The sequence below is a fragment of the Schistocerca americana genome, chromosome 4 (genome assembly GCF_021461395.2).
Source record: "Schistocerca americana isolate TAMUIC-IGC-003095 chromosome 4, iqSchAmer2.1, whole genome shotgun sequence".
Lineage (NCBI taxonomy): Eukaryota > Metazoa > Arthropoda > Insecta > Orthoptera > Acrididae > Schistocerca > Schistocerca americana.
The window spans coordinates 478,817,703-478,961,881 of record NC_060122.1 but is presented as its reverse complement, the minus strand read 5'-3'; the positions used below and the strand labels follow the sequence as shown (position 1 = coordinate 478,961,881).

At 42.4% G+C, this 144,179-nt stretch overlaps 1 protein-coding gene and 1 long non-coding RNA gene across 2 annotated transcripts; both read left to right on the top strand.

The window, feature by feature from the left end:
- Nucleotides 1–44,078: 44,078 nt before the first annotated feature.
- Nucleotides 44,079–94,418, top strand: LOC124614008. The gene is made up of 3 exons (XR_006979674.1): nt 44,079–44,185; nt 82,801–82,940; nt 94,356–94,418. It is a non-coding gene; the product is annotated as an uncharacterized LOC124614008 (long non-coding RNA).
- Nucleotides 94,419–94,491: 73 nt separating this feature from the next.
- Nucleotides 94,492–140,983, top strand: LOC124613562 (chromatin modification-related protein EAF1-like). Its single transcript, XM_047142276.1, has 6 exons — nt 94,492–94,631; nt 104,611–104,726; nt 115,873–116,039; nt 136,355–136,463; nt 140,732–140,826; nt 140,900–140,983. Exons 1-6 carry the CDS (start codon nt 94,492–94,494, stop codon nt 140,981–140,983), a joined length of 711 nt encoding a protein of 236 aa, XP_046998232.1.
- Nucleotides 140,984–144,179: the final 3,196 nt, after the last annotated feature.

Genomic DNA, 144,179 nt, shown 5'->3' with positions numbered 1-144,179 from the left:
AACTGTAAATAGTAGAGGCCCTACAACATTCCTTTGGGGCACTCCCGAAATTACTTTTACAGCTGTCAATTTTGTTGTGTTAAGAACGGTGTATTATTTTCTATCTGCAGTTAAGTATTGCAGCTAGTCACAAATCAGATCCTTACGCGATAAGCTCATTTTTGTTTACTAAACGACAGTGAGGAACTGGATGTACTTTTGCCACTAATCTGGGTGCTTATGTATGCAATTGGTGTTGACGTCGACTACAAACGAATATCTTCAGGTTTTAATCGCATTATGTTCAATACTTTGCGTTTCTGGCAGGTGAAAAAACAGCAGAAGAAGTAAGCAGGTTAGTGGGCACCACTTAAATGAAAAACCTGAACTGGTAAACCATTGATTATAGACACAAGTTACCTTGTGAGAGCGAACTTTGAGAGTTTGAAGAACCGGTATTAAGTGAAGAATAAAGATATATTCTTCTGTTCCCTACTTATTGCTCCCTTACGTATTATGCTCTTCTGTCTCCTACTTATTGATCCCGAACAAATCGTGAAGACAAGATTAGGAGAATTAGAACACGAACAGAGGAAGTTAGATAATCATTCTTCCCGCGCTCCACACGCGGTTAGAGCGAGCAGAAAGCGAGCAGAAACTCAAAGATGTGGTACAGAGCTTAGCACCCTTTGCCACAGGACTTCACTGTACTTTGCAGAGTATTACCTAGATGTAAATTTAGAGTAGAAATAGACCACAGTTGTTTTGCAAGCTAAATAGAATTTTAAGAACGGTGATTCCAATGTGTCTGACACTGAAAATTCACACGGAAAGTACGTCATCACAGACACTGTTAGTGCGCAAATCATTTAAAAAATGCAGTCGGTCACTGAACATTAGAAACATACCGTTTATGAGATACTGGGAGGGACGTGATTAACAGGGCATAGAATGAGGTCGGAGGTGTGATTTATCTGCTGCCCTTTAAATCTGCAACACCAGAAACCATAGAAAATAAATGCATTTTACTTATTGAGCCTATACAGTACAGTCCGAAGAACGTGTGGTTAAATTTCGAGGCGATTTCGGGGTGTAGAGGGTGCGAGATTTAGGACACAGTGCTGCCACATCTGGCAGTGACAATGGTTCTAACCCAGATGAGGAGAACATAAATTGGATGACAGACACGAGTACGCCATTCCAAACTGCTTCTATGACAGAGCTCATTAACTGTTGTGACTCACCAGAGGATGCGTGCCAGTTTCTCGGCAACCTGTGAGCAGATGTTTTCAGTGGGTGAAAGGTCTGGAGAACTAGCCGGCCAGGTCAGCGATCGAACACCATGTGTATCGAGGTAAGTCAGGCCAGCACGGGCAACATGAGGTATTGTGTCATCTTGTTGAAAGATACCGTCGCGGAGGTGCCGAAGGTTGGGCAGAGGCAACGACCTTAACACGTCAGAAGTGAAATGGTTGTAATTCAGATCACCAGCTAAGCGAAGCAGAGACGATAGTGTCGAGTACCCACTGGCATCCCATACCCTCACGCCAGGTGCTTTGGTCCGTATGACGATGATAATTTTTTTTTGAAAAGAGCCTGATTTTCAAAAGCAAAATACTCACCTTTCGTCAGGACAATGCATTTATCTTCAGAGCTAGTTTATCAATGGAGAATCTGGGGGATCTGAAATACGAATTGATGGAAGATCCGTTCTATTCATCACATTTCCCACTGCTACAGAAATTCGTCGCTGGGAAAGACCAATAAGCTGATTATGGTAGTTTTTGCTTGTTTCGCTTCTTACAGAACAGTTCTTCAAGGATAAGATCTGCTCCTCGCTCGCAAACGACGAAGAGGTTACACATAAAAACGCACTACGTCCAAAAATAAGCGAATTCGTTACTTAAAAAAAAACGCAGACTTCTACTGCCACGCCGAGAAGGTAATCTCCTTATTCTGCCAACCGTCACTGAAGGCGCTGCAAGCTGTCGGCTTTATATTTAATGAGCCGCTGTTCCTCCAGTCTTGGATGTACGCTGCATGGTGACATGCTCGTCAGAACGACGGCAGAATATTCGTTCAGAGATCAATATATACGGTATTTCCACAAAAACACATTTAATCACTTCCAAAACTTTTTTCTGTCTCTATTTGAATTAATTAAGTTCATAAATAAATCGGAGAACGTAAAATCTCTGACCTGAATTACACATGCACTGTTTTAACGCGCTTTTTACGGTGTTTCTGATTCTATAGTCTTGCAGCGCTGTATAATTTAATATTATTTTTAATACTCTAACCTTACATTTTGCGTAATTCGGCACTTATAGAAGAACAACGCTGTAGCTGTAAGAAGTTCAGTAATGGTATAATTTTCTAGGAATATAAGAAATATGTTGGGAACACAGTAAACTGTTATATAATTTACTGCTTGTGTATTTAAATTATTTTGGGCTTCGCAGACGTTCAACATACTGTTAGGCACTAGAGGGATGTCATCATTAAAAGGCAAACGGGTGCTAAACATTGAGATTGACAGATGTTACTTTTAACATATAAAAGCGACTACAAAGCTGTGTTTTCGGGCATTTTCGTATTATGAGCTTGTGTATTTCGCTTTGCTTTCTTTCTCCTACGGAATCTAGAGTGGGAACTACGAGTCTCGACTGTCGTTAATGTGGCTATTATGTCAACATTGCCTACACATAATGTTACGTTATATGGTTTATCACTTCATTCGAAAAAATAGAACCGGTGTAGTGATATGACACGAGATTCACGCTCACCGCTAATATTACTTGCTCTGTACCAAATACACTGTATGATGAGTAGTATCCGGACATCACTACGTAATGTGGAAATAACCACTAGATGTCACAAGAGGCGGACTGGCCATGTGCACCAATGTGACAAAAGTCATACGATAGCGTACATATGCAGATGGCGGTAGTATCGCGTACACAAGATGTAAAACGGCATTGCGTTGGCGGAGCTGTCATTTGCACTCTGATAATTCACGTGAAAAGGTGCTCGACGTGACTATGGCCGCACGACGGGAACTGACAGACTTTGAAAGCGGAATGGTAGTTCGAGCTAGACACATGGAACATTTCATTTCGGAAATTCTTAGGGAGTTCAATATTCCGAGATCTACCGTGTCAAGAGTGTGCCGAGACTACCACATTTCAGGCATTACCTCTCAACACCGACAACGCTGTGGGAGATGGTCGTCATTTAACGATCGAGAGTAGCGGCGTTTGCTTAGAGTTCTAAGTGCTAACAGACAAGCAACACTGCAAGGAATAACCGCAGAAAGGAATGTCGGACGTACGACGAACATATCCGTTTGGACAGAGCGGTGAAATTTGGCGTTAATGGGCTATGGCTGCAGACGACCGACGCTAGTGCCTTCGCACTCCTGAGCTCGTGACCATATCGGTTAGGTCCTAAGTGACTGGAATGCCGTGCCATGGTCAGACAAGCCCGATTTCAGATGGTAAGAGCTGAAGTTAGGGTTCGAGTAATGGGCGGCCCCACGCGGCCGTGGGCCCATGTTGTCAACAACGTACTGTGAAAGCTGGTGGCGGCTCCATAATGGTGTGGGCTGTGTTCACATGGAAGGGACTGGGTCCTCTGATCCAGCTGAGCCCATCACCGACTGTAAATAGTTATTTTCGGCTACTTGGAGACCGTTTGTCGCCATTCGTGAACTTCTTGTTCCCAAACAACGATGAATTCTTATGGATGACAATGCGCCATTTCACCGAGCCACAGTTGTTCGCGATTGGTTTTCAGAACATTCTGGACAATTTGAACGAATGATCACCCGACATGAACCACATTGGACACTTATGGGACATGACTGAGAGGAGAATTCGTCGACAAAATCGGTGCCGGCAACACTTTCCCAATTATGGACGGCTGTAGAGGCAACATGGCTCAGTATTACTGCAGGGGACTTCTAACGACCTGTTGAGTTCATGCCACGTCGAGTTGCTGCACTGCATCGGGCAAAAGGAGGTCCACACTGTTTTAGGAGGCACCTCCTGATTTTTGTCTTCTTAGTGTAAAAAGGAGGCGTAGATTATTGCGTAGTCAGTGGAGAAGCAATCCGTCAGGAGAGCTTAGTGACTTAGAACTAGGACTACTCGCTTGATGTCACGTGAGTTACAGACCAATCAGGAGCATTTAAATCTTTCCAAAGCCTCCCAAGTCACCCATTAGTCATGTGACTATGAAGTGGAAACGTGGAGAAACAAACACTGCTAAGTCAAGACCGAACAGACCTACGTACTGGCGGACTGGGACCGTAGAGCATAGGGAGGCTGTTAAAAAAATGCGCTTGTAGTCGGTGCAAATAATTGCTCGTAAGCTGCAGAGTGCTTCCAGCACAATGACTGTCCGTATAGAGTTAAAAAGAATGTGGTGCAGTGGTAAAGCCACGCAATTATGCAGTCAGTGCTAAGCGACGCTTGGATGGTGAAAGAGTGACGCCACTGGACAGTGGATGACGCTATGTAGTATGGCAATTCGATGGAAGGGCTTTTGTTTGACGATTGCCTGGAGAACGCTACCTGCCATCCTATCTAGTGCCAAGAGTGATTTATGGGATGAGGTGGTATTACGGTGTGGGGATGTTTTTTATGGTTAAGGTGTGGTTCGCTTACTGAGCTTGAGAAAACGCTAAATACGCAAGGATATGAACCCTGAAGAGCCAAAGAAACTGTACACCTGCCTAATATCGTGTAGGGCCCCCGCGAGCACACAGAAGTGCCGCAATACGACGTGACATGGGCTCTACTAATGTCTGAAGTAGTGCTGGAGGGAACTGGCACCATGAGTTCTGCAGGGCTATCCATAAATCCATAAGAGTACGAGCGGGTGGAGATCTCCTCTGAACATCACGTTACATGGCATCCCAGATATACTCAATAATGTTCATGTCTGGGGAGTCTGGTGGCCAGTGGACTTGTTTAAACTCAGAAGAGTGCTCCTGGAGCGACTCTGTAGCTATTTTGGATGTGTGGGGTGTCGCATTGTCATTCTGGAATTGCCCAAATCTGTAGGAATGCACAATGAACATGAATGGATGCATGTGATCAGACAGGATGCTTGCTTACTTGCAGCCTGTCGGAGTCGTATCTAGACGTATCGGGGGTCCCATATCAATCCAACTGCACATGTCTCACACTATTACAGAGCCTCCACCAACTTGAACAGTCCCATACTGGCATGCAGGGTCCATGGATTCATGAGGTTGTCTCCACATCCGTACACGTCCATCCGCTCGATACAATTTGAAACAAAACTCGTCAGATCAGGCAACATGTTTCCAGTCATCAACAGTCCACTGTCGGTGTTGACGGGCCCAGGCGAGGGGCAAAGGTTTGTTTTGTGCTGTCATCAAGAGTACATGAGTGGGCCTTCGGCTCCGAAAGCCCATATCGACGATGTTTCGTTGAATGGTTCCCACGCTGATACTTGTTGATGGCCCAGCTTTGAAATCTGCAGCAATTAGGGGACCGGCTACAGTACTGTGAAGTTGAACGATTCTCTTTAGTAGTCGTTGGTCCCGTTCTTGCAGGATATTTTTCCGGCCGCAGCGATGTCGGAGATTTGAAGTTTTACCGAATTCCTGATATTCATGCTACACTCGTGAAATGGTCGTACGGGAAATCCCCACTTCATCGCTACCTCGGAGATGCTCTGTCCAATCGGTCGTGCGCCGACTATAACACCACGTTCAAACTCACTTAAATCTTGATAACCTGCAGTTGCAGCAGCAGTAACCGATCTAACAACTGGGTATCTTATATGGGCGTTACCGACTGCAGCGCCCTATTCTGGGTGTTTACATGCCATTGTATTTCAATACGCATATCTATACCAGGTTCTTTGGCACTTCAGTGTATGAGAATAATAACGTCGCTGTAATGGAGTGGGCTGGCCAGAGTTCTGGCTTGAGCCCCATGAAACACATGAGGAATTAGTAAGAATTTCGACTCATCTCCGGGCCCCATCGTCCAACATCACTACCTTCTCCTGTTTCGACTCTTGATGAAGAATGGACTGTCTTTCGTCTACAGAGATTATGACAACACTTTGAAATTATCCCCAGAAGAATTCAGCCCGCCATAAAGGCGAAGGGTGAACACTGCCATTATTAATGTCCACTTACAGGTATCCAAAAATGGTTCAAATGGCTCTGCGACTTAACATCTGAGGTCATCTGTCGCCTAGAACTTAGAACTAATTAAACCTAGCTAACCTAAGGACATCACAAACATCCATGCCCGAGGCAGGATTCGAACCTGCGACCGGAGCGGTCACTCGGCTCCAGACTGTAGCGCCTAGAACCGCACGGGCACTCCGTCCGCCACAGGTATCCACACTATTTTGATCAGACAGCGTATATCCATTTTGAAAACTGGAACGGTCTATGAATAAATGTTAATTCATTCATGGAACTCAGTTTTAATATTGTGTTCATTCCGCACGAGTGGGATCTGATAGCATTGCTTGTATTTTACGTCACATTCCCTGATTCATTCGCAAACTGTTAGACTGATCTGACGATTCATTTCATGGCATATGTGGATAGTACCTGCGTCGTTGCCCTTTTTGTAAGTTTAATCGACTTCTCAGTTTTAATGGCTCGTGGATTTCAACGTACATTCTACTACTGAAATCGCACGTGAACTTTGTTGTCGTCTTCACACATCAAGGAAAGTTTTGTATCACCTCGGTTCCGATAGTTCCGGAACCTGTACAGAAAATTGGAATAGAGGTCAACATGAACATCATTTCCGCCCTTTTTATTTATCTTGAAAACCATACATTGCATGTTGTGCCACCACACAGCGAGACCTTCAGAGGTGATAGTCCAGATTGCTGTAAACACCGGTACCTCTAATACCCAGTAGCACATCCTCTTGCATTAATGCATGCCTGTATTCGTCGTGGCATACTTTCCACAAGTCCATCAAGGCACTGTTGGTCCAGATTGTCCCACTCCTCAACGGCGACTCGGCGTAGACCCTCAGAGTGGTTGGTGGGTCGCGTCGCCCCCTATCCCAGGCATGTTCGATAGGGTTCATGTCTGAAGAAGATGCTGGCCACTCTAGTCGAGCAATGACGTTATCGTGAAGGAAGTCATGCACAAGGTGCGTGCCTCGCCAATATGCTGCCGATATGGTTGCACTATCGGTCGGAGTGCATTCACGTATCGTACAGCCTCTACGGTGCCTTCCATGACCACCAGCGGCGTACGACAGCCCAACATAATGCCACCCCAAAACGGCAGGTTACCTCCACCTTGCTGCACTCGTTGGTCACTGTGTCTAAGGCGTTCAGCCTGGACGGGTTGCCTCCAAACACGTCTCCGACGATTGTCTGGTTGATGGCATACGCGACACTCATCGGTGAAGAGAACGTGATGCCAATCCTTAGCCGTCCATCCGGCATGTGGTTGGGCCCATCTGTAAGACGTTGCATGGTGTCATGGTTGCAAAGATGGACCTCGCCATGGATGTCGGGAATGAAGTTGCGCATCATGCAGCCTATTGTGCACAGTTTGAGTCGTAACACGACGTCCTGTGGCTGCACGAAAAGCATTATTCAACATGGTGGCATTGCTGTCAGGGTTCCTCCGAGCCATAATCCATAGGTAGCGGTCATCTATTGCAGTAGTAGCCCTTGGGCGACCTGAGCGAGGCATGTCAACGTCAGTTCCTGTCTCTCTGTATCTCCTCCAAGTCCGAACAACATCGCTTTGGTTCACACCGAGACACCTGGATACTTCCCTTGTTGAGAGCCTTTCCTGGCACAAAGTATCAATGCGGACGCGATAGAACTGCGGTGTTGACCGTCTAGGCATGATTCAACTACAGACAACACGAGCCGCGTACCTCCTTCCTGGTGGAATGACTGGTACAGATCGGCTTCGGACACCCTGCGTCTAATAGGCGCTGCTCATGCATGGTTGTTTACATCTTTGGGCGGGTTTAGTGACATCTATGAACAATCAAACGGACTGATACAAAATCCACAGTCAACGTCTATCTTCAGGAGTTCTGGGAACCAGGATGATGCAAAACTTTTTTGGTGTGTGTTTTACGTTCTGCCACAAAAAAAGCGTTTTACGTTTCAGGCATGTTTTGTTCATTTTATGAACACTTGGTGGTAAATCTGTCGCTATCACAAAAAAAAAATTAGTAATGCACGTAGCTTCCTATCCACGATATACACACATAAAATAATTTGATACCAAGGTAGCTGAATACAAGAAGTTTAATTTTTCCAATCACAAATCTAGTTTCGCTAAAGTCATAAGATCAGTTTCATCAGTCTCGCTGGTCAGTCTTCGTCTAGAGGCTCTTGAGTGCACTCAGACTGTCAAGTGTTTACCAAAGCAATGTCTGTCGTGGTTTAGTACGTTTCAACTTTTGTCGCGCCAGAGTTAGGTAGGTTGCCTATAAAAGTGAGCGAATACGCTGTTCTATTATAACTTACCGAACCATTTCCAACTATGGTAAACCTGTTATAGTTTTTTCTTCACAATCATTTTTTATTCCACCTAACTCAGCATGCTCTTAGTTATCATTCCTTACAATGACCTGAAAACTTCTTTTTCCGGTGGTTACTCAATATTGTCCCAATGGATATGCTTTTGGGGCGGAATGCTCTACTGGGATAGTGCTTTCCCCCACGGTTGCTTTTTATTCTTCACCACATGTTTTGTCTTTCTCGTTTGCACCTGGTATGTCGGTGCTTGTGGAAAACGGAGAGCCAAAATTAGTCCACGGAAAACATGGAACAAACTTTTGAATCCGTTACCAATGAAACTATGACTCACGAAAAAACATCGAAACAGTTTGTCGTGCCGTTGAAAACTTTAAAACGATACGTAAAAAAGAAAACGTAAAATCCTCGTTCAAAGTTTGACAAAACCCGAGGAAAATATCAAGGTGTTTTCAGACAAAGAGCAAGAGTTATAACTTGTTATATATTTTAAGGATGTGTAAAGGCGACTTTTTGATATGACTGTGAAAGAACAGGAGAAAGGTATACAGTGGAAGAAGAATGGTTAGCTCTGAGAAATGAAATAGTGAAGGGATCAGAGGATGAAATAGGTAAAAGACGAGGGCTAGTAGAAATCCTTTGGTAACACAAAATATATTGAAATTAACTGATGAAAGGAGAAAATATAAAAATGCAGTAAATGAAGCAGGTGAAAAGGAATACAAACGTCTCAAAAATGAGATCGACAGGAAGTGGAAAATGGCTAAGCAGCAATGGCTAGACGAAAAATGTAACGATGTAGAAGCATATATCACTAGGGGTAAAATAAATGCCGCCTACAGGAAAATTAAAAAGACCTTTGGAGAAAAGAGAACCATCCGCATGAATATAAAGAGCTCAGAGAGAAAACTAGTCCTAAGCAAAGAAGCGAAAGCAGAAAGGTCAAAGGAGTATATAGGGGTCTATATATAAAGGCGATGTATTTGGGGGCAATATTATGGAAATGGAAGAGGACGTAGATGAAGATGAGATGGAAGATATGATACTGCGCGAAGAATTTGACAGAGCTCTTAAAGGCCTAAGTCGAAACAAGGTCCCGGGAGTAGACAACATGCCGTTTGAACTACTGATAGTCTTGGAAGAGCCACCCATGACAAAACTCTTTCATTTGGTGAGCAAGGTGTGTAAGACAGGCGAAATTTCCTCAGACTTCAAGAAGAACAAAATAATTCCCATTCCAAATAAATCAGGTGCTGACAGGTGTGAGAATTACCGAACTATTAGTTTAATAAGACACGGTTGCAAAATACGAACATGACTTCTTTACAGACGAATGGTAAGACTGGTAGAAGTCTACCTCGGGGAAGATCAGTTTGGATTCCATAGAAATATAGGAACAAGTGAGGCAATCATGACCCTACGACTTATCTTAAAAGAGAGGTTAAGGAAAGACAAACCTACATTTATAGCATTTGTTGACTCAGAGAAAGCGTTTGACAGTGTTGACTAGAATACTCTCTTACTATATTTAATTTACACAGTACCCAGATGACAGTTATATTAGTCGAAGGGCACGAAAGGGAAGAGTGGCTGGGAAGGGTGTGAGACAGGGTTATATCCTATGCACGATGTTATTCAATCTGTATAAGGAACAAGCAGTAAAGGAAACAAAAGAAAAATTTGGAATAATAATTAAAGTCCAGGGAGAAGGAATAAAAACTTTGAGGTTTGCCGATGATATTGTAGTTCTGTCAGAGACAGCAACGGACATGGAAGAGCAGTTGAACGGAATGGACAGTATCTTGAAAGGAGGATATAAGGTGAACATCAACATAAGCAAAACAAGGATAGTCGAATGTAGTCGAATTAAGTCGGGTGATGCTGAAGACCAAGAGATGAATGAACTAAACAGATTCAGAAGGATGTAGGTTGCAGCAATTACTCGGAGATGAAGAGGCTTGCACAGGGTAAAGTAGCATGGAGAGCTGCATCAAACCAGTCTTTGCATTAGGAAATGAGACACTTAAAGTAGTAGATGGGTTTTGCTGTTTGGGCAGCAAAATAACTGATGATGGGCGAAGTAATGACGTAAAATGTAGACTGGCGATGGCAAGGAAAGCATTTCCGAAGAAGAGAAATTTGTTAACATCGGGTATAGATTTAAGTGTCAAGGAAAGCATTTCCGAAGAAGAGAAATTTGTTAACATCGGGTATAGATTTAAGTGTCAAGGAAAGCATTTCCGAAGAAGAGAAATTTGTTAACGTCGGGTATAGATTTAAGTGTCAGGAAGCCTTTTCTGAAAGTAATTGTATGGAGTGTAGTCATGTATGGAAGTGAGACATGGAGAATAAACAGTTTCGACAAGAAGAGAATAGAAGCTTTTAAAATGTGGTGCTACAGAAGAATGCTGAACATTAGATGGATAGATCACGTAACTAATGAGGAGGTACTCAATAGAATTGGGGAGAAGAGGAATTTGTGGCACAAGTTGAGTAGAAGAAGGAATCGGTTGATAGGACACGTTCTGAGGCATCAAGGGACCTCCGATTTAGTATTGGAGGGAAACGTGGAGGCTAAAAATCGTAGAGGGAGACCAAGAGATGAATACACTAAACAGATTCAGAAGGATGCAGGTTGCAGCAGGTACTCGGAGATGAAGACGTTTGCACAAGATAAAGTAGCATGGAGAACTGCATCAGACCAGTATTCGGACTGAAGACCACAACAGCAACAACAACAACAACAACAGGGTACTGCGCAGATTAGCGTAGCAACTCGCAGAATGAAACGGATGCCCGCATCCATACAACAAAATGGAAATGGCAGGAGAAGATTGGGTCGTTGGATTTCTGGCTCACCATCCTGACTTAAGATTAAGGAAACCAGAAGACACATCTAGGGCCTGTGCTATGGACTGAATGAAGTTGCAATATCACAGCACTCAAAAGCTATTGCACGTAAAGGACAGCATCAAGTTGGAGTGTTCACATATGCAGAAAATGAAAATACAATGACAGATGAAAATTGTTATTCAGTGGACGGTCTAGCGTTAAAAGGTTTTTGCTTTTCACATTTAACCAAATATAACATTGATGATGATAATTTATGGCAATGTTTGCCGACAAGATAAAGAATGCAACCTTTAACAATAGATTGCGTACTCACGGCAGTTCTTCTTGGCCGTTTTTTGGTACGACTTGGAAAGAGAGAAAAATTAATGAATGATCGCTGATGCGTCGGTTCTCGATTGTGCTCAGGAGACGTACAGATTGATTGCGCGAAAATAGTTTCTCAAATGACCTCTTAACCCGGATTGCTTACACGCAATCAGACTCTTCAATGAAATTACCTAAGGGACCTATTTGAATAATATAAAAAATTGGAAATGAATGCAAAACAGTGAAATTTTGTAAAAAAAGTTGTCAGATCGGAAATTGAACACATTAATGGTCTCCCAAATACAATCGAGACACCGCGATAAAGAGCGAACCTGTAACAAAGTTCATTTAAACATAAACATTATTTGTGGTTAATTTAAAGAAAAGAATAAGCATAGATTTTCTGTACAGTGAAGCATCAATATTTTCTCAAAGAACAAAGGCGTTAAACTATAAACATTAACAAATTTACAATGAATACAAAACTTACATTTTTATGTTTTTCTCATACATGGAGCAGTCCAACAATCGCTGCTTTTGTATGTGTGATATTTTGTAAAAATTAAATGTCCTGGCGTGCGTGTAAGTATTTTTTATCGTCACAAGGTTTACAAAAGCGTTTTCTTTCTTGATGATAACGTGGTTTTTCACACTAAATGAAATATAACTTGTAGCGGTGCTACACAACACGTCTTAACAAGTCAGCGACCAAACATCAAAGGTAATGAAGTACATGTTAACATATCGGCGACCAGAAGTATAACTAACTACAAAGACTCTAGAATTTTGCTAACAAATGATAAATTGTTCTTTCTTCTGTTTCGCAGCTTCTTGCTATCAAGCGCTGCGGCAATGATTTTAAATATCTGCGCCCAGCGAGTCATAGTGTTTAAAAGTACCTTTTAACGCTGGCCGCGCGTCTTGGTATAGGCGCACGTTATAAACAGATTTCGTTTCTTTACTCTCGCGTTGTCATGTTTAGTATCATTACAAACTACAGCTCGATGGCTGTCCTTTTCTCATATGAAAAATGTCTGAAATCCAAAAATATCAGAACGGGAGATTGATGCCTGCGCTGTTGATGTATCTTAGGAAATGGAAACAGCAAGAATCCGAATCTGGTTTTCCAGCATCAGGTTGGACCGAAGCCTATCAATAAGGATGCATGACAAGCGAAATTTTCTTATTCCACAAATTCATCGACTTTTCCAATGCAAAAATAGAAAGTCGTATTCTGCTGCTCCTTGATGAGCGTGCCTTTCATATGAAAAACCTGGAGGCGACTGAACTAGCTCGAAGCAACGGTGTTATTTTACTGCGTTTTACTCTACATTTTCCACATAAGCTTGAACCACTGGATGTAGCATTTTCTGTTCAGCTTGTATTATGAAGAAGTGAGAAGGTGGTTAAGATCGAACCGAGTTAAAGTTATCACTTTGGGGCAAACCTCATCCTTATATGAGCACGTTTTTGTGTATACTACGGACATGAGAACTGCAATGAAATGTTTCGAGAAAACTGGTATTCGGTCAATTTGAGCGGCTTCTCAGACGGTGACTTCGTGCCAGCTGCGACGACTGATTTCCATTTGTTGCAGCAGCTACCGTCAGTGAAAATCCATTAGTCAGTCGTTCTGCAAGTCTAGCCACCAATCGTCCTGAACTCGTATAAACTACTTCAGTTTCAGATTACAAACTACTGAAATGGAACCTAGACCTCTGTGTTCTCTGACGCCTGATGCTCCAAATGCATCCATCAGTAACTCCAGTGGATCAAACTTCTCCACTTTTTGCCCGGAAAATATTACACCAATAACAAGAGTTACATCACGGCAGAAACGAGAGACAAAAAAGAGAGGCAAAACCGCTATTCTGTCATCTAACTACAAGGATGAGCTGCAAGAAGCGGTCAAAAAATCCCTGGAAGCTGAAGAAGCTAAAGAGAATAGGGGAATCATCCGCTGCTAGATCGAGAAGAGAAGAAGAAAGTGAAAGGAAAATGTCTTCAGTCAAACACGAGGAAGACAAACGGAAAAGATATTGACTCCTCAGTAAATTAAACAATCGAAGATGACGAAGATATATATATATATATATATATATATATATATATATATATATATATATATCGGAAGGAATTATATTACACTTCAACCTAGGATTGGATAGCATGTCAGAAGCTAAAGCAGTGTGGTCATAATTCGAGTGCTGGCAAAGCTAGTGATGACAATGAAGCCGATCTTATTTGTTAACTGTGTTGTCGAAGAAAATAAAAAAAAAATAAAAAAAACGGGGCGCACACGGAGTGAAGTGGATTTAAAAATACTTTTTTATTTTATTGATATAACAAACGAAATATATTATGTTATCTTCATTTGAAAATGTGTGAATAAACATTTCTAATTTTTCTAATTTCTTTTTTCATCACTGGGACTTAAAACATTTGTTCTAAGCGTTAGGCAGGCTGTTCCGTCCCGTTCTCCCCTAAAGTAATATTGTCGTAAAACGTCGTAATTGACGCAAAAAATATAGCAAAATGCAACAGCTATAGTGACAGCTGGAAAAACTGGTCCGCGTGCCTTAGACCATGAAATCAGCTGCTCGTGGTTGTGGAATGTTTTCCATTCTAGAGCAAGAGGCCGTGCGTGGGTGTGCAGGTGATTACTGCAGCAGTAAATCGGTTGCCGTGACTGGATCGATCCGCCACCCCTGCGCCCGATAACTGTAAAAGCCGCCACGGCTGTTGCTTCCTCACGCCATCTTACAGCTGCCATCTGAGTTACTCGGAAATACCTTCCTTTTTGAAATGCAGGCATAAACTTCAGTTTCATTCGAACGCTGTTTAGTGAGTGAGTAAATTTCTCCCGGTTATTACTTAACACACGACTACCTTGGGAGTAAATCAAAAAGAATAAGAAGAGTTACACTTGCGCCGGGTGCTAGTTTTAACTGAGATCTTCTAAATCCTCTTTCCTCTCTTCGACGACTGTGGAACTTTGTAGGCATCACACTTGACAGCTTCTTTTAATTTTACTTGCTAGTGCTCTACATACCAGTAATGAAACTGTTCCAATTCATTTTTAAGTTCAAATCCCTTACAGCTTACAACTCATTTTTATGTTCAATTCCCTTACGGCTGTGTCACATGCTATTCTAACTTCGACGACTGCAATGTAACTGATGTTGTCACGTCTCGTTCATTAGTTTCTACAGTTAACAATATTGTCTCTTGATGTGCTAGCGTCCGAGTCTTCTCAAATAAATTCACACAACAATTCGGACGATATTTTTACAGAATATAATTTGATATTTTAGTCTACATCAGCACGTGCCACTCGTTATAGTGCGTTGCCAAACAGACCTATCTCCTGCCGCGCTGAAAACACTTTCTTGACTTGAAACCGTAATGATTTATAATTCATTTCTCTGCTTAACCGCCGGCCGCGGTGGTCTAGCGGTTCTAGGCGCTGCAGTCCGGAACCGCGCGACTGCTACGGTCGCAGGTTAGAATCCTGCCTCGGGCATGGATGTGCGTGATGTCCTTAGGTTAGTTAGGTTTCAGTAGTTCTAAGTTCTAGGGGACTGATGACCACAGATGTTAAGTCCCATAGTGCTCGGAGCCATTTGAACCATTTGAAGCTCTGCTTAACTGTCTGGAGCCGCGTGACCGCTACGGTCGCAGGTTCGAATCCTGCCTCTGGCATGGATGGGTGTGGTGTCCTTAGGTTAGTTAGGTTTAAGTAGTTCTAAGTTCTAGGGGACTGATGACCACAGCAGTTAAGTCCCATAGTGCTCAGAGTCATTTGAACCATCTGCTTAAGAGTTACGAAAAACGCTAGTATCCGTATAATGTTGTGGTGTGCACAATGGCAGGTTTATGAAGATTCAGGTAACAAAACGGATTTCCTTTTAATGTCCTGAACGGCGAAGTAATACAAATTAAGCCAAATATAACCATCAGAGAGCAGACACACGAAGGAATTAAATACATTAGCTGCCAGTGAGCATTTATATATATGGATGGGGAAAGATAACAGTTTGTGTCAGACCAAGATTCGAACCCAGGTCTAACTAGATACATACAATGACCACTACACTATTCGGAAACAGTGATCAGCACAACTGTACGGACTTCCCTAGCACGTCTCCCGTCAGACACAAATTCTCAACTTACACCACACACTACTGATGTAGTGCCCCAACTCATTAGCCTCATTTGTTGCTGCATTTCACCGATTCCCGTAAGAGTTCCAGCTTGATGTGCATCTACATTGAAGCGATCGTTGGCTGTCATCGCCTTAATTGTATATCAAAGAAAACATTAAAAAATGTATATCAGTGAGTTCCTTGGGAGATGGTTAATTTGGAATGTTTTAAAAAGCGGAGTGATAACATGAAATATGAGAGAGGACTGTACTAAACCAAAACTAAGTATTTATTACACTCCGACGACTTTCATACACGACGATCAATTTCAAAGTTTTGAAATGTCTTTTGCATTAATGATTTCTAAAAAAGCGCAAAGAACCGTTATGTTTATTTTGTCTCCGCTACAAGAGCGAGATACTCATAGTTCAGTTGCGTCCTCTCTCTTGTGTCTTTTGCATTTAAAAAGTGAATACCTTAGCAGCTTTACTTAAAGACTTTGCCTTTTGTGCATTTAAAAAGACCATTCTGGAAATAGTCCTTGAAGTTGAAACAAGACGGAGTGAGATATCACATTTTTTCTGTTTTTCTTTTCTATGTGATCAAGGTCCTATGGAAGCACATGAATGCAAAAGTCTCTGATAATGCCTCCTTTACATTAACACACCAAATGATGAACAAACTTAAAGAATTTGAAACGGGAGCGAGCTCTTGCTTCAAGCCCAATTGGGTGCCTGTGGCTAAATTCGATAACGTACAAGGAATACCACGAGGTACTGTTTACAAAATTTAAAAAACGTCGTCAGTTAAACGCAAAGCAGGCTGAGATTGCAAAAAAGAGAGGTGACAGGAATTGTGTGTGTGTGTGTGTGTGTGTGTCTGTGTGTGTGTGTGTTTGTGTTTGTGTGTGAGAGAGAGAGAGAGAGAGAGAGAGAGAGAGAGCGAGTGAGTGTGTGTGTGTGTGCGTGTGTGTGTGTGTGTGTGTGTGTGTGTGTGTGTGTGTGCGCGCGCTCTTGTGTGTGTGTGTGTGTGTGTGTGTGTGTGTGTGTGAGTGAGTGAGTGAGTGAGTGAGAGAGAGAGAGAGAGAGAGAGAGAGATGGACGAGAACGGAAGAGGAGGGTGTGCGGATAGTAGTGAGGGGTTGGGGAGGAAGAGGGAGATTTAACGGATATTAAGCCTAATCACTGATGCGTCGAAACACACGAAGCAGAATAGAATGCGCCATACCGTGTCGTTCCGTATTCGCAATGTACTGCACCCGCTTTTCAGATTTACTTCCCCCACGAAGCTTTCAGCACATTTCCAAGGCAGCCGACAACGCCATTTTCGTCGCTTTGCCGGTGGCAGTCTGCCTTTTCCGTAGCCGGAAGTCTTACTCGACTAGATTCTGGCGGTTTATGCGTCGTATCGTTCTTCAACTCTATGCTGAGACCTCACCAAGCCACGGCCAATTTCCTGCGCGTTTCTTTATCTGCCTCATCTTTTATTTTGTCTCAAACGCACTTTAGTTGACAGCATGTTGAATTCCAATTTGTATTCAGTTTGATAGCTATTCGGAGAATGAGATTCACTTTCAACAGCCACCTCCCACCACTCGTTGCGAATCTGGCCTATTTAATTTATAGATGTCGTGATGGATTATATAATGATTCTGTTTGTGGGTTATTTTGTGTAGGGTGAGGGCAACTAAGACAAGACACCCCACATATATCTAAGTCGAGTAAATATTATAGTAGTGAGGTGTTTATTAAGTCAGTTATAACGGCCAATCTGGTAAATTTTCTGCCATAAGTAAGTAAATTTAATGTCCATAGCTACTGAGTTATGACGCCAACTTTTTTTTGAAGGGAACGATGCACTTATATATGGCGACTCTTACTAACGTATAAAAAACATAGATTACGCCGAGACAAATAATTTAATACAAGACACGTGGGTCCGCAAATCTCGGGAAAAACCCCGAAATTGGATGACAAATGTTGAACATGTGACGTCTCTAGGTGACCGATCCTCCTCGCACGTGTAGCGACTGGGTTTGTCGATCCAAACCTCGCCGGTAGGGGGCAGTGTTGCACACTGCTTCGCTAGATTACTCTTTTTTTCCCGACATTTGCGGCCCCTTATATTTTGTATTACACTGAAGAAACAAAGAAACTGGTGCACGTGCCTAATATCGTGGCCCCCCTCCCCCCCCCCCCCCCCCCCCCCCCCCATCCCCGCCGCCCCCGAGCACGCAGACGTGCCGCAACAAGCCGCAACAAGACGTGGCATGGCTCGACTAATGTTTCAAGTAGTGCTGGAGCGCACTGACATCATGAATCCTGCACGGCTGTCCATAAATCCGTAAGAGTACGAGGGGGTGAAGATATCTTCTGAAAGAGCGATACCAGTGGCACTGTTAAGGAGCTAATTATTACTTTAGTACCGAAGTAACTAGTTTGGTTCTATACGCAAGTCGCCGAAGTGGCGTCAAGATTTGCACCAGACAACCGGTGTACCCGGCGGGAGGCCTAGCCACACGACATTTCATTTCACTAGTATGCTAATGAAGATCAATCATACCATCTGTTGTATTGGTGGAACAAGATGCAAACAACCTGTGTGAAAATAGAGAATGAGTGAACAATGAAGGTCGTGGATGGTATATGTTTGTTTGCTGGGGCAGTACCCGGGTTTGACAATTTTGTCAACAAAAATGCCTGTGTCCTCTTGATATTAATTTGTAACAGTTAAGATGAGACATCCACCAGGGGTATTGCTTTGCTGAAAAGTAGAGCGTTGCGATTAGAACAGTTTCCAAAGAGTGATGGAGGCATCAAAATTACTTCACTGTGAATTTTTCGAAAATTATACTGCACTATGTAGCCACGAAGTGAATTGAATTAATCAATGTGTGCCAAGAAGCCTCGTCGCTATTTTTGCTGTGACCATCATCACGAAGAACTATATTGCAAACGAAGTTTCAGTCTCAGTTTATCAAGGTCGATACATGACTACTGAGTGACAGAAATGAACCCAAGTACCACATTTATTACAAGTACAGCAAATACAATTGTAAATATTTTGAAGCATGCCAACACAAAACACACAAGTCAATTTAACGATCAGTTACACAATACCTAAACAAAGTAGTTCGCACGTCACGGGGTCCTCGTTCATTCCAGGGGTGCTGTCTTGCAGGAATAGAGCTCTCAGTGACACACATATACAGGGTGGTCCATTGATCGTGACCGGGCCAAATATCTCACGAAATAAGCGTCAAACGAAAAAACTACAAAGAACGAAACCTGTCTAGCATGAAGGGGGAAACCAGATGGCGCTATGGTTGGCCCGCTAGATGGTGCTGCCATAGGTCAAACGGATATCTACTGCATTTTTTTAAATAGGAACCTCCATGTCTTATTACATATTCGTGTAGTACATAAAGAAATATGAATGTTTTAGTTGGACCACGTTTTTCGCTTTGTGATAGATGGCGCTGTAATAGTCACAGACATATGGCTCACAATTTTAGACGAACAGTTGGTAAGAGGTAGGTTTTTTTAAATTAAAATACAGAAACGTAGGTACATTTGAACATTTTATTTCGGTTGTTCCAATGTGATACATGTACCTTTGTGTACTTATCATTTCTGAGAACGCATGCTGTTACATCGTGATTACCTCTAAATACCACATTAATGCAATAAATGCTCAAAATGATGTCCGTCAACCTCAATGCATTTGCCAATACGTGTAACGACATTCCTCTCAACAGCGAGTAGTTTGCCTTCCGTAATGTTCGCACATGCATTGACAATGTGCTGACGCATGTTGTCAGGCGCTGTCGGTGGATCACGATAGCAAATATCCTTCAACCTACCCCACAGAAAGACATCCGGGGACGTCAAATCCGGTGAACGTGCGGACCATGGTATGGTGCTTCGACGACCAATCCACCTGTCATGAAATATGCTATTCAATACCGCTTCAACCACACGCGAGCTATGTGCCGGACATCCATCATGTTGGAAGTACATCGCCATTCTGTCATGCAGTGAAACATCTTGTAGTAAAGTCGGTAGAACATTATGTAGGAAATCAGCATACATTGCACCATTTAGATTGCCATCGATAAAATGGAGGCCAATTATCCTTCCTCCCTTAATGCCACACCATACATTAACCCACCAAGGTCGCTAATGTTCCACTTGTCACAGCCATCGTGGATTTTCCGTTGCCCAAAAGTGCATATTATGCCGGTGTACGTTACTGCTGTTGGTGAATGACGCTTCGTCGCTAAATAGAACGCGTGCAAAGAAATCTGTCATCGTTCCGTAATTTCTCTTGTGCCCAGTGGCAGAACTGTACACGACGTTCAAAGTTGTCGCCATTCAATTCCTGGTGCATAGAAATATGGTACGGGCGCAATCGATGTTGATGCAGCATCCCCGACACTGACATTTTTGAGATTCCCGATTCTCGCGCAATTTGTCTGCTGCTGATGTGCAGATTAGCCGCGACAGCAGCTAAAACACCTACTTGGGCATAATCATTTGTTGCAGGTCGTGGTTGACGTTTCACATGTGGCTGAACACTTCCTGTTTCCTTAAATAAGGTAACTATCCGGCGAACGGTCCGGACACTTGGATGATGTCGTCCAGGATACCGAGCAGCATACATAGCACACGCCCGTTGGGCATTCTGATCGCAATAGCCATAAATCAACACGATATCGACCTTTTCCGCAATTGGTAAATGGTCCATTTTAACACAGGTAATGTATCACAAAGCAAATGCCGTCCGCACTGGCGGATTGTTACGTGACACCACGTACTTATATGTTTATGACTATTACAGCGCCATCTATCACAAAGCGTAAAAGTGGTCCAACTAAAACGTTCATATTTCTTTACGTACTACACAAATATGTAATAAAAAATGGGGGTTCTTATTTTAAAAAAAAACGCAGTTGATATCCGTTTGACCTATGGCAGCGCCGTCTAGCGGGCCAACCATAGCGCCATCTGCCCTTCAGGCTAGACGAGTTTCGGTGTCTGTAGTTTTTTCGTTTGATGCTTATTTCTTGAGATATTTGGCCCGGTCTCTACCAATGGACCACCCTGTATAACTCGAAGACAACTCGCTGCAGCGGTTACCTAAATACTCGACTTGTTGAAGGATACTGTCACGCTCTTTTTAAGTACACGCGACTGCCTTTGTTAAGCAGTGCGGCCACGTTGCCGCCACCTGGTAGATGTATTAACACACGTGAGTCTGAATGGAAACTTAAGTTGTGTTCACACTATCGACGGCTGCCGAGCAGGCAACCCTACCTACGTGGCTGTACCGCAGGAGGTCGCTCTGCGCCTTGATACTTCTAGCGGCCCGCCTCGGCTTCGCACGGCTACACTGTGTAGCTATGGCCGGATGACTTATCTGGCATAGCGGTAATGACTTATGTACACAACCTTCTTCTTGATCCAGTCTATATATTAGTGAAAACCGTATTAAAATCCCAGCAGTAGTTCCTGAGATTAGCCTCCACATATAGACAGCAAAACGCTGCAGGGGACTTTTAATTAATCATAGTGCAGCCAATTCTTACGAAGTATTTTTAAGTCATATACACAAATCTTCTTATGAATCAGTCTGTCTGTTATGGGGAACTGTATAACAAGCCCTACAGTACTTCCTGAGATTAACTTTACATACAGACAGAGAAACAGGGCAGGGTAATGTAGAAAATAATGTATAGTTTTATAAATTCTGGGCCTCGCGGGATTAGCCGAGGGGTCGTAGGCGCTGTAGTCATGGACTGTGCGGCTGGTCCCGGCGGAGGTTCGAGTCCTCCCTCGGGCATGGTTGTGTGTGTTTGTCCTTAGGATAATTTAGGTTAAGTAGTCTGTAAGCTTAGGGACTGCTGACCTTTGCAGTTAAGTCCCATAAGGTTTCACACACATTTGAACATTTTTTTAATAATTTGTGGTTAACCTTCGCTGCTCTTTTTCCACCAGATATTGCCTCTTATGCAGCTCACGTCATTACCACGAGATGTTACTCCAAACGGCAATTACATGTGAAACAGATCACAATACTGCCTCACGTGGAGGTTGGCATGCGGTTCGTCGTCCAAATTCAAGACAAACGTTTATCTAGCAAAATCAGATTGGTTGCATTTTGAAAAAGCTTGTATGAAAACGAGGAGCTGGCAACACTATCACATCTCGCAATGGATCGCAGTGTACAGGGAAACGTGTGTTCCCGAGCATTATTGCACTAGGCATCCACCTGCCTAGCTGAGTGGTAGCGTATTTGCCTACCATGTAGTCGGCCGCATTCGATTTCCGGCTGGGCTGGAGATTTTCTCCTCTCGTGAATAGTGTGTTGTCCGCATCATCATCATCATCATCATCATCATCGACACGCAAGTCGCTCACTGTGCTGTCACGTGAAATAAGCCCTGCAACCCAGCGGCCGAACTGCCCCGGGGTGGCCTTCCCGGCCAACAATGCCACACGATCATTTCATTTTTTACTGTACTAGCCGTCGTAGCTCACTGAGTACACAGCTGGGACATCAAACCCCCAGGAGCTATGATTCGAATCCTAGTCAAGTTGCTTTATTTACTTTCAAGACATTTGTTCCCTAGTTCTCGTCGTTTATAAGCATTATACATAGTATTACAGGAGACACATGACAGTGGCATCCATTAAACTGCGTGCATGTGTCTGTTGAAAGCACATTACACTAGCGCTATTGGTCCTGATAAGTTTATGTAGGGAGGCTTCCCGATGAAGTACACAAACGATGAATACGTCGACATGCTTTTGGTGCTGGGTACATCCGATAACCAAGCTGCTGCTGCTCCTCTTGCGTATGCTGCATGCTGTCCTCAAAGACGCCATCTCGATAAAAATGTTTTTCCTCGCCTGGAGCTACGCCTTAGGGAAACCGGTAATCTTCGTTCATAAGTGAGGGACAGAGGTCGTCCAAGAGCTAGGTGTACTCCTCAAACAGAGGAAACAGTTCACCAGCCACCTTGGCGAGGTATCCGTGATATTGCAAGGCAGTTCCAGATATCTCAGAGACTGGTTGTTGATCTGTTGCATGATGAAGAATTGCATCCATATCAGTACACATTAACTCAACACCAGTGGCCAGAAAACAGCATTCGACGACTACAGTATTGTGAATGGCTTTTGCAGCAAGTGCAAGATAACGAACATTTTATAAATATCGTGATAAGGACTGACGTATCTAACTTCACTCGTGCAGATATTTTCAACTTCCAGAACAGCCATTATTGGTCGGAACACAGCCCACATGTTACCCGTGAACGTAGCTTTCTGACACACTTTGGCATAAACCTGTGGGGGGGGGGGGGGGGGGGGGGGAGGAGGAAGACGGTAATGCTTTTGGGCCCTTACCTATTGCCAGACAAACAGACAAGTTGAATGTGCCCATGTATCGTACGTTTCTTTGCTGTAGCTTGCCTGACACATTGGAAAAAGTTTCATTTTGTGTTCGGCGACAGTTATGGTTTCAGCATGATGAGTACCTCCACATTTTGAAATGAATGTGCCTAACTATCTAAATGATGCGTTTCTAGGAGATGGACTGGTCGTGGAGTTCCAATTTACTGGCCTCCAAGTTCCCAGACCATAATCTACTATATTTTTATTTGTTGCGACAAAAAATGGCTCTGAGCACTATGGGACTCAACTGCTGAGGTCATTAGTCCCCTAGAACTTAGAACTAGTTAAACCTAACTAACCTAAGGACATCACAAACATCCATGCCCGAGGCAGGATTCGAACCTGCGACCGTAGCGGTCTTGAGGTTCCAGACTGCAGCGCCTTTAACCGCACGGCCACTTCGGCCGGCTTTGTTGCGACACTTAGAGAGGCAAGTTTGTAGTACTCCATTTAGGGATGTACATGACTCATGTCATGAATGTGCATGAATGTCATGGATATCCATGGCGCTTCGGCATTCGTAGATGCAGATGTGCTGCAGAGGGTCCAGAAAAGTATGATACAGCGAGTGGCGAAGTGTATGCAAATGAAAAGTGGTCACTCGGAACATCTTCTCTGAAGTGAACGTTGTTCATACGTGTAAATATCGGTGCTGTGAAGACAATCCTGGAAGTCAAACGTACAGTATGTAATTACTGTGTAGTACTTGGGCTTTTTGTATCTCATTGGCTACAGACGGTGTTACTGTACCCTCTATTATTTTATATTGGCTTTAACTGTGTCATGGATGAAGCAATATGGTCGTTTAGTATGTAGGAATTTCATATTATACACTGCTGGCCACCGTAAATGCAACACCCTGAAGGAAGCATCCGAATCAAGTGAAATTTACACCATGGGTTTGCAGCGATGAGATATGCAACTGATTAGAATTTCAGCGCAGACGCACATCACGCGCGCCTGTGGCGCCACCTCATAGCGCCATTTAAGGCTTGGCGATTTCGACGAGTGTACGTTCGGCACGTGTGTTTACCTTGTGGTTGTTTCACAAGACGATCAGTTATGCCTCGTAGACAACAGCGAACATCGTTTGATCAAGTATCCAAGTCCGACAGAGGAAGGATAGTGCCTTACCGAGATTATGGATTATCATACAGAGAAATCGCTAGTCGTGTTGGATGAAACCAAACAACTGTAATGCGGATATGTGACCGTTGGATGCAGGAGGGTACGACGGACCGACGTGGTCGATCGCATTCACCTCGGTGCACCACTGCACGTGCTGATAGGCAAATTGTGCGCATGGCAGTGACGGATCGCTCAGTGACATCCCGAACCATAGCACAGCACATTGCGTCTGTAACGCATCATTCAGTGTCTGCGCGTACCATTCGACGCCGTTTACAGCAGAGTGGTCTGTCCGCAAGACGTCCATTGCTTCGTCTACCATTGATGCAGAACCACAGACGTCTCCGTCGCCAATGGTATGATGACAGACGGATGTGGACGGCAGAATGGAATGAGTTGTCTTTACTGACGAGGCACGCTTCTGTCTGCAGCACCACGATGGTCGTATTCGAGTGTGGAGACACCGTGGAGAGAGGATGCTGGACAGCTGCATTATGCACCGCCACACTGGTCTTGCACCAGGTAATATGGTATGGGGCGGTATTGGATATTACTCTCGCACGCCTCTAGTACGCATTGCCGGTACTTTAAATAGCCGGCGCTACATATCCGAGGTGCTGGAGCCAGTTGTCCTTCCTTACCTTCAGGGCTCGGCCACAGCTATATTTCAACAGGATAATGCGCGACCACACGTGGGACGCATTGTCCAAAGGTTCTTCGTCAATAACCAGATTGAATTGCTTCCCTGGCCGGCTCGCTCTCCGGATCTTTCGCCGATAGAAAACATGTGGTCCATGGTTGCTCGACTGACCCAGGTTACATCCCCAGCTGCCACACCAGATGATCTTTGGCAACGTGTGGAAGCTGCTTGGGCTGCTGTACCCCAGGAACACATCCAACGTCTCTTTGACTCAATGCCGAGACGTGTGGCAGCGGTGATCTCCAACAATGGCGGCTACTTTGGCTACTGATTCTGGCAGGAACCACATGTCACAGACGTCTGTAAACGTAATCATTTGATACTTGGTCAACATGTTATCTACAAAATAAATTTTGTTGTGCTACCTCTTGTCTTTCTTGATGTTGCATTTACGGTGGCCAGCAGTGTATTTTAACGTTTAATGAAAGTTGACAGTTACAGAAAGAAATACATAAGATACAGCATTGTGGAGGTGTAAATTTGTCAGTCTGACACTTTAACTGAAAAAAAAAAAAATTGGTGCTAACTGAAGAGACATTTGGCAGGAAGGGGACTCTAACATCGACGAATCTGCACAATAGTTGCGCAGGGCATTGCCTCGTCTCACTGAACTAACAGGACAGCTCCGGCACAGTGTTGAGTTCATGATACCTGTTCTTAGCCACACTGCATGCAGTTACAACGTTGCCAGAGCCTCGTTTTTTAAGGGGAATTGGAACACCCTATCCCGAAAATGTTAAATTTAGTGAGGTGGGTTCCCTATATTTCAGGAACCACTGTATGACATGAAACTTTCACAGGACATTAAACTGTACGTTCTGAGTCTACTGAACAACAATAATTGCATTTCAGCCACTGCTTTCGGAAATACAATTTTTTTATTTACACAGTTAAAGTTTTGTGTACTTTTTTGTACTATATCCTAAATAATTTTAACTATACATAACATTATGTTCTTCTTTTAGTTCAGTAGTCTCAGGATATGTCTGTTATTACTCCCTAAAAATTTAAATACTGTGATCGAAGTGGTTTCTGAGATTTAGGGAAAAATGCAACAGAAAATGTAAATTTTCAGGAACGGCTTCTAACGTTTCAGAATACTATAACTCACTTAATATATGCTTAATATTTATTTTTAGTCATTCAGAAGCACCGTGCACCATACTCTGTATAATTCTCTTGATCGTTTTCCAAGTTTTATCTTCTTTTCTTCTTTCTGGACTCCTTAGTGGCCAATTGTGCTGCATACTCTGCTTTATCAATGCGAACCTTGTCCATCCGTTCAAGTTCTCTGATGCAGTTTGCTCCAGGATTAATTCCCATATGCTGTAGCACTTCCACCCTACTAATGTTGCCATCATTAAAAGCAATGACAGCATCACTGACCCCTGACTTTAGTGTCTTCATTTCAAGAAAAACGTTTTTTGGTAAGTGGGTCCATATAAGATTATTGAACGACTCATTGAGATTTTGAGTCTGACCATGCCGACACTTCTTCAGTAATTCAGGATTTGCCAAGTCTCTGTAAATATGTTTTATGAAATCCATGACTGCTGCTTGGATGAAATGTTTATGGCTGTATGAACTGTTTGAGTACTGGGCATTTCGGTAATTGCAGCATGAATCAGGTCCAGGGGGGCAAAGGTGGTGTACTGTTTTTTCATTAGTTGGCAGTCTGTGGAAGAAGATAGGCAATATTGCCTGCTTCATTTTGAACAAATCCTCAGTATTATTTCTAATGGCCATCCCATAATACTGCTGTAGTTCATCAATCATTTTGTCTGTCAGCCTGCCTCTTATGGTTTTACCATCAGAAAGTTTCTTGTCTCTCAAACTTGGTTTCAACTTCCTCAAACTGGTGCCCATCCCCTTCTGGACATGACCAACACATTCCAGTTCCGTGATAAACTTCTCACCATACGGTTGAGCGGCTACTACACTGTTACATGCTTTTGAGTCTTCTGTCGTTCACAGATCGACTAAAAATTTCGATGGCTGCAGAGGCCTCCATACCACCACTTGTTCCTTCATAATTACTGTCACGGATATGCACTTCATTCCCTGATTTACACTTATAACAATGTTTGGTTAAAATATGGAAATCTATTACCTTTCCAGTATCCACAATGGTCACCATAGCAACAGAATTCTTAGAACTGTAGCCTCACTTCTGCCAAATGCCATCAAAAGCTACTGGTATTTCAGTCATACCATCATTTATTTCAACAGATTCGTTTGCAAAACTCTTCATTGTCTCACATGCAACAGATTTCACAGCAGATCCAATAAATACTGCATAATTGTCGATTTTACAATGTGGGTGTGGCATATTCATCACGGCACACATTGTTTCTGCTGCAGTGTGTCCTTTGCCAATATCTCTCAATCCATAAAACCACCCAACATTTACTTCACAATAATTTTCTTTACACTTATCAAAATTACAAAATGAATGAGTATATTTACAAATGGCACAATTAATGATAAGCTTCCTGGCTAGCCCATTTGATACCTCACTGTCTTCATGCAAACTAACTGGCCTTCCACATGTTTTACGACACACACGTTCACCTAACACCCTTGTTAGGATGTGTAAATCTATCAGAATATAACCTAACCTACCGTTTATATCACTTTCGTTTTGATAAAAGTGTGTATCACAACGTTTTATTTTAATCTTCGAAGCACTAATGGGCGTTTGTCTAGATACTGACGAGTTTGCCTGTATTTAATTGCTTGTAACTTCACACGCCACATGTTGAACACAATGTTTCCCTTTATTCGAAAATCTATTACCATGAAACCCACGTTTCTCAAAGACACTTCGTTTTGGCCTCTTACTTTACTTTTTGAGAGATTTACCAATCTATTCGTCTCTTGTCCTCGGAAAAATGTAGCAGTTCGCGTACAACGCGTGTTTTACTATGAAACGATATTGACAGTGCTACCAATACAAACACGAAATTTAACCTTTATAACACAGCAGTCCACAGCCTTCTATATAAAAAATTACCGAAATAAAATAAAATACTTCCCACTTACCATAATTATAAATTTCATATGCAAACCTTCCTTGTGAATCAGTCTATCTGTCAGAGAAAATCGTATCAAAGCGAAACGATGGTGACAAACATTTCGGCATCGTAACTCGGATGTCATTTTTAGTTTGTTCTACTGAGATAACGCTTTCGTTCAAAACAGAATACTACCATTTATCTTCTTAGATTTCCATGCAGAACTTAAACAAAACCATGTGCTAGAGCTATTGGTGTGAGCCAAGTACAAACCCAAATCCAGTGTTGGAACCGATTGCCACCCTAGTGATTGAAGAGACCCAGAGTAATTTTGGATTTAGTAAGGTAGCGGAGAGACTGCACTCCTGCATGTGAAATTAGCAACACAGTCATATAGCTATTGGGGTTTTTCTTCCTAGAAAGGTGTTCACTCAAGTTATTGTCGAAGTAACGTTGCCTCAGCAGTTGTATTCATCCACGAGAACGTTCCAGAAAGTTCCACATCGTCCCAGACTTGCGCTTGCTGCGTATATTACGATATTTTGTGCCACATTACACTCTATTAGCTCCGAATGTGTGACAAATATATATATAAAAATACTTGCCCTATGAGATGCCTCGCTTGGTTTGTTAAATATATCCAGTTCAAGCACATTGCACACATAATTAGACACTCTAAGGAAACATCACTCTAACACTGTGTAACACCGTCTCTAGCCTTGTTAAAGACCTCAGTTCATGAATATATTTCAGCTATTCCCGTTTCATAACTTAAAAGAGGACGTAGCACTGGTTAGGTTTCAGAAACTTGCATTGATCATCATAATAAATAAAAGAAAGAAGGAAACTTTATCTTTTCATGCCCTACTTGGTACATAATTCGTGATTTTGAAGTTTCCAACGTACTTCGAGGGACACTGATGAGCCACACAACATTACGAACAATTTCCAATGCGAGAATGAATGCTACCTGGTGGTGTGGCGGGCAATTGTCGCAGTAAGAGACGCATGGAAGTGAAGCAGGTACAAATTGGGAATCACTGTAGCAACGATACAGACCAAAAATGGGGAAATCGACTGAAATAAGAGATTTTGACAAAGGACAGATTGTTACAGTCCAGTGCTTGGGAACGTGCATGTTGCAAAGAACGACACTGTCCGGCTGTCTGCTGTCTTCTGTGAGAATCTGTGGAAAGTGGTTGACGGTCGGTGAAACCACGACATGGCGACAAGTTGTTGGACGCCCACACCTCAATGCGGAACATGAAAGTCGCACTTTTCAGAGATGGGCGGCGATCTGTAGCAGATCTGACCACAGAGTAGAGTCCGTGCAGAGTGCTGTTTCCGATGGATACGCAGACAGCAGGTCACGCGTGAGGAGAGTGGTAGTGGTGGGGGTTATGGGAAGGAGCTGTATGGGAACTGCCGGGCGCTGGAGGGGCAGTGTCGTTCTAAACTGAAGCCTACACTCGTATTTTTTGTAAACATTAAGTGGGGACCCTCCACGACCACGCTTGCATGATGATCATTGAGAAAGATCTTTAATCTCTGGTTTCGTTAGTATCTAAAAAGAATTCCGCCAAAAATGCAGCGACTTATTTTCGCCTGACTTGTTAACCATTTGTAACTTTCAGAGAAGCATCACGAATGGAGAGATGAGCAAAACCTGCATGTTTCTCTACTTGTCATGTTAAAATATGCTTCTTTTTCCAAAATACAGCGGATTTTGCACAGTGTCATCTCACTAATACTTATGTTATGCAGACGCAATTGCAATAGAATTCTGAAACAGTGGTTTATTAAGTGAGGAACTGAGAAAAAGTAATGTCAATATTGCCTGCCTGGTTACCCTCGTGGTCTAACACACTGCTTCCCAAGCAGGACGGCGTGCCAGTCCCCGGCACGAATCCACCGGCGGATTAGTGTCAAGGTCTGGTGTGCCAGCCAGCCTGTGGATGGTTTTTAAGGCGGGTTTCCATCTACCTCGGCGAATACGGGCTGATTCCCCTTATTCTGCCTCAGATACACTGTGTTGGCGATTGCTGTGCGAACACTGTGTCCACGTTCGCACAGACCATAATTATTCTACCACTCAAACATTTGGAGTTACACCCGTCTTGTATGAGCCGTTCCCGGGGGGAGGTGGGGAGGTTGGGGGGGGGGTGGAGGGGGGGCAGGGGGGGGGGGGGAATCACTGAAGGCCGAACCGCACAATAACCCTGGGTCCTTTGTGGGGTGGTGGTGGGGTGGGTGGACTGCTGTGGCCTGTTGTGGGGTTGTGAACCATTGAGGGCTACGGCGGGATGAAGCATCTCCGCCGTTTCTAGTTCTCCAGTTTAATACATACATACATACACTCAAGGCCAGTATCTTATGAAAAAGCACATCCTGGTACAAAATAAATGTGTAATATCTTCACTTACGTTGTTCCAAAACGCACTGCATTTCTCGTTTCACCAGATACTGATGGCCTTTAAAAATTACATTGTTTCACCGAAAAGTCTGTAGTTAGTGGAATAACACGGTAGATAATAAAGCTTAGCATAATAGCCATATGGCAAAATACTCTCCTCTTTGTGTGCTATCATTTACCTAAATCTCATTTCGGTATCTAAATCTGTTTATGAAATATGAGGAATGTTGTGGATATTTCGCTCTGGCTTTATCGCTGCTGCGGCGCGATCGCAAATGAGTGTGCTACGGCAGATCAATTTTCTCGATATCGGTGACAGGTAGAGACCTCCATTCAAGTCTAAAGAAAAATTCAATACGGTAGCTATATTCCATACACAACAACAAGTGGTTCAAATGGCTCTGAGCACTATGGGACTCAACTGCTGAGGTCATTAGTCCCCTAGAACTTAGAACTAGTTAAACCTAACTAACCTAAGGACATCACAAACATCCATGCCCGAGGCAGGATTCGAACCTGCGACCGTAGCGGTCTTGCGGTTCCAGACTGCAGCGCCTTTAACCGCACGGCCACTTCGGCCGGCATACACAACAACAAATTATGTATTATGCACCAAATGAAAAATCGTAGTAACCACTAATTTTATTGAAACCTGTTTCGAATTTCGCGTGTCTTACTTCCATTTAAATATCACAATAACGAAATAATGGGCACATCATCATGAACCTGACATATAAAGCTAGAAGAACAGCAAAAATTAATTGTTTTTACCCAATAGTTTTTGTAAAATCGTTTGAGAAAGATTTCGTGGTGCCTTGATTCTGTCGTCGCTGACCGGTCGAAAAGTGGCAGATGCCGTCGGCCTCCCCTTTCGAACAAACGAATGAACTCTCCCAGCGCTTTCGAAGAAAATCGGTCACTGTGCATCGGCCACCGTACCTGCGCGGACTTTTTTTCCTACAGTGCGGATGCAGGCACAAGTATTACGGAATATACCGTTTATCTTTCACTGTTGAACATGGGGAACTCCAGCAGACGACCCCAAAGTGTTCACAAGTCGACAAAGCGACAGTGCCAATTACGCTTGCAGTGAGCTCGGAACTATCGACAATGGACTGTGGAATAACTGAATCGTGTCGCTAGGGCGAATCGAATGAACACGTTTCTTGTTACACAGGAAGATCTGCAGCGGATAGGCACTTGGTGCAGGGAGTGGCAACTGACCCTTAACGTAGACAAATGTAATATATTGCGAATACATAGAAAGAAGGATCCTTTATTGTATGATTATATGATAGCGGAACAAACACTGGTAGCAGTTACTTCTGTAAAATATCTGGGAGTGTGCGTGCGGAACGATTTGAAGTGGAACGATCATATAAAATTAATTGTTGGTAAAGCGGGTACCAGGTTGAGATTTATTGGGAGAGTCCTTAGAAAATGTAGTCCATCAACAAAGGAGGTGGCTTACAAAACACTCGTTCGACCTATACTTGAGTATTGCTCATCAGTGTGGGATCCGTACCAGATCGGGTTGACGGAGGAGATAGAGAAGATCCAAAGAAGAGCGGCGCGTTTCGTCACAGGGTTATTTGGTAACCGTGATAGCGTTACGGAGATGTTTAGCAAACTCAAGTGGCAGACTCTGCAAGAGAGGCGCTCTGCATCGCGGTGTAGCTTGCTCGCCAGGTTTCGAGAGGGTGCGTTTCTGGATGAGGTATCGAATATATTGCTTCCCCCTACTTATACCTCCCGAGGAGATCACGAATGTAAAATTAGAGAGATTAGAGCGCGCACGGAGGCTTTCAGACAGTCGTTCTTCCCGCGAACCATACGCGACTGGAACAGGAAAGGGAGGTAATGAAAGTGGCACGTAAAGTGCCCTCCGCCACACACCGTTGGGTGGCTTGCGGAGTATAAATGTAGATGTAGATGTACACTAGGTCGATGGTCGTGTCCGGATACGTCGTCATTCAGACGATCCGCTGCTCGAGACACGCACTGCATCACGTACTCCGTTCGGTGGGGGCAGTATTTTGCTATGAGGGATGTTTATATGGACTCCCATGGTACTTGTGGTCTTAGTTGTAGGGACCCCGACAGCTGTGGACTTCGTGAACATTACTACGATCCATCTGCATCTGTTTCTGTTTGATATCTTCCGCTACTGCTATTGTGTCTTCCAGTAGTATAGTTGTCTGAGTCATAAGACAGAATCGTGCCACAGTAGTTTTAGGAATGTGTAAATGGATTTACGTTGATGTCTTGGCCACTAGTTTCGACTGATCTGAACCCAATGGACCAGATGTGGGTCTCTATCGGGAGCGAACTCAGCTCCCAAAAACCACTGTCGTGTCCCAAGATGTAGACAGAAGTTCACCTTATTGAAGACATGGGATATTACTTCACTCAAAGCAATCGACCAGAAAAATTAGCGTGGGCTGTTTGTAGTACTCTGACACCTGCTTGTCTACAAGCTAAAAGTACTTCAAAGCGCGGAAATCGTTCTAAATCTCGAGGAAGCAGGACAGAAATCGAAGTTAGAATGAAGTCCTGATAATGGAATTCTACTCCAGGCACTACTTCTAGGCTAAGACCTCATTAGCTGACTCTAAATACGTCCCAATATAAGTTAGCCAACTATTCCTCACAATCTACCTCATTAGCAACGGCTACATGCTTAGGTTAACGCTGTTATGTCCGAGATCTGGTGGTGAGTGACACAGGGTTACTGTCTCCTTACTACTGCAGAATTTTTCTTCCTTTGGTCTTGGGCAGACACGTATTTTTATTTTTCACAGAGGTCGATTTCCTGGACCATACCATATTAAGAAGCATGCTAGAACATCCCCTCTGGCACCTATTTGTTTTTGACGTGTCCTCACCCACGCACTTAACGCATGTCTCTTCCACTTGTGTGTACAAGTCCAGTTTGTCGCTCGGCGCCAGGAGTTCAGACTTTTGGACATACTTGTTGAAACGATGTCGCAACGCTCCGGCTGATTATGGCTGACAGCTCCTAGTTGCCGCTTCGGAACAAATTCTGAGTTTGCTACTTTTTATACCTCTGACGAGATCGGAGTTTGCGGCAACACCTGTCCGAAATGTACGGAAACTGCTTCACGTGTACGTAGAAAACTTGCACGACATACTTAAGCAGGACTTGTTGAATCCATGCAAGCCAGAATAGCTGCTGTATTGCATTCCAGAGGCGTACCAACACTAATAAGCAGATCGTTAGACGCTTCGGCTCGTCAGTAAGTACACAGTAGATAGGAAGAATAACTTTACTTATTTAGCACCTGTTACTATGATATGCATTACCTGTTATCGGCACGGGGCAACAGCTGGCAGAAAACAGCACTACGGGCATCGCAGTTCGCGTGCCCGGCGGCAGTGTGCGGCGCCGTTATCTGTTGACGCCGCGGCCCTCCACGCGCCGTTTCCCGTCCGGAGAAAGCATCTGCCCATTTCCGCCTATTTTCAGCCTCCCCACAGCTCGTCCTTTCGTGCTCGGTCACATGTATTGCAGTTATTGCGCTATATTCATCTACGACGTAATATATTTTTAGGCAGTGAATGAATCGCCTTAGATTGTCAGGATAACGACTGCAGTTGCCCTCTTGTTCTTACTATCGTCCATATGGGAATGTCTCGGCATTCTTTGCTAATCGATAGTAATTTTCTTTATTTAAATACCTTCGAGTGGTCAGATATACACGTGACATCTGCTTCATTGAACATGTGAGTAAGTTCGAGGAACCTCTCATAATGCCCAAGAAAATAATTCTGAACAAAAAGGTTTTCGTGGCAGTATAAAAGAAAAAGAGTATATTGGAAAATCAAAACCTTGTTTTAGTCCAGTACAATGTGCTGTCCAGCTGCCGTACGACTTGTATACGAACGCACATTATAAATGCAGACAGTTCAGCTGTACTGCTGGCAAGACAATGTCTGTGCATGACAGAAGCTTTGAATCGGTGAAAAGTCATCATCATCATCATCATCATCATAATCACTAATATCTTTATCTAAATACAAGTCAATAACCGCACTATGAAATATCATAAGAACAGGTGGACCGATTTGATCGATTTTTATGTGATGTGTTCATTATTTGTCTGGACAAGGTTCGTATGAAAGAAAACTTTTGGTAAATCCCCCGGGAAAGTCGGAAATTAAAATCATCTCTTGAGAACGGCTCCACCAATTTGGTTGACTTTTTTTGCGTTTGTAATTGTTGACGGTGATGGTATTTTTCGTTAATAATAAAGTAAATAAAAAGACAGTTCCGTTGTCACATGTCTTCATAACAAAAAAAATCAATTTCAGTGTTGTGCGTATAATATACAAATTCGCCTGTGATATATAAAGCGGATATACACATATAAGTGTAATATGTAAAGAGAAATTTTTACGTGATAATCCGATAATTCAACTAACATTTGGGCAGACATAGACAGATAGTTTGTATATATATGTGTGTACAGGGTGAGTCACCTAACGCTACCGCTGGATATATTTCGTTAACCACATCAAATACTGACGAACCGATTCCACAGACCGAACGTGAGGAGAGTGGCTAGTGTAATTGTTTAATACAAACCATACAAAAATGCACGGAAGTATGTTGTTTGACACAAACCTACGTTTTTTAAAATGGAACCACGTTAGTTTTGTTAGCACATCTGAACATATAAACAAATACGTAATCAGTGCCGTTTGTTGCGTTGTAAAATGTTAATTACATCCGGAGATATTGTAACCTAAAGTTGACGCTTGAAACCTCCGACGTTCAGTTGCGTGTTCTAACAATCACGGGACACGGTCGGCGAGCAGCATGTGCAGGGACATGTTTACGATGACGACCGTGTTTACAAGTGTGGCTGTAGTGCACTGTTGTGGTTTGGTCTAGCTGTCGCAGTGTCCGCATGTAGCGCTTGCTGCTATTGTTATTCTGCATTCGTCTCTGCACGCAGACCAACTGTAGTACACCGTGTTACCAGACGTCTGTGATAGTGTAGTGTTGTAGGAACTGTGACCATGGTGTATTCGAACTCTGAAAAGGCGGAGATGATACTCATCTATGGCGAGTGAGACGAAATGCATCTGAAGCGTGCAGGGTGTATGCGGAACGGTACCCGGACAGAGAGCATCCAACGTGCCGCACATTGTAAAACATCTACCGCCAACTGTATGCAACAGGTATGGTCGTAGCACGCAAACGGGTCCGTAACAGGCCCGTCACAGGAGAAGCGTGTGCAGTTGGTGTGTTAGCTGCTGTTGCCATGAACCCACACATGAGTACACGGGACGTTGCGTGAGCCGGTGGACTGAGTCAAAGTAGTGTCATGCGCATACTGCATCGTCACCGCTTTCACCCGTTTCATGTGTCGCTACATCAGCAATTACATGGTGATGACTTTAATCATCGAGTGCAATTCTGTCAATGGGCATTAACAGAGAATGCATTGCAGTTCTACCTGTTTACCGATGAAGCGGGTTTCACAAACCACGGAGCAGTGAATCTACGGAACATGCATTACTGGTCCGTGGACAATCCTCGCTGGCTCAGACAGGTAGAGGGACAGCGACCGTGGACTGTAAATGTAAGGTGCGGAATCATTGGAGACCACCTCATTGGTCCTCACTTCATTGCAGGGGCCCAAACAGCTGCAACATACATCGCGTTTCTACAGAATGATCTGCCAACGTTGCTCGAAAATGTCCCACTGGAAACGCGTCGACGTATGTGGTATCAGCATGATGGTGCACCTGCACATTCCACAATTAACACTAGGCTGACCCTTGACAGGATGTTCGATGGGCGTTTCATAGGACGTGGAGGACGCATAAGCTGGCCAGCCCGTTCTCCTGATCTTACACCTCTGGATTTCTTTCTGTGAGGTACGTTAAAGGAGAGTGTGTACCGTGATGTGCCTACAACCCCAGAGGATATGAAACAACGTATTGTGGCAGCCTGCGGCGACATAACACCAGATGTACTGCGGCGTGTACGACATTCATTACGCCAGAGATTGTAATTGTGTGCAGCGAATGATGGCCACCACATTGAACATCAATTGGCCTGACATGTCGGGACACACTCTATTCCACTCCGTAATTGAAAACGGAAACCACGTGTGTACGTGTACCTCACCCCTCATGGTAATGTACATGTGCGTCAGTGAAAAAGACCAATAAAAAGGTGTTAGCATGTGGACGTAATGTGCTGTTCCAGTCTCTTCTGTACCTAAGGTCCATCACCGTTCCCTTTGGATCCCTACGTAATTCGGTGTTCTCCGATACACACGATCGAACAGCGGAGGAGTGGTCCTCAAGCGTCAACTTTAGGTTACAGTATCTCCGGATGTAATTAACATTTTACAATGCAACAAACGGCACTGATTACGTATTTGTTTATATGTTCAGATGTGCTAACAAAACTAACGGGGTTCCATTTAAAAAAAAACGTAGGTTTGTGTTAAAAAACATGCTTCCGTGCATTTTTTTATGGTTTGTATTAACCAGTTACACTAGCCCCTCTCCTCACGTACGGTCTGTGGAATCGATTCGTCAGTATTTGATGTGGTTTACGGAATATATCCAGCGGTAACGTTAGGTGACTCACCCTGTATACATATAAAACGTACAAAGGGGGAAGCGTTGTTACCACAAATCTCGAAGAGTTCTTGACAGATTTACTTCAAATTTTTACACGATTCTCTAATGAACATTCGGACGGACATAGGACACTTATTTTGTAATATATTAAATATATGCATATATATGTACTATACGAATGGGAAACGTTGTTACCAAAAATCGCGAAAAGATATTGACGGATTAACTTCGAATCCTTACACGATAGTCTACCGAACATTCAGATGGAAGTGTACATAGAGAAGGGGAGGAGAAGATGGACAGAGGGAGGAGATATGCACAGAGAGATGAGGGGTGGGGGGGAGATGTACGGAGCTACTGAGGATTCAGATGGAAATAAACACAGAGAGGCAAGAGGAGGAAATAGACAGAGAGAGGTGACAGGAGGTTATGCACAGAGAAATTGGGGGGGGGGGGGGAGGGGGGGGGGGACAGGACGCTTAGAGAGAGAGGTGGATTGAGAAGATCGGCAGAGGGAGGAGTGCAAGGAATTCGGGACGTATATGCAATACACATACAGAGCATTGCCGGGTTCACTAATATATTATAAAATACGAAACGAAAGACTGGCGTTGTAACGTGCAGCATAAACCACCATCTAGAGATACGAAATTTGGAGGAAACATTCTTTGTCAAATGTACTCATTCCGCTTACAGCTGTGAAAAATATTTATTGCGATTTCAATTTCTACATTTTGCCATTTCAGACATACCGAAAGCAAACTCTATCATCATGTGAATTACGCTGCCACTAAAAATATAGTAACAGTACGTTAAAACTGGAAACATAAGTAGTACATACATGGGTAGTTAAAGCCCACTCTACAACATTAAGTCGTGACGTGCTGGAACACAAATTTTCATTTAAAAGTTACTTATTTCCAGCTTTCCCAACGGATGGAGTAGCCTGACAGCGACTACGTTGCCACTCTTCAGCGCCTGATTTTTTAAAAATCGTTTTTGTTATTATTATATAGAATTATTGATTCAAATATCAATTAACAACAAACTTTTGCTGTATTCCTGTAATCTTCTGTCAGGCCTTCCTACTCAGGGCATCCTCCTTGTGTACACCGTGATTCTCCGTTATTTCGTTGATACAAACTTTACAAGAACGTCGTGATCTACTGTCTTTTCGCCTGCCGAGTGGATTCCATTCAAGTGTTTTCTTTGGACATCGACGATCTGTCATTCTCAGAAAATGGCAGTACCAGTTATATGGTTTTCTTTCCATTATATCTGTCAGTGTTTCATTCGTTGTCATTAGTTTTTTCTGTTCTTGATGTCTAGCACCCCACAGTAAACAATCTATTTCCACAGCTATCAGTCATTTTTTGAAGTCAGTATTTATGGATCCATGGGTCTGATCCATAGTATAGGACAAATTCAACCATTAGCCTGCCAAATCATTTCTTATTGATGTTGTAAATGTTCTTGTCCCACAAAAAAGAATTCATACCGTATTGCTTTTTTGTTTTCTTGTAATTTGTATTTTACTTTTGTATTACGCAGTCCACTTTTATCGTTATATTCCCCTAGGTATTTAAATTTCTCTGCCTATCTCATAACTGCTCTCTCATAATTTGTATATTTCAAACGTAGTATCAGTATTCACTACCAGATATTAAGTTTTTATTAGACTTATATGTTGTTACCGATTTGTCGTATTCATCAAACGTCGTATCAGAGACTCTTAATCATATTCATATTGTGTTAGAATGGCTTGATCGTCAATAATGAAGTCCAGACTGAAAAAACAAACAAGTTTCTTGTGGCGGCCAGTTTCTAAGCAGCAGCAGTTTATTTGCACACCCAGACACTTTTCCCCTTATTCACAGGACATTTTCAATTTGTGTCCTGAAATATCTTGTAAATAAGGCGAAAAGCGTAAGATATTTATTTTAAACTACTACAATTCAAATAAAAAAGATTATGAGGTAAAATACATACGCTGATGTTTGTGAAAAGGGTAATAACGATGTGATATATCTACTAAATCGCATTGAGAATGATGTGATGTGGGCTCCCAGTAACAGCGAGTAGGGACTGGGATGTGGAGGTACTGGTGAACATATTGAACGGAGTAGGATGAGAGGTGTCTTTGTGGAAACGGATTGATAATTCCGATGAAAGTCATAGGATAGGGGTGGGTGTCAACTGAGCAAGGATGGGGGATGTCTCAAGGAATAGTTCACGTTCCGGGAGGGAAAGGCTATTGAAATTGGGAAAGGATATAGCATGCATGGAGATGGAGGAAAGTGAGACATGTCGATAGATGTGCGGCAGCAGACCTGGATTCTCAAGTTTGGGGGAGGCTCTTGGGTGTTGAAACTGAAGTTCACAGGAGAGGTGTAAGTGTTCTGAGAGCTTGGGGAGATATGGAAATTTGATTAACTGGTAGAGGAGAAAGGTGTGGAAGGGTAACAGATACCGAAGGCAAGGCAGAGAAAATCGTCGTCTGGGATTTGGAGGGACTGGTAAAAGTTAGGAGGCGCAGACGTCCAAGGAACACTTACATAGGTAAGAGTGGGACAGATGAGTGTCTTGTAGACTTGTAGAATGGTATGGGAATTTCCACTCCGTGTTCGACGTGTTAGTAGTTTTAGTCTAATGTGGGATTTTTGTGGATGATTAGTAGATGAGAATTTTAGGACAGTGTAGGATTGAGTGTTAGTCCAAGGTATTTTGGTGTTTCAGTATAAGGGTGACTGGGATGGTTGTAGCCTGTGAGGTAAAGGTCTTGGAGATGGAAAATGGAGGGGTTTTTCCTATGGTCATTGTATGGGTTTTTTCTGGATTGATAATGTGCTACCATTTGCTACACTACAAGAGGAAGTTGTTAAGGTAGATTGCAGGGCTCGTAGTTATTTTTGAAGAAGGGTAGGGCTGGTGGTGTGGAAGGCATTGTCACCAGCGTACTGGACGAGGTACGCAGGAGGGAATGTTTCTGGGACGCTGACTGTGTATGGGATGTAAAAAAGCGGTGACATGACGGATACTTGGGTACTCCTGGAGTTGAATCGAAAATACTGGATGATGTGTTTTTTTATTGATATATAAGACGGACTTGTAGGAAAAGTAGTTGCTGATGCATTACCAGATAGCTCCCTTCCGTAACAGCGTTTACTACTCAGACTGTGAAGGGAATGATTTTCTGTGATGAATGGTGAAAAACATATTGTTTTTTTGGTATTTCCAATAGTCTGTGAACTCCGAACGATGTCAAGTAACGCTCAACTTCGTAGCAGCTATTTCAGAGTTATTTGTAGTAGAAAGCTGTGTGCAGAAGTATACTGTTCTCCGTTACTAGTGGTACATCCCGCAATTATCGCTCAAAATCTAACACACCAATGTAAGGTATTGGAGACCATCTTAGGCGCCTCAGCTCCTGTATGGAGCGAAAGCTATTTTCGTACCAGACGTACCCTTGAACTTCCGTTACATATTCAGTTATACCAGTAATTTCAACATAATGGCGAGCAGTCTCATTTCACTTGTGCGGTCAGCTGTTACTGGTATGAACGATACAGACAAGAGTTCAAATGTTCAAATGTGTGTGAATTCCTAAGGGACCAAACTGCTTAGGTCCTACTTAAACTGACTTATGCTAAGAACAACACACAAACCCATGCCCGAGGGAGGACTCGAACCTCCATCGGGAGGGGCCGCGCAGTCCGTGACATGACGCCTGAAACCGCGCGGACCACTTCACGAGGCAGGCAAGGGTAGATCGACCAGTGGCCTGGTTTACTCGTTAATGGAATTTCACTCTACTTATTTACACCCCCTAGAAGAAAGTGAAATATCACTTAACGTATGCGTTACACAGAAACAACATTTGTATCTTAACAATGATTTTTTTGTAAACGGAAGCCCAATCTTGTTACGGTGGGCTTTTGTCAAGACTTGCGATGTTGTCCATAACGAGAAGAAAAAAATGCAAGTTTTCTGTGATGACTTATTGTTTAACCCTTTGAGTACCTTGGTTTGCCGGCCGCGGTGGCTGTGCGGTTCTAGGCCCTGCAGTCTGGAACCGCGGGACTGCTACGGTCGCAGGTTCGAATCCCGCCTCGGGCATGGATGTGTGTGATGTCCTTAGGTTAGTTAGGTTTAAGTAGTTCTAAGTTCTAGGGGACTGATGACCTAAGATGTTAAGTCCCATAGTGCTCAGATCCATTTGAAACAATTGAACCATTGGTTTCTGCCTGAAATCACCATTTCATTAATTTTTTTTGAAGTATCAGGCCTTTCTCATTAAACCATCATGCTATTGCACGATAAGGAGATCTAGTAGTACACACTGAGGTACTTCTACAAATGTAGTGTGTTGTTGCAGTCACAGCGTTCAAAGCAACAGTCGGAGCGGAGATTTCGCTACGTGGCTGTAGAAGATTTTGTCAATTTTTTTTATATAGTGATCGTATTGATGAGACCATTTACAGTGAAAGTAAATATATCTAATGTTATTGTAACATAAATTAGAGTGTGCTACTGCTGTTTTAAGTGGTTTCGAAATGAAACCACTGGAGTAGTGTGTAATTTTGGTATAAATTTATTAAATTTCACGCCCATCTTCGCTTATTATGAAGGGATATAATTTGTTTTAAGCGTTGTGAGTTCACAGAAGTTTCGAGATGTGGGACTGTGTGTAGAAAAACTGCGAAATCGCTTTCAAATATATCCAATGAAACGATGGGTGGTTGAAAACTGTATGTCTCAGTGGTTCCCAAATGAAACCACACTTTAAAACAGTGGATTTTTTTCGATTTTCTTCTTGTAATCGTTACTTAATACGATGATAAAGACCAATTTTGTGCAAAATTTTAAAATTAATTTTTTTATATTGTTGGGGCTCAGATGATTAAAGTGATACATTCACTGTCCCCAGTACAAGCTCCAAAAGTGTATAGTAAACTTTTAGGATCACCCTGCGTGTAAAGGAGCACTCAGAGCATTCACTCGTCATCTGGAAGTTACTGCTTTGGTACCTGCCTTTGTTGTGAAACACAACCAGCACTTTATTTACACGATTTAATGAACGCTGTTGACAGTGGATCTGTAGATGATTCTTTATTTATATATTTCCAGAAGGCCTTTAACACCATTCCTCAAAAGCGACTTATAATCGAATTGCATGCGGGTGGAACGACGTATCATTTCTGCGAATGGTTTTATGACTTCTTATCAGAAAGGTCTCAGTTCGTAGTAACTGACGTCAGTTATCTAGTGAAACTGAAGAGATACAAGGTTCGCCTAAGGAAGTGTTATAGGTGCTCTTCTGTTTTTAATCTTTAAATTGTTTGTCCTTCATCGTCTAGTAAAGTTATCAGAAGATCAAAATGAATTGCAAAATGATTCGGACAAGATATTTCCGTGGTGCACAGAGGTGCGTAAGTAGGGGTCAATTTTGTATCCTGAGGACAGTGTATCTAGGAATACATAATGTTCCCTGTTCCGTGTTTCAATCTATTAGCAATTTTAGAATCAAATGAAGGAATGTGCACTAAAGATCATTAATAAGCAGTTTCTGGCATTCTCCGCTGGTTTTGATGTTGTGAGACATGATGTTGTGTTTTGTGCAGCATTTATAAATATTTTTAGTTCTATCCATTTAAGTGCTATACAATATGTTACACGTGTTTGGAATATATTGTTAAACTTCCTGGTGCTGAATTTTATGATAATGCTATATTTTTTAAAACGAGTCGTGCGCCGTCTTGTATCTTGCAACGAAAGGAGATCTTCTGCAATGGAACATGTGATAGTTGCAAATGAACTGAGTTTGTTTAATGTCTTAAGATTTTACTTCCCTTGAATATGGAAATTTGTATTAATTTCCAATAGCTTCTGTTTCGACACGTATTTAATTCGTAACTGGTTTTTGGCACTATGTCTACTTACGTTGATTTCACTTACTATAGAGTAATAATGTAATATATAGACTATTAAAGGAGTATTGACAAGATTTTCTCTATTGCAACTCTTTTTAAATTTCACTTGAACGTTTATTCTAGGTATATGGCCGTGCTGTAACTTGTGACATTTATGCACATTTGAAAAATCTTACTTTTCACAATAACTTTTGTAGTTTCAAGAAAAGACGGCGGCGCTCAAAAAGTGAAGGCTATCACTTAAAATGGAATAAGAACATACTTTAAACATCTGTTATAGGAATGTCCAGAGGCGAAAGTTTGAAGGTGAACACTTTCCCCTATTAAAAAATTCCATTAAATTTCGGCTTTGCGATTGATAACACGAATTTAAAGATTACGGATTCACTAAATACCGAGGGCTTATGAATATAAGTAATCAAAATTGGAACCATCACATCATAAAATGTTGTAGGGAAGATGAACCAAAGACTGCGTTGTATTGGAAGAACTTTTAGACGATGCAACAAATCTGCGTGAAACGGAAGGGAAGATAGCGTGATGGATATAAGCTATGTGAGGTGACAATAACTAAAACAATGGCAATTTTCGTTGCTGCGAGATCTTTTCACGAAATTTCAATCGTTAAATTCCTCTTCCGAAAGCCAATATATTTTGTTGACTCTCACCTGCATGGGGAGAAACGAGGATCGAAAAAATGTTCAAAATCTTAGCTCTCATCGAAAGATTTAGGTGTGGATATTTCCCACATGCTAGTTGAGAGTGGAACGGTCGAGAAATAGTCTGAAGATGGTTCTGTGAATCCCCTGCAAACACTTTAGTGCGAACGGCAGAGTAATCATGTATATGTAAGTGAATCTCGATACATATTGATTAGTTTGTTAGATCTTATATACTGTAGTGGTGAACGTCTGAGATCTTCTTGGTGAGACTATATTTGCAAAAAAAGGGAGAACGGAATATTCCTGAACGTCTGTGCCTCCCACTAATGGGGCGTGCGTGTGTTGCAGGTTGCCCGCTGAGCTGCTGCAGGAGGTGCCGGTTCTGCGCGTGCGCGAAGGCCATCGCCTTCTCGCCAGGGGCCAGCAATGCTGCCTCTGCCTCACGCCATACCTGGTACGTCCCGACACCGTGCCGCAGCTACCATTAAAAAATTATAAAGTGGCGTGTAGCTACAGAACTGACACTGCTGGAAAGCTCTCCCACTCCACCGCTGTGAACTTGGCAGTGCTCTCTTGTATTCGGCGCAGTGTTCTAGACCCAACACAGTTAGATCCCTTACCTTCCGTCCGATAGTTGGTTGGTTATATGTTGCACAAATCTTTTGAACAATCTTTTATCGAAGTGTCGTGGTACAAGTTGTTTTACAGGATATGTACACATGTCTAGTTCTAACATTAGTGAACACAGTCGTATAACTTTTTAGCCCCACTCCTGCAACTACGCATAAACTAGTATTTCAGACTACCAGTTTCTGGATAAAAATTCGTTTACGGAATGGAAATATTTGTCAAGAAATAATGATTTTAGGTTATATTTATAACTTGCTCTGCGGCAACGGCCTTGCCGCAGTGGATACACCAGTTCCCGTCAGATCACCGAAGTTAAGCGTTGTCAGGCGTGGCCGGCACTTGGATGGGTGACCATCCGGGTCGCCATGAGCTGCTGCCATTTATCGGGGTGCACTCAACCTCGTGAAGCCAACTGAGGAGCTACTCGACAGAACAGTAGTGGCTCCGGACAATTCATCGACCTGGAGAGCGGTGTGTTGACCACACGCCCCGCCTATGTGCATCCTCAGTGAGGATGACACGGCGGTCGGATGGTCCAGATAGGCCACTTGTGGCCTGAAGAACGGAGTATTATAACTTGCTCTGCTATCTGCGCAGATATCTTATGTTTTTGGGTAAATGGTCAAAACTTTTTCTTGATGCATCTTGACTTCGCTTCTGAGGAGCCACTGAGAGCTTTAATAATGGGTAATATAGGCTCTTTACTCTACTAGTGTTAATGGAAAGGGTATAACTATACTTCTGAATGTAAAGGATTATCTCCGGTGATTTTGCCATTTAGTTTTTGGGTGTGTAGCTGGAGTCAGCCCAAATTAATACTGCCCATTACGACTTTCATGCGACACCCAGTGTCAACAAAACGATTTTTAAAGCGGAATTTTACATGTTCGTTCAACAGAGCAGACCTAAATTAGGCTTGTGCGACGTTCGTTTTATCGGTATGTATTGACAGGGACAGTGAAACACGAAGAATAACCAGCAGTGACTCACATTCTGCCTTGGCCCGCGCCGACTGCTCCCGCCACGCAGCAGCGTTACTCAGTCGCTGCTGGGGTACTGGCTGTTCTTCGTGTTTTACTGTCCCTTTTAATAAAACGAATACCTCATTACACTAATTTTGGGCCACTATATCGTATTGGCACGTAACATTCGCTTTAAAATTATTTTTGTTTGCAACGGGAAACAAATCGACACTTCCGGTTGACATTAAGCGTCGCATGAAACATATGATGAGCTGTGGTTTTTCGAACGACTCCATCTACACGTTGTAAGAACATAATATCAAATATCTCCTCAAACACTAGAAAAAGTGAGCTCGACGACTCCTAGGAGAAATAACCTGTGTACTGTGTAAGCCCATTTAAAACGCCTAACTTCTTCAAGAGATGACTGTGCGTGAACATCTCGTATTATTCTTACTGTTCGATTTTGTGAAATCAATATAGTTTTTCTAAGCGATGCGTTACCTTAGAAAGCTATCCTGTAGGACATTATTCATAAGAAATATGCTTAATATGGTAAGATGTTGATTCGTGTTTTTTTAAGGTAAGCAATTTTACGAAGAGCAAAAGTAGCTGAGCTTGATAGTTTGAGCAGCTCAATAGTTTTCATCAGCAGGTACGCCCCAAAATGTGGAGCATTCTACCCAATTTACTGATTCCTGTTCATGTGGTACATCAGTTGTTATTATGACCCATTTTTATACACACCTGAATATAATGTATTTTCTCAAAATGAAGGAAAAACTATTTTCAGCGAACCACTTAATAATTTTGTGAAAAATGCTATCTGCATTGCTAAGTCGTAAACGGCGCAACTTACCGATTTTTTATTTAACAGTTATTTCCCAGCACAAACTACCCTGCAACACCCTTACAAGGTTTTCAGATTGTTTCTGACCAACCTGTATACAACCTGCACGTACAGCAGCGTGTGTGGACACAGTGCTTCTCGTACTGACGGAGGCGGATGCAGTCTCTTTCATCGACATGATAGAAATCGCTGTCAGCGTACTCAATTGATGGATGAGTCTCAAGATGAATCACCAAAGTCTTTTCTAAGATCCTTTCTTTGTTCCATTCCAAAACCTCCACCGAACACAAGTTTACGTTTAGTGCCTTTGTTCATTGTTTTGCCTTTGTATTCGGGCTCTTTCAATTTTTTATTTCTCTTCATTTTCCTTTCTTGTTTCTTCTTATGATTGTCCCCTTTTCGTTGTCTCTTTATTTCCAAAGCTATTTTCACGGGTGTGCTGGTTATGTGTAGAGACGGCACCTTATTTCTTCGTTTTCTTGACCTCCTTTAGAAGCAGCTTGAGGTAACGGAGGTGAAGCATTTGTTCCCTCTCAGCAAACGAAATCTTTATTAACCTTCTTTTGCCAATACGGCTCAGTACTAGTGGTACCTTTATGATAACAGTTGAACATCCTGTCTCATAAAATTACAAATCTGGTGTGCTCAAAATTGTATTTTGTTCTTATTTCTCTACATACATGAAAGAGTCCCTCTACATCTATCTCATTAAATGATGCCAATCTAGCTGCCGACGTAGGTTCCGGTTTACGAAAATTGAACTTGAGCCGCGTTATGAAATTTTGAATACAATCTTTCCGTGTCACCTTTTAAGCTTTGCTGAATCTGTGCTCTATATTTTTAAATTCAGTATAATCGTAGACAATTTGAGCGAAGTTAGGCATAACAAGTCCATAAACTCTTTTGTCTAAATCGATGACACATTGCTCCAGTTCTTCTAATTGGTTATCATAAAATGTGTTTTTAAACCTGCGTGCATTTTTGGCAAATCCTGAAATAAAATAAGCTATGAATTACTAGATCCGTAATGAGATTTTCGAAAAACTTAAAGACAAAAATTTTAAGATTTTATTTTAATTTTATTTTTGGTGAAAAATAAGTGGGTACGTTATTAATTTAAAATGAGGTTTTCAAATATATTTAAATACGAACAAAAGCAGAGCTTACTTCATCGTCTCTCTCTCTCTCTCTTTCTCTCTCTCCTTTTTCTTTACGTAGCGACGTAAAGGAGCTCCAGGTAGGTTGAACTTCCTAGCGCCGGCAGTAACAAGATTTCTAATTCTTACATGCTGTATTGCCTCTTTCATTGGTGCCTTCTACCTTATATATACTTTCTCCATATTTATTACGTAGCCTGTGATGAAAATGACACGAGTGTACAATAACAAACGAACTAGATGCCGTTTTAGCGGCAGTCGGCATTCTGGATGCAAAAAGTCTTACAGAATAATTTCATTAACCGCGCGGGATTAGCCGAGCGGTCTGGGCGCTTCAGTCATGGACTGTGCGGTTGGTCCCGGCGGAGGTTCGAGTCCTCCCTCGGGCATGGGTGTATGTGATTGACCTTAGGATAATTTAGGTTAAGTAGTGTGTAAGCTTAGGGACTGATGACCTTAGAAGATAAGTCCCATAAGATATCACACACATTTGAACATTTTTGAATAATTTCATTAAACTGTTTTTAAAGCATCAGTGAATCTATAAGGCTGAAGAGGTATCAACTAATATTCATTAATATAAAAGTATTACTTACGTGAAACTTATTTAAACCGTTCTTCTTAGACTTTTCGTCAGTCCAACCGACCTTCCCCTATATACGAGAGTCGTACAATAAATAATACCCCATTTTTTCTACCGACGTTTTTATATACAGGAAAATGTTTTTAGATACTTAAAATCTGATGTTTCTGCTCACGTGTTCGAAGTTTTGAACAATTCGAACAGGTGGCAGAGCCGTAGCGAAACATCAAAGAGGCATCTACGCAAGACACTGTCTACAAGCACAGAGCTGTAATTAAATTTTTTGTTGCAGAACCGCGGTGAACATCCATAAACGTCTGTGTGCAATGTAATGTAGTGGTGCAGTTGATAGGAGTACTTCGGGAATGGCTAAACAGAGTTGAAGAGTCAGGAAGAGCAGGAACTGATCGGCCACGTTCGGGACGCCCTGTCACAGCCACTCTTCACTACACGGTGAATCACGCGAATGACGTTATTCGAACAGAGCGGCGGATCACTACTCGATAGTTGGCTCTGCAGATGTTGGAAGCCCGTGTGGAATGACTGAGGCACCTCGATATTCAAAGAGGTGCTGAGGAGAGCTTCCACGAATGCCCAAAAAAGACCACAACATGCATCACATCTGTTGGAGCAAACTGAGACCAGTGAAGTGGCGTTTATGCTGTAGGTTGTTACAGATGACGCGACCTGCATCACTTTGAGCTGGAAACAGTCATTGGAATGGCACCAGCCGCAATCACCAACAAAAGAATAAAGTCATGATGACAGTCTTTTTCGATACTGATAGTGTCATTTTCGCGCGTCTGTTTCCAAAAGGTTCAATCGTTGAGAAGCATATGTGATGACTGTGAACAAGCTAAGAAATAGACTCCAACTTGTTCAGTCAGACAAGAATGCGAAAGAAATCTTGCTCCAACACGGCAAAGCATGCCCATGCACAAGTGTCGGAACCTGGAAATACAGCACCAAATTAGGTAGGATATCGTTGCTTCATCCACCTCTGTAGTCCAGACATGGTGCTCTCGGACTCCCATCTGTTTGGAGCACTTAGGATTTTCTAAGTGGCTACACTGTGTAGGTGAAGAGAGCGTAATTCACACAGTAAAAACATGAGTACGAGGATACGGCAAGAGCGTTTATGAACAGGGAATACGAGTACATGCTCTTTCACAACGCTGGTTCAAGTGGTTCAAATGGCTCTGAGCACTATGGGACTTAACATCTATGGTCATCAGTCCCCTAGAACTTAGAACTACTTAAACGTAACTAACCTAAGGACATCACACAACACCCAGTCATCACGAGGCAGAGAAAATCCCTGACCCCGCCGGGAATAGAACCCGGGAACCCGGGCGTGGGAAGCGAGAACGCTACCGCACGACCACGAGCTGCGGACCACAACGCTGGTGGTAGGCCGCAAAACTTGAGATGCTATGTAGAAGAAAAGTGTGTGTAAAATAAAAGTTCATTGATTCTTCCACCAAATTATACTTCTTAAGAATGAACATGTTCTGAGAAAAGTATGGGACATTATTGAACGACTCTAGAGTATCGTGAACGGTAAGAGCTTTATTACATTACTTTCACATATGACGATTGCTTTCAGTTCGTCCCTGAGATCTCTCCATCAGGAAGTCTTGGATCCAATCTAAATCTGATCCGACGTGCTGTAAGGCATGTGACCAAATGATAGCAATACGCCATACATGTAACTTGCGGTGAAAATCACCTGCAAGTGCCGAACCTGCGATATAATGAGTATGAAAATTTGTGCCAGACCGGGACTCGAACCCGGATTTCCTAACTTCTGTTACCAGCTCTCCACTAAATGTGTTCCTTCCTGTGGTGCTATTCCTCCCTGTGGTGGAATCTCTGGCTGGAATGTTCGGAAATCGAAGTAAAGACATAGTTGACAATGAAAGTGCTCGTGCTGAGATAGCCTGACGGTTAAGGCGAATACTCTTCATAAGAGGCTTTAAATATTTCAATACAGCTACCACAGCAGTTGCTGACGTTGTGGTGAAGGTGACATCAGAAGAAATCAAAACGGGCTACTCTGTCCCGTCTCCCCGTGGTTTTGTTAAATCTCCAAAGGAAAATACCAAGATGGTTCCTCTAAAAATGAAATTTGAGCTTTCATTCCGTTCCAGTGACCTAGTTCTTCGCCCCTACTCTCTCTCTCTCTTCCATGCGCTTGTCATTACTACCATAAATGACCTTACTTACATAAAACTGCAAGGGTGGGTCAAATTATAATGTCTCCTGCGAAATAAAAAAAATAGTGAATATACAGCAGCGAAATTAGTACAGACCATAGCCTGAATTGCCGTCTATGCAACACTACCTTTCAAAACACTCACGTGAATTTCACATTCGCACCATCGTTGAATCCAATCATCAAAACGAGTTTCAAAAACTTCAAGATTTTCCTCCTCGATCCATGATTTTAAAGCTTTTTAATCTGATGCATGAAGGAAGCGTATCGGGACACTGTAATGGACTTCAGCAATGTGGGTCGTTGGGTGAATAAGTACGGTAACGCAGAAATAGAAATTGCAGATAAAACGCTCAGATAAAACAAGGTCTGTTATAGATGACTGTCGAGGACGTGTTGAGGAAGTGATTCGAGGAGAGAGATGCGTTAGAGTTTACTATCAACAGCGAGACCTGTGTAACCACAGTTAAGAAACTTAGTGAGGCAATGATTTATCCCCACAAATAATTTTCACAACTCAAGCGACTGCAAAAATGGAATAGTCAGTGGTGTCTCGTCCACCCTGCAGCCTTGATTGGGCCCCGCATGACTTGTACTTGTTCAGACCTGTGAAAGACAACCTAGTGCTTACATATTCAATGACGTAGACGAAATTAAAACAGCTTGAAAATCGTGGGTCAATAAGCAAACCCATGAATTTTTTCATACTAGTTGTGATGCCTAGGTTGAACGATGGCGCAAATGTGTACACATGTATTATAACTATGTTGAACGGTAGTGGTGTGTAGAGGATAGTTCAGGCTGTGATATACACTAATTTCGCTGTTATACGATCGTTATTAAATTTTCCATGACACCAGAGGCATTATTTTTTGATCCAACCTCGTGTGAATTAGGAGTTACAATAGCACAGTAGAACAAATATTGTTCAGATATTTGAATATTTATTGATGAAATCTGAATTCTTTGCAGCCAATAAGATCGTTGAGATCATCTGTATCGAGTAGTCAAACACCACGCACTTTCCTACTTCCTACCATATACGTCGTGCGGAATGGCCATGACGGAAAGTATTGAGAGAGGTCCCACTTACCAGCAGTCGTTCTTCCCGCACACAATTTGCAAATAGAAAGAAAAACAAGAAAATGATAATGGTACCCACTGCCCTCCAGCGTTCTTTTATTTTTCCGCCTTTCGATCGATACTGCTGATTTGTTTTGGAGTTATTACTGCTGGAACTCATTTATAGCAAAGTTAATTTTTGCATAGCAATCTTCTCAAAAGTCACATTTCATAGAAAGGTGTAAATCATCTGCGTACTGTAGAGCGTGAATTTTTCTTTGTTTCTTTCAAATGTATGATGAGATCGAAAACGGATATGTCGAATAATAGTAGGAGCAAAATAGACATCTGCTGAATACCTTTATTTGTAGTTCTATCTTCGAGTAATGTATCACTGAATTTTATAACTACTGTTCTCTCGTTCAGCTGGGACGGCGGAAGTTATTCGGTAGTAGATGCTCTCACATATGTGAGAATAGCTGAGTTATTATTACCATGCATCTGATAAATATTCAATAGACAGCAGGAATGTCCTTATTTTTATTGGAATATTTAAATACACCTGTCTTTAAATAAGCATGCGAACCACCTTTCTACCTGAGGTCGCTAAGACACGCGGTCGCCGATTCGAAGCTTGTTGGTGGAAAATCTTCACTGCCGGTAGTTGGCCGGCAAGGAGAGGCTGTGGTATAACTAGACTTTGAGCCAGTGTCCTGTATTAAATTTAAAACTGTCCGCAGTGTGTGTATCATGAAATGAGTGAACCTGACAATATTGATGGTGATTCGCCTGTCGGTAGGGGACGTGAAGCTCTGTGTAGACCAGGGCCGGCCAAACGCTGCACAGTGTGCAGACGTGCGGAAGTGCTGCACATGTGCGCACGTGTGCGACAGGGAGCGACAGCGACATCTGTTATTAGACATGTGTCTTAAATGAACGGCGGCGGCTCCACTTTCCTGTTTATGTGGTACAAGCAAGAGCGCAACGTACCCAGTCTCGTTTACCCCTAGTGACAGTAACCTTAACAGACAAGTACTGAGAAATGCAGGTACTGTGAAAAAGCAAAGGACGCGAGACCTATGTTCTCAGTCGTTTAAAAATGACTGGGAATTGCAGTTATTTTTTGTAGCCGTTGGTGAAAACTCAGTGTTTGCTGTGCCGCCGAATAATAGGCCACCAGCGTAAGTTTTCAATTGAAAGACACTACAATACATATCACAAAGACGAGTGTAGTGTACTCAACGGTGAAGAACGGCAAGCAAAATTAAATGTCCTTAAGAAAATGGATGAGACACATCAACTCGATATTACTGTACGTCAAAGTAACAGATACTTCTTGAACTCTTAGTTTCTTGTGTTACATTTATGTCTATTTTACTGTACGCTGTACAACGTACTGTTTTCAATTTTCCAGAATGACAACCACACTAAATCTTCATTGCGAGCAAGTTTCAAAATCGCATTAAGAATTGCACAATCTGGGAAACCCTTTTCCGAAGGGGAGTTTGTGAAAGGGTGTCTGACTGATGCTGCAGAACTTGTGTGTCCCACGAACGTTAGCAGGTTTCATGAAATCAGTCTATCCAAACAAACAGTGACAAGACGTATCAGTGCTATGGCCGGCGATGTGCACAGGCTGCTAATAAATAAGGCTAAAGACTTTGTTGCGTTCTCTGTTGCGCTCGATGAAGCAACAGATCTTACAGATACAGCCCAGGTTGTGACATACATACGAGGTGTCGATAACGCACTTTGTGTAACAGAGGACGTTTTGGACTTAGTACCTTTGAAAGGGACTACTACAGGTGCGGACTTGCTCCAAGCTGTCGAGCAAGCGATTGATCGTGTCGGTATGAACTGGAATCGGTTAGTCTCAGTGACCACAGATGGAGCACCATCAATGCAAGGCCATCAGAGAGGACTCATAGCACGGATGCGCAAAAAGCTAGGGCGCACAGACGAGACGTTGTATGGAATTCACTGCATTCTGCATCGAGAGGCGATTTGTGCAAAATCAGTAACGTTAGCAAACGTCATGCAAATTGTTGTGCGTACTGTAAATTATCTGAAGACACATGGGCTTAGGCATCGCCAGTTTCGGCGGTTCTTGGAGGAATTAGGAGCGGAGTACGGCGACATACCGAAGAACACTGGCTCAGTCGAGGTAAAATGCTGAAAATATTTTTCGATTTACGTTTGGTCATAGTAACATTCTTACATGAGAAGGGAAAAAGTGAACCTATGTTGGAAGACCCTTGTTGGATATCAGACCTTGCATTTCTCGTGGACAGTACGTCTCATATGAACAGCCTGAACGTCAGTTTGCAAGGTGAAAATAATTTAATTTCTGACATGTTGGAAAAAATAAATACCTTTGAAAGGAATTTTGCGCTTTGGGACAGACAGCTATTGACAGAAAACACTGCACACTTCCCGACTCTTGGACTGGTCCACGAAAGTGCTAGATTTCAAGAATACGTGTCAATAATTGTAAAAATTAAGGAAGAATTTCGAGCACGATTTGCAGATGTTACGAGTTTGTCCCCTGTCATTCGCCTCTTTGCTCGACCGTTCTCGTCGTCAGTTTAAGATGCTCCGAATGATCTACAGATGGAACTGATCCACCTACAGTGCAATACAAGACTGAAGGGCAAGTTCTTTGCAGTGCAAAGTACAAAAGAATTCTACGAAAATTTTTCACAACAAGAATTTCCACGCCTGCACCGAGAAGCCGCGAGAGTTATGTCCATGTTCGGGTCGACATATGTTTGTGAAAGATTTTTCTCTGTGATGAAAATGAATAAATCAAAGTTTCGATCATGCATAAGTGATGAAAACCTTCGGAACTGCTTGCGTTTGTCAATCAGCCGTGCTTTTATGCCCGATATTAACTATATCATTTCTCCTGACCAGTGATAAACGTGTTTGGATTTATTCCTTTCATAATTAAAAATTATTGTTTACTAACTGTGTATTATTGCCTCATTCTGCCCAAAGTTACATTGTTATTAGGAAAATTGGTCATTAAACCGATTGTTCCAATGTATACTTACATTTAAGGCTTTTTTTTAATGTGTGAAGGGCTACACTCAGCTGAAGTCGATAAAACATAACATTCATCTAATTGTTATTATGCAGATTTCAGACGGAACTGATGAAAGATACAGCAATAATGGTATTGAAATAACATGTGATCATCGAGAGGTCTGCGGTTATCATTCTGTTCAGAGGTCAGTGAGACAGAAATTATGTGGGTGTAACTGAGGGCACCGAGAATTAGTTATAGGAAACCTTGCGTTAGTTTAACGTTATTTGAAATCATGAATAAGGTTCGTTGGAAGTCGCTGTGCTCTCTTTCTTAAATACTAGATCAAAAACATTAAGCTGGCTTAATAAAAACCCACGGTTATTAACTGTATTACTTGTCTTACTGGATTAAACTGTTAATATAAAAGTAGACGTCTCAATGAGTAGACTGTAATAGGATTTTAAATGTTTAATACGCGAAATACCTTCCCATGGTTGGCTTGCAAGCTATGGAAAGAGCACTAGAATGCGCCGGTACAGAGTATCCCAGCAAGTGGATAAAGCGACATCTGTGCGTAGAAACATGCAATACATGAACGCTGACGGCTGCGGCGCGCACGCTGTGACCCGGAAGTTGCACATGTGCAGGAGCACCGCACGCGTGCAGAATTTCTGGCCGGCCCTGGTGTAGACTATATGACGGTATCATCGATAACAACAGAAACCCGATACTATGCTGTACCAGCAACCATCACAGCCATCTACGCTATACAGGTATACTCTTGACACTACGTAACAAATCGGTGGAAGATAACGGCAAAAGACGTCTTAGAAACTTGCTTAGAAAGGCGATGGAGAATTGCTGCATCTGCTCACCTGTGCTTTCTCTGAGTACAGGACTACTTTTTGAAAGAAGCGTGCATATCCACTGTAACAACCTAAAATATTCTTTCAAGTCAGAGGGAATCGTAAATAAGAGAGTTTTGGGCTCTGAATTAGAAAATTTTCTAAATGGTAAAGTTGGGAGTTTGGTCGATGGAAGTCAGTCAGCCATAGAAGTCTTAACATTCTGGTGTATACTTCCAAAGGTGAAGTTTGCACCTAACAAATCACAAGTCGAATTACATATTCCTAAGAGGAAATCCACTTAGAGATCTAACTGCGAAGATTAGCGAAGTAGTCTTATGTAGACAGATTGCAGTAAGATATTTTGTCATTTACTCGTGCCTTGGCCAGAATTGAAATTTCGCGGCACACATCGAACAAATGACTAGAAAAGCTCTAATTATTTTGCACAAACGTATCAGCCTTGGACAAAGGAGATTTCATTTTCCTCCCAGGACTGGCAGTCTTTATAAAGGTCACGTTCCTTCTAGCGATGGTGGGCTATGGACCTAGTGCTTGGGCTCACATCTTACGGTTTGTTAAACCCACAATGGCGGTAAGAAGAATACAAAGAAATGTATTAACGAGATCGTAATGGGCTTCTATGAGTACGTTCTTTCTTCCCTAACACAAAAGAAAATCTTAAAGCGAGATTCTTTTGTCCTGGACAGGATCTTGTAAATCGTCTTATCGAATAAGAGGACTGCCCTGTGTATTTACACAGAGTTGGCGAACGATGAACAGTGAGATGTGATTGTGGTAATGAGGTAGATACCACAGAGCATTTAACATTTGAATGCCTTGAATTTTTACAGTTTGTCTCGGTCGGGAGGTTACTCCGAAGTACCCATAATTTAAATGAAATTTACAATTAATAAATTGTGAGCACTGAAAGTATAAGTATCAGTTGTTTCAGTTAAAGCTCGAATAGACTATTATGCACATAGAAGAGGCTACATCTACACACAAACTGCGTATCATACGGTGTATGGCGGAGGGTACTTTGTACCATTATTTGTCGTTCCCTTTCCTTGCAAATGGAGATAGGGGAAACGACTGTCTATATGTCTCCTAACGAGCCCTAATTTCGCTTGTTTTCGCAGCTCTTAGAGGAAATGTACGTTGGAGGCAGTAGAGTCGCTCGTAGTCAGCTACAAATACCGATTCTCTAAAATTTCTCAGTAGTCGTTCGCTAGAAGAACGTCGCCTTCCCTTCAGGGATTCTCGTTTGAGTTCTCGAAACGTTTCCGTAATACTCGGCCACCTGAGGGTAACAAATCTATCTGCTCGCCTTTGAATTGCTTCGATATCTTTCTTTAATCCGACCTTGCGGGAATACAAAACACACTCGAGCAGTACTCAAAATGCGCCGCACTAGTGTTCTTTATGGATGAACCACTCTTTCCCAAAAGGCTCCCAATAAAACGAAGGCGACTATTCGCCTTCCCTACAACCGTCCTCGCATGCTCGTTGCATTTGATATTTAATCGAAGTGTTTGTGTCAAGCAGCAGCCCACTAATACTTCATTCTAACAATATAAGATTGTTTTTCGTACTCATCTACATTGTTGTTGTTGTGGTCCTCAGTCCAGAGACTGGTTTGATGCAGCTCTCCATGCTACTCTCTCCTGTGCAAGCTTCTTCATCTTCCAGTACCTGCTGCAACCTACATCCTTCTGAATCTGCTTAGTGTATTCATCTCTTGGTCTCCCTCTACGATTGTTACCCTCCACGCTTCCCTCCAATACTAAATTGGTGATACCTTGATGTGTCAGAATATGCCCTACCAACCGATCCCTTCTTCTAGTACAGTTGTGCCACAAACTCCTGTCCAATTCTCTTCAATACCTCCTCATTAGTTATGTGATCTACCCATCTAATCTTCAGGAGTGTTCTGTAACACCACATTTCGAAAGATTCTATTCTCTTCTTGTCTAAACTATTTATCGTCCACATTTCACGTCCATACAAGGCTACACTCCATACAAGTACTTTCAGAAACGACTTCCTGACACTTAAATTTATGCTCGATGTTAACAAATTTCTCTTCTTCAGAAACGCTTTCCTTCCATTCAGTCTACATTTTATATCCTCTATACTTCGACCATCATCAGTTATTTTGCTCCCTAAATAGAAAAACTCCTTTACTACTTTAAGCGTCTCATTTCCTAATCTAATTCCCGCAGCATCACCCGATTTAATTTGACTACATTCCATTATCCTTGTTTTGCTTATGTTGATGTTCATCCTATATCCTCCTTTCAAGACACTGGCCATTCCGATCAGCTGCTCCTCCAGGTCCTTTGTTGTCTCTGACATAAGTACAATGTCATCGGCGAACCTCAAAGTTTTTATTTCTTCTCCATGGATTATAATTCCTACTCCGAATTTTTCTTTTGTTTCTTTCACTGCTTGCTCAATATTTAGATTGAATAACATCGTGGATAGGCTACAAACCTGTCTCACTCCCTTTCCAACCACTGCTTTCCTTTCACGTCCCTCGACTATTATAACTGCCACCTGGTTTCTGTTCAAATTGTAAATAGCCTTTCGTTCCCTGTGTTTTACCCCTGCCACCTTCAGAATTTGAAAGAGAGTATTCCAGTCAACGTTCTCAAAAGCTTTCTCCAAGTCTACAAATGCTAGAAACGTAGGTTTGCCTTTTCTTAATCTACCTCGTAAGATAAGTCGTAGGGTCAGTATTGTCTCACGCGTTCCAACATTTCTACGGAATCCAAACTGATCTTCCCCGAGGTCGGCTTCTACCACTTCTTCCATTCGTATGCAAAGAATTCGTCTTAGTATTTTGCAGCTTTCACTTATTAAACTGATAGTTCGTTAATTTTCACATCTGTGGACACCTGCTTTGTTTCGGATTGGAATTATTACATTCTTCTTGAAGTCTTAGGGTATTACGCCTGTCTCATACACCTTGCTCACTAGATGGTAGAGTTTTGTGAGGCCTGGCTCTCCCAACGCTGTCAGTACCTACATTAACTTATATTTTTCTACATTTAGAGCAAGTTGCCATTCATCGCACTAAATAGAAATTCTAAGTCATTCTATAGCTCTCTACAGTCAATCAACAACGAGAATCTCCCGTACAGTACAGTGTCATCAGCAAACAGTCGCAGATTGCTGCTCACCCTATCCGTCAGATCATTAATGTATACAGAGGACAAGGATAATCCTATCACACTTCCCTGTTGCACTCGTTGAACTAAACAAGCTTTTCTCAACCAATAGAAGCGTTCACAGATGTGAACGTTGTGCAGTAGCAAGTTTGTACAGGGTGGTTATAGAACAGTTACACGTCTTCATGGAACGTCCATTTTAGGTGGTACTATCAAATGGTAGGAAAGAGACATAAAATGCAATAGTTATCAGATGGTAGAGTCCCACCTCCTCACAATGGGAACGGTAGTTCGGCAGAATTGTCTGCTGGTGCTAAGAAACCATCTAATTAACAAGTTGTATTTTTAACGCAGACAAATAACCGTTTTGTGATGTATAAAGTTATGAAATAATATTGATTGTATGGTCCAGTATTGTTACGGGCCATAGTTCAATAACAAACGTAAAATAAAAAAAAATTCTGAACAATATACCGATACTCTTTCTTAGTTATCACATTTTGTTTTGGGTCTTTTCTTATGGGAGTTGAGCTTGCCGGAAGCTGCACTGCGGAATTATAGCGGGCTGGGAACTCACGTGCGTACCGCGGCGCAGGCCGCATCGCTCCGGATATTATGCTGTTGGGCCGAGTTACGGGCGCGCGCTATTCGCTGGAAGCCCCGCTTCGCGTGCCCTGCTAACTTTTACTCTGTTTAGCGGCACGCGAGCCGCATCGCGCAAGATTTTACGGCTTGCCGGAATTATGCCTCCCCGTCACGACTCTATGCTCATTTACTCCTCGACGTGTGCGCGCTCTGATTATATTTCTTGATATTCTCTTTAAGATAACTGGAGAAGTACGCTCACTGTATACGACACTGCTTTTTTCTCAGCTGAGCCAGCAAAATGAAATCGGAAAGTATGCCGACTTCGTAGATGCAATCAACGAAGCGTTTGCTTTATTGCGATCAGTATTCGTAACTCACATCCTCCCCATCGCCGGAGAGAAAGATAATCTTGTTACTCGTCGTGAGTGTACCTGCTTTGTATGATGTTTTCTTATATCGCTGAGAAAAACGTATAGACGACCTTTCATCTAGCTGCACAGCTGTACAGAAAAAAGCTAATTTCAAGACAAAAAAAAAAAAAAGAATAAAAACATATATTTAAAAAATGCCAAGAAACTTGGAAAAAGCGAATCCTCCGATGCAGAGGTGAAGATTAATTTTGGAAACAAATCCCTAGGATATGTTTAATTTATTTCTCCTGGTCTTACTAAAGCGCTAGCAGAGCCGTGCCGAGGTGACCCTGCGACCTTGGCTAAACTGCCAAATCTATGCCACCACCCGTCCGCTCTGTAAAGCTACCTTTCAGAAATTTTGATACGCATATTTAGCAAATTTTATAATTCTGAATGTAGGTTTAAGAAAAATGAAGATTTATTGAAAAGGATTACTGAAGGTGAGACTCGCCCTAAAACTTCAGTTTTTTCCAAAAAAAATTCTTTGGCTATTTCTCATTTTTGTTTGCTCTCATATGCCAAAACAATTTGGCTATATCCGCAATACAAGTACTAGATGAAGCACATCATGGAGATAACATTCGTACTCCTCTTACTATGGATGTTGTGCTCAGGATAGTATGTGTCTATCGGAGACTTGCATCTGATACACTACTGGCAAGATGCATTGATGGCAAGACACAAAATGTAGATGAAAGTTTGCACAGAGTTATTTGGTCCAAGTGTCTCAAAGACATTTTTGTGTCTAAAAAAAAGATCCTTTTGGGCCTTGTAGAAGCTGTTTCTCAGTTCATTATAGTCCCAGCACTCTTTTAACATTCTACCACAAGAAGATCTGCTTATCTAGAGATCAACGAAGCAGTCCACAAGATAATGTCTGGAGAAGGAAAAATTCAAGAAGAAAGCTACCATGATGTTGAAATTACAAGAAGAAGCCTTACAGTAGTAGTAAGGGAAAATGTATGTTGCTGGTGAATTGTAGTGGGCCTGTGTCTTATACTAGCATTCATTTATTTCGTTAACTATTAAACTCTATTTTCCCATAAGTTTGTTCTTCTAAGTTCAGTGCCAACTTGTTTATCTTAAATATTAACCGGTCTCAATAAAATTTTTGCAAGTAGTAGTCTTGAGGTATTTTCATACTCCTACTCATTAATATTATCGAAATGTTGTTTCTTTATTCTATTACCACAATTATGTAGCTATAATTTAAAAAAATAAATTTAAAATTTGAAAGGATACTGAAAGTAAATTAATACCATTTCTCATTAAATGAATACCGAGAGCTTATGATCAATGTCTTGTCAATGTACCTAGAAATCTACAATATGAAAAGTTGATGTCTGAGTGTCAAAAGTTGGTTTTTCAATAAGGCCATTAAAAATCTTATTAAAAAATCAACTTCGCAAACCAATGAAGTCCTGCACATGAAAACTTGGATGATCATAACTCTTCACATGAGAAACATGATTTTATAATTTTGTTCAAATAGGCGAAGTAGAGGGAAAGTTAAATTTTTGGGTGGACTCTGCCCTTAAATGAGCTACATTGAAGAAAAACTAATGCTCACAACAAATTAAATATATCATTATAAATGTAAATTACTGTATTTATAATATTTATAAAACACTGAAAGTAAAACAAAATCTATAATTTTCTGTTTGTGGCAGTTAAATTGTAGGTTTCAGCATAAAATATAATAAGCAATAGGTTTTATTTGTTTCCCTTGAATTATTAATTATTAATAAAATTAAATGGGCCATAATTAAGATAACGTGTCTTTCCACGTTTATTTGCACGAGGATTCATCTTCGGTGAAACAGAGTATAGCTGTATGTACGCAAAATGACTAACAAACCCGTAATATTGTTAATGCATCAAATAACGCTTGCTGTTTATTTGTTCTTTATTTACAACACAGGTCATACCAACCGAAACTTTGGAAAAGCAAAATTACTGGATGGAGTGGCAAATAAGTACATATCACCTTCACGTATTTTGCTTCCCTCTTCCACAGTCGCGTACCACCCAGTCCCCAGTCGGCAGAAATCGCCAAAAATATAAAGTCTTCGATTACAGAGCATATTTGCTTCATCAACAACTAGCAGACCTTGGAGATTCTACAATCCTATGGTGAAGTAGCACTAAGAATTCCAATGTTAAACATGAGCGAGTTGTGTGGACGACAGATGGGGGAAACAAGCGCAATGTTGGATCATAAAACAAATTTGCGATAGATGTCTGTTAGGTAGTATTCGTTTCTTTATTTTGCCGTTTGGAGGGCATAACAGAGTGACAACAGCGTGCGTTTATAGTCGCTTGTCAACGGGAAGCTTCTTCTCGTGGACATAAATTAGCTATAGGGGGTGCTGGAGAGCTCGTGTAGCTTTTCTTCTGGTGAGTTTTTACGCCAGCTCTGTGGCCGTCCCTTTGGCGGGAGGTGTCTCGCCATCCATTTGGTACGGCCCTGAGGGCTAGTCAAGCAACCTGTGCAAAGAGTTACTGTGAAGTTAAGAACTGAGGAGAAGAGGTACTGCCAGAAGTAAAGCTGCGAGGTTGAGTCTTCGAGTGGTGCATTGGTAGCTCAGTCGGTGAAAGAACTGGCAGCAAAAGAGAAGATTTTGGGTTGAGGCCCCGCCTAATACACAGTTTTAATCTGCCAGGAATTTTCGAGTATATTGTACCAGCGGCAGAATGCTGCTATCGGAGCAGAAAGAAGGGTAATGTGCTACGGTTTAATAAAAGATTGACAACAAAATAGGATACCAGCTGCCTCAATCTACCGTGTTCAGCACCTTTAAAATTTTTCTCAAAACTTTCGCATACGTACATATCAGCGTTCTTTTCGACATGCTGAGCTAGTGACGGCGGATGTGGCTTGAGACTAAGGTTCCGCAGTTTGGCTTATACTGCACTGTGAAACCTGAGTATTGGACAGCGGTGAGCCCCAAATACCAGGCCTCAGCGAATGAGCATTGACGGCGACGGTTGCCCAGCTAGATGGAGGATCCTGCCCATGGCTCGATCGGACGATGCGTGACGACTGCTGATTTCGTGGTCCCCAACTTGACCAATGTTCCCATGGACCACACAGAAACCGTCCGATTATAGTGGCCGTTGTTCGATGTCCTGTTGGCTCGATGTACGTGCATTAATAGTGCCTCGGTGATCCTTTTTTTGGGTCCTGCTGGCGGTAGCATCACGTTGCAAAGTAACTCGACATCCCATGCTTAGAGTTGCTGCTAGGACGTCCTAATACGGAAGATGACGTGAATTCTTGTAATGTCTTCAGCTTTGGATGAACTCCTGCAGTAGACACTGCAAGTACGTCGCGCTTCTCCCTCCTTCAGAGAATTTGGTCGCCGAGTTCAGCATTCTAGGTGGTTCAGACGACAATGGACATGTGTAGGAAACAGAGATTTTGTTAGACTTGGACTCCAGTTGTCCACACTGCTGCCGCTTATTTCAAATATTTTAAATGTTTTATTTTTACTTCATGCTGATTCTTTGGAAGTTCTGACGTACTTGGCATGGGTCTGTTGGCGAAAGGACTGTGAGTGCGTCATTTGTATGACTTACCATCTATGGGAGGAATAAACTGCGCATACAACGAGTAGTTCTAAGACGGTGGCCAATGAGGAGATTGATGACATGGTAGCTCACTGCTGGTAGTCCGTGCAACACTGCTTCACATGCTGAAGTAATTGACGATGCTGATTCGCTTGTTCTGAGCAGAGACGAACTGGTCCATGGAACCGAGAAGAGCTGGATCTAGGTTGACGTTTAATTAGGTCAGATCTTCGGTGGGCAAGATCTCAAAGGGAAGATCAGGCAGATAGAGAAAGAGATAGATGATGTTCAGTGTCTGAAATTTGTCACCAACATCTTCCCAAATTTATGGTTACCTACCTCTCGTCCTCAGTCCTTTTGAAAGGAGAGGGAAGGTAATATGTAGATGCAGAGGGAATTTCCTCGCTTCATTGCATCGCTGTTTTCTTCTCTCTACCATAACTTTCATCCTCCATTTTGACGTGGCTGCCATTAATAGGGGGAGAACTTCCGCGGCACATCTGACTGGTCTAATGTGCTCCACATATAGCACAGTGGTTCGAGTTAGAAGATGCAATTTCACGGTCACCAGAGATGTCATCCCTGCTACCTGATTGCGACCCTGATCTTGTATGACAAACTTCTTAGTTTTCCCTCTGGGAGAGTATAGACTACTTAGCATTAGGTATTGAGATACAGGGAGTTTTGCTATTTGGTGTTCCTTTGTAACACTCCCCTGACTTAAATTTGCAGTGTTTGCTGAATGAACCTGGTGCCAGACGGATTTTAACTTCTTCGCGAATCCGTGTACGGCCGGAACGTGCTACCTAGGAGGTGGTTTGACTAGCTAAAAATTCCGTAAATGACCTCAAAGGACAAAAGCACCGTGCTCCCAGTTGTCAGCTGCTACAACATGGTGACAACAAGCCATACCGTTCATTATAATGATTTTTCATATAATGACTTAGCAACTTGCTTGTGGTTTTGTGTACCCGCTGTCCTTTCATTGTCTCGTGGATAAATGAATTTCATTACTCGCAAGAGCTAGACTACTTACGACACAAAAGCGGTGCCTCGATCTGCTATAAGACCCTTTAGTGGTTCGAATTTTAATACCCACTTGCTGAACATGGGTTGTGCCTCTGCTTCAGGTAGCTGGTTGGCAATGGCAGTCATCAAGATATAACGCGAGAAGTGATCAGTGATGGTCAAGACACGGCAGTTTCGTGCCACTGTTTGCCCAGAGAGTCCAAGAATCGTCATACCAATCAATTTAAAAGCTTGGGTTACTTCTGGTAGTCCTTTCAAGGGCATCCACTGATGTCGAAGTTATGTCCTTTGTGCACAATGTAGGTAATGCCTCACATACTGCTCTACACCATGCTTGCGGAACCTCCGTCAGCTGTTTTCTGCAACCTGTTGTACCGTAACTCTCCATCCTCCATGACCTGCCAGAATAACATCGTGGACTTGGCTTCAGTACTTTGTTGTGTAAACTCTCTGTTACAATTGTATGTCGTCCACGCATGGTCTGCTCGTACAGCATCCAATTGTCATGACATAAGTGTGTTGCCGTTGCGATGCATTCAACGTCTGGCTTATTCCCTTATATTTATTGGCATTTGTCTGTAGACATATCAACACGATCCACAGCGTGCACTTTTGGGCTAAGGGTGTCGGCATTTCTGTGAAATTTACCGGGACATCTTATAATTTCATGGTCAAATTCACTAAATCGTAATTCCCCTCTAATCACGGAGCGAATCAGACCCTTCAAGCCCATAAGTTATTTCAAAGATGTATGATCCGTTTCTATTATGAAGCGTCTGTCGTACAAGTAACAACAGAAATTTGGTAGTCTGGAAATATAGGCTATCAGCTTCTCTGAACCGTTTACTATTTGACTTTATAAGCACCATACCGCGTTGTGTATAGCACTGCATGACAATTCAAATTGCTTCTGGTTACCTAGAAAAGCAAGGAGGAGACCATTGGTCAATAAATCGTTCAACCCCGCAAGGACTTCTTCGGTATCCAGATGTACAGAGAGATTGTCCCAATATTTATCGATGCACCGGGTGACTGTAAGCCAATATATACCTGGTATCCCTCCCAAGAGTCAGCCGAATTTTCTCTGATGTTTCGGTAGATATCTGAAATTTTGTTTTTGAAATGTGAAGCTGGAGTCAGCCCAAACGAATGCTGCTCGCAACGCCGTATATATGACTCCCAATGTCGACGGAAAGCGTCGGTTTGTTTCCCACTACAAACAAAATTGTTTTTATAAAGGGATTTTACGTGCCCATTCGATAGAGCGATCCTAGAGTATATTGTGGTATTAGTTTTATCAACAGTAAAACATAAAATAAAAAAAGTACTCAAGCAGCGACTAAGCAGCGTTACTGAATCGCAATAGCAGTCAGTGTATAATATTCCTCCTTTTGACTTGTATGTGTTATTTACTGTCCTGATATGTAGAATCAGATGTAATACCTGCGTGTATTTTGTATTCTCTGAATTGGTTTACAAAACATACTGTCATGCATAACCCAACTGTAATATTCTTATACTATACTGTTAATAATAAGCAATGTAACAAACAGCAATACAGTTAGCCGCGCGGGATTAGCCGAGCGGTCTATGGCGCTGCAGTCATGGACTGTGCGGCTAGTCCCGGCGGAGGTTCGAGGTGTGTGTGTTTGTCCTTACAATAATTTAGGTTAAGTAGTGTATAAGCTTAGGGACTGATGACCTTAGCAGTTAAGTCCCATAAGATTTCACACACATTTGAACATATTTTTAGTAATACAGTTACCTATTCGGACAGCAAAACCACAAAAACAAGTGTAATAACCGTGTGTGTTAATCTAAGGAATAAGCATCAGACTTTAACTCGTTTCTTCAAATAAGTCATTAGTTCAGAGGTATGGAAAATAACAGTAGTTAGACTACTATTCTGCATCGATAACAATATACAGGGTATTACAAACTTTCAGGAAACATTCGCCGCACACAAATAAAGAAAAGATGTTATGTGGACATGTGTCCGGAAACGCTTAATTTCCATGTTGGAGCTCATTTTAGTTTCGTCAGTATGTACTGTACTTCCTCGATTCACCGCCAGCTGGCCCAATTGAAGGAAGGTAATGTTGACTTCGGTGCTTGTGTTGACATGCGACTCATTGCTCTATAGTACTAGCATCAAGCACATCAGTACGTATCATCACCAGGTTAGTGTTCATCACGAACGTGGTTTTGCAGTCAGTGCAATGTTTACAAATGCGGAGTTGGCAGATGCCCATTTGATGTATGGATTAGCACGGGGCAATAGCCGTGGCGCGGTACGTTTGCATCGAGACAGATTTCCAGAACGAAGGTGTCCCGACAGGAAGACGTTCGAAGCAATTGATCGGCGTCTTAGGGAGCACGGAACGTTGCAGGCTATGACTCGCGACTGGGGAATACCTAGAACGACGAGGACACCTGCAATGGACGAGGCAATTCTTCGTGCAGTTGACTATAACCCTAATGTCAGCGTCAGAGAAGTTCTGCTGTACAAGGTAACGTTGACCACGTCACTGTATGGAGAGTGCTACGGGAGAACCAGTTGTTTCCGTACCATGTACAGCGTGTGCAGGCACTATCAGCAGCTGATTGGCTTCCACGGGTACAGTTCTGCGAATGGTTCATCCAACAATGTGTCAATCCTCATTTCAGTGCAGATGTTGTCTTTACGGATGACGCTTCATTCCAACGTGATCAAATTGTAAATTTTCACAATCAACATGTGTGGGCTCACGAGAATCCGCACGCAATTGTACAATAACGTCACCAACACAGATTTTCTGTGAACGTTTGGGCAGGCATTGTTGGTGACGTCTTGATTGTGCCCCATGTTCTTCCACCTACGCTCAATGGAGCACGTTATCATGATTTCATACGGGATACTCTACCTGTGCTGCTAGAACATGCGCCTTTACAAGTACGACACAACATGTGGTTCATGCACGATGGAGCTCCTGCACATTTCAGTCGAAATGTTGGTACGCTTCTCAACAACAGATTCGGTGACCGATGGATTGGTAGAGGCGGACCAATTCCACGGCCTCAACGTTTTCCTGACCTCAACCCTCTTGACTTTCATTTATGGGGGTATTTGAAAGCTCTTGTCTACGCAACCCCGGTACCAAATGTAGAGACTCTTCGTGCTCGTATTGTGGACGGCTGTGATACAATACGCCATTGTCCAGGGCTGCATCAGCGCATCAGGGATTCCATGCGACGGAGGGTGGATGCATGTATCCTCGCTAACGGAGGACATTTTGAACATTTCCTGTAACAAAGTGTTTGAAGTCACGTTGGTATGTTCTGTTGCTGTGTGTTTCCATTCCATGATTAATGTGATTTGAAGAGAAGTAATAAAATGAGCTCTAACATGGAAAGTAAGCGTTTCCGGACACATGTCCACATAACATATTTTCTTTCTTTGTGTGTGAGGAATGTTTCCTGAAAGTTTGGGCGTACCTTTTTGTAACACCCTGTATGTGGTTGGTGGTACACTATTATTCGCCAGTCTAACTAGGCACACGTAATGAAGCTGAATAGGACAGCAGAAAAGATTACAACTCCCTACTTACCTAACAGACTTCACTTCAGATTTAGATAAAAGATGATTCAGCAATACAAGAAAAGTTTAACCGCTCGAAACAAAACTACAGTACCCAATTGCTTAAGCAAACAGACTGATTTCATGAAAGCAAAAGTAAATTTGGACGGGGGAAGTTTCTACATCAACATATTTGGTACTCAAAATTTCATTTATTCACTATAAACTGTTTAACGTTACTATTTATCGCCATTAATCATCAACTTAGTATTTCCTTTCATTAATACGTAATGTGAAAGCAGCAAACAGTTTATCTAATGTGGACTCTGAATCTGGCATAACCTTACGTAATCATTTTAACACAGAAAATAATAGCAATGTTAATTATAAAATTCTCAATTATTCTTTCCATCAATTATTTGACTGATTAATCACTGATTTGCCAACAATATATTAAAGATTCCACAGTCTTGTCTGAACACACGTCACTCGGAATTTCCATTTACCAGGTTAGGATCCTGCTTGGTTTATGAGCGGGATAAATAACCAGGTGGACACAATTGTTAATTTGGATGATGGTTATTATTCGTGAAGCACATTTCAACGTCCTGGCACACACTATAATACATAACTAAAATGTCGTACCCTGTAAGCTGTGATCAGCGACGGTGGCGTTGGTGGCAACAACTGCATTTATATAAGAACGGCCAAGAGCAGTTATCCATGTCGGACTTATTTCCGCTTCATAGCGATGATCCATGTTATAATCAATAGCCCGTTTTTCTCCCCATACGAGGCCGTGATAAACTGCAGTTTCCAACCGAGGCAAAATGCAACAATATGCCGCACTCCACACTATGCTGGCGCTGTACGTGCTGCCTCTAAAGCCGTCGGCACACGGACAGTGCAACCGAACGTTGAGCGTTGAGCGTGCCGAGTTTCTGACGTCATAGCGTGGAACAGCACATTCGGGAGTCTTTCCGAACGTGCAGAGCAATATCTAGCATGTCAGATATCCTGAGCGTGCGTCTGAGCGTTGACCAATGAAATAGCACAACGCCACCTACATCACACGCACGCCGTCTCCCTGCAGTACAGAGTTGTGAGGCGCCATATTGGCATTAATTTCAACCCTATACGTACATATGCCGTTTCTGCGCACCATAAAATTGAGAATCACTAGAAAACCCGTTGCTAACTGTGTGATTCGTTCCAATAAACTAACGAGAAACAGCATATTCGTGGCAAAAGAATTATTGTAACTTGCGTTTTATGAGAGCATTCTATCTGAAGGCAGCGACACACTGAAGATCCACCCAAAACGCATTGTTCTTGGTACAATTTGTTATAATTAAATTTCAATTAGTAACATATCTACGATTAAGGTTTTTAGCAAGTGCCAACACTATGATTGAGTAGCAATAGCGTGTTGTTGGTTTAGCGAAGTGAGCTACGTCACTCATGCATACGATGTATAATGTTCCGCCATTGGTTCGCGACTCGACCATTCCAAATTTTTTTTCTAACATTTGCGTTTTTGTTGTGTTCTGGTACTTTATATATATATGGATATACTATAATACTTGATGTTATGTAAATATAAGTTCACCTTTTTTTGAGGGGTGACTTTGTTCGATTGGCTTAATCTACAGGACAGCTTGCACTACTTGTATAAAGATATTTTGCTCCTTTTTTCTTTTACGCTTCGTAATTCACATGTTGCAAAGATTATGCTACTGGGTAGTAACAGTGTTCAAGTAAGTCTGACCTTGGGGTTTTACTAAAATGTGGGAATGATGAAACGATGTTTATCTTATGTGGAGAAGTATTGAAAATTTGTATCGCACTGTTTGTAATGGAACTTTTATAAGGCTGTGTCCTTACTGATTGGACATGGTACTTTCCTTTTCGTGGACGATGGAGGAAATGTGCGTTTTAACAGAGCTAACGTGGGAATTTACGGGCGCCCGTTTCGTAAACAGTGTGATTTACGAACTAGAAACATCCCGCAACTGCCACTGGAGTGCGTTGCGATCGCGTATACCACGTTGGGGCCCACGTACCGTATGCACAAGTCGCATCATTTCTGAGCGTTCAGCACACGTTGGACTTGGCACGCTCAACGTTGACGTTCGACAGCACGGCCCGTGTGCCAACGGCTTAAGATAACTGGCCACCGACTGACTTTGTTCGCGCCCACCAAAACGCGCCAAACGATTCCGCTCCCACCTTTTTCTACGCTTACACAGCTTTCCGTTCCTGACGGAACTACTCCATCTTTTATACTACACATATCTCATACAGTCCTAAGTGAGTGCCAGTAACTATTACATACATAATTACATTATAGCACCTTTTCACATTCAATAAACAAATAGATATCTTTACAATATTTAAAAGTAAATATTACACCCTTTTTCTTAATATGTACGTTCATTTTAATCTTATCAGAGAGTTTCAGTATCGATTTCGCTTTAAACAAGATGTCTCTACTTTCGCTTTAACAGTTTCAATAAAATATTTACAAATTTTTTTAAAAATATATGAACAATAATGTCACAAGTGCGGACCATATTGCTGCTGGAGTACTGATTATTCTTTGTGTTTCACGGTGTCTGTTAATACATATCAACAAAACAAACATCGTAATAGCCTAATCTAGGACCGCTTTATCGAATGGACAGGAAAAATTCCGCTTTAAAAATATTTTTTTTTAATAATGGAAAAAAGACGCCTTCCACCGACACTGGATGAAGGACGTGACGAGCAGTATTCGTTTGAGATGGCCCCAGATACATATTACGAAAATTAAATTGCAGATATGTGCTGAAACGCCTGACAACTCTTAGGAGAGAGATCCTACATATAGCCTCAGATGAATTTTTTTAATTATGTGCTTATGGTATAGTCATGAGCGATAATTTTTCTTGAGTTATTCATATTTGGTTCACAGGCATCGAAATCGACTGACGGAAGCTGTAGTCCACCTGAGGCTGACGTATTCTAAAAATGTTTTATTTAAAGATATTGGCTTATCGAGTAAAACGAAATTCCAATATTTTTACTGTCCATGTGACTTAAGTGTGCTGCAGAAAATGTATTCAAATTTAGACTGTGTTGAGGTATTTTTCATGTTGACTTATAAGCACCTGATCTGTTGATGTATATGAGGATCGTTTATGGATTTTATGTTTGACGGGACATATGATGTATCTATGTCATATGTACGATCTATGTACCAGCACCCTTGACAATTTTACAAAACAGAAAAAATCGTAACTTGGTTCTACAGTTGAGTGTAAACGTTGATTGTATGCTAAACGCTGATCTTCCTTTTCTTTTTTGTTTTTAAACACTGTCACATTAAACTTATCTTATTCATCCGCGGTTTCTTTGTGCACACAACCATCAGACACATTTATAATTTTAGTTCATATAACGTACATTTTGAAGGAAAAACTGCTGCATTATTTGTGTTCAGGGTCCATCTCAAAGGAAAGTCACTGCACTGAAAGGGAAGTAAGAGATGACATTGTGATTTTGTAATACTTGCCTATCTCTCAACGTTGCTTGGTCCCAATAAAGTAACTGCTTAGCGTCCCATGGACGAAGCGGTCAGCCGGTCACTGTGGCCGAGCGGTTCTAGGCGCTTCAGTCCGGAACTGTGCTGCTGCTACGGTCGCAGGTTCGAATCCTGCCTCAGCATGGATGTGTGTGATGTCCTTAGGTTAGTTAGGTTTAAGTAGTTCTAAGTGTAGGGGACTGATGATCTCAGATGTTGAGTCCCATAGTGCTTAGAGCCATTTGAACGAATTTTGAACCAAGCGGTCGTTGGGGATCGATATAAGTAATTATAGTTCCGCTGAAACAGACATTAAACATACAAACCTTCCAAATATACAGATGTTGGAGGTATATGCAGGACTATTTGTACAACTGTATTGGTACGATGTATGTCCGAGTTTCATAAAAGAGAGTGTTTCGTGCTTTATACACACGGGAAAGCAGCATTAAGATTATGTCGTTTTTCTGGACCCGTATTTCGAGTACCTCTTCTTTAAACCACTCGCAGGTAACATATATACAGTACCTTCAGTGGGATTCGTTTAAATGTTTTACATTCCATGTAGCTGCATTACCCGAAAGGAGAGTGGTCTGTTGGTGAACATTTCTCAGTGTCGGTGGACGAAACACAGAACGCGCACTCTCCTCGCCGACGCATTTCTGTATTCATTGCTTTGCGTGTCCCACTTTCGCCCCTTTGAACGAGCGACAAAGCGTCTTGACGAATGCAAGTGAATTATTCACGCGGGTAGGGGGGAAGCGCAATCTGTTAATGGCCCATTTCTTTTCGCTTCTGGCAGAAAGCTCTGAACCTTTGTCCTCCTCTTTTTAGGCACAGAAACAGAGATCTTTTGCTGGTGCTTTGACATCAGCTTTCGAGAGAAGCACAGCCGTCGCAGCGCTTTAAAACGTCGCGATATAAATGAACGGCAGTTCATTCAGTGTCCCGCTTTTCTCGCGTCGACTGCTTCATCTGGAACAAGCTTTAATACACATAAAAGAGAAAGCGCTCGCTGCGCCGCTTTCCATGATCGTTTTTTTCTATCTTTGTCTCTAAACCAGCGCAGCGGCTGTTAGAGTAATCGAACTCGAATGCCGGAGGAGACACAAAGACGCAGAAAATTTTGGTCCCAGAGGATTCTCTGACACATGTTCCTTTTTTATTTTCAATCCGCCGGAAAACATCAGTCCGTAGTAATATCTGAATGATTATTAGTTTATGTATAAACACGGTCCACTTAAGATATAACTACGTGTTTGCTCAAAATATTCAAGAAAAACAACCTCCGTCCTTCCCCGCCATTATTGTACCGTTGCTTTAGATTTGATGATGAATAAAAGACCTCTCCTCTCACCGACCCACCTAAAGAGTTGTGAAATGTATATCTATATTGAGCTTTTCCTGGTTATAGTGTAACTATTTGTACAATTTTGAAATTTTCTCTATAATTCCACGAACTGGCTTTAATTATAACGCTCACAGAATTTTCCAAATAATGAATCGAAGTTAACGGGACGGTAATCGGTGTGTTGTTTGTGATCAGCGCCCACATAGTGAATAAACAACTAAACGACGCCGACGGTACCCCTTATGGAAGCCAAATCGTCACAAAACAAATGAAATTAGTGACAGATATGCCGCTAGTTTAAATAGCTTATCTGAAACACCTCAGTTTTGGGGGACGAATTAGATTGTAATTTAGCTTCTTAAGGTCTACGCTATTTAGAGGGAGACTGATAGTACTGTTCTGTATTCATTGATACTACCACACAGACTCATACAGAAATACAAAGCAATATCTATACATTCGGAATGATATGAAGGATATAAATGAGGTTAATATCATGCATTAAATTTAACTGTGTTATTGGTAAAGGAAAAGTTGCATTATTTTGCCCAGTAATTAAATTACAATACTCTTGAAAGCAAACGAAATAAGTGAGTTCTACTCAGCTACGTTATTACTTACAATTTTCCATGTTGGCAAAAATCATACAAACGTACTTACAAAACGATAACTGGTGAATTTCTTAGTGAGCCACACTTTATTAATGACAAACTACTACCTGTTTTATCAACGTAGAGCAAACATAAACCTTCCGTGGGCAAAAGAAACATGAAAGATTCACTTAGGACGTATTGTTACAATGCAATTCACGTCTTGACATGACATGAATATAAAATTTTTAATGCTTTAGCATAATGTTTGCTGTGGTATTCAAAGGAGGCATAAGCATTTAGGATTTTTATCGATGGACAGGTTCACCTAAACCAGACTGCACAGACACAGCAATTGAAGTTTCACACCGCATCTTTAATTTACGGTTTGCCTGAAGTTACTTAATAGTCCACATTGAAGGGTATGAATTTGGCAATTAATTATCTGCAGTTTGCAGACTGTACACTGAGGGCAACGATGTGCACATGTTATTAAGACGCTACTAACATAAGAACAGCACATCGAGAGCAATCTTATTCTTATTCACATGGATAACTCAGCGGACTTTGTAGAAAATTATCCATGATTTTACGGGATTATTTGTCGCAACTTCGGCCCCCAAATCTGTGTTTAAGTGCAGTTTGGGAACAGCCTTGCCTGAGACGTCTGTACTACACCAAGCGTGCGAGTCTATTACACTTTGCCTTTATGCCACGAGACTCATTTGCAATAAACTGTATAAATGTACTTACACTGTACTGTTTTCCACTTTCCTAACAATTCAGTTGCACGCAAACGTGTAAATTATTCATAAGTCACTTGCTACAGCATAAACCTTAAACTAATGTATGATAATACATTCAAAAGTTAGGAATTGCCGTGTCGGTTTTACTATGTTTACAAAGGGAATTTTCAAAACGAACCAAATTTAGGACACTTCCTGGCAGATTCAAACTGTGTGCGCGCCGGACTCGAACCCAGGACCCTTGTCTTTCTCAAACAAATGCCCTGAGCTGGCCAAGCATGACACAATCTGCCTCATAGCTTTACTTCCACCAGTACCTCGTCTCACAGGAGATTCTATTCAGCTCACACTCCGCTGCAGAATGAAAATTCATTCTGGAAAATATCCCCCAGGCTGTGGATGAACCATGTCTCTGCAGTATCTTTTCTTCCAGAAGTGCTAGTCCTGCAAGTTTCGCGTGAGGACTTCTGTGAAGTTTGGAAGCTGAGTGACGGGGTACTCGCGGAGGTACAGCGGTTAAGTACGGATGGTGAGTCGTGCTTGAATTGCTCAGTTGGTGGAGCACCTGCCCGCAAAAGCCCAAGGTCGCGTATTCGGATCCCGGTCCCGCACACAGTTTATCTGCCAGGAAGTTCCGTATCAACGCAAACTCCGCAGCAGAGTGAATATTAATTCTGGAACCGATTTTATATAAATTATAATCCATGTAAATGTATCTATGTAAACTGTATCCAATTGTTATTATTATACTGTGCCGTCACACATGAAACGCTGTTGCCAGCCTAATGGTTTTGGTACCAACTATAGCGGCTGATCTAATGAACTCGTAATGAAGTGAGATGAAAATAAATATCATTCTCTCATAAATATTGTTATCCAGAAGTAGATGGGCATGAAATATAGTTACCGGTTCCTAAGGCTTCCATTATTTTCTTCTTTTCTGAAACGAATTTTTAGTAATGTTCGACAGCGTGGAATGCTTGCCTCTTACAGTCAGACGATGTGCGATTTGTAGAGACTGTGAGGAGAGAAGACAGTAGTGTCAAAAGGCTGATACACTGGATGCGCCGTTAACTTACATACGTTTATAAAAAATCAGTTGTTTCCAGCTAATTTCCATATACATTCTTCCTATTCCGCAACGAAGGAACAAATATTGTAGGATAGTCTTACGCTGGGGGATGTTCGAAAAGCGTCAGCTACAGGATCGTTCATAAGCATCCTTCAAAAACGCTCTTGCAGAGAAAAATCTCATGAAAGTGTTGCGACAGTATACATTCTTAACAGAAAGGCAGATTAACGTTCTAGAATGGAGCTTCCTCTTGGATTACAGCATAATTGTGTTGGCATTGTGAGTTCCTTCGTAATGAGCTGCTGGCGTTATCACTTATCAGGACAGAAACATAAGAAAAAAGAAATTCAATCACGAATGGAAAAAGCTGTAAGATATACATGCAAATGTTGCAGTGTTTTCTTACTTTACAAATAGTTTGTGTCCGCACTGAAACAAAAATATGAAAGCCACTAATAACCGCTATAGTTGCCTGTGTTACAGTACTCAGGAACATGCCAATTTTTGTTACGTTCTCGTTCCTCTTTCCGCTTAACTTTTCCTGTTACTACGGGGTATCACTGTTTATGGCAGAGTCACTCCTCATTGTACGTTTTTTAAATCTCTGTGACCAGCTGATATTCCAGAAATTAATTCGTCATTTTTCTCATCTTGAAAGAATAACATATATATGTTCATTGCATGAATTTGACCTCTGCGTATTTCCGTGATTTTCATGCTACTTTGCTACAGCATTATTTGTTTGACCCGTAGCAGTGTTTGCTTTAACTCACACAAGCAACCCTCCTCGCCTTCGCACTGATAGCACTAAGTATCTCCAAACGCACTGGTAGCACTAAATACCTACTACCGGACGACTTGTCTAGCGTCGAGCTAATAAATTATACAGGATGGGTAATCTAAAACTCAGCGCAAATATTGCAGAAATGGGAAGTGCTACTGATGCGCTGTTTTCCCAGAATGGTTTGGTAGTCAGGGGCTCATATTGTTATCCAATCAACAGATTATAGTAATAATTAGAAAGTGAACTTTTGTGCAAATATAACACTTTCGTAAATGGAACAATGCCTATTGGCAAGTAGGATAAATTAGAATGTCAGTGGTGCTTGTTGCAGGATTCTAGAGCGAGTCGTTTACGAGATATCGTATTTTGAAAAATTTCCACACTTACACTTGCGCAATACCTGTGTTAGCATACACTGGAGAAAATCACAAGTGCATACACTTCTTATGTGGATTCTGACCACTAACCAGATAATTGATCATCCCAACTTGTGTTCAAACTGATCACCGGAAACGGCAATACCCGCTTCGAGTCTGGGTATGGAACGACTGCTGCACACATACTAGCGTTTCAGCAGAGATGTCCGAGCAGGCTCCAGTAATACGTCGTTGCATATCAAGGGGTGTAGTTGATGTGTTCTTGTAGACAGTGTCTTCCAGCTTTCTTCACAGATAAAAGTCTACAGCCGTTAAATCTGGGGAACGGGCCGGATGAGTTACAGGTCCTCTGCGTCCAATCCAACGATTTAGAAACAACTCGTGAAGGCATGATTTCGTGCATTATGGGCTGGGTAGCCATCGTGTTGGTACTATAAGTTCCTCCTAGACTGCAGAGGAATGTCTTCTAGCATCTGTCGAAGATAGTCTATTAGGAGGCTGCGATACTTGTGCGCGTTCAGCGTTTCGCCTATGAGCTGATATTTCCCTACCTCACACCACACGATTACACCCCATGGACGCTGACGTCCCACCTGACGAAGACAACAAGGATTGTCAACAGACCAATAGTGCATATTTCGGCGGTTTATCTGGCCATGATTGGTAAATGTGGCTTCAATACTAAACAAGGCATGCGAAATAGTTGGAGTTTCCTGACCTAACGCTCATATACAGAAATTAACACGATTCTCATAATCGTCTCCATGCAGTTCTTGATGGAGAGAGACGTGATAGTGTTGGAACCTATGTCGTTGGAGAATGCGTAGGACACTTGCGTAACTCATGCTACTTCCTCGTGCGATTTAGCGGGAGCTAACGTGCTGAACAACTGCAACAGCAGCAAAAACATTAATTTCTCCCTCTTCCGTCGTCACTTGTTTCCTTGTGTTACTTTGTCTAGGTGTCACACCACCACTTTCACGTAATTGGTTGAAAAAAATGGTTCAAATGGCTCTGAGCACTATGGGACAACATCTATGGTCATCAGTCCCCTAGAACTTAGAACTACTTAAACCCAACTAACCTAAGGACATCACACAACACCCAGCCATCACGAGGCAGAGAAAAATTGGTTGAAGAAGTTGATAAAAAATTGGCGAAATGGTTGACATCTATTGGGATATCTTGCCGCCTACACAGTACAAGAACGAACTGCGTTCTTCCTACACTCTCCATACACAATGAGCAAAACAGCCTCTTCTGCATTGGTAAAGCCGAGCGGTTCTAGGCGCTACAGTCTGGAACCGCGCGACCGCTACGGTCGCACGTTCGAATCCTGCCTCGGGCATGGATGTGTGTGACGTCCTTAGGTTAGTTAGGTTTAAGTAGTTCTAAGTTCTAGGGGACTGATGACCTCAGAAGTTATGTCCCATAGTGCTCAGAGCCATTTGAACCTTTTTGCACTGGTAAATCCCATCTCCTCTCACGACCTAGTGCTTGGACTGTGACACACTAACTGACTAGAAAGTGGCAGTGCACTCAAGGAACACACAAGCACACCGTAAACAAACATAACAACGTCGCACCTAGCAACTACGGAGGCTGAATGGCACATATAAGTGTCGGTGTGGATACTTTTCAAAATTTGTATCTCTGAAACGAGTCGCACTGGAATCCTGTAACAAACACTACTTAGTTGTAATCTACCCTGCTTTTAGTCTGTTAATGTCTATAGGCATTGTTCCATTAAAAAAAAGTGTATGTATGCACAAAAATTATTATTACAATCTGTTGATTGGCTAACAATACGAGTCCATTCTGTGAAACCTCACATCAACAGAACTTTCCATTTTCGCAATATCTGCGGTGTAAGTTTTTGATGATTCACCATGTGCACGTAAACCTTCTTCTTAAATTAGTCTATTAATGAAAACCGTATCAAAATGCCTGCATGGGTTCCTGAGATTGGCCTTCATGTACAGACAGAAAACGTAGAGAGCAGAGGAGGCTTTTAATTCATCAAAGTTCACCCAATTTGCAGAAAATACCTGTAAATTATATACGGAAGCCTTCCTCGCGAATCAAACTACCTATTTGTGAAAATTTTGTCAAAATTAGTACAGCAGTTCCTGAGTTTATGCTTCAAATACAGGTAGAAAAGCGGTAATGGGACCTTTAATTTATAGTATGCAGTGATGGAGAGCTTTCAGAAACGACGTACAGCAGTTCCTGAGATTATTCTTCAAATACAGGTAGAAAAGCGGTAATGGGACCTTTAATTTATAGTATGCAGTGATGGAGAGCTTTCAGAAACGACGTACAGCCATAAATGAATGAAAAGTTCCAGTACAGAAATGGTTTACATACGTCGGAATCAAGCTTTTTACGCATCACGTGGGTCTCTCAGGTTATTTGCAATTTATTTCCGCTGAATGAATACATGATTTCGACTAAAATGCTTGCATTTTTTGCCGTTATCGATTCATATTAATTTATCAATTCATATTAATGATACATTAGTTACCATTTCCAGTCGTTAATGGAAATGTCTCACCCTGCAGAGCATGGGGGAAGGAATGTACAGGTACGAGGAGTACACACTCACTGAGGGTTCCATTAAAACTTAATTATGTCCATGGACAGTTCATCCTGTCCGGAATCAGGGATATGACGATTTTTGTCTGTTATCGGCACTGATACTGGCCAGATATTGGTCCCAGGGATTCCAAGACTTCCGAGAAAATTTTAATTTGAAGTATGAAGTCGAATAACAAATAAAAAATGTAAGATAATTTTCGTCTCATAGCTTGTGCTCTCGCGATAGTGTTCTCGCTTCCTGAGCGTGGGGTCTCGGGTTCGAGTCCCGTCGGGGTCTGGGATTTTTACCTGCCTCGAGATGACTGGATGTTGTTGTGTCGTCTTTATCATTATTCATCCCCGCTACGGTAGGAGGAAGGCAATGGCAAACCACCTCTGCTAGGACCTTGCCTAGTACAGCGGTGCGGGTCTCCCGCATCGTCCCCTATGCTCTATAAAGGAGTATGGGACTTCATCATCACTATTACAAGTCAAAAATTTTGGGTTCTTCCCGTAAGTGTGCTGTGAAACCTTTCATCTTGTCAAATTTCATTATTCTAGGTCAACGGGGAGGCCCTTATAGGTTTTGATGAACGAGTGCGAGTATCAAAATATGTGACGTAAATGGTCATGTTTTATGACTGCAATGACTTAGAAGCTTGCGTTTGCTACACAACCGAGGGACAATAGACTTTGTTTCTGACGTAAATTTCATCTTGATACGTCTACCCATTCCGGAGAAAAAAGTGGTCTCAACAGACGGAGGGATAGACAGACAGTCTGATAACAAATTGCAAAATTTTTTCGCGTGATATAATGACGAATTAACAGTTTTCGGATTTTTTCCTTTGGTTGTAGTGTGAAACCTGCTTTCTAGTCTAATTTCATGATTCAACGTCAACAGGAAGTACGCTGTAGGTTTCGATGAGTGAGTTTGCTGGAATCAAAATACTGTATGTGACATAAATGGCCGTATCTTTTGACTGCATGTGTTTAAAGGCTTCACTTTTATACAGCGCCAAGGGACCGTAGACCTTGATATGAAGCATAAATTTCAACTTTATTCGTGTATTCGTTCTTGAGGAAAAGGGTTTTGAACAATCGGACAGACAGATAGAAAGACAGACAGATAAAAAGACAGACAGATGAACAACAAAGTGACCCAGAAACGGATCCGCTTTTACCGACTGAGGTACGAAACCGTAAACAAGACTTGTTTCGGTAGAGTGTACAGGAGTGTGACTAGCGGTGGCTGCGGGAACACACACTGTGCGATACGTTTATGTCGACAACTGACTTTGGTTCACTGACGTGAAATGAATGAGGATGAAACCAATGAAGATGCAGCGACGTGTAATGTGATCAGTGAAAACATTTCAGACTCACTGAACACATTTGTAATATAGTCGTTATATTGCGCGTTCTAATCACTGTAAAGAATTTAACCTAACGGGTATGCGTCCTTATGGCCTGACAAGCCACGGTTCGCCGCAAAATTCGTTCTGCTAGTGTTGCTACCCACATATATCAGTTGGGCTAACGAAAAGCCGACGGCCCGTGAAAAGCCAGAACTCTTGCTTAGTGTCCCGACTGACACTATTTTTAACTGGCCGCTAAACGTTCTCGTAGTTTTTATTGTCACGTAGAGTAATTTGCAACCAAATAAGTAAACAATAACTGCGAAGAATAACTCTGCTTTTGTGACTCGTCATGATACGACTGTAAAGTTGAATTGTGCGATGAAGGAACTTACTGGTCTGAACTTGGAATGTTGGATAAAATATTAAGAAAACAAATGAGAATCAATACATTTTTTCCAGGTAATTCGGGATATAAACAACATGGAGGCACTATGATATAAGCAGTTTCTATCTGCATCTTTCCGAGTTATAAAATATTGTCGGGTTAAGCAACTGAGGTTTCTTTTCGCGTGTTTGCGCAACTTGTTTCATTTATTTACATTCAGGATCGATTGATAGAGCCTGCACCATTCATCAGTCCTCTGCAGGTCATTCTGCAAATCCACGCTTTCTGACATTGCTATCTTCTTATAGACAACCGCATCATCTGGGAACAGCTATATGGACCTTCCGACATTTTCTACCAGAGCATTTATATACGCGGTGGCCCAGAAATGTTGCGACACACTTAGATGGGTTGTAGAGGGTGTCTATGGAACAAATCGAGGACAGAGACACGTGTCCAGAAACGTTATCCAACGATGCAGCTGAGTGTCGAAGTTACAAGCGCTGTCGCCTGACATAGGTCACCCCTTCGGCAGCAAACGTGAATTTTCCACGCTTATAGATCGAACCAACGGATAAGATTGAGCTGGTTGCTTCGTAGAAAGGCTTTGTTTATTATGAATGCGATGCTCTATTGCGTCGGTGGATGACGATTTCGGACACAGGTTTCCTCCACATTTTATTTTTCTCCTGGAACCCTCCAAAATCTCCAACATTTTCCGATTTGTTCCTCAAGATACCCTTTAGAACTACTCAAAGTTTGTTGCAACATTTTTGGGACGTCCTCTTTGTTATAGACAATAACAATCCCATCACACTTACTTGGGGACATGTGAAAATTACCTTCAAATCTGTCGAAATCTTTTCCGTTAAGAGCGACATGTTGAGCTCTATCTGCAAGGAAGTCTTGAATCCAGTCACAAATCTGGTACGATAGTCAGTAAGCTCGTATCTGCTTTCAATAAAAGGCAGTGCAGGACGGTGTTAAATGCCTTCCTGAAGCCAGGGAACACGCAGCAACCTGAGCGCCATTGTCTATGCTGCTGTGGATTTCATGTACGAAGAGGGTTAGCTGCGTTTCGCGACATGTTTGTTTTCGGAATCCACGTTGATTCCTAAGAGGAGAGTTTCGTGATCCAGAGACGTCGTATTGCGTTAGCATAAAACATGTTCAGTACTTGTACAACGGATTAACGACGTCGATATAGGCTTATAATTATACGCTTCTGTCCGAGGACAGTACACGTGTGGATTACTGTCTCTGAAGGTAAGAACCCCTACCACTGCTAACTGTGAGGATGGGAATAAGGGGTCATATAAAGATAATCGAAAAAGTACTGATATCAGTGTCTAATCCATAGTTTTCAATGAATTTTTATACTACTAGAATCTTGTCAGTAAGCTGAGTTTGTATTACGCTATACTAGGTGACTGCTAAATGGGGGGCAAAGCGCAGGGAAGCATCCCCGAAAACGGGCAGACAAGCTTTTATGGACATATGGTCGCAAATGTGTTCGAAGGCAGGTACATCCACTTGAAGCTGGAGATAAAAGGTCTTTGATAGTGACCTGGGTATTTACACCAAGCAGGTGGGCTGCCACATGGGGTACGCCAGACGAACAGGTGTGACATTCTGCACGACAACTATCACTAGCCGTGCCATTTTCAAAGCGTACAGGCCTCATTACATAAGGACTCCGTAGCGACGGTTTTGTCGCTGGTTCGTCGCACAGGCCAGCACGGTACTGGGTGCTACGGAGAATGGTATGGTGGCAGCGAGCCTTCTACAACGATTCAGCCTCTAGGTGTGGGCGGCGATTATTGGCTACCGCCTCGTTGGACTAGTCATCTTACTTGAAAGCCTCAAAGGGTGGCATATCTGCACCTCCTGCGGGTGACACTGCTACCCCTGGTGGAAAGCGTGTCTCTAGTTGGACGAAGGATAATGTGGCTGTGCGGTGGTGTTCGAGCTCCTGCCCGATTGAGTATTTTCTTTTCTTTCTTTTGCTTGTGCCGTTTTTCCCGCCGCTGATACGCAGGGTCGTCATGGTTAATCGGATGTGGCAATGTTAGTTGAAGGGGTGGCCGGATGCCCTACCTGCCGCCACCCCGTACCCTCCCCCCCCCCCCCCCCCAGGAAGGATGGTGCAAAAGCGTTCAGATGTCTGCGAGCTGTGTAACTGAGGCGGGACGTGGGGACCAGCCCGATATTCACCTAGGGGGATGTGGAAAACCGCCTAAAAACCACATGCAGGCTGGCCGGCCCTCGTCGTTCATCCGCCGGGCGGATTCGATCCGGGGCCTGCGCGCCTACCCGAGTCCAGGAAGCAGGTTAACCTGTTGGGTAGCTCCTGCCCTATTGAGTGTGGAGCTAAAACACTGGGTACATCTCCCTTGGAATGCACTTCTGGTCATATGTCCACATGACATTTTTTGCTCTCATGGATCGTTTTCTGCAGTTTGTCTCCGTTTATACGTAAATATCACCCTGAAGATATATTTCAGTCCTTTTGCCACCTAATGTAGGACTGGACAACGCCAGGCACCCACCTGGTAGCGTGTTGAGTCCCCGCGGCCGGTGACAGATGTGTTATGGTGTTGCAGGTGCGGCAGTGCGTGCGAGCGCTGCCATGCGGCCACCAGTTCCACTCGCAGTGCCTGGCGCGCTGGCTGCTCGACACGTCCGCCACCTGCCCCATAGACGGCACGCCCGTCAGGCACGACCTGCTGCGGAAGGCGCTCCAGTGAGTATCAGCGGTAGTTCTAAAGAGGTTGCTTTTGCGGCACAAAACGGCTCAGTCAGTGGGTGGATCGAGGACATCTGTCGCTGTTTTATAGCTGGACGTGCCTGGTGCACCCGCTTTGTGCCATAATAAGGTGAACCGTGATCACAGGTCTTTCCAATAAATACTTATCAACGTTTACACTGCGATGCTACACACAGACTTCTGTCTGAGATGTGAAAATCTTCCTATCCATCAGCCTCAGTTCTGTGTTTACCAAGACCTTCGAATCCTTTTGCTGCCAACCTAAACCGACGGCCACCCCTTCTTGTCATCCACTGTGGATTCCATCCAAAGTTTTCCTCTGATGACCAGCTTCTGTAGCTTAACCACCATCTCTCTCAACTAATGTAAAAACCGTCAATCTACCATATTTCAGTTCCATGGCCTTGAGAAAGCTTATGACTACGTGCGGCATTCTGCTCTCGTTTTCTAACTCCAGACGTATGTCCTTCCACTAAACTATTTCTCTCAGATTGCATACTTTCTCTCAACCCCACACTGTATTTAATAATAAACAACACGAAATTTAGCATCTTACATCTCACTGTAGGTGTGCCGCAAGGCTGTTTGCTTTCTCCATTCTTGTATATTATCTACATCTACATCTACATTTATACTCCGCAAGCCACCCAACGTTGTGTGGCGGAGGGCACTTTACGACTGCCGGAAAGCCTCCGTACGCGCTCGAATCTCTCTATAAATTTATATTCTCCTCGGCAGGTATAAGTAGGGGGAAGCAATATATTCGATACCTCATCCAGAAACGCACCCTCTCGAAACCTGGACAGCAAGCTACACCGCGATGCAGAGTACTTCTCTTGCGGTGTCTGCCACTTGAATTTGCTAAACATCTCCGTAACGCTATCACGCTTACCAAATAACTCTGTGACGAAACGCGCCGCTCTTCTCTATCTCCTCTGTCAACCCGACCTGGTACGGATCCCACACTGATGAGCAATACTCAAATATAGGTCTAACGAGTGTTTTGTAAGCCACCTCCTTTGTTGATGGACTACATATACTAAGGACTCTCCCAATGAATCTCAACCTGGTACCCGCCTTACCAACAATAATTTTTATATATCCTTGACGGGTTGCCGTTGCAATAGGGGCCTTCGAACTAGACCAAAAATCATCTTCTGGAACCTTTTAGCTATCGAACTAGAGCGTGATCACCATAGTATATTGGCAATACATTTGAACAAAACCGAGCAAATGAAGCACATATTGCAAAATATGGATTGTCCCAATGATCACATCAATACACAGTGTTTCAGCCCAGATATCTCCGGCGGCATACTTTATCGCAGCCAAATAATCGATAATACAGGTGGTGAATGTCATTCCACGATAAACCATCCGAGAAATGTAGCACCTGTGGTTACAGTTCGGCATGCCTAGCACTTGCACTCTACAGCGGCAATACGCCTGAAGCCTCTCATCCTGTCTCCCTGCCGCCTACGTCTTAGCCCTATCGCACCCCTATTTAGGAATGTCAACGATTCCTTCAACTGTGTCTGAACCAGCTTACCTCCTAATGCAACCTGTGGAATAATCCTACATCCTTTCCAAATCGCTCTCCCTCCAACTGTTCTCACGTACTGCTCAATTCAAGCAACCCAGTCCAGTTCTGATAAACAGTATCATCAGTTGACTGTATTAAAGAAGACACAACATTTTGCTTTAAATATTCGATATGGAACTCACCAGTAATAACTTTAAAAACAAATACATATTAGGTTGATGCTTAAGTTCGTAGCGGTTTTGTTTTGCATGTTGGTATTCCACTTACCATGAGTTTATTTATCGATTGTCATTGTGTATTTGCAGTGCACTGTAGCTATTTGAGTTAAATACTGACGTTTACTCATTTGGAGATAACGAGCGGAGCTGTGGACGCTAGAATATGGGATGCCAAGTGGAGACATCTCAACATTTCCGACATATTCCTACATCAATTCCAAATCACTCTCCCTCCAGCAACCCTCCTCACGTACTGCTCACTTCGAGCAACCCAGTTCAATAAAGGAGTGACCGCGGCGGAGACAGCAAGAAACAATTTTATGGGCACAGTGTCATTGGACAGAGCGCGCCAAGAAAATGTTTTTCCCGTTTTAAAGAGAAGCGTTTTGACATTTGTGACTTTGCATTCAGGATGACGTACGGGGTTTGATAAAGATCCTTTAAACGCATTAATCCACACTGCTCCACCACTAGCAAATGAGATGAACTGTGATCGTGCGACATTTGTATGCAATGGGGGAGGTTCAAAAATCGGGGCATACAGGTACCGCACGTTCAAAGCCAGAGTCACCAAAGTCTATGGGAGGTCACGTGTGCATCTCTGCTTGCTCATCGTCAACTGACTTGTGAACAACACCGTCTATTCCTTTGCTGTACCAAGACTGGTGACAGAACGCCGACTATTCCTATGCTGTACCATGACTGGTGACGAGAAATTGTGTCTTTATGTTAACATAAGGAAAAGAAAGGAATTTTTGAGCCCAAACAAAGCAGCAACTCCCCAGACAAAGATCTGCGCACATCCACAAAAGATAATGTTACTCATCAGGTGGAATAGCGATAGTGTGTGTACTACGAATTGCTTTCTAGAGGTGTAACCATCACTGTTGACATTCGTTGTCAATAACTGAGACGTCTTGCAGACGTAGTCCAGTAACAACGACCAGGAAGACCCACGTGAGGATAACTGCTCCACGATAACGCCCGCCCACATTCTGCTAGACTGACAAAAAGCGCTGTACAGGAGGTGGGTTGGGAAATCATTCCACATACGCCTTATTCATCTGATATTGTATCCGCAGATTGTCACCTTCTCCGCTCTCTATCGAACAGCCTTCAGAGAACTTCTTTTCCCGATGGAAATGCGCTCTGAACGTGGCTCGACGAATTCTTCGCCACAAGATCATGTGGTTTCCAGAGTCGCGGAATCGAAATGTTGCTCTAGCGGTGGCGGACTATCGTAAATAGTGAAGAAGAATATATTATTGATGACTGAAGTCTCTAATATTTGTGTCTGTTGTTTTTATTAAACTTATGGAAAAACGCTGCCAACTTTTGCGCCAACCCAGTACTTCAGTGCATTTTAAACTGCTTAGAAACTCAGTTTGTATATTTTACTAATGCTCTCAGTGGCAGTGTACCGCGACCAACCTCACTTCACCCTGACGGAGGAGCGAATAAAATAACACTAAAGGGGGAAAATGGCCATAGCTAACAGATAAAGATAAAGAACCAAGGGCACACATGTTTTCTTTCTGTGTGACATTCTTCCAGTTCGTACAAGAATTTTCGGTAGATTTGTTTATGTTGTAAACAAGTTTCAAAGATAGTAATCCCTATTATTCACAAGTGGAAACACCTCCCAGTTGTTCATCAAGTTTGGCTAAAAGAGTAATAGGACATACTTGCAACAGCTCAGGTTTTACATTATGGAAATGAAAAAAAGGAACTACATCTTTTTATCCAATCTTTTCTTTCACCTCTGGAATCGTGACCTGAAGTCCTTTCCTTTTCATTTAAGTGTGATGAAATAAAGCATTTACTTGTCGTCCACAGTACTACCAGCAACATATGCTTTTAATATAATTTTTTAATATACACATTACATTAAAGGAAGGGTTCCCTAAGGGCTGTAGAATATTTCAGGTTCGGTTTTCACTGATATGCAGTGAAAAAATGTAAACATAATTATTGTAGCCGCAGTTTACTGTAGTTAATCTTGCAGTGAGGACTACAGAATTACTGTTACAGGTTGAGCCAGCTACATCTATATTCGATGAGGTCTCCACGATCAAAAAGACAACTGAGCTTCTATTAAGTTCACTTTCCGCCCAGTGCAGCCATCTGCCGCTGCAGACATAAGAGCGGGCCTGGACGCCGCTTTAACGTTTTGGCGCAACCAGGATGTGACAGCAGGACGATATGGCGCAAATATTCTCCTACATACTTTATGAAAAAAGCGTTGAATTAGAAAAGATATACATTTCATGTTCTGCATTACTCATAACTAATTTATCATACTATTGACATTTTATTTAATTAATTTCACATGTGTACATTATTAGTAAATAATTCTGACTTATTGTTAAGTGAAATAGCTCGCTATCAAACAAACATTTCATGACTTCGGTATTGAATTCTTGTAGTAAAGTACTGTAATCAACGATGTTCAAATGTTATTCTAACCGTAGTGCAACGTTCTATCCTAGCCCTGTTGCAACGTGCTATTTCTACGAATGCTCCAAATAAAAAGGAGAACGCTCGTTCATATTTACCTATCTGAAAGCACCTCATTTTTCACTACAAAGTTTCAAATCATTGCTCAGAAACTTCCTTCATAACTGTCGTGTCATTATCAATAGATCATAAATATTTCTGGTCTGATGGCTGCATCTAATTATGTTGAAATGAAAAGAAGGACATTATCGCAATGTATCTGGAAGAACTTACTTTACAATAAGATAAAGTTCAGTCAGATTATGTGAACAACGTTCTTAAACATTTAGTTTAACTGCCGCCCACTGAATTGCGCACAAAATTCGTTCATTTATACTTGTAGTAATACTCTATGACGTGAAGATTATGAAAAAATACGTCCAGCACTGGAGTATTATCGTAGTACTTATTTCAGCATTCACTCAGATACATGATCATTGCTACGAGACAATACCAGGACTTTTCTCGCTGTGTGTCTTTGTTTTGGTTCCGTTTTTCTCGTACGTCATGTGCTCGAACACTTATGCACATTATACCACAAGCATTACTGGGCATAGTTATTATATTATATTATATCATTTCATGGGCTTCTAGAAGGACGTTCCGCACGTGAAATGTGGTATTTCTTGGTTTTGGACTCGTGCACATGGCTACTTCATAGGGAACAGACAACTATTAAGTCAACTAATTTATTACATTTCGATATTGAATCACTTATACCATGTGGGATAGGCAGCGGTGTACAGCTAAATAAATTTCAGAATACGTTTGGGCATGTGATACATTTATGCACATTGCAGATGCGGTTTAGACATTAGGTACGTTTCCCAGAGTTTTCTGTACTTATCACTTGAAAATGGCAATCAGCTAATTGTGTAAGACATTCAGACTTTTGTCTAATATTTCCTGCCAAATAATGAAAAATTGACGGCACTTAACTGTTTCATAGGCGAGTTATTATCTAGCTCACCAGCAAGAGAAGTTTGGTATGTGGACAGTAGTTAGTGTTAGAAATACATTTTTTAGCAAATTACTTTTATGGGCCAGAGGGATTTAGGTTAACTACATGTCATAGGTCCCATACGACCCAAAAATGGCAGGGGAAATTGTATGTGCTATCACAGATTACATCACTTACTAACGGTTATAATTACTAAATTTCTGGTTTAGTAAGATCTATCTTTCACACAGAAGCTGTTTAGAAATACGTTTCAAATGCAGATGAATAATTTGTACATACATTTTTATATTTCAGGCTATTGTTTCAGTTCTCTTTCACATAGCACTGCAAGTGGTTTGGCCGGCCGCAGTCACCTCAGATGTTAAGTCCCGTAGTGCTCAGAGCCATTTGAACCAAGTGGTTTATCACATAATGGAATTCAATGTTTATTATTTGAAGGGCCACTTTCAGGTGGTGGTAATGGACCTATAGATCTGTCTTAAATCGAGAATAATAACGAAGAGTTGAGTAGCAATGATTCTGAACAAAGTAGATTTGAGACGCACAACATTGTCTTTTTTGCATTCCCATGTAGCTGCGCGTGAAGCTGCAATCAGAAAACATTCGTCCATGCCATACCCTCATTCATAGATGAAAGCAGTATAACAATAAAAACTAGAAACAAACAAAACCTGCCACCAGTGGCCCATTTGTGTGAGTTTCTTTGATGCCTGTGTTAACGACCACAGTGTACTTCAGACCGACAAAAAATTCCTTATATTTCATATAAGGAACAGGCTTTTATAGGAATTAAATTGTGCATCTACATCTGTACTCCGCAATCCACGTTATTATGAGTAGCAGACGGCACTGTGTACATTTTCACTTTCACTTACACCCATTTCTGTTCAGCGTGCAGAACCATTGTTGTTAAGCCTTCGTGTGAGATCGATTCTTTCTAATTTTACCTTCATGGTCTTTTCACGGGATATACATGGAAGGAAGAAATATATTGAATAACACTACTAGAAACGTAGGCTCTCAGAAATTTAATGGTAAGCCACACCGTATTGCAAAACGCTGCCATTGGAAACGCTCAGTAAACGAAATAATGAAAGTGTCGCTATTCTCCATATTATCACTATTACTTTTATGAATCAGATCTGGTACGGATCACAGACTGACGATAATACTGAAGTATTACTTGAGCGAGGGTGTTGTAAGCTACTTTTATTGTGGGTCAATTACACTTCCTGAGGAATCTTCCAATAAGTTTCTGATAGGGATCTGAGTGTTACCTCAGTACCAAGGTACAGAGCTTACTAGAGTACAAAACCCGACCTTGAAGGGAACTGCACTAACAGCGTCTGTTAAAAGATTCAGCCAGTGAGGTGATAAGTACTTTTTTAGCCACACTTCACGCTTGTGTTTCATTATTGTACATAAGTAGCATAAACTAATGCATTTATTTGTATTTTTACAAAACAATGACGATTCCACGTAAAATATAATCAAGTAAGTAATTGGCGTTTCTCAGTCCTACTTACCGAGGCTTTTTCGACAAATTTACTGCCCTGCAAAGTATTTATAGTGCTCAAGAAGGTGCCATGGTCGTAGAACATTCCTGAATCGACAAAACTTCCACCTTCGACTGTAATTATTGTCTATTTTCAGTATTGGTCAATTTTTTTTTCTATGCCATTGTCAACTGGTTGTTATGTATGGGGGTAGATCATCACGCTGTCCAGTCACCAGCTTATGTCGCACAGACAAAAAATTTACGACAAGTAATCATGCATAAAACAATTTAAATGCAGTACCGTAACAGAGAACTTTTCGGTTCAGCGTGATTAAAAAAGAGGAATAATCACAGTTGATGACGGAAGTATTGTCATTTCATTGTTTATAATATAATGGCTTGCGGAGCATAGATACATCGCCGCATGCTAAAAGGACCTGTCATTCTAACCTAGTTTCGAGAAAATTGTTAAACACGTAAGCACATTTGAACCATTACTTCTTTTCTCCTGAAAAGAAAAATAAAAAGAAACAAAAAAAACCACCAGTAATGTCTAATGTTGGTGTAAATATCAGGGATCGTTTCACGATGTGGAAAACTAAAAATTTTGCACATAAAATAGTTTAAGCTTTTATGATTGAGGTCCTTTTAGCACGTTCCGCGATTTATTGTAGTATTTACTGATTTTGCTCTTAATAAATGCGTTGAGTAGTGGATTTGATAGTAACAACGCCACTGTACGTAAAATGCACAAAACTACTGATAAAAGGTGGATTTTATTATCTCTTGGGAGACTTTTATGGCAAGTTTCAACTGAAACATAAATCTTCTTCCAAAACTTCTGCCACATAGTCTTGAAATATCTGTCACAATTGTAGCGTGAGATTTGCCAGGTCGTATATCATGTAGAACCTGTCATGCTTTCTAAGCACTCTTTTGATTAAGCTGAAATTCCTGTCACAGGGGAGAGAGGAATGTCCGCTGACAGGGAAACAGTGTTCAGTATTCTGAAACCGGTCACAACCAATGCCAGTAATATTCCGCATATGACACGATTTTTGTTCTGTCTTCCACAGTTGTCGGAATATAAGTGTAAATCAGTGACTGATGGAGGAACGCTCAGCAGAAAATTACAGAGGTAAGGAAGGTGCATACTTCTCTGGGTTTATGTCCTCCACTGCCTTAGCTGTCAACTGTTGCAGATAAAAAGTGTCCTAGACAGGAGTCTGTGGAATTAGGACATTTTGCTCGAAGGCAGATAGCAAGTACAGAGGGCTCATCTGTCCTTTTAGCTCCCTCTGCAAGCTGAAGTATAAAATTTTTGGCTCTTTCTCTTGTGAACCGTTAGTTTTCCAGTGCACATCTCTTTGTAGCATCGTTAAAGTCTGGGTTTGTCATGTTCACCTTCAGCTCTTCAAATGTGCAACAGCAGTCTATTAAAGGGCATCTGAAATGCAAAGTGAAATTCTCCTTGAAAAATGTTCCTTAAGGTGATCTTTATCTGGGGACGTTTCTCCTTAACTTACACATCATTAGAATGTTAAGTCTGAAGTCAAAATATTTAATACTCTTGCCAGCATAATGACTTCCTTTTCACGGAAAACTTTCAATGTGTTGTCGTGTAGGTTCTCATGTTTCTGCTGAAAGGGCTCCCTTGACATGCTAGAAGAGCTTCAGTCACAGAAGTCATAGCACATGCACGGTCCGTCACAATAATGTGACCGCCCGTCAAAAATATAAATAAACAGTGTGGGTGAGCAGGAAGAGAGTCAAGGACTTCCTGGAAGGTATGGAGAGGAATGTGGAGCCTTGCTGACTCCAGTGTCATGCCCATCTACCGTAGGCTTTCCCTCTGAGGATCCATTGTGCGAACGGCTCGATCGAGGTGGTCCCACACATTCTAGATTGGTTTCAAATCCACGGAGTTTGGTAGTCAGGGGAGTACAGTAATCTTATACTGATGCTCTTCGAACCACGCACACATGCTGCAAGCTGTTTGACACGTTGCATTGTCCTGCTGGTAGATGTCATCGTGCTGAGGAAAAAAACAAATTGCGTTAGGGTGGACATGGTCCACAAGGATAGATACATACTTGTGTTGACCCATTGTGCCTTCCAGAATGGTGAATTTACCCAGAAAATGCCACGAAAATGTTCCTCTGGCCATAACATTTCCTCCTCTGGCCTCGATCATTACGACGATTGTTGCAAGCCCTTACACGCCAAGGACCGTCTGTGCGGTTTGGCATGAAATATCATTTATCTGAAAAGGCCAACTGTTGTCACTCAGTGGACGTTCAGTTTCGATTTTTTTAAATTTTGAGTCATCAATCTTCTGACCGGTTTGATACAGTCTGCCACGAATTTCTCTCCCCCTTCATCTCAGAGTAGCACTTGGAATCTACATCCTCAGTTATTTTCTGAATCTATTCCGATCTCTGTCTTCCTCGACAGTTTTTACCCTCTACAGCTCCCTGTAGCACCATGGGAAGTTGCTCCCTGATGTCTTAACAGATGTCCTATCATCTTGTCCCTTCTTCTATTCACTGTTTTCCATATGTTTCTTTCCTCGCCGGTTTTGCGGAGTGCCTCTTCATTCCTTACGTTATCAGTTCATCCAATTTTTAACATTCTTCTAAAGCGTCACATCTCAAAGGCTTCGATTCTCTTCTGTTCCTGTTTTCCCACAGTCCAAGTCTCACGTTCATACAGTGTTGTGCTCAGAAATTTCTTCCTCAAATTAAGACCTGTGTCTGATACAAGCAGACTTCTCTTGGCCAGGAGTCCCTTTTTGTTGGCGCAGTTTTGCTTTTTATGTCCGTCTTGTTCCGTCCGTCTTGGGTCTTTTGCTGCCTAGGTAGCAGAATTCGTTAACTTCGTCTAGTTCGTGATCCACAACTCTGATGTTAATTTTCTCGCTGTTCTCATTTCTACTACTTCTCATTACGTTCGTATTTCTTCATTTTACTCTCATTCCGTATTCTGTACGCACTAGACTGTTCATTTCATTCAGCATGTACTGTAATTCCTCCTAATTTTCACTGAGAACAGCAATGTCATCAGCGGATTTTATCATTGCTATCCTTTCACCTTGAATCTTAACTCCACTCTTGCACCTTTCTTTTATTTCCACCATTGCTTTTTGGACGTATAGATTGAACAGCAGGTGTGAAAGTACTACATCCCTGTCTTAATCTTTCTTTAATCCAAGCCCTTCGTTCTTGGTCTTCCACTCTTATTGCTCCCTCTTGGGTCTTGGACAGGTTGTATTGTACCAGTCTTCCTTTATAGCTTACCCTATTTTTCTTAGTAGTTAGAACATCTTGTTCCATTTGACATTGTCAAGCGCTTTTCCGGAACGACAAATCCTATGACCATGTCTTGATTTTTCTTTGTTCTTGCTTCCATTATCAACCTCAACGTTAGAACTGCCTCTCTGGTGCCTTTACCTTTCCTAATGTCTACTCCCGGTAGCTGAGTGGTCACCGCGACAGAATGTCAATCCTAAGGGCCCGGGTTCGATTCCCGGCTGGGTCGGAGATTCTCTCCGCTCAGGGTCTGGGTGTTGTGTTGTCCTAATTATCATCATTTCATCCTCATCCACGCGTAAGTCGCCTAAGTGGCGTCAAATAACTAGACTCGCACCCGGCGGACGGTCTGCCCGACGGGAGGCCCAAGTCACACAACATTTTTTTTTAACTTTCTTAAGGGCAAACGGACTGTCATCTAACACATAATCAGTTTTCTTTACTATTCTTCTCTATTACCATGCAGATTCGAGCCTTCATCGTCGATAAACAGCAGTCAGCATGGACGTTCGAACGAGGCACTGATTGCGCAGCAATGTTCACTGAACGGTCGTAGACGAGACACTGTTGGTAGCCCTTTTGTTCATCTGGGCAGTCACTTACTCAACAGATGCATATCTATCCGCCCGTAACCTGTCCGGAGCCGTCGTTCGCTCCTCTGATTTTAAGACCCATGGTGCATCACAGTTGCTTCGGCGCTAGTTTTGGGTTCACCATTTTTCTACGCACGGTATCCCTTAACCACGGCAGCACTCGAACACTTCAAAAACTTAGTCATTCAGGAAATGCTTCCACCCTTGGCCGCAAAGCCAAAGATCATTTTCTTTTGAACGTCTGATAAATCGATTCGTTTGCGCATTACGACAACTAGTGCACTATTGTCTCGTCCCGTCTGCATGCTTTATGTACCCCCCACTGCTAGCGCTGCCATCTGATGCCTGTGACTGGTTATTTCACGTTTACTTAGAACATGGGCAGTGGTCACATTAATGAGACTGGACCTATAAGATGATTTCTGAGGTTCTTTCCTATCATGATCAAGCTTCTGACGTAACAACAAGTCAATGTGGTGCACTTAATTTTGGTTCAGATGGTTCAAATGGCTCTGAGCACTATGGGACTTAACATCTGAGGTCATCAGTCCCCTAGAACTCAGATCTACTTAAACCTAACTAACCTAAGTACAACACACACATCCATACCCGAGGCAGGATTCGAAGCTGCGACCGTAGCGGTCGCGCGGTTCCAGACTCTAGCGCCTAGAACCACTCGGCCACAACGGCCGGCTTAATTTTGGACATTTGCTGACATCATTTTAGTATGTGGTGACTCTGATGCAGACGATGAGGCGTCTCTTCGGTTGTCAGGAGACGGTATTCGGTGCGGCTGGACTCAGAAAACTGGGGCCCTGGCCAGCAGCAGCAGCAGCAGGGCGGCAGCCCGCGCAGCCCCCAGCGGCCTGCGCCGGAGGACGCGCCGGGTCCCGGGCCCCCTCTCGAGGTGATGGTGCGCCGCCTTGCGGAGCGCAGGCCGCCCTCGTGCCGCCGAAGGCTCAGCAGCGGCAGTGGCGCCTCCAACGGCGCAGTCACCCCCGCCGCCGACGCGCAGCCTAGCAGACAGCTATTCTCCAGTGCCTCCAGCAGGTCAGCATACAACGCACATATTCTTTCCAGCCTATTAAAAATGTATCTACACTTAGTTGACAAACGTCATGGGAAGCGATACGCACATATAGAAACGGCGGTAGTACCGCATACACTAGGTATATAAGTGCAGTGCGTTGGTGGAGCTGTCATTGGTACTCGGCTAATTCATGTGAAAAGATTCCCGACGTAGTTATGACCGCACGACGGGATTTAATAGACTTTGAGCACGGAATGGAAGTTGGAGCTAGACTCAAGAGACATCCTGTTGTAACCTGCTGTAACCGCGACCGGAACGGTCGCTGGTGTGTCCGAGAAAGCGCGGCGGGACCAAACGGAGAGCGGCCCGCGAACTAACAAAAGAGCGGAAAGGACGGACACGAAACAACGACGGACGATGGAGAGGGACCTCACGACGACAACACGCAAGAAGCACGGAGTGACAGAGACAACCAAACGAATCCAAGACGTTTACTAGTAATGAAAACAAAGAACGGTAAACACGCTGTCTGTTGTCGAGGGAATATGTCAAGACTCATGCAAGGATTATACTCGCTGGCTGAGCGAGAGGCAGGCGCTTAAATCCTCTACCGGGGGCGCCGCTATTGACCGCTGGAACCACTTGTTCCACTGTGGCGCTCTCACACTAAATGCGGGCCAGGAGGCGCGCGCCGCCACAGTTTACGGCGCGATGGTGCAGAGACCTCTAGGGCTCTTCTACGTCCATGACGTCTTGCCGGGATTCAAATTCCGCGGCGCGGTACCAGACATCCCATTTCGGAAATCGTTAGGGACTTCAATATTCCGAGATCCACAGTGTGAAGAGTGTGCCGAGAATACCGAAATCAGGCATTACCTCTCGCCACGGACAACGCAGCCGACGGGATTCACTTAACGACGGAGAGCAGCGTCATTTGCATAGATTTGTTAGTGCTAACAGACAAGCAACAATGCGACGGTCGTATCCTTTGGGACAGTACGGAAAAATCTGCAGACGACGGACGCGAGCCGGCCGAAGCGGCCGTGTGGTTAAAGGCGCTGCAGTCTGGAACCGCAAGACCGCTACGGTCGCAGGTTCCAATCCTGCCTCGGGCATGGATGTTTGTGATGTCCTTAGGTTAGTTAGGTTTAACTAGTTCTAAGTTCTAGGGGACTAATGACCTCAGCAGTTGAGTCCCATAGTGCTCAGAGCCATTTGAACCATTTGAACGGACGCGAGTGCCTTTGCTAAAAGTACGATATCGCCTGCACCGACTCTCCGGGGCTCGTGACCATTTCGCTTGGACCATAGATGATTGGATAACCGTAGCCTGGTCAGATGAGCCCCAATTTTAGTTGCTAAGAGCTGATGCTAGTGTTCGAGTGTGACGCAGAGCCCACGATGCCATGGACCGAAGTTGTCAATGACGCTCTGTGCAAGCTGGTGGTGGCTCCGTAATGGTGTGGGCTGTGTTTACGTGGAATGGACTGGCTCCTCTAGTCCAGCTGAACCGATCATTGACTGTAGATAGTTATGATCGACTGCTAGCATTCAAGGACTTCATGTTCCCAAAGAACGACGGAATTTTCATGGATACAATGCGCCATGTCACTGGTCAACGCCGGCCGCGGTGGTCTCGCGGTTCTAGGCGCTCAGTCCGGAACCGCGCGACTGCTACGGTCCCAGGTTCGAATCCTGCCTCAGGCATGGACGTGTGTGGTGTCCTTAGATTAGTTAGGTTTAAGTAGTTCTCAGTTCTAGGGGACTGATGACCACAGATGTTAAGTCCCATAGTCCTCAGAGCCATTTGAACCAATGGTCAACAGTTGTTCGCTGTTTCTACATCTACGTCTACATCTAATGGATACTCTGTAAATCACATTTAAGTGCCTGGCAGAGGGTTCATCGAACCACCTTCACAATTCTCTATTATTCCAACCTTTCCGTACGAACTCTGATTTCCCTTATTTTATCTTGGTGATCGTTCCTCCCTATGTAAGTCGGTGTCAACAAAATATTTTCGCATTCGGAGGACAAAGTTGGTGATTGGAATTTCGTGAGAAGATACCGTCGCAACGAAAAACGCCTTTCTTTTAATGATGTCCATCCCAAATCCTGTATCATTTCTGTGACACTCTCTCCCATATTTCGGGATAATACAAAACGTGCTGCCTTTCTTTGAACTTTTTCGATGTACTCTGTCAGTCCTGTCTGGTAAGGATCCCACACCGCGCAACAGTATTCTAAAAGTGGACGGACAAGCGTAGTGTAGGCCGTCTCCTTAGTGGTGGTGGTTAGTGTTTAACGTCCCGTCGACAACGAGGTCATTAGAGACGGAGCGCAAGCTCGGGTTAGGGAAGAATTAGGAAGGAAATCGGCCGTGCCCTTTCAATGGAACTATCCCGGCATTTGCCTGAAACGATTTAGGGAAATCACGGAAAACCTAAATCAGGATGGCCGGAGACGGGATTGAACCGTCGTCCTCCCGAATGCGAGTCCAGTGTGCTAACCACTGCGCCACCTCGCTCGGTCGTCTCCTTAGTAGATCTGTTACAGTTTCTAAGTGTCCTGCCAATAAAACGTAGTCTTTGCTTAGCCTTCCCCACAACGTTTCCTGTGTGTTCCTTCCAATTTAAATTTTTCGTAATTGTAATACCTAGGTATTTAGTTAGATTAGACTGATTTATCGTGTAACCGAAGTTTAACACGTTCCTCTTAGCACTCATGTGGATGACCTCACACTTTTCGTTATTTAAGGTCAACTGCCACTTTTTGCACCATTTAGGTATTTTTTATAACTCGTTTTGCAGTTTGTTTTGATGTTCTGATGACTTTTATTGGTCGATAAACGACAGCGTCATCTGCAAACAACCGAAGACGGCTGCTCAGATTGTCTCTCAAATCGTTTATATAGATAAGGAACAGCAAAGGGCCAATATTCCTACCTTGGGGAACGCCAGAAATCACTTCTGTTGTACTCGATGACTTTCCGTCAATTACTACGAACTGTGACCTCTCTGACAGGAAATCACAAATCCAGTCACATAACTGAGACGATATTCCAAAAGCACGCAATTTCACTACGAGCCGCTTGTGTGGTACAGTGTCAAAAGCCTTCCGGAAATCCAGAAATGCGGAATCGATCTGAACTCCCTTGTCATAGCACTCAACACTTTATGTGAATAAAGAGCTAGTTGTGTTTCACAGGAACGATGGTTTTTAAACCCATGTTGACTGTGTGTCAATAGACCGTTTTCTTCGAGGTAATTCATAATGTTAGAACACAATATATGTTCTAAAATCCTGCTGCATATCGACTATGACGATATGGGTCTGTAATTTAGTGGATTACTGCTACTACCTTTCATGAATATGGGTGTGATCTGTGCAGCTTCCCAGTCTTGGGGTACGGATCTTTCGTCGAGCGAACGGTTGTATGTGATTGTTAAGTATGGAGCTAATGCATCAGCATACTCCAGAAGGAACCTAATTGGTATATAGTCTGGACCAGAAGACTTGCTTTTATTAAGTGATTTAAGTTGCTTCACTACTCCGAGGATATTTACTTCTACGTTGGCAGCTGTTCTCGATTCGAATTCTGGAATATTTTCTTCGTCTTCTTTTGTGAAGGCATTTCGGAAGGCTGCGTTTAGTAACTCTGCTTTGGTAGCACCGTCTTCGATGGTATCTCCATTGCTGTCGTGCAGAGAAGCCATTGGTTGTTTCTTTTCGCTAACATACTTCACATACGATCAGAATAGCTTTGGATTTTCTGCAAGGTTTCGAGACAAAGTTTCGTTGTGGAAACTGTTGTAGGCATCTCGCATTGAAGTCCACGCTAAATTTCGAGCTTCTGTAAAAGATCGTCAATCTTGGGGATTTTGCGTCTGATTAAATTTGGCATGTTTGTTTCGTTGTTTCTTTAACAGTGTTCTAACCCGTTTTGTGTACCAAGGAGGATCAGCTCCGTCGTTTGTTAATTTGTTTGGTATAAATCTCTCAATTGCTGCCGATACTATTTCTTTGAATTTAAGCCACATCTGGTCTACATTTATGTTATTAATTTGGAATGAGTGGAGATTGTCTCTTAGGAAGGCATCAAGTGAATTTTTATCTGATTTTTTGAATAGGTATATTTTTCGCTTATTTTTCGAGGATTTGGGGTTTACAATATTCAATCTTGCTACGACAGCCCTGTGTTCACTAATCCCTGAATCGGTTTTGCTGCCCGTTATTAATTCAGGATTATTTGTTGCTAAGAGGTCGAGTGTGTTTTCACAACCGTTTACTATTCGCGTGGGCTCATGAACTAATTGCTCGAGATAATTTTCAGAGAATGCGTTTAGCACAATTTCGGATGATATTTTATGCGTGCCTCCGGAATTGAACATGTATTTTTGCCAACATATCGAGGGTAAATTAAAGTCACCACCAACTATTATCGTATAATTCGGGTGCGTGTTTGTAATTAAACTCAAGTTTTCTTTGAACCTTTCAGCAATTGTATCACCTGAATTGGGAGGTCGGTAAAAGGATCCAATTATTATTTTATTCCGGTTGCCAACAATGACCTCTGCCCATAACTCACAGGAAGTATCTACTTCAATTTCGCGACAAGTTAAACTACTTCTGACAGCAACAAACACGCCTCCGCCAACCGTGTTTAGCCTGTCCTTATGGAACACCTTTAGGAGCTACGCAAAAATTTCGTCTGAGCTTATATCCGGCTTTAGCCAGCTTTCAGTGCCTATAACGATTTGAGCACCAGTGCTTTCTATTAGCGCTTGTAGCTCTGGTACTTTCCCAACACAGCCACGACAATTTTCAACTGTTATACCAATGGTTTTTCCTGTGTTCAGCCTCCACCCTTTGTGACTGAAGCCCTTCATGTGTTTTCCCGAGACCTTCTATCCTAAAACACCGCCCAGTCCACACCACACAGTCCTGGCTACCCGTGTAGCCGCCTCCTGCGTATAGTGGAGACCTAACCTATTCAGCGGACTATGCTGCAAATGGTCAGCTCTGCTTTCAAGCAAGACTGGCAGCCTTCTGTTAGCCGCTCGAGATCAGAGAGAATCTCTTCTGATCCAAAGTTGGTACCGACGTTAGCAACCACCTGCAGCTGGCTGCACCCTGTGCTATTTCATGGCATCCGGGAGGACCCTTTCCACATCTGGAATGACTCCACCCGGTAAGCACACGGAGTGCACATTGGATATCTTAACCTATTGGTTTGAAGAACACTCTGGACGGTTCGAACGAATGATTTGGCCACCAATCGAACACTTTTGGGGTATAATCTAGAGATCAGTTCGTACATAAAATCCTGCACCGGCAACACTTTCATCATTATGGACGGCTATGGAGGCAATATGGCTCAACATTTTTGCGCGGGATTTCCAACGACCTGTTGAGTCCATGCCATGACGAGTTGCTGCACTGTGCTGGGCAAAAGAAAGTCCGACACGTTATGAGGAGGTATCTCATGACTTTAGTCATCTGAGTGTATTGTTTCGTAACTAATGAAAACAAGGCATCAGTTCCGAAGAACAATGTTTAACGAAAGAATGCAGGTGGTTACATCCTGATCGTTACCACAAGGGGTTTTGTTAAGCACACCAATGTTCGAAATATAAAAAAAAGATAATAAGTTAATGACACACTCTGTGTAGCAATTAATTTGAATAATTAAGTGGTTGAATGAATTTAGATTGCATAGTAATTACAGTCACCAGATCAGAAACGAGCAAAATTGACGTGACTTTGAATGATGTAATAACTGGGAGTGGATAATAACGCAGCAGATAAACAAAATGCGCTAGCGCGAGCTTACATGTCGAAGACACGTTAACAACGATGCTAATTTGGAATACACTGATAGTAGGCGAGGATTAACTAGTCTGATGCGAATCACCTCGTCTATCTCTCCTGTATCGATCTTTGGGAGAAATGGAGGAACTTACGAGGCAATATTGACCCTACGACTTATCTTAGAAAACAGCTTAATCAAAGGCAAACTACGTTTATAGCATTTGTAGACTTAGGAAAAGCTTTGACGGTGTTGACTGGAATATTCACTTTGAAGTTCTGAAGACAGCCCGGGTAAAATACAGGGAGCGAAAGGCTTATTTGCAGTCTGTACAGAAACCAGACGGCAATTATGATTCGAGTGGCATGAAAGGGAAACAGTGGTTGAGAAGGGACTGAGACAGTGTTGTAACCTAACCCTAATGTTATTCAGTGTGTACATTGAGCAGACAGTAAATAAAAACCAAAGATGAATATTAGAGTAATAATTAAAGTTCAGGGAGAAGAAATAAAAACAATGAGATACCATTGACATTGCAATTCTGTCAGAGACAGCAAAGAATTTGGGAGAGCAGTTGAATGGAATGGACAGTGTCTTGGAAGGGGGGTATAAGACGAACATCAACAAAAGCAAAACAAGAATAAGGGAACGTAGTCGAGTTAAGTGCTGACGAATTAAATGCTGACAGAATTAGTTAGGAAACGAGACACTTAAGGTGGTACACTAGTTCTGACATTTGGACAGCAAAATATGTGATGATGGCCGGAGTAGAGAGGAGATAAAATCTGACTGACAATGGCAAGAAAAGCGTTTCCGAACAAAAGAAATTTCTTAACATTTGATACAGATGTGTTAGAAAGTCTTTTCAGAAAGTATCTGCATTGAGAGTAGCTATTTATGGAAGTGAAACAGAGACGGTAGATCATGTAACTATTGAAGAGGTATACACATTCTGAGATATCAAGGAATCACCAATTTCGTATTAGAGTGAAGTGCCGTTGCGGGGGTGGGGAGGGGGGGTTAAGATTGTAGAGGGAGACCAGGAGATGAGCAGAATAAGCAGATCCAGAAGGATGTATGTGGTAGTAGTTTTTAGGAGATAAGGCATTTGAACAGGATACAGCAGCGTGGAGAGCTGCATCAAACCAGGCTTTGGACTGAAGACCACAACAACAAAAATAATTAGCTCAATTAGTGTCTATATGCTGATTAGTATTAAGATGACTGTGTATGACCTGAGGTTTTCTGACTAACAAAGAAAAAGAAACGGTCGCCAACAGATCCAACAACAACTGATCTTTAATAGTACACAAAGACCTTATGAGTTTTGCACTAATATTCATGATTATGTACCATCCTAATAAAAGTTATCATCTTCATCCAAATACACATACCTTCAATCATGAAATCGATAGTCCTTTTCCCCAAAAACACAATTACTCCACTTACAGTAGCACGTGCGCTTGCTAAAGGGAGAAACTGCTAGTCTCTGCTTTAAATCGTGTAACCATGAGTAATGAAATGATTCGATTTTTTTTGTTTTAACCACCGTAATGGTTCTGTTAAGGGTAGCTAAATAGCTAACAAGTGTAAAGTCTAGCAAAACAAGTGTCTATTGTATTATCTGCAACAATGCAATTTTCAGTAACTATTCCTGTTCACTGAATTAATCAGTTGCAAAGACTGATTGAAATGCCACTAGTGAAAACTTTGCGAAGGCAAATGGCCTTCATGGCAGTGTTAACTGGACTTCAGTTCATATTACATGCACTGGTCCAACAAAGAGAGATCACTTGCCTGATATCGTCTATCGTCCATTATCCAGAACGTACTTGTATTTTTGTATATTGTTTACGTATGACTGTTATTATTATTGGAGCTTTTCCAGCAGGGACGGTAATAAATATGACTATAGTTGGCTCCTTTAATTAACGAAAAATAAGGAGAAATGATTCAACATTAGATAAATTTCACCACAGTCAATAATATGCATTTTTCCGCCAAATACTTTTATTGCACAACTTTATCTATTATGAGAGAGAGTTCTGTCTCTACTCATAAAGTGAGGTAAAGAATACGGTTAAATCCGTTTGATGTAAAATAGAAAGGCAGTGCACTTACGTCGCTCATGTGGAGTGTTATAATTACGATATCTTGTTAGAGTGGTTATTTTATTGAAATGTGGCTTCAGTAATGCTTCACAAGTGATTAGGCGTCGTGACAGCGGTCACCGTTACTAATGGCCACACCACCCAAAGAAGTAGCCTTCGTTCATTCCCAGTTTTTCAGTTGCATTTCCCGTTAACAGGCCACAGGCTGCAGCGTCCAGTATTGTGCACTAAGCTATCAACAACACATAGGTATAAGTAATATATCCTGTCTGACAGTCTTTACATTGTGAAATCACTTCAAATACATTGTCTTTGATGATCCCGCAACATGTCTGTTCACTCATTGTCTAGAAAGCATCTGTGTTTCAGCTGTGCTTCACGAGTGCCTTGCGCTAAAATTAACCTCAAAGGGATAATTCACAGCAACTGTTCTTGTCTGTTCTACCCGCATTGCCCCAAAAGAATACATTGCACAAAAACTAAATCACATTATTATCCAAAATTCCTCTCTCGCCTTATAATAATTTCAAATACATTTTTAAATTATCCACACTATTACATTAAACAAAGTAGTTTCGCAAATACGTAAAAGAATTAGATACAATTATATTAAATTTAAATCTTTTACACCTTTGTCAGAAGCTGTTATGATTCCAGGTAGAACTACGTAAGGCGTGCAGCCGCCTATCGCTAGTTAGCGGAAAACAGAACAGTGGTTACGTTGTCTGGCAGCTAGATAATGCGAGCATGTATCTTTTGTCATCATCGCTCCCGTGCCTGATTAATTCATCAGACGCCTTTATTTCTCGTGCCGTGCACAGATAGTGCAGTGGAATAGTTTCGCCATATCAGGGTAGATGTCTTCGCGACGCATAGCAATATGAACATTGGTCCAAAAATCATTCGTTAGTGAGGTATGAAAGAAATTCCCAGTAGTCACTCTTGATAGTGTAATTTACGTCAGATGTGCATTATTACTCGGTTTCTTGTTTACTGTTGTCATGGTGTTTGCATTGTATGTTGTGATTGTCATTGGTTATATTTTAAAGTAACTTCCATCAAAAAATGTGACAACGATTATTCCCTGTTGTGATGCCTGATTGTGCAATTTACCTCAAATGTGCATTTTTACTTGCTTTCTTGTTTACTGTTGTCATGTTGTTTGCATTGTTTGTATGTCATTGGTTCTATTTTAAAGGAACTTCCATCAGAACAGATCACAACAAATCACAACGATTATTCACTGTCAGAAATGATGGATATGCACTACGAGTACGCGATGTCTCAGGACGAATTAGTTTAAGTTCCGGCGAGAGAGGATGAATTCGGCATAAGGTGCATGGAATATAGAATATGGGTTTAGTAGCTGGGCGGTTACCCGTACTGGTGATTATCGGACAGGATACTAGGAATGGGTTTTCCAGTTTATGTATTGGATGCGAAGGTGCACCAACAAGAGAAGGAGGTGTGGGGAGTGCATCATTTGTTATCAGATGCAATTTGGGAGAATTTAAGCAGCACGGAAGGTGAGGCAGACTGCACGTTTTCTTAGGATTTCTACGTTTTTATAGATTTTAGTGGAAATTGAGATCCAGGCAATGTTGGCATAAGTTAGAATGAGATAAATGAGCGATCTGTAGGTGAGGATGATAGCAGGAGGATGTAGACCCGAGGTGCGGCCTTCAGTAGCTGAAGACTGTTTTGGGTTTCGTGGTGGATGGTAACTTTCTTTGTTGTCTGTCAAGGGTAGTCCTAAATTCTGTGTTAGTCCGAGGGATGAATTGGTTGTAGATGTGGTGGTGGAAATCTGTCGTACGTCCAAAGATGGCAGCTTGGCTTTTTTGAGGATTTACTTGAAGCTGATACTCGACCAGAAGATTCAAGTAGCGTTGGTGGAAGATCTGGACTGTGTGGTATGCCGCTGCGAGCTGTTTACGACACGTAAATATTTCACATGGCTATGTTTCACAGATAGCCACCAGTATTGGTCTAATATTGTCTGGTGTTAGCATGTTTTTAATTAGCTCTCGCTACTTGGTGTTTACCCTTTGGTTGTTAAGCCCAGACTGTATTTTGCAGAGGCTACTCGATGCCGGCGCGGCCGCTCACTCGAAGGAAACGCGCAGCGACGAGGACGGCCCCGCAGCAACGCGGGTTCTCCAGAGAGCAGACACCTGCCAGCAACGCCAGCACAGGTCAGAGCCCAGCTACCGACTACGCTAGTTGTGAACTGAATTCGATATACATTTTATGTTAATAGGAAGAGAATTTCTGTCGCCACGGCGAGTAGTAAAGTTCAAAATCTTGTAGTGTTTTTCCTCACACTGATTCGACGCAGCTCTCTACACTAGTCAGCCCTGTGCAACCCTACACATCTCAGCGTAACTGCTGCACTCTGCATGAAACTGAACGTGCTTACTGTAGTCAACCATTTTACATTTTCCAGCTCTCCCGTTCCCACACCTACAGCAATTCGAATCTCACGGTCGAGTAGTGTATAACGTGGAAATTCCAAGCAAATCTACGGATAAACCAAGTTACCATCTTTGGACACACCGCTCAGGGCTTACGTAGTTCAGATTTCGACCAGCCCATCCATCTAACCAACAAGTTAAAGTATTTAGGAATAGCTCTTGATAGAAAACTGACATGGTATTCACACCTCCTTACCATCCAACACAAAGATCAAAACCGACTAAAAGTACTAAAAGTATCAACAGGCTAAACCTGGGGCTGTATACCTGTACCATTATCCTAACCTATAAATTCCCCATCAGCTCCATCTTATGTTCATGTTGCCTAGATTTCCTTCTCCCCTAATTTTTTTAAATCTCTTGAAATGTATGAAATGTATCTGAAATGAATATAAAGAGAGAAAGAGGGATTTTGGATAACACTGTGATTTAGTATTTGCCCAATGTATTCCTTTGGAGTAATGCTGGTAGAACAAATAACATTGTTGTAAATTATCTGTTTGAGGCGAATTTTGGTATAAGGCTGTCGTGTAGGACAGCTTGCGAGAGAATGGACGTGAAGTATTGTTGAGATAGAAATCATTTATACGTAGATAATGAGTGAACAGTCTCGTTTCTGGATCATCCAAGACAGTCTATCTGAAACGATCTCACAATGTACGCGCATTTCTCCTCGACACCTAACTTGCCCAACTGGGATCTTATAACAGTCCATTCACTACCCACACGTTTTTCTCTCCCCGGAGCGCCTTCGGATCCGATACATCAACCACAAAACCCAGTCCTGGCATCCAATGTCCTATCCAGGAATCACTGATCCAGGTACCCTACTGATTATTCACATCCATTTCCCACCCTCCGTGCACCTTTGTGCCTTATGCAACCTCTCTTGTCGGCACTTCAGTCAACTTCACAACCCAACAATGAAACTCGACCCAAGATAGACGCTTCTTTCCAAGCCTAGTGACATTGCTCCGCCTCCCTCCACCTCAACGACTTTTAATTGCTACCTGCGGTTTCACAGGACCCTGTAGTCTGCGGTTTCACAGGACCCTGTAGTCATACTCATCATTCCACATCCGTCATGAACATCATAATTTTCGTACACCACCATCATACCATTCCTCCTTGACAGCGCTAAAATTACGTACGATCAGTGATTATATTTTAACCCTAGTATAAAAACGTCTAAAAAGTTTTAAAAATGATAAAAATTGTCCATAAATGTATTTTTTTTATAAGTTATTTATTGTCATCTGTTTTGCGTCTCTTAAAACCTCTTTTAAATATGTATAGTCATCGGAAGAGACCTATTTTATCCTTTGCCAGCATGCCCCTCTGTGGTAAATTCTAAATAACAATATAAAAAGAAGAAGCGATGTCTTGATCCCTTTAAAAATACTTAGCCTCCACACGTCCCTTCGTTACCAAACTATCGATTCCTTGGTGCCTCATAAAGTGTTTCTATCACCTTATGCCTTCTTTTGGTCTAGCTGTGCTTCTCCAGTCTGTTAAATATTTACTCATTAGTTATCTGCTATATCCATCTAATTTTCACCCTTTTCCTGCGGCATCACACATCAGAAGCTTCTGTTCTCTCCTTGTCAGAACCAGAACTGTGTAACGTCCGTGCCTAACCTTGGTGCAAGACCAAACTCCAGACAAACACCTTCGGAAAAAATTCCCAACATTCATTTTTATAGTCGATGTTAACAATATTTTTCTTACTCAGCAATTCTTTTCTCGCTGTGGGCAGTGCGCATTTTATATTCTCTTCACTTTCAACCGCCGTCAGTTGTTCCGCGGCCCAAATAGCAAGACCCACCTACTTCTGCAAGTGTCTCAGATCTTGGTCCTTAGCATCAACTGATTTAATTCGCCTTTAAACCATCACGCTTGTCTAATTTTGTTGTTATTCATCTATCAACCTCTATTCTGAACATTGTCTATACCATTCTACTGATCTTCCATGACCCTTGTCATTTTGACTGTGCGACAACGTCATCGGCAAACGTACAAGTTTTTGCATCATATTTTCCCTACACTTTGAGTCACCTGCACGTTCCTCTGTGTGACAGATTGAATAACGGAGGGGATTGGCTACAACCCTTCCTCACGCCCTACAAAACCATTGGTTTCCTTTAATGCTCTTCGATTCTTATAACTGCAGTCTAGTTTCTGCATAAGTCTTAAATAACCATCTCTTCCTGTATTTTATCTCCACCACCTCAAGAATTTGAAAGAGTGCTTTTCACTCAGCATTTGTCGACATTTTATTGGAGGTAAAAGTCGTAGACCTGATATTGGTAGTCAGTGTGACAGAGAAGAATGGAGTGGCTGAAACGTTCAGTACCAATGCATTGCTCACAATCAGATAGTAGATGGCCATCATATGGTCAACAACGGGTATATTCAGTGTTTTGTTTTAGCTTTTCTTTGTGTTCGCGTTGTTTTAATTCCTTTTCGCTCGGCAGATCAACTTGTTCTGGTGAATCTTATTCTTTTCTGGCAGCCTTGAATCTTCTGCCTGAAAATTTTTCTGTTCACTGAATGGAGTTGTGCACGGCTCAGCTCTCCTTTGAGTGTACAGATCTATGTTATTGTTTCAAGTTTAGTTTGAGAGAGAGTTTCGTACAATTTCACAACCTGGTTAGTTAATCTGGTTGTTTCCATTACTTTAATATGCTCACAGAATTTTAACCTGCATTTTTCGTGTCTGAATAAATGTTGGTGTACTTTTCAATTTGTTTTTTGAGTCTGTATGGTCCTTCTTTAATACAGGGTGATTCAAAAAGAACTTTACAACTTTAAAAATTCATATAAATTTACTGAAAGAATATATAGAGATGGATTTAGCGTTGTTTTGCAGGGAAACGCATACGTTTTTTTACCTTAAACTAAAGGTGTTGTGTGTGCCTTTCGTTGGTTATCCTGCGCACATCCCACCGGAAGTCAATTTCTTCTCAAACTCGCTGTAGCATTGCAGGTGTAACTTACACAGTGGCGGCGTAAATTCTTGCTCTAACAATGGGAGGTCGCCAATTGTGAAATTCAGACTCGATTCATACTGCGCATAATAGAAGCTCATGGCCAGAGGTGTAATGTGGCAAAGCACCAAGATGCACTTCTCAGCCGTTGTCGAGAAAATCGACAGTTAAAAGAAACCGTTGCGGTGAAATGCTCTCTACGATTAATAATTTTCTACAGCGTCGTGGCGCAGCGGTAAGCGCTCGGGTTCGTAATCCGATGGTCGCCGGATCGAATCTAGCGCAATGCATTTTTTTATTATTAGTTTTTTTGTAATTCATTAATGATTTGCTTATGCATGTTGGTGAAGCAGGATCGCTCTCCAATTGTACCGCCTCCATTTTTCCGTTGCGCTAGGGACCGCATTTATCTTCTTTCGAAGTTAGCAGGCAACTACGCTGTTATGCGGCGGCTCGTTTCGGCCCATTCAACATCTGTCCTTCAAGTGTAACGAGACAGTAACGGAGTTTATATTTCATACCTGCCACAGAAAATTTGTGTTCGTGGGGTTTCTGTTCTAATCGAACGTTTGACTTACGCTATACGTATTCGTTTCGGAATATCGTTTCTACGTTAACTATACGTGGTTAACATTATGAAGACAATTAATAACATTTGTGAAATACAACTTTGTTTGTGGAAAACATAATGATGTTCGAAGTCGCCAGTTTTTCCACGACAAACGACTTTCAACAACTTATTATATGCATAATTGTTGCAATATATATATATATATATTACAAGAAACAAATACAAAAAAAAGTTACATAGCGCGAGATTCGATCCGGCTACCTTCGGATTACGAACCCGAGCGCTTACCGCTGCACCACGACGCTGTAGAAAATTATTAATCGTAGAGAGTATTTCATCGCAACGGTTTCTTTTAACTGTCGATTTTCTCGACAACGGCTGAGAAGTGCATCTTGGTGCTTTGCCACATTACACCTCTGGCCATGAGCTTTCATTATGCGCAGTATGAATCGAATCTGAAATTCGCAATTGGCGGCCTCCCCTTGTAAGTTGAGTTAGAGAAGCCGGCACAGGAGGTACAGACACGATATCCTTGGTGAATCCCCAAAGAGAAAATCGAGTGGTGTTAAGTCCGTGGAACGTGGGGGCCATGCAATTGGCGCATCACGGCCAATCCATTGTCCTGGAAAATTGTCACTGAGAAACTCCCGGATGCCATCCAGGCAGTGGGGTGGTGCACCATCTTGCATGAAGTAAAAATTTCGTTCTTGGTCATCCTCTTCGATCTGTGGCATCAAAAATTGTTGTAACGTATCTAGGTACTCTATCCCATTGATGGTTCTCTCACGGAAAAAAAGGGTCTTTATGCTTTGTTTTAGCTCAAAGCACAAAAAATGTTCAGTTTAGGGCTATCATGAACATGTTGCAATGTTTGATGCGGATTTTCACAGCCCCAAGTCCTATAGTTATCTGTGTTAACTTTGCCACTTAGAAAAGATAATTTCGTACAAAAAATGTTCATCCTCATGTAATCGATTTATCATATCCTTACAAAAGCTCTTGCGAGCAATTTTATCAGTGTATTTTATTCCAGAATGAGATTTTCACTCTGCAGCGGAGTGTGCGCTGATATGAATCTTCCTGGCAGATTAAAACTGTGTGCCGGACCGAGACTCGAACTCGGCACCTTTGCCTTTCGCGGGCAATTTCTCTACCATCTGAGCTACCCAAACACGACTCACGCCTCGTCCTCACAGCTTTACTTCAGCCAGTACCTCGTCTCATACTTTCCAAACTGCTTCTGTGAAGTTTGAAAAGTAGGAGACGAGGTACTAGCTGAAGAAAAGCTGTGAGGACGGGGCGTGAGTAATGCTTGGGCAGCTCAGATGGTAGAGCACTTACTCGTGAAAGGCAAAGGTCCCAAGTTCTAGTCTCGGTCCGGCACACAGTTTTAATCTGCCAGGAATTTTCACTGTCTTTTATTGCTTGTACGGTCGTAAACCTGTACTGTTTCAAATGCAAACGGTTCCTCAACACACGCCAAATAGTCGTCTGTGGGATTTTCAGTTCGCGAGATGCACGCCTGGTCGATTTCGTAGGGCTCTTGATAAAACGTTGTCTCACTTGCTCAACAACGTCGTCAGATGTGCTTGGACGACCTGATGATTTCCTAGTTTTACCGAGCACCCTGTTTCTACAAAACATTTATGTCCTTCAAAAATTGCAGGCTTACTAAGAGGATCTTTAGCGTACTTGGTACGGCAATTACGCGGGACTGTTGTCGCTGACTTCGATTTTCAATGCAAAACACACAGATCGCACGCTCGGGTCCAGTCAAGGCAGCCTTCTTTAAGTAACTCAAGTGACAGTAGCACTCCTTGCGGTGCGATTCGGCACTAGAGCGTACGAGAGATAAGACTTGATGTATTTCCCTACAAACTGACACTACAGTCACCTCTACAGGTATCGTGAATTAATTTATATGAATTTTTGAAGCTGTAAAGTCCTTTTTGGAGCACCCTGTATAATTTTGACTTATATTTGCCTAATTATTTTTCGTTCTCTCCCTCTGAATTCTGCAATATCTCCCTTTCTATTTTAAATCAGCGTTTCATCGCCATAAGGACGGTCTGGTTTGGTGATTGTCTTATAGTGGCTGGCTTTTGTGTAATGAGAGATTCATTTCTTTTTGTGGCTACCTTTCTTAAGCTTGAAAGTTGTTTCCATTTTGCGACTAACGAATTTTGTACCAGTGTTCTTGTTGGCCAGTTCCTTGTGTAATTTCGATTAAGTTCATGAACAGAGAACCTCTCTTAATTTTCCCGTATGTATATTTTTTGAACTGTTACTAGATGTGTATTTGTTTTTTCGAATGATATTTGATGCCTTACTCTTTTAATATCGAATGTAGATTTAAGTGATAGGAAGTCTTTTCTGAAACTCCTTGTATGGAGTGTAGGCAGGTATGGAAGTGAAACATGGGTGACAAACAGTTTAGATAAGAAGAGAGTATATGATATTGAAATGTGGTGCTACAGAGGAATGCTAAAGGTCATTTGGGTAGATCACGTGACTGAAGAGGTACTGAAGAGAATTGGGGAGAAAAGAAATAGGAGGCAAAACCTGGCTAGTAGAAGGGATCGGTTGATATGGAAAATTCTGAAACATCAAGGGATCATTAGTGTACTGTTGGAGGGAAGTGTGGAGGGGAGGGAGGCGGGTAAATACCTTAGAGGGAAGCCAAGAGTGGAATATTGTAGGGAGGTTCAGAAGAATGTAGGCAGCAGTAATTCTTCGGAGAAGAAGAGGCTTGCACAGCGTGAGGTACATGGAGAGCGAGCCGTGCACGGTTCGTGTTCGTGCCATTTATGGTTTGTCATCTTCTATCACGGTACTGCTGTCTCGTTTTCTTATTCCATTTACTGGCGTCACTAACTTCCTGCCTTACTTGCCTGTGAGTGGCAGCAGCAGCGCTTATCGGTAAGTGCACTGTCGTACCATCTCTGGAACGACCGATAGTATTTCCGGATCGTTGTGTGTCTGGAAGTGAGTTCGGGACGGACCAGCAGTGCAGTTGGGGAGGAAGCAGTGTCGGGCACCGAGCGCCAGTGAGATGTGGATAGCCAGTACCTGCCGACCGCTGGCGACACGCATGTACTGTCCGACTGAAGAAGACTGGAGCGGCAACGACCATTGGTTGGCCGTTCGGTCGGTCATCTCATCGGCCGACGTGTATTTGATCTTTTGACCTTTTCCGGGTGTTGGGCAGTCGGGTGGTTGGGGCAGAGCAGCGAGGAAGTCTCCGTGGCGCGTAGTCAGGCCGAAGCCGCTGGCAGCGTGCACGCGTGGGCGGAGTTGTGAGGCGCTTCTTGCGAGGGTTACGAAGTTCGTCGCCCACCGATCCTGGACACTAAAGTTGAGCGCTCACTTGACCTACTATCAAGCCTCAACTGCTATCACATCTCCTCGTTTGATCCTGGTTGTCGCTTTCTGGGAGATTCCTGCGAGCATCAACGTGTGTTCATTGAAGTCGGCTAGAATTGCAGCCGTCTTCCTGTGTGGTGTTTAACTTAATTTAATTCATTCCTTCATTAATGAAGTGTACCAGCGGTATCTTCTGCCTTGTGGCCGTTGGCGTTCCGGTGACCTGCCCTGGTCGTTGACGTAGTTTTTGGCAGTGTATTTTCCCGTCGTGTTGATGCTGTCCAGCACGGGGTGTAGTTCGACAGCTGAGGTGTTGTTGGTACTTTTAGGCGTTTATTCTGACTTGACTGGATTGGGCACCAGTATCCAGAACGATGTTCTGTTGACACCTTGATGTCGTTTTGCTGGTCGGGCGGAGCAGAACTGATCTTGTTGGTTGGTTCGTCGACTGGCTTTCGGTTGGGTTGACTTCCGATTAAGAGGTTGTCAGTCTGGCTGCCTGTCTCACCTAAACGTGCGTTAGGTAGAAAATCCGAAGAAATTCTGGTCGTATGTAAAGTACACAAGCGGCAAGATGCAGTCAATAACTTCGCTGCGCAGTGCCGATGGTGCTGTTACCGACGACTGTGCCGCTAAAGCGGAGTTATTGAACGCAGTTTTCCGAAATTCCTTCACCAGGGAAGACGAATGGAACATTCCAGAATTTGAAACACGAACAGCTACTAGCATGAGTTTCTTAGAAGTAGATACCTTAGGGGTTGCAAGCAACTCAAATCACTTGATACGGGCAAGTCTTCAGGTCCAGATCGTATACCGATTAGGTTCCTTTCAGATTACGCTGATACAATAGCTCCCTACTTAGCAATCATATACAACCGCTCGCTCACCGATAGATCTGTACCTACAGATTGGAAAATTGCGCAGGTCGCACCATTGTTTAAGAAGGGTAGTAGGAGTAATCCATCGAACTACAGACTATATCATTGACGTCGGTTTGCAGTAGGGTTTTGGAGCATATACTGCATTCATACATTATGAATCACCTCGAAGGGAACGATCTATTGATACGTAATCAGCATGGTTTCAGAAAACATCGTTCTTGTGCAACGCAGCTAGCTCTTTATTCGCACGAAGTAATGGCCGCTATCGACAGGGGATCTCAAGTTGATTCTGTATTTCTAGATTTCCGGAAAGCTTTTGACACCGTTCCTCACAAGCTATTTCTAATCAAGCTGCAGGCCTATGGGGTATCGTCTCAGTTGTGCGACTGGATCCGTGATTTTGCTGTCAGGTCGCAGTTTGTAGTAATAGACGGCAAATCATCGAGTAAAACTGAAGTGATATCACGTGTTCCCCAGGGAAGCGTCCTGGGACCTCTGCTGTTCCTGATCTATATAAATGACCTGGGTGACAATCTGAGCAGTTCTCTTAGGTTTTTCGCAGATGATGCTGTAATTTACCGTCTAGTAAGGTCATCCGAAGACCAGTATCAGTTGCAAAGCGATTTAGAAAAGATTGCTGTATAGTGTGGCAGGTGGCAGTTGACGCTAAATAACGAAAAGTATGAGGTGATCCACATGAGTTCCAAAAGAAATCCGTTGGAATTCGATTACTCGATAAATAGTACAATTCTCAAGGCTGTCAATTCAACTAAGTACCTGGGTGTTAAAATTACGAACAACTTCAGTTGGAAAGACCACGTAGATAATATTGTGGGGAAGGCGAGCCAAAGGTTGCGTTTCATTGGCAGGACACTTAGAAGATGCAACAAGTCCACTAAAGAGACAGCTTACACTACACTCGTTCGTCCTCTGTTAGAATATTGCTGCGCGGTGTGGGATCCTTACCAGGTGGGATTGACGGAGGACATCGAAAGGGTGCAAAAAAGGGCAGCTCGTTTTGTATTATCACGTAATAGGGAAGAGAGTGTGGCAGATATGATACGCGAGTTGGCATGGAAGCCATTAAAGCAATGACGTTTTTCGTCGCGGCGAGATCTATTTACGAAATTTCAGTCACCAACTTTCTCTTTCGAATGCGAAAATATTTTGTTGAGCCCAACCTACATAGGTAGGAATGATCATCAAAATAAAATAAGAGAAATCAAAGCTCGAACAGAAAGGTTTAGGTGTTCGTTTTTCCCGCGCGCTGTTCGGGAGTGGAATGGTAGAGAGATAGTATGATTGTGGTTCGATGAACTCTCGAACCCTCTGCCAAGCACTTAAATGTGAATTGCAGAGTAACATGTAGATGTAGATATAGTATTACTTTCCCAGGCCGACCCTTGGAACCTTCTGGGCGCCGCTCCTTGTGTTTTACATACTGATTTCCTGTTTAGTATTAAGTACTTTTTGTGGCCTTCAGCCGAGTTTTAGCTTATTAAAATTTCAAGGCTTTTCTTTTTAGGCCTTAAGCCGTAAAAATGGTTTCTTGTTTAGTATGTGGCCTTCAGCCTAGTTTCAGCCTTTTAAAATTAAAATTGAAAATTCCTTGTGCCTAGGCTTAAAGCTGTAAATTTGTATCAAGTTCGTATGTGACCTTCAGCCGAGTTTTCAGCCTTTCCAAATCAAAAGCTGAAAATTTTTGTCTAGACCTTAAGCCGTAAGAAATATCTTCTAGTTTTTATATGGCCTTGAGCCGAGTTTTCCAGCTGAAATTAAAAATTGGACATTTCTTTGTCTGGGCTTTAAGCCGTAAGATTGTTTGGTTTTCGTATGTTGCCTTCAGCCGAGAGTTATGTGAAGTATTTTAGGATAAAGCCTTTAGCATATTTTAGTTGAAATTTAGAAGCTCTTCCTTTTAGGCCTTAAGCTATAAAATCGTTTTTTGCATGGTGTGTGGACTTCGCAGAGTTTTAATCTCTCTTAAATTAAAAATTCAAAATCCTTGTCTTGCCCTTAAGTCCTAAGATTGTTATTCTTTAACGTGAGGCCTTCAGCCGAGTTTTACACGAAATATTTTAAGATAAGGCCTTCAGCCTTCTCAAATTGAAAGCTCTTCTTCCTAGGCCTGAAGCCGTTAAATTGTTTTGTTGATATGCGGCCTTCAGCCAAATTTTCAGCCTATTTAGAGTAAACTGTCTCGGCCTTAAGCTGTAACACTGTTCTTGATTAATGTGAGACATTAAGCCGAGTTCTATGGGAAATATTTAAGCTAAGGCTTTGAGCCTATTTATATCGAAGATAAAAAACTTGAAGTGAAACCTCCAGAAGAACTCCTGCACCTCAATTCCTTGTTTAGGCCTTGTGCCTTGGATTTTCGATGTGGCCTTCAGCCGATCTAAGTTAAATCAAAGGAGGTCTTTCGTTAAAACGTTGAGAGTTTTGATTCTTGCTTGTGTAATTGTGTGTTTTAAGAAATAAAGTTTATATATTGAGTGCAACTGGCAGTAACTTATTTTGGCCACTTTACACAAATATAATCGATCCGCTCTGTCCTGCTAGCCCAGGGTTTTCAGAGAGCTGCATCAAACCAGTCTTCAGACTGAAGTCAACAACAGCGAGAATCTCTCTGCTGTTTTTACGCTGTTGGAATATCCTGACATAGAAACTCAAGGTCCTATGCGAAATCTAAGTATTCTACCCTAATATGTGTTCTTCCTAATTTGTCTGGGTCGTCGATTTTAAGCTCTATTTTTGTTTTCACCACTCTTGGATTCTGTTTGGTAGGAGACAGTTAAAAATTAATGGTTAGGGGCTTTAATGTTGTTTCGCTCCTACTGTCATTTCAAAATATTCTAACATTTCTTACCTGAATTTTACGTTAGATTTCGTATCATTTAGTGTACCACTAATAATTGTAGTGGTTTTGGGATTGAGACCTCGTTCTTTTAGAATGTGGAAGAGACACTTCGGGTCCTCTGAGTCCACGTATGTGTGTATTTATTTGTACGTAGTGTTTGTGGTGGGGACTTACGGGATCTGAGCCAGTGTGTTTTCTTGCACAGGCAGTGGCAGCCAGAGCCCAGGCAGGCTGTCGGTGCAGTGCCTGGAGCTGTCGGCGACGCAGCAGCGGGTGAGGGCTGGCGCCGCCTGCCTGCTCGAACCTCGCGTCGTGCTGTCTGCCGCCAGGGCCTCTCGCAACAGGGGCTCGCGCCAGGCAGCGCAGGCCCAGGTAGGCCAACCCACACGATCACTGAAGCACGCCTCGCTGAGAACGGACGAATGCAAGGCGAGGCAGCTAGCGTGGGGACCACACGGACTGGCCCTCCTGTGGGATGTTCGATAAGGATAGAAGGTGAAAGAATAAATTGAAATTCGTGCCACCGCCAGGACTTGAACCAAGGACTCCTGCTTACTAGCCACATGCCCTAGTCATTACACCACCACAACGTTGTGGCTATTTAAGTCGAAAGCCGTCCTAGCATAAACTTCAAACCATTTTTCCCAGTCTCACATCATCATTACAACCAACGCTCTACACTAGAATAACACCCGAGCATTGTACCTGTGGGGGACATTTTGCCTGTAAAGCATCTGTGGTAACCACAACGTAACAGTGGTGTAATGGCTAGCAATTCTATGTATTATGTCCCACTGGGGTCACAAATTTTAATTCATTGCTTCAGCCTCTATCTTTGTCAAAGATAAATTTGAGTCATATATATCTGCAAAAACGTAATTCCAACAGATTTACATGATACTGCTGACAGCGGTAATACACTGTCCACCCACATTAATGTGACCACCGTCAGAAGCGAGAATAACCAGCTTTCCAATGCGGATCTCTACAGGACGTGCAGGAAGAATGTCAGTGAGTTTGGGAAGGTACCGACAGGGATGCGGAGCCATGCCATCTCCAGGGCCTTGGGCAGCTGCATTAGGTCTCTCGATTGAGTATCCATGGTGCAAACAGGCCGATTGGGGTGGTCCGACAAATTCTCTATTGGGTTTAAATCCGGGGAGATTGGTGACTAGGGAAGTACGGTAAATTCATCCTGGTTCTCTTAGATCCACGCACGTACACTGTGAGCTGTGTGATACATTGCATTGACCGGCTGTCTTAGAAGCACGCACGTATACTGTGAGCTGTGTGATACGTTGGATTGACCGGCTGACTGGTGCAACAGTTCACAGTAAAAACAAACTGCATGTAGGGGTGGACGTGGTCCCCAAGGATATATGCGCACTTATGTTGATCCATTGTGCTTCGAGAATACCTTCCTCATAGATGCATGTTTGTGATGATCTGTTGTGTCTTCCATTGTGCCTCTGTCTGGACCCTTCTGATGATTGTTGCAGAGTGTTTGCTTTCAGACGTGTGACGCGGCACATGTCAACAGCCATCTATCTAATGGAGCATAAAACGTGATTCATCTGAAGATGTTACCTGTCGGCACTCAATGGGCGTTCAGTTGCAGTACTGGCGTGCAAACTCCAACCATCATCGCCCATGAATAGCAGACAGCATGGGTGCACGAACCAGTTACCTGCTGCAGAGGCTCATAAACAGCGACGTTCGCTGAACGGCGATTGAGGAGTTGCTGTTGGTAACCCTTTGGTTCATGTGGGCAATCAGTTGCTCAACAGTTGCATGTCTATTCTCCCATACACATCTCTGCAGCTATCGTTTACACCTGTTATCTATGGCCCGTGTTGCATCACTGTTGCTTCGGCACTTATGTTGCAATGGGTGGTATACTTTGACCTTGGCAGCACACGAACTGTCTACAAATTTAACAGTTTCGAATATTCTTCCACTATTTCCCTAAAAGCCAACGATCATGCCCTTTTGGAGTCTGATAAATCGCTCCGTTTCCGTATTACGACAACGAATGCACAGTTTTCCACATCCCCAACACACTTTATATACCCTCCGCTACCATTTGTGAGTAGTTATTGCATTGTTGACGTCGAGCATAGGCGGTGTTCACATTGATGTGACTGTACCATGTATAAGCTCAATCTTTTAAATTCGCGAAATAGTATCAGGGTGTTAAAAAAAGTATTCCGTATTTGGAGAGGTGGTAATATGGATACAAACAATACAAAACGTTCAGTAAACATACACTACAAAATGCACACGTTACGAGCTATGAACACTTTTTCATCTTCGCTATTCTGAAACACAGCTCTTCTAATGTGAGCTCTTTGTTGCTAACAACAACCTACAAAATGCTGTAACAAATGAGGACACATTTCTGTGTTATTCTTCATGGATATAGCATGCAGTAAACAGCTGTTAGCATTATTACTGTAATCAGCATTCACAATTTCGTCTGTGTGCTGCACACATATTAGCTCTACTGGAACTAGTTTGTGTTACTACAAATTTCTGAAAACCTTTAACAGTGTAGTTTTATCTTGCACTTCCCAGCTTACTAGAAGCCTGTTATTTCACACCGGGAATGGCAGACAGGATGTTCTGTTATAGTCTGGTAAATGTAAGCAACTGGAGATTGTACGAAATAGCAAGCACTTTACATTAGAGGCTCTTCTGTTTCACAGTAACGGAATGATGTGTTCTAGTTTGTTAGGTCATTTGTTTAATGCGTTCTATAGGTCGTTCACAACAGAAAAAAAACATGCAACAGAAGAAATGTCTTTCACGGTAGTATCGTTAGGGGTAAACTCACTGATTTTTATTTTATTTGACAATTTAGTATATTTGGTACATGGACATCCATATTTCTCAATAGTAAACTGCAAAATAGCAGTGTCCTAACTCTAGCCATTTTTGGTACATTCAGGTTTGAAGGCTTAAGGGGGCGTATGCCGTCATTAGTCAGGCATAATTTCCCTATTTTAAGATATCTGCTACTTAATAATGAGTTCACCTACAGACCTCAGTTTTTTGTTCATCAAGTATGTAGGCCACTTTGTTGGTATAATTTGTAAAAACTAAGACACATACTTCAAATTGTTTATGAAAAATGTTGAAACACACGCTTTCTGAAGGTTGTGCTCTAAGTTCGTGATTTTTTAAAAAATCAGACCTTCGTACAATGAAGCATTACAGACCTGAGTGAGTTAGTGCACCGTAACTGTTTAGTCTCAATATTAAGAATAAATAATAATGAAAAGCGGTTCGCATCGCAATTAATACTTATGACCTTCACTTAAAATGATCCCATTGGGAAAAATGGTCAAATTTAACGTACTTCCAAGCTTCTTTATAATCATTAGACTTCCAAGTTCTTGGAGGGGGGAGTGATGTGTGTGTGTGTGTTTTGCTGAAATATTTATATACCTGAAATAAATATATATCACCATATTTGTGCATCCAAGCTGAAAAGGCATTTAACAGTGAATTACAACATACATATCAAGAAAAATGATTGACAGTATTTTCAGCTTTCGCCCGTTTACATCTCTGGTCTACAGGTCAACCACATATACATTTTTCAAAAAATTTAAGGGAGCACACTTAACACTGTCCTCCATGTTAAATCTATTTTGATACAGACGGTATCTATGAACTTATTGCATGTTTGAGAATTTCGCATTGAATGAATGCGACAATTAAAATCATTCTCTCTGTATTGGCTGTATTATGCGTTTGATTGTCAGGTGACCCTCGGAAGGAAGTGAATACCGGTGTCCCATTGTTTTCTAGTGAAGTATACGGATGACAGTTGTCACTTGTATTCAAGCAAGAACATGCAATGCGACATATTAATGCAGAACAATCTGCAAGAGCTGTCTGTTTGATCGAAAAAGGATGGATTTTCGGTCGTGTTGCTATACGAAAAAGGAGTCCGCCCCCGGTAACTGAGTGGTCAGTGTGACAGAATGTCAATCCTAAGGGACCGGATTCGATTCCCGACTGGGTCGTAGATTTTCTCCGCTCAGGGACTGGGTGTTGTGTTGTCCTAATCATCATCATCTCATCCCCATCGACGAGCAAGTCGCCGAAGCTGCGTCAAATCGAAAGACTTGCATCCGGCGAACGGTCTACCCGACGAGAGGCCCTAGTCACGCGACATTTACATTTTTACGAGAAAGGACTGTACGATCCATCCTGTTCGAGTACCCCGAGTGACACACCAATATCTTGCAGCTCGCATTAAGTTCTGTCGTTCCCACGTCAACTGCCAACTTCGCCACTGGCGAAAAGTGTTATTTACAGACGAGTCCAGATATCCTCTGACGCAAAGTGATGACCCTGTGTAGAGACTCGTGGTGAGTTGTACCAGCCACATGTTGTCCAGGAAATCGACAAATTGCGGAATAGCTGACGCTGAGTCCCGACATAAACCCCGTCTTGCATATGTGGGGCGTGGTTGACAGACGTATTTCTTGTCGTCCTGTTCCTCCACAGACTCTCCAAGAACTCTCCCGGGCTCTCATTGAAGAATGGGAACGGATACCTCACGGTAACCTCCATATACTTATACGGAGAATGGCATGTAAGTGTCAGGCAGTGACAAATGCTGCGGGGGGCCATACACGTTACTGAAACTCTCGAAGTCCAACGAAAATCACCGAAGATGACGGGATGAATTATTGTTTTAACTTTGTTTTAGACGCCTGTCGGCCATTTTAGTTCTTTTTATGTAAATCATTGCACCTAAGATTGCTACTAGATTTGTAAATATTTCAGCAATAAGATTCAGTAGTCTATGTGACACCCCAGGACTTAGACGTTCGTCAAATTTGACGTTTATTTCCAATGGAGTCATCTCTAAGTGAAGGTGAGAACTATTAATTACAGTGCTAAATGCTTTTCTGTATTATTGATACTTAATATTGGGAGTAAAGAGTTACTGTGCACAAGGTGAGCTCTGTATTCTTTGTGTTTCAAAATTTTTCATAAAACTTACTAATGTTGCATCCTAATTTGTGTACATTACATCAAATTAGTGGCCAACGTACTTGAAACATGAAAAACCTGGGGTCTATTTGTGAACTCACTACTAAGTAGCCGCAGTGGTTAGCACACTGGACTCGCGTTCGGGAGGACGACGGTTCAATCCCGTCTCCGGCCATCCTGATTTAGGTTTTCCGTGATTTCCCTAAATCGCTTCAGGCAAATGCCGGGATGGTTCCTTTGAAAGGGCACGGCCGATTTCCTTCCCCATCCTTCCCTCACCCGAGCTTGCGCTCCGTCTCTAATGACCTCGTTGTCGACGGGACGTTAAACACTAATATCCTCCTCCTCCACTACTAAGTAGCAGATCTCTAAAAATAGGGATACTGATGTCTGACTAATTACAGAGTATATATTCTTGAGAATTTAACCTGAATTTATCAGATATCGTTAGAGTTAGGATGGTACTCTTAAGAAATATAGATATTCATTTACAAATATGAATAAAATTCTTTAATGGTCACTGATAACTTTTTCACCCCCTATGAGTTTATATAGAATGACTCAACAGCGGACATGAGTAAGTGCTCATAGTTCTTGAAGTATACGGTTTAAAGCCCATGTTTACTGAACGTTTTTTCCTTGATTCTGTGCGTACTACCGCCTCTCAAAATGTGGGATATTTTTAACACCCTTTATATATGTATAAATCACTTGACAAAAATCGTATTTGAAGATCAGGTGATTTCCAGTCAATATTAGGTATTAACATTTGTGGTACTTCAAGATAATCGCCAATAGTTGAGTGTGTTACATAAAAGTCTTGTAGCCGTGAAGTTTGTAATTTGTATCTACCAACTGACAATATTTTTTTCTTTAAATTTCTTATTCATTAAAAAATCTCAAGTATTGACTCAAAATTTTAAATAAAAGTAAGATTTATTTATTTTTACTTAGTAATTTGCAAGTGTTCTCAGTGAATTGAAATATGGTAAAACAATGTGGAACATCAAATACAAAACAAAATAGTTTTTTATTTGTAGAGACTTCCCTAGCCTGATCTCATATCTTTATGGAGGCAGCATGTGATTCTACATTTGCCAACGTTAGCGGCAGTGGGCTTCCAGATGCTCTTCCTGTTGCGAAACTGTACAGTGTTAATGATGTATATAATTTTTTCCATTTAACAATAAGGCATTGGTTAACTTGTTTTCATACAACCAGTAGCAAAAAATAAAAATGTTCTCTTAAAAAAAGTACATGTAAGATTTCTTGATTAACATTTCTGTGCGTTAATAAATATGGAATTTGAATGAGAGTAATTAAAATTGCTGCTAGAGACATTCGAACCAGGAACTACATGATTTTTTTGAGAACTGTGTCTTACTGCAATAGGAAACTGATGTCCAGCAACTGAGTAAGTATGAAGACAATCGAAGGCGACCAGGCAGTCATTAAAATGACTGCCCAAGATATGTACAGAACGGGCAAATATATCGAGTTGCAGTTTTCACCCAGTTATAGTGGACAATGCGGTGGATTTTCTGAACCACTTCATTTTAAATTCAACTCCAATTACAGAGTGTACCATGATTAAAAGAGAAAAGTGACACGGATGGAAGTTTATCAAGTTCCCAATTATCCAGCTGCGAATTTTCCGGGTTGCGGATTATTCGTGTATGCTTCGGCGATTTAAAAAATAAAAAAAACGAAACTTGAAGTATTCTGTTATAATTAAAATGAATATTTTTGTTTTCAATAAAGAATTCTGTTTGGGAAGGCTGAATGATGAAAACATGCGCGGCTGGTTCAGTAGCTATGTCCATGACCGGGATTTGAGCAGCTAAGTGACACGGATGTAGTGAATGAAGTGTGTTCGGTAGACGAACAGAATGGATACGAGGAGATCAAGGAATCTGTTGTCATACACACCAAGGCGGTGAAATGTTTTCGTTATTAGAATATGCAGGAAAAAATTCGCTTAACTATAACCAATGCTTTGACTCTCCCAAAAATGAGGCTACCTTCATGAAAAATCTGGGTGGATAAAGGACAGAAAAATTAGGTGGTCTTTTTCCGAAACTGAAGTAGAAGCAAGTCATAATAAATACTATGTTTTAATCGTAATTTCGTAAATAAATTGTGATTTTACGGCGAAAACGCTCAGGTAATAAACTAAACTTTCATATGTCATGTGCGGTATGTTTTGTAAATGAAATAAAAAGGAGGATGCGATAAAACTACGTGAATTTTGGATTATCCCTGTTTTTATGTTACCCGTGCAGTCTCGGGTCTGCATTAATTCGGATAATCCCGAGCTTGCCGCAGACAATAAGATTTATTTGAAGAATGAGTTGCCCAATGAGACAGTCACCCCCTAGTACACATCATCTTATATTCATCATATATTCAATGAGAAAAGTAGTTGATGTGGTGACTCATGAGCAGCATTTGTTTTTGCGTCTAATTTCATAACCATACATTCGCACTGATCCCGCAAACGGTTCGTTTACGGATCCATGCTCACAGGGACGTTTTTGCTTCTATTATCGTGTTTTTTCACCCACGCCAGTTTTGGGTACACACTGTATAATTTTCTTTTTGACATTTAAAGAGCCTTCGAACAGGGCTTCAATAACGTAACACGCAAACCGCTCTCCAACAGTGAGGAAAAGGGACCCTACAAACGTCTGACCTGTTGTACCACATGTAAGCAAACTCCTTAATCAGATACGATTCGAGCATTTATCTACGCACTTGAAGCCTCTGCTCTTTTGACAATCAGACGACTGGCTCTTGAAGCTTTTCAGAGATTTATAATGTGTATGACAATCGAAGACATGGATATGGATTTCGTTTATAGCGAATGCCTCTGAACTGTTGCAGCAGTGATGCAGTTGTATGCTGATATGTATCCTGATCGTGCCAAGACATCACGATTCATTACAGCAAACATTACAAAAAAATTGCAGGATCTTGAGTGTAGCAAACAGAAAATATTAACAGAGATGCACCTAACATTTCCAAAGCAATAATGCTCAGGTTGCTTGAATCTTTGAGTGGGATTAGCTAAACCAGTGTTCTGCGAATAATACATTCCAAGGTATTTCCTACATTCCACATTTCCTTCCATCAACAGCTTCATGTAAACGACTTTCAAAATCGGTTAGAGTCCTCCGATTAAAACTGTGGTACTTCTTTACAAGATTTTGTTTACGGATGAATCATCATTTACGAAACATAAGAAAGTCAATGTTCGCGATATGTACATAGTCCTTGACCCTTGCTGTGTCAATGTAAGGTGCCGGCATTTCAAGAATCGCAACATTTATACCTGTTTTATTAATGAGGCTCTAAATAGCCACAACTATCTACAGTTTCTTAGAAGTACACTGCCGCAGTTATGGAGGCCATCCCGTTGGACACCCTTGTGATATCAATATGACAGGTACCCCATTCCGCACAGATAACTGCAGCCTTCTTTTAACAGAACATTCAGAGGTCCCTGGATCGATTGCTCCAGAAACGCAGAGGGGGGGTGGACTCTCACTGTTAGGTCCGTCTGGTTTGACGGACAAAAAATTCTCACTTAGATGTGGTAGAACAAAGTTTATTTAACGAGAGAGAGTACTTCTTCACCGATGTGTGTTTTAGTAAAACGTAAGAACTATTCACTTGACAACGGAATTACTTCTCGAATAAGGAATAAAAAGTACTAAAAAGAAAGTCTCTTCTCAAGTAGTGAAATCACTGTAAAATGATTAGGAAGGTCAAAGGCCGTAATGAAAACAGACAGTTCTTGGAAGAACGAATAAACATCAATACCGTCTGAAAGCCTTTAGGAAGAAGACAAACGGCGCTAGAAAATGTTACTAACTGGTAAATACACAATGTACTACGCTAGCCAAAGTTAAAGGGCTGATAGTCCAAAGTTAAAGTTTGTACGCTTAGGTACATTACAATTTAAAGTTGGAGACAGGTTAGGTGCAAGGCCTACCCACAGAATTCACCATACTTATCGCGTCTGGACCTTTATCTGCTGGAAAAATTAAAAGAAGAAGTCTACAAGGAAACACCGACGACTGCCGAAGACATGACATGTTGTAAAAGACAGGTCTTATCTGCGATAAATCCAGGTGAAATTCATAGTATAGTGTCACTAAGCGGAATCGTTTTAAGGCATGTACTACTGTTCAAGGTCAATAGTTTGCGCATGTTGATACGGTAGCCGTAATAATCATAATCACAATAACGGTACTTGAATACAATATGGCAGACGTTTGTGGGAATTTTTCTCCTGACGGCTGGACACAGGTTTGCAGCACTGTTTTCATGTTACTATTTGATAAACATCCATGCATGTTACATTATTGAAATCTCGGACCAAATGTCACAGAAAAAGTACGTAGTTCCATAAAGTAGTCTGTGTCATAGTTCGACAACTATAAACACAAGAAAATACTTTAGTAAGCCAGAATATTCTTCACAACGGAAATTGCACCTCAACATAATTAGTCGTTCTGGATATACCGGATGCTTCAAACTGAATAAGAGATCTAAGGCTTTGTAGCATATATTACATTCAACTGACAATTATAAATAGTATATCTAATGAAAGAGCAACTGAGGCAGTTTTGATTGTATACTTGTGCTTATGCACACACATTCTTTCCAATTTCCAGACTATGGTGTAAGTGCCAGTTTTGCAAACGAAATTTTGCTTCTTGATGGTGATTTTCTGGATCGTGTCGGCTACAGTGATGAAATAACATTTCATCTAAGTGGAAGTGTGAACACACGTAATGTGCGCATCTGGGAGTCAGCAAATCGCAACGAGATGGTACAGATACAAACGAGATTCCGCTAAGTAGAATGTGTTTTGTGCTATATCCAGGCGGAAAATTTGTGGGACTTTCTTTTTTTGGTGAAGAAACTTTAACTGGAGTTTCTTATCTTGATGCGCAAATTTATGGCTCTTTCCTCAATTCGAATAAGCTAGACCACAGAACTTTATTTGGAAACACGATCGTGTGCCGTCTCACTGGGGTACCTCAGTTAAACTACACTGTATTCGACCGCTGGATTGGTTGCAAGAGGCCAGATGAAATCTTCTTTCGCGTGGACTACACGATCACCAAATCTGACGCCAAGCGATTTTTATCTTTGGGGGTGCACAAAGGATCATTTGTATAAGCGCTGATCTACTCGACATAATAAACAGGACCGAATCAGCTGTTTTAACAGTTACTCGAGACACACTGATCAAGGTTTGGGAAGAACCTGCCTATGGACTCGATAGTGCCGTGTGACGAATGGTGCTCACATTGAACACTCGTAAAAAAGACTGAGTTGCGTTTTCATTTGATATATTATTTATAATTGTAAGCTGAATGCATTAAGTGCTAAGAATCCTTAAAACCTCGATATTTGTTTTGAAAAGCCAGGTATTTTTGGTGACCTGTCGTAGCTGTCTCACCCTGCATAACATAATATCACTGTACTTAAGGGGACATTGTACGTGAAATTCATTGAAATTTGACATTTTCTGTTTTCTACTCCATAATGTATTTTGAACTTTCCTGAATATTTTGGTATATAATATATTAAAATCAGACAATTGTGAGACCTTTAAATAATATTTTGAATGTTGACGTGTGACTGTCAAATTTCGAGGCTACGCATATACTGCCACAGTTGAGCAATCATATCTTGGGAACTACACAATCTAGAAGGCTGTGAATTGCTTTGTTTTGGGCCTACTGCTACGTATCATAAGTTGGCATTACGAATAAACAAATCAGTCATTTGTTTCTGATACTAGTTTTCGTTGAAAGTCGTGTGATTATCGGCTATTTTTGTAGTAAGCTAACTTCTATTGCTTTTTAAAAGTAAATAAAATGACTAAGCGTAATAGTAACTTCAATAAACTCAATTTTGCCGGTAGCAGATACGTGAGACTGCATTTTATGCTGAAGTTCGCAGAAGGAGAGAGGTGTCAGATATGTGAATTACTTAGGTGATGGAGACAGCAAGGCCTTCATTGCAGTACAAAACAATATACAAAAACTTGAGTGTGTAGGACATGTCAAGGAAAGGATGGGAACACGTCTGCATAACCTAAAAACCAAGATGGGTAACACAAAACTGTCTGATGGCAAGACAATAAAATGTGCTGAAAGACTAATGGACAAAGTAATTGTTGAATTACAGGAATATTATGGGAAGGCCATTAGAAATAACTGTTGACAATTTAGAGAAGATAAAAAAAGCTGTGTGGAGCACTTTCTTTCACCAAATATCAACCGATGAAAAGCCATGTCATGCTTTGTGTCCACCTCCACCAGAGACTTGGTGTAAATATAGGCTAGCTGAATTTTCTGGCACCCTGCATGAATTTACACATAAACATTCTCTTCCTTTGGCAGTAATGGAGGCAACCAGACCTATTTACAGAGATTTGGTAAATCCTGAACCACTAAAGAAGTGTTTACATGGAAGACCCAGAATGTAAATGAGTCCTTCAGTAATGTTGTGTGGTGCCATGTGCCTAAAAGTTTATTTGTTGACCATATGACTCTAAAGTTAGCAGTGTCTGATGCTATAATAACATTTAATGGTGCGGAATCTAGGGGTAAGATCTGGACAGAACACAGCTAAAGGGCTGCGGGAACTGGATGAGTTTCGTGTACGTGAAGCAGAGATAGCTGCTCAGGAAATGATAAAAGAAGCAAGAAAGACACAGACTATGGGCCAGGGCAATTATAGTGCATAAAAGACGCAGAAATGTAAGTCTGTATAAGAATTTGTAATAAAAATGTTTTAAACCTCAATATCTCTGAACTACATTTTTTGCTATAAATGACCTGTTTTCTAAAAAGTGCTGGTGGTAGAGACATGAAATTTTCACAGCATGCCAAGTGTGAGATGTAACACATATAGAAGTAGAATAATTAAAATATCATGAGTGGTTTTGTTTTTATGTTCATTTTTTTACAAAATTCTGTCAAAAATTTATTGGTTGAAAAAAAAAAGATAACATGCCCCACAATACAATTTTAGCAATAATTCTTGTTCAGTGTATCTAGAAATGTGCATTAAATAATTATGGAAAATTGTAAGTTGGTGTCTTAAGAAGTTCCCAAAATAATGGGTCACAAAATTCGATAATTTTACATTGGCGGCATAGGACATACATTCCTCCCTTAAGAATTAACGCTTTACATATTTAATATACAATCACCAAACTATATTATGACAATGGTTTTGCTCTTTTCTACCCAGCTGCTATTGTACGTAAAGTGTAACTTGTTATGGATGGATACAGAATAACTAGTTATGTTAACTACATGAAAAATGTTCTTTATTGTGTACACACTTCTAAATTTTCACGATTATACATAAACATCGTTTGATTATGGATATTCGGTTACTAGATATATTCGTGTTAACCACTTTTTTATTATGTTTAAGTCTTTTAAATTATCAGAGGTTTAGATAAAGAGCATTTGGTTAGATACTGAATAAGTGGTTATCTTAATTATGTTTGCTTTGTCCTTATGGCGTTTGATACTTTAAATACTTAGGGTTATACATAAAAGCATTTTCTTATATGTATTGAAAACTGATTTCCTTAATTAATGTTCACTCAGCTTTTTCCTTAGAAAACACCCGCCCAATGCGATCAGCATTCTAGTCTTCTCGTGGTCAGAAACTGAACTATTTTCACGTACCAGAGTACTATAAAAGCTTTATCTGAATTTAGTTCCCTGTTTACATTACTAACCATTTCGGACAGTTACGCAGAACAGAGATCTGCAATACAGTATGCGTGACGCCGTCATAGACTTATAGCGTTTAACGTCTCATTGTTATTTCCCTATTTGATTCTAGTTATGATCGAGCGATGAAAGTAACTGATACGTGTCGTAATAAAGGAGTTCTGCTTCATTAAACAACGTGTCTTTAGTTTTAATAAAGCTTTACACGGAAAAACGTTTAGCTTGAGCCGCGCGGGATTAGCCGAGCGGTCTAGGGCGCTGCGGTCATGGACTGTGCGGCTGGTCCCGGCGGGGGTTCGAGTCCGCCCTCAGGCATGGGTGTGTGTGTGTTTGTCCTTAGGATAATTTAGGTTAAGTAGTGTGTAAGATTAGGGACTGATGACCTTAGCAGTTAAGTCCCATAAGATTTCACACGCATTTGAACATTTGTTTAGCTTGAAATCCCTTCGTAGAATTGACTTTTCACAAACAAACAAAAGTCGGACCACTAATAGTGAGATTTGGGGACCACCGCTCTCCTTGTAGTATTGTGGTAGTAAAACTAACAAACAATAAATAACTAAATTTTCCTATTAAATTTCGAAACTCGCTGTTAGTAGAAGAAATAGCGACATTGAGTCTTACGACCCCAACACCGTTCGGCCCACCTGTCTAACATACTAATAACGCTCCTGTAGTTGTGGCTCGATTGTTGTCGATTATATGACATTTGGCTCACAGTGGCCCTCAGCTATTCTTTCCCAGAAGCTGACCCCCGTCCCGTTGTTTGCACCCCTTCTCTCCATTTTCCATACAGTTTGTAACTACCACAACACCAGACTTCCGCAACTTCGGATTTACTAGAGCAACGATTACAGATGAAATCTGCGTAAAAATGAGAAAACATTTACGCATCTTACTGAGATGATGCACTAGATCAAACACAATGTTCTGAATGTTTCCATTGATGGAAAGGCGGTCATCAATCATTTGAAGAGACCTCTCGAGTAGAATGGTTTTTAACTACAACTGGTAGTGGTCACATTCAGGAAACAAAGGCTTACTATGCGCCAACCATTTATGCCTCTCACAGAACGTATAGGAAGGTTTATTGGTTCGCGTCGTGAGATTTAATTCGAATAATTGAACATTCGTGGAGAAAATTTTGCTCTTAATTTGGTGACAGAAGGCTAGGAGGAACATTGACTGTATGTTGGCAGTGAAATATTTGAACAGCCGATGATGATAAAACATTCATGGAAAGTATTATCACAAGAAGCGAGTGATGGATTCACGGCTACGACACTGAAACAAGTGTAGTAATGAGAAGGGGTTTTTCAGGGGTTCTTCCCGCATCGAGTGTCAAAGTGATGCCTAGTATCTTTTATGATGTTAGTGGAACTGTCGATTTAGAATTTTTAGCTGAGGAGTTTGTGGCACAACTTGACTAGGAGAAGGGATCGGTTGGTAGGACATGTTCTGAGGCATCAGGGGATCACCAATTTGGTACTGGAGGGCAGCGTGGAGGGTAAAAATCGTAGAGGGAGACCAAGAGATGAATACACTAAGCAGATTCAGAAGGACGTAGGCTGCAGTAGGTACTGGGAGATGAAGAAGCTTGCACAGGATAGAGTAGCATGGAGAGCTGCATCAAACCAGTCTCAGGACTAAAGACCACAACAACAACAACAACTGAGGATTAGTCAACATTTGACAAAAGGCGGTCCAAGAAAATTTGCAATACAACACAAAAACTACCAAAGGACAACTAGTTCTTCCTTGACCATGACGACGCACCAACTCACTCATATTCGCCAGTCTTCCACAGGCTTCCTACTTCCCAGACCTCGCACCATATGGCTTATTTTGTTTCTAAAATTGAAATAGAAGGATCTCTTCTTGAAACAACTGATGGCATTTAAGAAAATTCGCGACGGAAATTGATGTCATTCCATATAAACTATCCAGGCTTACGTGGCGTAGAGGAAACACTTTTTGAACAGGTGTGCGGAAAGAGGAAAGAAAATAAATGACGACTGTATATATATTATTAACGACAAGGTATTGCTACGTTTTGAGCTGAGCTTATGTTTAGAGGTTGCTGTAGTTGCAAGAGGTCAGATGTATTGTACGTACACATCTCCCATTATTATTCTCGACAGAATTCTTTCCATGTTCTCTTAATGACAATTAGCACAGTGACAGTCCATGCTCCACTGCTGAAAATTGGAATTGGCGGTACATCCTGGAATGTATAATTAATTAACTACTTTAACGAAATTAGGTTATGGTCTTCAGGGTCTCTGTTATACAAGGCCAGAGTTTCAGGCCTACAGTACATTTTACTTCATAGTTTATGTAAGAACTGATAATTATACTATCAATTATATAAATAGTGATAACAACAGTACTGATTGGTTATTGATTGATTATGGTACGTGATGATTGTCTTGGAGACCCCGAGGGGTAGGTTTCTTTCTGCACAATGACATCTGTTCCTGCGACCTGTGAGAGTAATGTTAAGTGTATCTGTTGAGAGATCACTGCACTGGTTTTGTGTGTTAGTGTGATGGAAGAAGAAAGAGGACGAAACCTGTTGTCGGCACATAGCCTCTCGAATAACACCAGATAGACCACCGGACTTAACCTTCCCATCCAGCGGACAGATCATCGTCAAGTGTCACATTCCCTCACTTCACTAGACACTGCGGAGAAGATTTTGAATTTAATCGAGGATATTGGTGCCTTACGTCATCCCATACCAAATGATTACTCGCCGCATACTGGCGGTGAAAATTTCTCCCTTCGTCAGGAATAATCACTTTTTTCAGTGCGGACTGCTGTGAAACATGCCGGAAGAGAGTCACTGAACTTCTGGAAGGTACCAACAGGGAGTGTAGCCATGCCGAGTCCAGTGTCATGGCCAGCTGCGCTAGATTTCTCGACTGAGGATCCGAGGCGTATGCAGCGAGATCTTGGTGGTCCCACAGATTCTAGATTGGGTTTAAATCCGGGGAGTTTGTTGGCCAGGGAAGTACGGTAAACTCATCTTGATGCTCTTCGAACCCCATACGTACGCTGCGAACCGTGTGACGCGTTGCGTTGTGCTGCTAGTAGATGCCATTGTGACGAGCAAACAAAGCTGCATGTAGGTGTGCACGTTGTCCCTAAGGACAGATGCACACTTGTGCTGATGCGTTCTACATCTACATTTATACTCCGCAAGCCACCCAACGGTGTGTGGCGGAGGGCACTTTACGTGCCACTGTCATTACCTCCCTTTCCCGTTCCAGCCGCGTATGGTTCGCGGGAAGAACGACTGTCTGAAAGCCTCCGTGCGCGCTCTGCTCTCTCTAATTTTACATTCGTGATCTCCTCGGGAGGTATAAGTAGGGGGAAGCAATATATTCGATACCTCATCCAGAAACGCACCCTCTCGAAACCTAGCGAGCAAGCTACACCGCGATGCAGAGCGCCTCTCTTGCAGAGTCTGCCATTTGAGTTTGCTAAACATCTCCGTAACGCTATGACGGTTACCAAATAACCCTGTGACGAAACGCGCCGCTCTTCTTTGGATCTTCTCTATCTCCTCCGTCAACCCGATCTGATACGGATCCCACACTGATGAGCAATACTCAAGTATAGGTCGAAGGAGTGTTTTGTAAGCCACCTCCTTTGTTGATGGACTACATTTTCTAAGGACTCTCCCAATGAATCTCAACCTGGTACCCGCTTTACCAACAATTAATTTTATATGATCGTTCCACTTCAAATCGTTCTGCACTCCCAGTTATTTTACAGAAGTAACTGCTACCAGTGTTTGTTCCGCTATCATATAATCATACAATAAAGGATCCTTTCTATGTATTCGCTGCTGTGGTAAGTATTTACTGGACTCGTACTACCTTCCTAATGACGAGCTTTCCCACGGAATGCCCTCCGCCCTGGCCCATTCTGACGATTATTGCAGGGTTTTTGCGTTCAGACGTTTCACGTCGTACACGCCAATGGCCATCTGTCTGATGGAGCACAAAACGTGGTTCATCTGTGAAGACCACCTGTCGGCAGTCAGTGGACGTCCAGTTACGGTAATGGCACTGACATTCCAGCCTTTGTCATCAATGAACAGCAGTGAGCATGGGGTGCATGGACCAGGCGCCATCTGCAGAAGCACATACGCTGAAACATTAGCTCAACAGTCATAGAGGAGACACAGCTGGTAGGCCCTTGGTTCATCAGTTGCTCAACAGTTCCACATCTAGTCCCCCGTACACATCTCTACAGCTGTCGTTTATGACCTGTGGTGCATCACTGTTGTCTCGTCACCGGTTATCGGTTATGGATAGTACCGTTTTGCCGTCCACGATATGCGCCATCAGTTTACAGACTTAGCCGTTTCGGAAACACTTCCACCGTTGGCACGAAAGGCCATGACCATGTCCTTTTCGACGTCAGGTACATCACTCTCTTTCTGCATTACGACAATGCCTGCACTATTCCCCGCGTCCCTCCGGAGACGTTTTATGTACCCCCCGCTGCTAGTTCTGCCACTTGCCGTCTGGGAGTGGTTACTGTATGTCGGCGTCCAACATAGGAGATGGTCACATTAATGTGACTGGACCATGTAGATAACTATACATAACTGTAGCTGAAGACTGCTTCCGCTGCTGTGGTAAGTATTTACTGGACTCGTACTACAGGGGCCTGTTTTTGTGAAAACGTATGTTCACGTGCATTACCAGTAGGTTGGCGCTGATCAGGTGACTGCTCCCCTCTTATTTAATCTTTATTTTTTCTTTCGAAACGATTATCAAATGAAGTACTGCCTGAAAATACTACACAGATATTCAACCAGATCTTGATAATATTTCAAAGTGGTGCAAAGACCAGGAAGCAGAAAAGCAAAATTGTGGACTTCTCAGAACGAAATAAAATATTGTATTTCATGGCTACAATATTAATGAATCACAATTTAAATCGATTAACTCATGCAGATAGCAGGATGTAACAGTAAATAGGAATATAAATGAAACTATTACATAGTATCAGTCGTAAATAAAGCACGTGACTGGAAAGGATATAAATCGTAGGTAAAGGATGTGACATGTAAGGATACAAATGGAACGATTACATAGGATCAGTCGTAGGTACAGTAAGTGACAGACTTAGATTTATTAGTTCGATACTGGAAAATGAGATGAGGCTACGTAGGCGGCTACTTACAAAACGCTCGAGCTACCCATCCCAGAACAGTGCTGAAATGTAGGACCGAACCAGATTAGCCTATTAGGGGACATTGAATGTATACAACGGAGGTCAACACGTAAGCTCAGTTGTTTGTTTGACCTATTGGAGAGCTTCAACCGAGGAGCTGAATAAACTACATGATTTGAAGCATTGTTTCCCATTATTAGTAAATGAGTGCTCACAACATGGAAACACGATATTCACGCTTCGACTCGGACAGCCCTGCTCCGAGCACGCACTCAACTGTATCTTAAGTGTAGCTTCATTCCGAACGGTTGCTCGAATTGAGCTCAACCAGAAGAATGCTGCCAATACAGCGTCTGACCGTAATTTTATAAGTTTTTTCATGTAGTTAAGCAAATAATTATTTGCTTAGGTTTCCCTTCAGTTCTCACTGTTTAATATTTCTTTTTAATGCATAGTTTATTAATACATTATCTGACTAAACCATTACAGCCAGCCAGCGCGGTAGAAAGCCGCATATCTTTCGTGACAAATGGCCTGTCCCAGTGGAGAATGGATTCCAACTTCTCTGACCAACACGGCTCTACCACTAGGGCACAAAAAACGTTCCTTGGCTAGGAACGATAAATGACATAAAATTTCCGGCCTGTGTGGCCGAGCGGTTCTAGGCGCTTCAGTCTGGAACCGCGCGACCGCTACGGTCGCAGGTTCGAATCCTGCCTCGGGCATGGGTGTGTGTGATGTCCTTAGGTTAGTTAGATTTAAGTAGTTCTAAGTTATAGGGGACTGATGACCTCAGATGTTAAGTCCCATAGTGCTCAGAGCCATTTGAACCTTTGACATAAAACTAGCACCTCTTCTATTTAGAGAACGGTTCATGAAATCGAATGGGTTAGTCGATGAATTATAGTATGCAAAGAGGGACGTAATTTTGTTATGTGGATTATCCTCTCAACTTTTGTATCAACCGTGATACTGAAGCTCATTTTTCAATGGAATCATATACCTTATCATGGCATTAGAAACGTCTCGAAAAGACGAGTACAGTGATGTAAAAGATATTAACGTTGGTATTCGTATGTTTCCAAAATTTCTAACATATGTGCTAAAATTAAAGATTAATGTGTCCGGAATCGGATATTGTAGTGTAAACACCGCGAAGTGGGACACTCATCCCAGGATTTGCCGTTGTATCGAATCTTCGACTGTTTCCTTCTTAACACAAAAGGTAGTCACTTCAACATAATTATGCTCAAACATTTGAAACAGCTTTCCTAAGCCCCTCCTGTTACACTAGAAGTTATCACTTCGTTCCTTTTACAACAATCGTATCCATGTCGTGTAGAGTAGGGCCACGAGGAAAAACATTTTATCTTGGTTACGTAGGAATTTCTTTTTGCTACAATGACGACGGGGTTTGGCACGGAAGACCATCACTTGTCGCAGTTAACACTGCAATAGGCGGCTCCAGTAGCCTTCCCTTTCAACTTTCGTGTATTTCTTGAATATTTTGATCGAGCGAGGTGGCGCAGTGGTTTGCGCAATGGACTCGCATTCGGGAGGACAATAGTTCAAATTCACTCCCGGCCATCTAGATATACAGGCTGTTTGAGAAGTGGAGGTCAATATTCAATGGTATAACAGGAATGATCATTCGAAACAAATATGTCAAGCAAACATGAGCTCTAAAACGCATTCGTTAAGAGCTATGATCAATTCTTGATCTTCGATACTGTGAAACCAATCTCTTCTACTGCAGGCTCTTTGCTTTCCTTATTTTGGGAAGTGGTAGTGTGGAGCAAAACAAGAAAAAATGTCTGGTAAACATCGCTCTAAAATTCATACTTTAAAAAGTTGTATTTCAAAGTAGCGAAGATGAACAAGTGCTCATAGCTCTTAAGGTACAAGGTAACCTGCAGTAGAAAAGATTTGTTTCACAGTGTCGAAGATCAAGAATTGCTCATAGCTCATAAAGTATGCGTTTTAGAGCCCACGTTTACTTGACTTTTTTTTGTTTCGAATGATCATTCCTGTTTTATCCCTGAGTACTGACCATCACTTCTCAAAAACCACGTACGTTTTACGTTTTCCGTGATTTTCCTAATTCACTCTGCGCACATGCCATGGTAGATCTCTGGAAAATGACACGATTGATTCCTTCACCACTTTTGAAACATTTCGAGCTTGTGATCCGTCGCCGTATCGATGTCGACAGGACATTAAACCCTAATCTTCCTTGCTTTTCAGTAATTCAGCGCAACGTTGCAATGTAAACATTAATTACTGAAATACCACTGTAGTTGTCTTTTCGAGAGCATTCGAATGCCATTAAAATATATTGTTTAATTTAAAACATATCTTAGTTGATACAAATGTCTCGATATCTTTGAACCGTTCACGAGGTAAGAGGGCGTGCTGAGAAGTAATGCCTCCGAATTTTTTATGTGAAAACTCTAAAGCTTTTTACAAGAGTCATTCCATAAGTCATGGCAACTATGGTATATTTTGCGATAATGTGACAACATGAGAATTCCACGATGTGCATTTAACTGATACGGCAGTGTGTACCTGAATACCAACATAAAATAGGATTGCTACACAGGAGGTCGTGTAACTGTGTCGATGAAACACACGCATTAGATGTCTGTGTAAATTTATTGTGCACCAGTACATATGGAACAAAATGAATTAAAATCAATTTCTGTGCTTCAGAATAGTCCCCAAGTGCATACACGCAGAGTTGCCAACGGCGAAGAAGGCGGGAAGGCGCTGGATGCCATTGACATTGCCATCAATGTGTGCCATCTGTCGCCGAAATGCCGTAAGCCATTCGCCCTGTTTGCAAAGCGTCTCCAACATAATGGTTTCCTCAGTTGTGGAAGGAGGTTGAAATCGTGCCGTTTGGGGACTGGTGAGTAGGGTGGGTGGTGGATGATATATATTGTAGCACGAACAACCTCACCTTGAATGTTTCAGGCACCGATACCGAGCCATCCTCGCATACGGTGGCAATTTGTCGGTTGATTTCAGTAACATTTTCCTCGGGCCTTCGAATGAATTTACTGTGATTACGGTGATGGCACATGTTCGAACGGTGTACCATAGTTACTATGACTTATGGACTGACCCTCGTAAATAAAGCAAAGGTTATTAACATTATACATCTTTATTCTTCATGTACACATACTTATTTCTCAACATAATCACCGAGCGAGGTGGCGCAGTGGTTAGACACTGGACTCGCATTCGGGAGGACGACGGTTCAATCCCGCGTCCGGCCATCCTGATTTAGGTTTTCCGTGATTTCCCTAAATCGCTCGAGGCAAATGCCGGGATGGTTCCTTTCAAAGGGCACGGCCGACTTCCTTCCCCGTCCTTCCCTAATCCGATGAGACCGATGACCTCGCTGTCTGGTCTCCTTCCCCAACACAACCAACCAACCAACCAGCCAAAATAATTACTGCACCGACGAACAGTTCATTCCAACGAGAGACCAATTTGTTGATATCATCACTGTAGAGTATTTGGCTTTGTTGATTGTGGCACAACCTCACCTCCACCTCCACCTGCACCGCTTCACCGCTATCAAAACGAAGTTCTCGAAGGTGTTCTTTAAGTTCTGGAAACAGATGAAAAACGGGTGAAACCAAGTCGAGACTGTATGGATGATGTTCGATGACAGTGAATCCGAGGCGTCGTCGGATTGTTTCAGACGTGGCAGCGCTCGTGTGTAGTCTGGCATTGTCATGCCGAAGGAGAGGGTGTTTAACGTGTGGACACACTCTTCGAATTCGAAACTCGATTACAACACGCTGTTTCTGACGCATCGGCATAGTTGCGTTACAGACGTCCATGTTACACGCTACAGTTCGGCATTCTGTAGCTGCAGAGGGCTGTAAATATATGGGCATGAATAATAAAGAAGTGGAATGTTAATAACGTTTGTTTTATTTAAGAAAGCTTTAAGAGTTTCAGCATAAAAAATTCGGAGGCATTCCTTGTCAGCAACCCCTCGTAAAAAGGATGCAGGTGTGGTGTCACCGCCAGACACCACACTTGCTAGGTGGTAGCTTTAAATCGGCCGCGGTCCATTAGTACATGTCGGACCCGCGTGTCGCCACTGTTAGTGATCGCAGACCGAGCGCCACCACACGGCAGGTCTCAACTGTTGTGGCGTAGGTTAACAGCCACGCCACTCGGAAGTAGCCGAAAGGCACGCGTTAACTCTCGCAGGCTAGAGATAGGTCTGAAACAGGATACGTAATGAATGCTATAAAGAAAAGTACGTAGCTGCTGGAATACCTAACTTTAATCCATCCTTGTTGTACATCGCTATTGACGTTACAAGTGAGACTCTGTAGATTCAGGCAATAAACTACTAATGGCGCCTTGCTAGGTCGTAGCCATTGACTTAGCTGAAGGCTATTCTAACTATCTGCTCTGCAAATGAGCGAGGCTTCGTCAGTGTGCATCGCTAGCTACGTCGTCCGTACAACTGGGCGAGTCTAGTCCGTCTCTCGAGACCTGCCGTGTGGTGGCGCTCGGTCTGCGATCACTAACAGTGGCGATACGCGGGTCCGGCATGTACTAATGGACCGCGGCCGATTTAAAGCTACCACCTAGCAAGTGTGGTGTCTGGCGGTGACACCACAGCAGGTTTTAGGGGATTCACCGAGCATTAACGGCAGGTGTGGCCAGATACGTCACAACAAATATGTTCAGAATAAAACGGTCACACAGTTTATAACAGTGGTTCCAACCTTTCTTAGACCATTTCCCTTGAATGTAATTAGATATTAGCTAGTACCCCCCCCGCCCCCCCCCTGCCGTCCGTTGCTCCGCTCCCCTCCCCCCCGGTTCCTAAAATTCCTGAAGATAGACGTTGAATATGGATATTCTATCACAGACACAGTCCCTTTGACTGTTCAGAGATGTCACTAAACCCGACCACAGGTGCAAACAACTATGCAAGAGTAGCGCCTATTAGACGGAGGACGTAAGACAGTCGATCAGTTCCAGCAGGAAAGAGGTACACGGCTCGTGTTGTCTGTAGTTCAACCATGCCTAGACGGTCAATGGTTCGATCGCGTCCACATTGTTACTTTGTGCCAGGAAGGGCTCTCAACAAGGGAAGTGTCCAGGTGTGTCGGAGTGAACCAAAGCGACGTTATTCGGACATGGAGGAAATACAGAGAGACATGAACTGTCGATGACATCCCTCGCTCAGGGCTACTACTGAAGTGGATGACCACTACATACAGGTAGGAGGAATCCTGACAGCAACGCCACCATGTTGAATAGTGCTTTTCGTGCAGCCACAGGACGTCGTTTTACGACTCAAACTGTGCGCAATAGGCTGCATGATGCGCAACTTCTCTCCCGAAGTCCATGGCAAGGTCCATTTTTGCAACCACGACACCACGCAGTGTGGTAAAGATGGGCCCAACAACATGCCGAATGGACCGGTCAGGATTGGCATCACGTTTTCTTCACCGATGAGTGTCACATATGCCTTCAACCAGACAATCTTCGGAGACGAGTTTGAAGCAACCCAGTCAGATTGAACGCCTTAGACACACTGTCCAGCGAGTGCTGCAAGGTGGAGGTTGCCTGCTGTTTTGGGGTGGCTTTATGTGGGGTCGACGTACGCCGCTGGTGGTCATGGAAGGCGCCGTAACGGCTGTATGATACGTGAACGCCATCCTCCGACCATAGTGCAACCATATCGGCAGCAGGGACGACAATTCGCGCCCCCATCGTCCACACCGTGTGAATGACTTCCTCTAGGATAACGATATCGCTCGACTAGAGTGGCCAGCATGTTCTCCAGATATGAACCGTATCGAAGATGCCTGGAATATATTGAAAAGGGCTGTTTATAGACGACGTGACCCACCAGTCACTCCGAGGGATCTACGCCGAATCGCCGTTGAGGTGTGGGACAATCTGGACCAACAGTTCCTTGATGAACTCGTGGACAGTATGCCGCGGCGTATAACAGGCATGCATCAATGCAAGAGGACATGTTACTGGGTATTAGAGGTACCGGTGTGTACAGCAATCTGTACCACCACCTCTGAAGGTCTTGCTGTGCGGTGGTACAACATGCAATGTGTGGTTTTTTTAGTTTGTGCGTGTGTCTCTTGGAATGAATGCTCTGGGAATTCTTGGTGCTTCGCAAGTGCTACCCACGACTCCTTCTCAGATAAGAAATGCTCACTACCCACAGTGAGGGCAGAAGCTTGTCGTAAAACATACTTTTTCTCCTGCATTACTGCTCTCCATTGGTGCATTTGCTTGCCTGCACGCTCCAACCCCATTTAAAACCAATCAAATTAAAATGTGTGCACTATACTTACTGTTAGTAAATCACTTCGTTGCTACAGTTTTTACTTCGGAACTGGCGGAAATTGGAAGGCTTCATGCTTTTAATGTTTTGTGCCTGACCACACTCCTTAATTGTAATAATAATAATAATAATATTGGTAGTAATGTGTACAACAGTACAGTAGCAGTCCCCCTTAAACATCCCAACAACCACCACCACCACTACAGTAGCCCTTATGTTGTTACTGCTGAGTCGTGCTGTCAATTAATTCATTTATCTGTTTCGAAGGTACTATCTACAAATGGGAGAAGAAATTTTCTTGAGATATTTAGCATTTGCTACGTATATGTGCCACTTTTATCATCAACGATGTATGGTAGAAAGCACAACATATGTGTGTAGTGGGTGAACTATATCAGGCATCTGTAACCTCCACCGCATTGTTGCTGCAAATTGAGAAAAAGTAATTATTGATAACTTATATAACCAGTATTAGAGTCTTACAAAATTGTGATAATAGCAATGATCTTTTGAAAATAATATAGTTTCACGACTGAAACAGAATGAATGGTTAGTTTTTGTTCCTCAGAAAATTTAATTTTACCCCTCAGGAGGTAGTTAACCGCAGGTTGTGAATCACACGCGTATACCCTTGGAATATTTCTTTCAGTGATAGCTTATTAACAGCGCGCAAAATGTGAATTTTTAATGGACTGTGAGCTAGACACAAGCGTGAAGATGTGTTTGGTGGTGTGTGACAGGCGGGGGGCAGGGAGCACGGAGAGAACAGCAGCAGCGGCAGCAGCAGCAGCAGCAGCGGCAGCGAGGCGGACTGCAGCTTGTGCCTGCGCAGCCAGTGCAGCTGCAGCGGCAGCGACGGCGACGGCGAGGCGGCGCCCGTGTCGCCGGCCACGGCCGTGGACGCCCAGCTCGCGCTGCAGTGCACGCGCCTGCAGCTGGCGCCGCGCAGCCGCCCTCCCTCGCAGCAGCGGCCCACGCCGCGCCGGCCCTGACGCCCCAACCTGTGCTCGTCTGTCTTTTGTCTCTTCCTGAAAATAAACCTGACTTCTTTTCTACACCTCTGTTTTCTTTGACAGCCACCGCTCTTTCAGGTTCACATACGCAGAACACCGTGGCCTGCAGCACATACTACCTTCACTTGCCCGCAAGCACACTTACGAGTACTTTGCCCCTTGGGGCAGTGTTAGCAAAGCCTGCTGCGGAACCTACTTTGTGTTATTCACTGGACAATTATTTAACGAAAGAGTGATTCAAACTCTCCTTCTGTTAGAACAACAATCCCACCGTCAAAGAAATCTGGTCACTACAGTGACTCAGATCACGTAGACCATATCTCCCACTGTGCATAAACTCCCTACTAGTAAGTGACCCCATCTTGATAAATTTTCGAGTCAGTATGTTTAACTGGTTGTAGGGCTCACATCCATCATTTTGTCACAATCGTGACTGTGTACCCCAACCAATATGACCATTGTTATAGTTATTATTATTGTTATGTGTTAGTACTGACTGGGAAAATATTTAATAACTAGCCTTTTCTGCGTGACTTTACCTGCATATGCATTTGACACACACATTGAACACTCCTCCTCCTCTCCCACTCTGTTTCCATCTCTGCCTTCCTCTGTCTGTCCACCTCATCCTGGCACCTGTATCTATCTCCTCGTCCTCATTCTCTCTGTCTCTTCATCTCCTTCCCCCCTCTATTTGTCCATTTCCTCCAGCCCTTGTCTCTAACCATATCTTGCTTCCCCATCCCCTCTGACCATATCCTCCTCTTCCAATCCCTGTCCATCTCACCCATCTTTCAGTTCCAGCTGCCTGTCACCCCTCTACATTTGCAATCTGCCTCATGCATCCCCCCCTCTTCCACTCTATCTATTTCCTCTTCTCCCTCACATTGTCCATCCCCTTCTGTATCCACCTCTCAACGTCTCCCCAGCCATGCTTGTCGCCGGCCGAAATGGCCGTGCGGTTAAAGGCGCTGCAGTCTGGAACCACAAGACCGCTACGGTCGCAGCTTCGAATCCTGCCTCGGGCATGGATGTTTGTGATGTCCTTAGGTTAGTTAGGTTTAACTAGTTCTAAGTTCTAGGGGACTAATGACCTCACCGGTTGAGTCCCATAGTGCTCAGAGCCATTTTTGAACCATGCTTGTCGCCACTTATAGCCCCTGCAGTACTGTTCAGTAAAGCAGGCGTGTACTACTGCCACAACATGCCTGTCATGCAGGGCACACTACACAGCTGGGGGTAGAAAAATCAAATATGTACTAACTCTGACAAACAGGTCGCCATGCAATGCAGGTCGATAAAGCAGACCAATACTACTCCAACACAACAAGAATGACATGCAAGGTAGCCTACATGTTGGGGGCCAGTAAACCATATCTTGCCCCTGATATTAGGCTGCCTTGCAATGCAGGTTGATTTGACAGGCCAGTACCTTTCCCACGCAACATATCTGTCGTACACAGCGGCCTACACACCAAGGGCTGGAAAAAACACGTTTTGCACATATCTCAGCTCCTATTGGAGATAGGACTTAACAAACACCACAGTGCTGATACTCATGAGACCAGCTGTCTCTGTTCCAAATTTTGTTGAAATCGACCCAGGGTTTTGGGAGGAAATCCCAGACATACAAATAACAGATAAAATCACAGTACAGGCGCTTCGTTTGGGAACAGCTCTGCTGCTACAGTCACAGGTTCGAGTCCTGCCTCAGGCATGGGTGTGTGTGATGTCCTTAGGTTAGTTAGGTTTAAGTAGTTCTAAGTCTAGGGGACTGATGACCTCAGATGTTAAGTGCCATAGTGCGTTGTGCCATTTGAACCATCACAGTGCAACAGATATAGCCTTGAGTTCCACATTATCAGATCTGTGATGTTCAAAGTGCATGACTGCACAAGTTCAGCAGTCAACAGTTGGCACTGTTAGGTAACAACATCCACCGTGGCAAGGTTATACCACATGGGTTGGTAAAAATCGGTTCTTAATTGCGCTGACGCGAAAAAACCAAAATAACACTGATTTTAAATTGTCCTGGTGCCAAATACTCCATAAAAAGTATAATGACATTGGTTTCTAACTATGCTGTTCACATTTTCTGCCACAAGTTGAAACTGAGAAGTAACACATTCCACAACAGATCAGAGCGTCTTGGAGGCCACATTCAGAATGTGTTGCACAATGTGTACCTTCAATTCAGATATGTTCGTTATTGGAACACTGAACACAACATCTTTCATATAATCCCACAGCCAGAATTCACACAGGTTATAATCAGGTTGTAGGGAAATGACAGTTGATATTTCTAGTATTCTGAAATGCCTCACCAGCAGTCCCTTCACTGGCTGTGCAATGTATTGAGGAGTCTCATCTTGTATAAAAATGATCCTACCCCACACCCATGCTGATGAAGGGTTAGATTGACGTTGGTGTGCAAAACACTCTCCTCTCGTTTAACAGTGATGGCACAGGTAAAAGGACCCACATGATTCATCTCCTCGACGAAATATGGCCCTACGGTAAATGATGCCGTGAACCCAAACCACACACTCACCTTTGGAGAAAGAAGTGGTACCGGTTGATGTACATGCAGATTTTCCATTGTCCATATCCTGCAACTCTGCGTATTAACATGTTATTGGAAATGGAAATGGCCTTCGTCTGTCCACAGAATGTTTCACGGCCATGCACTTCCAAATGTGCAAGAAATTCCAGGCGTTCATCTTGCTGGCAAGTCAGCAGGAAGCAACTGTTGAACACTGGTGATTTTCTCTGGATAGCAATGTGGGATGCTTCGCAAAATTTTAGGCATCATGCTCGCAGACAAGTCCAACGTTTGGGCAGTTCCCCGAGCACTGCATGTTTGCACACCACAGCTAGACCCTTCCTGCAGTGCCCTTGGCTACATTTTGGACAGATGTCGGGCCGGCCGCTGTGGCCGAGCGGTTCTAGGCGCTTCAATCCGGAACCGCACTACTGCTACGGTCGTAGGTTCGAATACTGCCTCGGGCATGGATGTGTGTGATGTCCTTAGGTTCGTCAGGTTTAAGTAGTTCTGAGTCTAGGGGACTGATGACCTCAGATGTTAAGTCCCATAGTGCTTTGAGCCATTTGAACCATTTTTTTACAGATGTTGGATCAACTGCTTGCCTTCCTCTGCCGCATTTTAATTCAACAG

Excerpts from the sequence above, each read along its gene's own strand:
- LOC124613562 (XM_047142276.1), top strand. The coding sequence starts at position 94,492 with ATGGTGCGCCGCCTTGCGGAGCGCAGGCCGCCCTCGTGCCGCCGAAGG. Across the intron at positions 94,632-104,610 it reads TTCTCCAGTGCCTCCAGCAG|AGGCTACTCGATGCCGGCGC; the intron begins GTCAGCATACAA and ends TGTATTTTGCAG. Across the intron at positions 140,827-140,899 it reads AGCTTGTGCCTGCGCAGCCA|CTCGCGCTGCAGTGCACGCG; the intron begins GTGCAGCTGCAG and ends GTGGACGCCCAG.